This window comes from Bactrocera oleae, chromosome 2 (genome assembly GCF_042242935.1).
Source record: "Bactrocera oleae isolate idBacOlea1 chromosome 2, idBacOlea1, whole genome shotgun sequence".
In the NCBI taxonomy this organism is placed as follows: domain Eukaryota; kingdom Metazoa; phylum Arthropoda; class Insecta; order Diptera; family Tephritidae; genus Bactrocera; species Bactrocera oleae.
The window spans coordinates 84124478-84268656 of NC_091536.1; the positions used below are offsets into that span (position 1 = coordinate 84124478).

Genomic DNA, 144179 nt, shown 5'->3' on the forward strand with positions numbered 1-144179 from the left:
CTGAAATAAATATAACTTTTTCATCTAATTACCTAAATCTGGTATAAAAATAAATGCATAAGTGCAAATATACTGCTCACCACTGTGAGTATGTAGATACATATGTATATATGTAAATTACAATAATTATTTGTACTTACTTGTCAAACCAAACTGAATTAGTATAAAGAGGTAAGACATAATGGCCGATAATATGACTAAGATGAACTCATTGTTGAGGTGAAAGAATCCCAACACCTTAATTTCGAGATTTTCCACCTTGCGTTGGCATATGAACGTCTCAACCTACAATGTTACGGCAAAAAAAAAATGGAAATTTAGAATAATTTAGGAAAAATAATATACATACCTACATACATACACATTATATACTTATATTTGGTATCCCTAAAAAAGTGCGACAAATCCGGGATGAGTCAGCAATTATTCGCAAATGACTGTATTTTTGGCCTTTTTATGTGGAACAATTGTTTTTCTTTCTATAAAGAGACTAATTTCTCCTTTTTTTACTCCGAAGGTATTTGCTAGAGACTAATTAATATCTAATTGAATCCTAAATATATGTGTTGCCTACAAATTCATTTCCAATTGTACCCTATAGTGAGTAATCCGGGTGTATTTCCTTTTAAAGACTACTCGCACAATTCAGCCAGATTTCATAAGTATAGATCGTTACTATAAATTCCAGCTATAGGAAATATCGGAAATACTAGAATAGTAAATTGGCTAAGCAAGGTAGAAGAAACAGGGTGTTCAATTTGGGTCCTCGCTACTTTGAACGGTGTATTAATCAAATGCCGTTGTTCTTACTGTTTACACTTATTACAACATATCGTTATGTTACTTGGATGGCACGGATCGGTAAATCTATCTTGAACTTCTGTTGTACCCCTTATAACAAACTTTTTTCATTGCAAAAATCAACCTGGAGGTTGGATATTAGGATTAGCTGCTTTAAAAAGGAATATATTATACTTAGAACCTAACCTTTTTTGAGCACACGAATAGAAAATATGTGTTTTTTTTTAAATAGTACATTCACTATGTGTCTCAAACGCTTTGGATATCCCAGTATATATTATAAACACTGATTATCAGCTTCAATCACTCTCATATTGTTACCATGCCACACTTTGCCGACCATTGGTGAATGATTTTCAAATTTGTATACCCTGAACAGGGTATATTAAGTTTGCCACGAAGTTTGTAACACCCAGAAGGAAACGGCGGAGACCATATAAAGTATGTATATAAATGATCACCGTGACGAGCTGAGTTGAATTAGCCATGTCCGTATGTCCGTCCGTCCGTCTGTCTGTATATACGCGAACTAGTCCCTCAGTTTTTGAGATATCGATCTGAAATTTTGAACAAGTCTTTTTCTTACCAAGAAGCTGCTCATTTGTCGGAACGGCCGATATCGGACCACTATAGCATGTAGCTGCCATACAAAGTGAACGTTCGGAATCAAGTTCTTGTAAGGGGCCTTTGTATTTGTAAAGGATATTATGGCTTCGGCGCAACCGAAGTTAACGTTTTTTCTTGTTTATATTATATACACCTAAACTTACGCTTTCATCCCAACGCGCATCGATATCTGAACAGACCAGATCTAAATTGAGCAAATCGGGCAGCTGGGATTTCTGCACTACACCGTCAGTACTAAATATTAAGAAAGCCAAGTTGCAAATCTTAAAAACCGATGAGAAAAACGCCATAATATCCACCAAACCCCAATCGAAATATCGCCATATAAAGCGATGCATAAGCATCAGTATGATCACAAAGTTGTAGTAAATGTAGTAAAGCACTTGCCAGCGGAAAATGTGTTCAAACTGTTTGGTCAATTCATATAAAATCGTATAAATATTGTTGCTGTCGTCGATGCTTTCCGAATACATACACAATTCTTTCATACGTTGATGTTTACTTAGACGGTTATGTAGCTCTTCCGATTCAATTCTGCTCATCCTTTCAATCATCCGCTCTAAATGTATAGCCATTGCAATGTACATTTGTCTGATGACCAGAAAGCCAATGAAGCAACAATCCAATATATATAATGTACTTAACCAAAGGTAAATGCCTGATAAACAAATAAGCAGTCCTGTATCTTCCACAAGTAATGGAATTTCATAGATCAGTCCCAAAGTGCTGAGAAGAAATTTCAATATGACAGATATTACAAATGTTCGTCCCAGGATCTGTTGAATGCCCGACTTTGTTGAAATTCTCTCGTACATATTTACGAGTTTATTAATTATTTGAAATATTTTTCGTTCCGAACACTCATGTATAACGAATGAAATTATTGAGAAGAGTGTTACAGTTGTCACCTGTACATTTGCAAAAAACAGTAAGAAAGAGTTGTCTGATAATCGCAGAAGTGGTGCCATCATATTTGGTATTAACGACGTAAAAATTAGTGAAAGCGAAATGCGCCATAGAATTCTTATAATGCGAAACCACCGCTTTGCTTGCCGTAACTGCATCTTCTGTTTCTGCAGTTTCCAATCGATCACACTCAAGAGGTGTCCATACTTGTAGAGCACTCTAAGCATGCGGTAAGCGAAAAGTTCTGTGCGATTGTACTTCGACATAGTTAAACACAAACTGAGCAGTTCGATGGGTCAGCGTGTTGAATTTTAAGTAAAAGTAAAAATGTTAATGGTCCAAGGCGATTGATCGGCCAATTTCAGTAGTCAACGCTCTAAACATTATTTTACCAATTAAATATAAATATGGGATGCCTGCGATATGAACTGATGACCATAGCAATGGCCGTATTTAGTTAGACAGTCAATATTTGCTGCTCAGGGAAAATTAATATACAAATATCCCCATAAGTACATTTACTCTTATTCGAGCGATAGATTGCCGATTTTGGTTATCCTCGTTAATGCATCAGCTTATAAATGAGAAACAATTAATTTCTTTGCACATGAACTTGTATCTATTATATAACATGCAGTACAACATCAAACTAGCCTGGCAAAAGACTAGTTTACAACTAGAAGTTCTACGCTGAAAGTGAACTAATCCGAGAGAGACCTATTTTTGTCAATTCTAATCCGAATTTAATATTTTGTGTATATATTGTTAAATTAGACAGTCCACTGAAAAATCTGATATTCCAATATCTTCGATTATATTAATGGGCATTTATGATTTATGTATTTTATTTGCTCCTTTTTGAAATACAAACTAATGGTTTCTTTCTATAACTGTGCCAGCCATTTTTGTATATATTGATCTAGTATTTCTGAACGAATTTCCCAGTTGACATTTCGTAAGAAATGACCATGTAAATAATATGCCTAATTTCGTGAAGAGACTTCGTCAAATAAAAATTTTTACTGCAAGCACTATACTCCGAACGTTCAGTTAATATAGCAGCTATATGCTATAGTCATTCGATCTTTCTTCGGAAATTTGATTATTGCATTAAATAATAATCCATGCCGATTCATGCCGTCAAATAAAAAAGTTTCCCATACAAGTACTCGATTCCGATTGTTCAGTTTGTATGCCAGCTATATGCTATAGTGGTCCGATATCGGCCATTCCGACAAATGAGCAGCTTCTTGGTGAGGAAAGGACAGGTGCAAAATTTCAGATCGATAACTTAAAAACTAGAGACTAGTTTGTATATATACGGACAGGCGGACGGACAGACGAACAGACAGACGGACATGGTTAAATCAACTCAGCTCATCGTGCTGATCATTTATGTATATATTTTAAAGAGTTTCTGACGTTTCTTTCAGGGTGTTACAAACATCGTAACAAACTTAATATACCCTGTTCAGGGTATAATGAAAATGGAGGTACTTTTGGTAAAGGTTTAATATCCAAATTTTTATTTCAACCATGGGCATATGGGCAACCATTATCTAAGTTTAGAGCTTTAAAACTTTACCTATCATCTGATTAATACCACACGCAATAATAGACAAACAATTAACTAAATATTTGAAGCGTAATTTGCTAAATTGGGTAGTCATATTCATAAACCGACGTCTCGGTACCAGTAATGATACATATGATGCGTAGGGTCAAGCGTTCTTGTCAAGCAGCTCTTTTGACCTCTACTCCACACACGAATTGACATATCGAGATCATATTGTACTTCACACGAACATAAAAAACGGGTTGTACTAATCTTGGAAAAGTTTTTTATGGATTTGATTTGCGCGTGCAGTTTAAATGGACCAACTCGGCTCAAGTTTGATCAGATATGTATATATGTAAAATTAAACAAACATTCAGATGCAGTTTAACTTGTAAGATCCTTCAATTGTCGAACCAAATACCAAAAAGAACTTTGTCAAAAACTTATGAATAATCTGCACAACTATATTCTTGGACGTTCTCGAAAAAGTGGGTTTATTAGAATTTATAATGATAGTCGGGTTATGGGCGGTTCAAATGCCTGCCCAACTCGCTTTTAGATTGGTGTTGTTGCTCATTAAAAAACTATTTCTATTAGCTTCGATATTTTATTTTTGATCAGATACGATGTTCACATGTTAGGAATTCCTACGATAATTGGCTCCTAAGTTTGGAGTCTGGATTCTATTATACTTCTAAAATTGGTAACTTGTTTTCTGCAGCGTCAGCCATTGAAAATAACGGTCTATAGAGGTCTATTACATAAGTAGTTAACCTGAATAAAATACCAAGAACAACATGTTTGCATATGCATATAATGTTTGTTTGTATCCAAAAATGTTTAGTGCTATTATAGTGTATAGGAATATGCACATTCATACATGCCACAAATCTAATGCCTACAATGGTAGAGTTTATTTTTCAGGCCATCAAGCTGCGGCTTTCACCAGTACAAGTTTCACAGAGATATTACTGGTTTTAAATCGTTAAAAAAATCGCTTAGAACAAAGAATAGTATGCATTTAAAACCAGGAAGTGTGAGGCTATTAAGCGAAGCAACGTCTCGTGGAAAACTTGTTCATACAACTTTCTTTGACAATTGTGTTCGCCAGTTCGAGTGTGTCTGTATGTGTGTTGGAAACCGCTTCAACTGAGGTTTTCCATAGACTTTATCGAAGTTTTTGCGCAAACTTTGCCAAAAAGAGACTTTCAAATGCAATACGTTTCTGTGTAAATATGTGACTATGCATTTATGTTAGTAAATACATATGTACAAGTATATGAATGTACATTTGTGTTTGAAGTAGGTTTGAATCCTGTTCGAACAGTAGCAGCGAATAAACCGAGTTGCAGTTGTACAATGACTAGTGTTTGCCTGTGGGTATGTGTGGATACTGTGTTTTCAAACACGGACACTACCGCTTTTCCAAGCTATACATTATTTTATCGCTTCTTGGCGTATACCGTGTGTCTGTTGTCTGTATGTTCGAGCATCAGAAGCACTATTGCTAACAGGTTTGCTGCAATGCCAGAGACCATAGACTAGCTGACTTTTTATGATTTATATACATACGTACATTCTATATATTTACCAACATACCTACCTATTAATATGTTTGCCACAAGCGTTTGTTGTGCCACTCTACTATGCGCTTGTATATATGTGTGTAAGTGAATGCAGTTTGCACAGATTATCTGGTGAATTGCAACGGCAGTGGCAACCTCAGTTGACGGCACTGCATCTTTGGCGAATTGCCGCCACTAGGAGTTGCAGTTTATATGGCGCAACCAGTTCTTTGGCTGCACCGCAACACAGCGCCATGCGGCGCACTCGTTGTGGTTGCTCTATGACTTAGCGGTTACGAGAGTGCCTAGATTTCCACACACATTTCAATATACATATGTACATAAATACATATACATACATATATAAGAGCGGGTCGATTTTTTTAAAGAAATCGCGTATGCGGGAAATGCTCTACGGATCATTCTGAACAACTGTATCGGACAACTATATCACATATCTCCCATACTATAACCGATTATTTAGTTATTTTACTTTCGGACTGCCTACTTTTAATTAAAAAAGCTAAGAGCTCCTACTTTTGCTGAACTGTTCTCTAACAAATAATTAACAATGATAGTGAAAATGGAGATATACGGACTACTATTACATATGTACAAGTAGTATATGACAATGAAAATAAAGAAAATTGGACAAACGATCTGGCCGATTCCGACAAATGATTAATAGATTCACAAAATGCACCTATGTATGTAATAAATTTCATTCGGATATCTCAAAAACTGACGAAGAAATTTTTATAATCCCGAAAAAAAACTTCACTTAAGGAATCACTGGCTCGAAAACGGTTTTAGACCCATATTCTCTTAGGCAGAGTTGTTGAGAATGATCCGTAGAACATTTCCCGCATACGCGATTTTTCCATATTTTTGACTCTCTGTGAATCAACCCGCTCTAACATATATACATTCATATGTATATATTCAAATCTATAAACACAATTGTGGTTTGGCTTTCAGTTCGAACAGCGATGAAAAAAAAATAACTTGGAGCATCTATTTTTCAAAGGATCTCCTTATTTCGTAATAATTGTTATAATAACTACGACTTGATTTTGTCAAAATTTGCCGTATTACTTGTCCCGAGAGAAAAGAAACTATTCATAAAATTTGTTATATATAAAAGTAAAAATGTGTGAAGTTATATAAGAACTTGGTACAATGACAGCCATAGAGTTGGTTGGTTAAAAAGGGAGGACGACTGACCACAAGATGCAACATTGAAGCTTACACTAGGCACGTTGTACTAGCTATTACTTGAATAGCCAAACAAGCACCATTTAACAGCTCGTTGAATTCTATGATATTTGTATGTTTTTTCATTACTAGCTACCCAATTTCTTTTTTATTGAAACATTAAGGGTCGGATAAGAAATTCCGTCTGAAGCTGCTGAAGGCTGGAATGTACTAGCGTCTTAGCCACCCTGTATGATCGGTATTATGACTAGTCCACTTTACCAAATTTTGGAAGGTGAGATTTCTCAGGTAAGTACCATCTCACTGAGTTCCCTCTTTTCTCAAAGTTGAAGACTTTTGGTTTGTTCACTATCCAAAAAACTCAAAAATAATCTTGTCTTTTTCCATAGTATTTTTATACCATTTTATATAAGAGTCTGTCAGACAAAACTCAGGGAATATTTCAGATCGTACTCCCTAATATAGAGTTAACTCATATCAGCCTATCCTCCTGACTTATTTTCATATGTCCATATGTGTCCATAGCTACTGTGTAGAGCTCTACTGAGAGCATGTTCTCACAAATAAAATGTTAACTATAACGCAAGCTTCAAATGGCAATATTTATTTACAAAGTGTAGAACTGATGAGGTGACAAATCTTGTCATGTTTCCTGCTCATTCTAGTCAGGTTGGTATGTTAGAGAAAAATCAAAGTTTTCGTTGTGCCAGGTCAGTAAGGAATATTAAAAGTATTGTATCTTTCCTCCAAAAAGAAACTGATCTTTAAATTAAATGTTAAATTTTGTTAAATATATTAAAGAGCACTTAGTTGGTTAGTCTTTCAAAAATAAATCGTAAATTTTAGCTAAGTAGAAACATGAATCAGCACTACTGCACGGCTTATACGATCGCAAAAGTTTAAAAGTTAGGCTCTACGTATACCTACAAATACATATATATACTTATTTATAATAGATGTATAGCCTTAAATTTATCTGGTAAATGAGGGCATCTATTAGCCTTAAGACGTTTTTTAACTGCGACAGATTTTATATTTTCATAAAAGTTTTTTGATAGTTGAGTTGAACTGTGCATGGATATTTGCCATTGGTGAATTTGGGTTCTATATCGGTTGTACATCACTCGCAACACAGTTATTCGTGCCTTACCTGACCATTTTTAAATGCGAACGCTGGTTCCTGCAGCTGCCAAACGCACGTGCTCATCCTTCTAAGCATACATGTTCATATGTATGTATGTACATAAAAACCTGATTTTTTATGCAAAATAGTAAACCGCAATGATAATACACAAACAACGTTGCTAACTTCAGCAAGTGCAAGCACCTCTAAGAGTAAAGATGTAAGTTAAGTACATGAAATAATTGCAGCAAGTACTTATTTCAACATACATACATATGTACTTAACACAACGCGCCCGCTCAAATCAAGCTATTTAATGATAACATTACACACATACATATATACATACATACTTACCATGGTACATGCAATATTTTTTGTGATCGGAGCTGCGTCGATCAGTGTGCTACGTTGACCTCATATCCAATGCGTCTGCAAAATTGTGTTGTGTTGTGAAAGCAGTCGCTTTACGCAGAGTCATTTCAAAACAACTCCACTACTCTTCACTTCGCTCCACTCTGCCAAGATCAGCGATCTACTCATACTCCACTCTTTTCTCTAGTTTACCCGCGCACTCACCGCGTCCTGCTCCCATTTGCCGTAAATCGAATCAGGGAAGACCTAGTGAGGCCAAGCCAGGCCAATGAACTGTGAATGCAGTTTTTATAGTGAGTTCGGCCAGTTGGCCCATGGACTACGTGTTGCAGCGTTCATATTTTTTAATTTTTATTTATTTTTGCTGCAGTATTGTAAGCGAATAATTGCATAGGATAGGAGAAGTGCACGTGCACGATTCGACTACTACCACTTTTAGCAACTGGCAATACAAAAACAACAATTGCTTTGGACACTAGTTGCTGGATGCTGTTCATAGTGTAAGCTGTCAACATTTTGTGCAATGGAAGAAAGCAGAATATATGTAAGTGGAAAATCAGGACAAACGGAGTTTTTTATGAGTGAATTTTTTCATGTGTTTCGGTTTTTAGTGAATTTTATGAGCAATAAGAAATTATTAAGGCTCAGGTCCGAAACTTTAGGATGACGTTAGGTATGGCAAACATTTTATTTCATTTTAAGCGCAAAAAATATTTTGAAAATTGTTGAAAACAGTTACATTTTTGCAGTTAAAATTCGAGATATATCGCTCAAATGAGTAGCTTCTTCAGGGGGAAAGGAAGTGTGTAAAATTGCAGATCGATATCTCAAAAACTGAGGGACTGGTCGCATATACATATATGTATACAGACCGTCAGACAAACAGACAGCTCGTCACGCTGATCATTTATATGCCTATAAGTACATACATATATGTATGAATATTTTATAGAGTAACCCATGTTTCCTTCTGGGTGTTACAAACTTTGCGGCAAATTTAATATACCCTCTTCAGGCTACAATGATCTTTAACGAGAAAAAACAAACCTAATGGAAATGTCACCTCTAAGAAAGTCGTACCATATAGCACCTGTAGAACCTGGGTTCGAGCACAATTATTCGAGCAAATTTTCGCTAAGAAAAATATTATTTTAATATTCGTCAGTCGTTTGTTCACGACAATATCGAGACGCACACCAGAAATGAACGAGCTTGATCAAGCATTTAGTAGAGATGTAAGTGTTAATACTGCATAGCTATATATGTACATTTCATACATGTCGTATATATGTATATATATATACATATGTATGTACATATATGTAAGTATGTCTATGTATATATAGAGCCCGTTCACTTTGTAATTCGATATACAGTAACTGTTTGCAAGTATTTTGTTATTGTTAACTACAATACTACCAACCGTGACAGCTGTCAAATGTTGCTGACGTAACAATAAAGTCAGAGGATTAGTTTATTTCTAAGTATGTATTTTCGCTCCTAATAATAAATTAAAAAACGTTACCAAATAAAACTGAGTTAACTTTATGTACTCTATCGAAGTTTCATTTATAATAAAAACTTCTTGATAAAATCAGATAAATACATGTAATCGCTATCAAAAAAGTGAGGTTAAGCGACTGACACTAGATTTATACTATTATTTTTTTGATCTTTTACATTAGAGACGTCAGTCAAAATTTTCAAACTGACAAAACATATTAAAGCGATTGTGGAGATCGCAGTTAAAACACTAACAAACTAACAAGTAGCATACATACTTACATACATGTAAGTAACAATTACGCATTGTTTAACAATTTTTGTTGTTTTTGGCGTAGTCAGAAAAATCCTATCTCCACTAAATTACAATGGATCTCCTCTAATCTGCTCGTACTCACTTCCCGATTGACATGGCTGTACCCATTGTTGTTATTTTCATTTGTTTCGATATTGAGCTTGTTGTTGCTGCCGATATTTTATATTGATGTAGAGAGTGTGCATGCATATATTATACATATATTTGTGCATATATATGTATGTATGTACAAGTAGGCACTCAAGTGCATAGGAAAAATTTGTAACGATCGCTATTGTGACGTCGTTGCTTGCTACGTTGGTGATGATGCTGATGTGCTGGTTGATTGTGGTGGTGGTATGCTGCCATGGTGATAGTAAGCGTTTATAGTTGAGCTGTTTTTTATGCTTGATCAACAATGCCGCATTGCTTCCCTGCTCCTGCTTGCAGTGCCTTCGCTCAACGCTGACTCTGTGATGCACCCTTCTCGCTTCTATATTCTGCCTTTGTTATTCCTGGTTGAGGTTTATTCCCCTACTCCTGAGCTATTAAGTATGCTCGTATGTAAGTCTGTGTGTATATCTTTAATCTATGTATGTATGTAAGTGTGTTCTACGCGAGCGTTGCGCCTGAAATTGTAGTACTTTGATAGTAGTTGCGTTGTTGGTTTTGTTGCAATTGCTATCCCTATATTGCTCAGACACTGCATTGTATAGTATACACACACATATGCATGTACATGTGTTGTTGCAGTTGTTGTGGCAAAACGTGATTAGAAGGAAATGTCGTTGAACCGACAAAAATAAACATAGCGCCCGCGAGTAGACGATTACGGGGTAGCGAGTAGTCGTAGTATTAGGAGATTGTACGTAAATTTTTCATGCATACATACATATGTACACATGTTAGTATAAGTATAAATTAGTATGTGTGCATGTATTTGGTAAATTTATAATCCAGTTGTACGTTCATGCGGCGATTTGTGCAAAAGCAAAAATTACCATAAACAGATTTGACTTGTCTGGGTGTGGATGTGTGTGCGTTGCGTTCGGTAGCACTACGATTTAGGTGCATTAACGGTTTTGATTGCTAGCGACGACGGGGGGTGGACAGTGATTAACAAACAGGCAGAACTCGATAGCGTTCAACCTGTATACATACATATGCACATACGAGGTGTGTTCAAAAAATAATGGGAGTTTTCGTTTTATGTAAAAAAGATTTATTCTTTCGTCTATATTAGTGTTGACGTCTTTAAAATATTCCCCATTCCCACATTATGCACATATGCTAGCGCTTCTTCCAATCGTCGAAAAACTTCTCAAAGTTGATTTTAAAGTTAGCCTTTAGCGCTTTCAGCGATTTTCATCCATCTCTAAATGACGGACCTTAAGGGTTCTCTTTATTTTTAAAAATCGGAAAAAGTCCTACGGAGCCATGTCTGGCGCATATGGAAGTTGAGGCATCAATACAGCATTGTTTTTGACCAAGAATTCGCGAACAAGCAACGAAGTGTGATTTTTTATCAAACGAAAATCGCCAAGTTCATAAAACACGGCCAAGTTTAGCGACTGCTACAAACAATATACATACCTACATATATGGTATACTTATGTTATCAATATAATAAATACGAGTATAACTAAAAAATTACCAATTGGACTCAATTAAATTCCACCTTATAATTATTTTTTATATTCCGAAACTACTCAAAAGATTAAACCAAAAAGTCAGAGACTATTTTCTGCATACATAGCTCGCTCTTTTATAGGCATAGTATATCGTTGAGAAAATCAAAAAACCTTCGATAAATTTATTTATTTTATTTATTTATTTATTTCATCTGGTACAGGTCTATAGAGATGTTTAACATCTGTGCATAGAACCAGGGCATTACAAAAACAATATATTTAACATCTTATTTTCTAATATTATAAATATTCTAGCATGGATAATAGTACATTACACTAAATATTGCGTGACAAAGTTATACATATAAATTATATATTATACCAAGTAAGAGCAAAAATTAATCACTTAATAGATAGCTAAAATTTACTATATTGATAAGTTATTTATCCAGGATTTTAGATTTTTGTTAAGAGATTTTTTATTACATGTTAGAATCTTCAAATTATTAGGAAGCATGTTAAAGTACTTAATTGCTATATAATATGCATTTTTAATGCTAATTGACTTTTTAATTTTTGGTAATGTTAGAGTATTAGCTCTAGTTTGTACTTGTTTGGTAAGATATTTTGATTTACACTTTTCATAGTATTGTATTATAGCCTTAACAATAAAAGTTTTCTTGATGTCAAGTGGCAAATTAGTTTCATAATTGTTTTCAAAGAACTTTAATAAACGGTTTTGCATATTTGTTATAGGCTGCAGAGCATTTTTGTAGGCTCCACCCCAGGCAATTATTCCGTAATTGATTACACTTTCGAAGAGTCCATAGTATATAGTTTTTAAGATTTTTATGTCAACCCATTTACTCAATTTGAAAAAGAGGAAAGCAAAGTATCTGACTTTTTTGGCCAGCTCGTTCACATGAAAATTCCATTTCATATGTGTATCAAAGTACAGACCCAGATATTTGCTGTGATCTACTCTTGTGAGTTCTCTGTTGTTTATATTTAGTATATAATTGACGGGTATACTAACACAATAACTGCCAAAAGTGATGTATGTTGACTGTTATACGTTGGAATTTCAAAGCACTTGGCAATATCCTTTCAACAGACATATAAAATAGACGGGAAATCTAAAATTGGTCTAGAAAAAGTTTTTTTATGAGTTACACCTACCTATAACAACACTTTTATAAAAGCTTCTGAAAGAATCCGTTGCACACTTTTACAACATTTTCAATTCTGACTCATAGTTACACAAAGCAATTCACCCAAATTCAAATTCCAACTTCTAATTCAAACATGTCTCCCCACTATTTACGAGCATTTCAATAACAACAGAAGAATAAATAGATCCAAGAAGATACATTGCCTTTGATTCTTTCGCCGTAGCCACACCATCATCCGCCCCCTCGGAAATTGTGAACAATGTCAACAAACGCACTCAGCATAAAAAAATATGTGTAAATAAATATGTGGGTTTGGACTTCATTGTGCGTTGTAAAGTGCGGTACATATTATGGACGTATGTATGTGCATTTACATACATGCATTTCAAGATTTGAAGAATAGGCCAGTTAAACCACATTCGGTCGTTGCAACGATAAAGCGACAAATTACATTGTTTATGGATGCTATTGTATCGAATAGGAAATAATCGCCTCAAAAGTCATGAAAATTGTGGAGAGGGAAATACTATTTACGTTGAGTGAAGCTAATTTGAAATTGTCTGGCTTGAGCACTACAGCGAAACTACTAATATTTCTATGTGGGATGAATTGTTTTATTATATGCGTTTAGAACACACATACGTAGTTACCAGCTGGAAAAATTCAAATTAAAATTGAAAGTTCTGCAAAGCTGATTTTGTCCTAACGAGAAAAACATATGTATATTAATTTCATGCCGGTTTTATTGTAATGTTCTTTCTTTTATAATTTTAAAGTTAAGTGATAAAACTGGATAGGTTTACTTTGAAATGATAAACTGCTTGCTGTGAATATTTATAGATGTTTTAAGTAATACTAGAAACAGAAAAAGCGAGCGATATCGGCGGTTTTGACAGTTGAGCCGCTTTCTGGGGAGAAAAGGACGTGCACAAAGTCTCAAATCGATATCTCCAAATATAAGGAACTAGTTCGCGTATCTACAGACGTATAGACCGACATGACTAAATCTACTCAACTCGTCACACTGATCATTTATTTATACACTTTATTTAGTCTCCGCACTCTTCTTTTATGTCTTATAAACTTCGTGGCTAACTTACAGGGTATATGTTGTTATAATTATATAAATTATATATTATATATTAAATAAAGTTATTATTTGCCGTTTTGACCACAATGGTCTTAATTTTAGCTTTAGAGCTAGAATCAGTTGTTATTTTCGGCATTAAACGTAGAATTTGATCATTCACTCCTTTGCAGGGTTTTATTGTTTGAAACCTCGCATTCATCATTTTCCTTTAGGGTTACCTTACTTATACATATGTACCATATATATGTGTATGTAAATATGTATATAGGCATGTAGTAGGTATGCGCATTTATTGCTCTATTCACGTTAATTATGCATTTTATTTTGATTTTACGGAATTAAAGTTTCGTAGATATAAATTATTTGATTTTTGTACACAGCATTGGTAGGTACATACATATGTACAAGTATGTATGTATATGTAAATAATGAGATTTATTTGCTTATTTGGTTAATGCAAGTGCGGTCACACTTGACCGTCTGTTTTCTTCAGTTTGGTACACAAGCAACTTACTTCGTTTTTGCTTTTACCTTATAATTCACTCCCCTTCTATTTCTTTCATATTTATGTTTTTGAAAAAAAAAATGTTTAATGTAATTTTTTGTATAGATATTTGCAAACGATAGATACATATATATGTACATACATTTACATATATACTAGCACATATATGTATATAGTATATGTATATATATTATTTTGTTCTGTTATTTTGTTAACGAAATAGATCCAATTAATTTAGATGAGAATACAAATACCTAAAAAGAGGCGATTTTTGAAAGTTTAAAAAAGCTGCTGTACCAAGTGTTTTAAAAGTATATTTGTACATATCTTAAGAACACATATTAAATTAAAAAAGAAAAAAAAATATTTTTGATGGATGAAACCAAAAAAAAATTCTCTACTCTAGTATTGCTAGATATTGTCACAATGACTTGGCGGCGTTTGTAAAAAAATTTTGAAAAATTTGATAAAGAATTTCAATATGATATTTTTTAGGTAAAACCTATTTACGTAAAAACCCTATGTATATGAAAATACTCTTTCAGCATGTTGTTACAGAGTATACTAGGTTATATGTTTTTTTTATTGTATACTAATTATGCCCTCTAAAAATATTTTGATTGATTTTTGATTTTAGCGCTTTCCATTACCTGACCGGCCACAATTTAGATGGCAGTATCTCAAAAAATATTTAAAATTGTGCAATATTTTAGAAGTGAATTTTTTAAAAATATATATCATGGAAATATGCAAACAAAAGGATTGTTATCTTGAGAAGTTTCCAATTACATATCGAGTTTCAGTAATTCCATGTGCCTTGCAAAATCTTGCAAAAGATTCAAGCTAGCATTTTGTTAAATTTTCGGAAAAAATACACGGTGCTCTGAAAGTTATCAAAAGCAATGATCTGTATGGTTTGTCATTCGGAGGAAACTGTCGTAATCGATATCTATATATTCTATCAATTTCTTAAAGTGTTTCGTAGAAATTTTATTATAATTCTAGTTATCATCGCCGAATTAACTCTATAACTCAATTATGAGTTGAGCTTTATATTATAGAATTTAGGAATTTACTTATTAAAAAAAACATAACTTTTTTTTATCACTTTTTTCCATATAATATAGTTCCGCGTCACTGATATTCAGAATGATATTTTGAAATGCTAAGATAACATTACATACGTATAAATGTATATATGTATACTGATAGACATTATATATATGAGTATGCACATTAGAATTTTATTTATTTTTCATGTGGCAATTAAATGTCGTTCCGCTGCAAGTCATTGATGATATGGCATTTTTCAAGTTGAGTGATTTCGCACAATTGCAGGGCAATAACTTAAGACAATAGTAGAAACACTAATAAAACCTACAATGAAATGCAAGCAACAAGTTAGCATTTTAGTTCAGCTTAATGCACATATATACAAACATATAAGAAGACTTACGTAAACGCCACCAAGAAGCAGCAAGGAACCGGTGAATGTCTCTAATAACTCGGCTGTCACTTGCAATAACTCGACGACAAGACGATAAGCGACGGTAGATTGAATATATAACACAAACACACATATAAATGTGATGAGCGTGGTGTGAAAAAGCGGATGTCCTGATCAAAAGCAAAACAGTTTCATCGACATTTTCTCACAGACTAACACGGTGCGGCTTGGTGGCTATCGAAGCGTGGTGTGGCGAACCGGCTTGACTTGACCATGTCCGGTGCTCAGGTGTGTGGTTCTGGCTGTTTGACTGCATGATCTGGTTATTCTGAATACCGACAGAGGAAACAACCGACGCGGATGCATTTCAAAGGTTTCCACGTTCTGCAAAGATTTCGCCGAAATGCTAATACGAAGTATATTCCATATGTACATAAATACATGCTCGTATGTACGTAGAAGAAAAAATAAATAAATATTCGTACAAGCTACTATAATACATATTTTATTCCTCAGAAAGAAAGGTAACACAAAAGGCAACGTATTATGTGACGGCATATTGGAGGCGCAGAGCACGTTCAAATCGTACGCATACGAAGGTGAGCCCAAGGGTGATGAGGGTGATGAGGGTGCGAGTGCGGGTTATAATGACTGCAGTGAGGCGACAAGACACTTCACGCTCTCGGACTATAAATACGTTTTAATAGTTCGATTGCGATGACGACAACAGATGTGATTATTCTAAACTCCCCCGGCATATTAGTGAAATTTAATCAAGCGTTTAATTTAAGGGGAATATGGTGAATACAAAAAAAAAAACTGAATTGAAATTATACCAGCAAGCATAAATATGTTTAAAGCATTGATATAATAGCGCCTTGTTGCTTATTTAATTTAACACAATATACATATACTACTTTTATTAATTTATTCGTTGTTGATTTTTCTCTCGTTTCACCATTTGTTCTAGCTTTCATTAATAACTTTGTATATGCATCATTTTTCTAAAACTTTTAACACTGTTTAGCAATGAAATTCTTTTAAGGCGTTATATTGAGAATATTATCCAAAATTTTAAGTTGATCCTTCAAATAGTTGCATAGATATGAGCGTAATATTAAGCATTTTTTGAACTTAGTGTAGTCGGCTCCCAAAACTTTAAACCCAATTTTCTGAGAACGCTGTTACAATCGGTGTGGACAATTTTTTCACAAAAAACATTTTTTTGGGAAAACGCCATTTTGTGAATTGAATGGAAAATTTTGACTAGTCCTTGTATGATTATCTGTTTTTTTCTATACTAATAATAAACTTATTGGGATTTTGGATTTGAGCACAAAATCTCTCACACCGCAATCGGCTACGGCATCAAGGAAATCCAAATTTTTTCAAAATGTATCACCCTTTATTGAAATAAAATAAATTCTGTAGAAACAAGCACAGAGCAAGATGCTATAGTAATCTCCATTTTTACCAACCTTGGTAGTACTACAGAAAACCAATTTATACAGATTTCTTTCGGACAAGTAGTTTAAAAAATCTAGTCTGAACAATAATCGATGAATTTTTGCTCACTGGGTTTTGGTTAAACACGTGATAAATTCATACAGATGCTTGCATATACGTATTGAGCTTGTTGGTCATATGGCACGGATCCGTCTGACACTCAAAATTCTGTCGATGCCATTGACGGTGATGACGTTGATCATGCTGATGATGAAATGCCAGTAATGACTTTCAGTTTTGACATCCGAGCATATGTGCCACCACATACATACATATGTACATACTTGTATGTGTCCATGAGCACAACCTAAGCATATTCATTTACATTGAATGTTGTTCTTTTTTGAATACCGTGTTTTGGCTTGAAATGCCACTTCACCCGGTTATTGCCGTTTAATCATGCATTCTCATATGCAATACGAACGACCACACCCACAAGTAAACACTAGTATAAACGCTATACATACTTACATACGGGGGTACGTACAGGAGCGAAACGTTTTAAATTTAGTACCATATGCTACGTAAATCCAATGAAATAATGATCCGTTAGGGTAATTTAACTACCCACCGAAGCATTGATAATACACACGAAGAGGATGCTGCGGCCGGCGATCCTTACCGCATCAGAATAAATAACCGTAGAATTAATATGCCGAAACAGCAGCCACCGCATAACGTTAGTAGCCCACAGATGTTAGGATATTACAGCATACTACAAGTATATAAGGCATATAGTTACGTGGGGGCGAAAGTGGAACGGACCTTCTGCAGGATTAATGATCGAATCGTTGCGCAGGCGTGTATTTTTGTATGCTTGTATGATTTATTATGTCGTAGCTGTACTTTTCCCTACATATGTATGTACTTACATTAACTTGTACATATTAACATGTATGTACATATGTATTTACAAAGGCTGCGTGGGGTGTCAAATTTTATAAATAGATATTAATTTCTTCTATTTTCAATTTTAATTGTGTCATGGAAGTTATAAGTGGATTTTATTGAGCGTCACAGTAAATATGAGGCAAATAAATACAAATAAGCAGCAACAATAAATAAAATCGATAATAAAATATATATGTACCTAATTACATACATATGTACAAGTGTATGTGTCCATAAGGCGATAACTCGATTTTAAGAAATTTTTAGTAAATATATTGCTGATTTTGCCGTAAATAATTGTTGATATTTTATGAAATCGAAAAATCGATACTGATATATTTAGTTATTAATATTTTTTGATCGCTGGTATCACCCTTTACATCATTTTCGGTTGTTATTGAGTGCTACATACATTTGCATGGGTGCTTAGCATATTATATTTTAAAAAGGAGAAAGAGAAGAAATTCTTACCAACAAATGTCATCTCTTTTGTAATTAATTCACCTGATTTGACTTCCTGTGATTTTTTCGTGTTTCTGGAACCCAAATATTTATTTTTGAAAATAAGCCATACATTAATTGGGGTCAGCAAACTAAATTTGGGCTATCGTATCGCCTTCAAATAATTTTCATGTTATCTCATTTGTTGTGGGTACGTTGAATGGTTCCTTTTTTCTAATATTTTTCAAGGGGCACTACTAACCAAAACTATCCTTTAATAATCGGTGATTCATTTTGAAAAATCCCGTAGCCGATCTCTAGGAGAACCGCGAAAAAAGGCGTCTATCGTCGAGCAAGATTTTTCAGCTTCAAATTTTCTAAAATATAAAAACCAAAAAATAAATAAATAATATGTATTATTATTAATGATCTAAGGACTAGACTAGGACCAGGACTAGATTAGGCCTCCAATTTTGATTTCTGAAAAAATGGCGGCTTCCCCAAAAAAAAAAAAAACTAGAAAAAAGTTTGTTAAAAAATTTACACTTTAGAGAGCCTTAAAAAATTTAAATTATTATAACAAATCTTATTACTTCGATCATTGTTTGACAAACTTTCAAACAAGGTCTTGGGAAAATTTCAGCCATTTCGATAAACATATTTCTTACAGACTCTGAAAACATCGTTTTGAGCAAAACACGTTTAAAGTTTTGGAAATCGATTACACTAAATCGATTATTCTCACAAATTCGCTCAAATCTCTGAAACTATTTGCCGAATCAACGTCAAATTTTCGAAAACTTGTTTCAACTATATTTACATTCGATATACATACTATATGCAAAAAAATCAATATTTTTGTAATTCACAAGTGCATATAACCCCTAAAATAAGAAGTGGTGGGCGGCGTTATTTCATAAGCCCGACCGAACAATATCTATTCTATTTGCCTTGAATATTTTTGAGCTGTCAATCCATTCTTTACATAACAGTGATCGAGTCAAAATGCAATAAGACACTTAATGCCTTTAAATCGCTTAAAGGGTATAATTCTAGTTGTGAAATCACTTAAACAAAACCAGGTAAATTTCATAGTTTCAGACTGACAAAAGGTGTTAGTTTCACTTACCACAAAAATAAAAAATTAACAAAAGGTAAAATGAATAAATCAAAAGGCGAAGAAGAAGCAGAAGACGCAAACCAGTGGAATGAGCATCAAAGATTAAATGATCAAACATTTGAACACATCGGACAGCTTCGTATCCAAACAAAAAATTAATAAAACAACACTTGCATCCATGCATATCTGGACGGTCCGAGGGAGAAAATCTACACGTAAACCCATTTTGATCAAAACACAAAACAGGTAGGATGTCGTCCTGTATACTCTTTGGTGTATAGGCCCATTTTAGGAAGACTGCTAGTGTACGACGATCACACGTCACCCATGCCAGCGTTCCGCGCTCTGATTGCTTGCCGTATGTTTACGTGTGTTGGCGTGAGCGTCGCAGTTTCTCGTACACATGTACATATGATATATACATACATATGTTTATTCAACTTATAAACTTACTACAATGTCACGCAAACGCAGTTAGTAACAGAATCATCTCTGCCTACTTTTTTTTTATAGACAAAATTGAAACTGAAGATATGCACCCAGCAGTGAGTTGAAGACTCACATGACCCAGTGAAGTGTTTTGTGAAAAGATCTTAACATTCAGATTTAACCTAAATAAATATTTATTAAGTTATTATCGAGTAGTATCAAAATCAGAAGTTCTCGTATCAATTGCAACTTTTCACATAGTCTTATATGAATTGTAACATTCATGTTTATAATAGACAATCCTTTATTTCTTTTCTAAGGGATTATATCCACTTGTAAATTTCCAAGAAACGCTGCTTTCAGTGCCGGTGAGTCAGCTTAAAATTTTTACACGACCATCTTAGTTATATTTGTCAGGTAATGATCGAAGAGATATAATTTTCATTATAATTATATTTTTAAGACACTCTGTGTGTAAATTTTTTTTACAAAAACCACTTTTTTTGGGAAGCCGCCATTTTGTGAAAAGTCAAAATTTTGACTAGTCTTTTCATTATTACCTGTATTCATCTATTTTGATACATAAAATTTTGGAATTTGGATTCGAGATAATATTGAGCAGGAAAATCTCTCTCACCGCCAGTTATCTGTGTCGAAGCTCCTCCTGGAGATTGGCTACGTGTTCTAAAGTATCCAAAATTTCTCAAATTACTCTAAATGTACTATATTTTTATGCATTTATTAAAAAATATGCCTCTCGAAAAAAATTTCACAAAAAAGCGTTTTCTCTGACATGCAACTGGATATAAGCCCTTAAATACAACTCTCAATCATCAACAGCAATTTTCCAAGTTTCTCGGTTCAACATGCTTAGATACCCAGTTCGTGGAAGTCCAAAATAATTTCATCAACATTACGTCAATAATTGTTTTGAAACAAGCAATACCGTTAAATTAAAATGTTTTTCGTAGTGATTTTTGAAACCAGTTCTTTTATACGACTATGGTAATGTCAATTGTAGGTTAGAAGACTTGTCATACAATAAAAAAAAAAAAAATAAAATAAAACAGGTAAGGCTAATCATATTTATGGTAGTGGTGTTTGCTGATGGACGCGGACTCAAATCAATACAAGTTATGATGTTGTGATTGGAACCCTTGCAGCGGTCGTCCTCGCCAACAGTGTAGTCGTCGTAAGCGTTGTCTACGTCTACGTCATTATTACTATGGTCGACGTGATCAATATGTAGAATTTGTCGTTATCGTCTACGTAATCAGCGTATGAATACAAAACGGGCACGCATTTACTGTGACGTATGCATGCATAAGTGTTTCTGTGTGTGTGTGTGGAGACATTAAGTGAAATGAACAGGTAAGCAAACAATTGCAATATCAACACATGCATTAACGTAGTTACGTAAGTATGTATGTATGTCCACCAGATTTGTGTGTTTGCAAACCAATTGAAGAACGCAGCGCATAGGGTAGGTTGTGAGAGAAGAAAACCGCAATACTCGTACATGTACACAAAGTTACAATTTACAGTCGTGTTTCGAATGCACTATGAAGATTGAGGGCACCCACCATCAAGACGTTTGAAAGTGATACTTAAAGTGGATACGTATGTGTGTATGTGTGCCTTTACATTGCAATTGCATTATTGACGCTCATTTCCATTTGGGTTCACTCTTAGCTGGTGTCGAATTGTGTGCATTGTATATGCGTGTGTGTGTGCGTGTTTATGAGTTTGCGTGGCATGCACTCTTTTTTATTTATTTTTTCCTTGTTTTGTTTTTGTATACAGGAGCGGCAGCCAGATTATTTGCCGGCGACAGCTACGGAAGTGCAAACCGTCAAAGTCGTCCTATAAGTCAACATGCGTAGGCACACCACAAGCAGGAAGTAAATGCTCTTAGTGGGCCATGGGTCTGTGGCTTACTTTAAGCGGTAATTATTCATGTTCAGAGAGTGTCCCAGTGTTTATTAGATATTGGCGCCAATGTGTTAAATTTAGTATCACCATTAAAGCGATAATGATTTGTGGCGTACATGGACCCACATACATACAAACGTATATTTGCTAACCGTTGGTACTGACGGTGAAAATATAAGTAGAAAATGAAGATGGCTTTTAGTGAACGGATATAATTCTTAAATTATAAGGATGACGACATGCAACTATTAACAAATATAGGGGTTAATATAATTTGATTGTAGATTTCGCTAGTCAGTCCAGAGTCATAGATTTTATTGACATTACTGTACCAAAAAGATTTAAAATTCTCGAATCGTTTACAAAATCAAGCGCCCTTACATGTGTTTTCGAACAGAAAATCATGGAGTATATGTGAATATACAAGTATGTCTTGGGCCAAGTAATGCTCTGACATGTCAATTGAAACAATTCACTTCATTTTGTTTAAATGGGTCTTCTAACTTACAGCCCCGAATTTTGATCATTTTCGACAATTCATAAACAAAATAAATTGATATTTTCACAATTCATTTTCGTCATTTGTTCTTTCATATTTTCAGAGTACACAAAATAAATTTCTAAACAAGAAAGAAGGTTAACCGCACACGTTTCCATACAAGAACTTGATTATAACGGTCAGTTTGTATGGCACCTACATTTATGCTACAGTGGTATCGATATCGGGGGTTACGACAAATGAGCAGCTTCTTGATGATCGATGTCTCAAAAACTGAGGGACTGTATAGACATATATATGCATACAGACGGACAGGCAGACGAACATATGTATATAGCTAAATCGACTCTCCTCAGGCTGATCATTTATATGTTTTAAATGCTTTAGAGGGTTTACTTCTGGGTGTTACAAACTTCGTGGTAAACTTAGTATACCCTGTTTAGGGTATAAAAATTCATAAAAAAGCGGCTACTCAAAAATAAAGATCGAAATTCTTAAAAATACAATATCACAAATTAGAAATTTTTTGTTGAGAAATTCGATAGACAGATATTTAAAAAATGTTCAATTAAATTCACTAATTAGAACTTGAGCTGTTGTCGTCACAATATCCATCCATCGAAAAAAGTAGTTTCAAGAAAAACGCTTTAAAAATTTTATGTTAACACATGAACCGGCCCAATTGTCCCAACACTAAAACGGCTATAACTCTGAATAAAATTTTAATTTATAAAAATCTTTTTAGGAATATATTTTTTAATATCTAAACTATAAAAATACTACTGGCTACGCAATCAAGAGAATTCAAAATGAGTCACCGATTATTAATGCACATTGAATTCTGTAAAAGTACATTATTTTTATTTATTTATTAAATACAAGTGAATATAAGCCCTTAATTAAAATACTTTTTTTTAAAAAACGAATATTGAATATTAAAAATAACACTGCGAATATTTTATTTATAGTTCATGTTGCAATTCGATAACCGCTATACAAAACTGCATGCAAGACATTTACCAAAGTTGCCTTGCTATTAACCGACAGATGACGCCGCATATAGTTGTTTAAAATGTTAAAGAGACGAAGAGAAACCGAACCCATTATTTTGATAGGCTTCCCACCTTCTGACCAAAGCCAATTCCACCATCAATAATAATACAGCAGCTGATTTCTGTTGGTATTTTGTAGATTATAAAATATTTTATAACATTGATTCTTTTCAGAAATATTAATGTTGCAAAATGATAGTAAATATAATAAAAATAAGAACAAAATGATAACAATCACATATGTGAAAATCAACTTTCTTTGAAAAAACCATCAACGAATGTTTTGAACAAAGTAAAATAGAAACAAAGCAATACTATTGGCAACGCGAAACATTTTACAACGCTTTTGGCAACGCAGTCACGAGTAATTCTCAGTACAGAAAGAAAATTTGCAAACGGCGGAGACAAAATTCGTAAACAAAAAGGGTTTTTAATTCTTAAAAAGTGTATTAAAACATTCAATTGAAATAAAATTATGTGAGCCACGCACACGTTAACGTTTGATGTAAGTGTAAAATAAGTTTAATGGTTACAATAAATTTGAAGTGGGAAAGTGCAACGATTGAGTGCGAGCAAGCAGATAAACGAATCGTTCCAATTGAATTGAGAATGTAAGATTTTTGTTTGTCACGGTGTGCGCGGTGGTTGGTGTGTGGCGGTAATGGCCCTCAAGACCAACCAACATGCCCGTTGCTATTACTGCTGCCACTATCGCTGCCGCTGCCCATCAACTTTGGTGCTAGTGCTAGTCCTATAGTGCAAATGGTCCTGCTGCCGCACTCAAAGCGGAAAAGGATGCGCCGTGTTTGTTTAATTTATGTGTGTGCGTATGTTCGTTTGCTTGTTTTGGGCGGGGTGGAAATGTCAAGGAAATTTGATGTAAAATGTTCATGTGAGCGTCGCTGCAAGGTAAAAAATGTACACGAATCATAAAAAAAAGTGAAAAGTGTGAAGAAGATGCAAAGAAATGGGAAAGCCGAGAGCGGGACTGCAAAGAAGTAAAAGCACAGAGAAGTGATCAACTGTTGTCACCGCCCTTTGCCTGGTGCGCAAAGTGACTGCCAAGTGAACCATATGAGTTTCATTTACCAGGCCTTAGATCCATTTCTGGGGATGGTTAATTAAGTGTTGTTTTGTTCAATAATAAAAAATACACATTCTTTAACAATTTAACGTTATCCAACGCCTTTATTAAAATGTCATATATATTCCTTATCAGCGCTTAAAACCTGGCTTAAATATTTGTGACATTATTGCTTAACTGGGTTACAAAAGAAGTGTTCGTTAAGTGCTAATTAGTTCTTGCTGCAGCATGAGTGCTACAAATGATTTATTAATTAGCTTTAAAGGGTTAATTGATGCAGTATGCATATGTAGTAAAAAGGACATTCTTTGTGTTAGTTCTACATATAGCGGCGGTGTAAAGTTATTCAAAAAAGAATTTCAAGGTGTTAATAGGCATTGCAAAGAAATTTCGTACCTCAACTCTTATTTTACATACAACTTTCTCTTTGTTTTATTATTCTCTCTTTCAATTTCTACGTTTACGCTCATTTTTAGGGCGAGTCTCCCATCGTGTTGCCATACTATTGTCAATATTTTTTATCACGTATATATTTGTGTTTATTTATAAGATATAGTACATATGTGTGTTTCTTCTTACGAATATTAACATTCAAAACTTATTTTGTGAAGTCGTAATATTATAATATATACGTAATTAAATATACGTTATTATATAATATTTTTAAGGCTTAATAAAGTCTTAAAATAAATACTGCTTCTATAACGTTAATTAACGTCAAATAAGGGTTAACAATAATAAACTAAAAGGGAACTAAAAATTACAATTATTTGAAAGACAATATTGAAATTAATTTAAATGTAAGTTGAGCCGATTAATGTGAATGATAATGACAATTGCTAACTAGTTTAATCGCGTCTCGGTATTGAAACTTATTTGATGTTACCTTATAACTGAAAGCGTTTAATTACTACAACAATAGCCTAGATAGTTGCCGTCATTTGAATGAAGCTACTAAATTTTTTTTGCAAATACATAGGTACATTTGGATCTCGCAAAGTATAACTACTATTCATGAAATCTATTGCAAAATCATTCCAAGTAAATTAATGTCTTCTCGTATTCATTTCATATAAATTAATATAACGCCGGTCACCAATTTATTTACAAAGCACGGTCTGCCCGCCATATCAATGAATATCATCGTTGTTCTTTTTTACCTATAGGGGTACATTGCTCTCCAGCTTCACTTTCATTCATGACATAAAACTGACGTAAAATTAGATAAGATCAGCGAAAAAAAGCGTATCAAACTGCAAACATTTTAACGTCAATAAGTTAGGAAGTGGCTGCGGATGCAGTGCTGAGCCATCTACTAAAGAGTTTTGGGGGAAAGTGTGAATGATGAATTATGTACATATCGTCAATGTTGACAGGCGTAAAATGGTACACATACGAACAGGTACGCAGGGTGCCGCGGTTGTGAATAACTATTGTTGTAAGAAGTTCGTAGTGGGAGATGCATATCATCAAGAATCCATTTCCGATTGAAAATTCATTTCTTTCACAACACAGTTCCTTCCGTGGTTATCATTCGGAGGCACCGCAGCTAGGTGATGTGCAAAGAGATAAACAAAAAACATTTCGTTTATTGTCTGTGATACGGCAAAGTTATTGGGCTTGTTGACTGTTCTTTGTTGTTACATTTAAGCAAACGTTTCTCATTGTTTGCTATTTGGTGCAAGCACGTTAAAAGTCGAGATGTGGTTGGAGGCCCAGCAAGTACTGAATCATAAGGATGAAACCATATCGCAAATATACATAGATTCGTATATACATATATACCCTTTGAGTTTTCAAAGTGTGAATGTCCATAAAAGTTATGATTGACATATTCATAACCAAGCGGATGCTGCAATGACTGCGTTGTACTGATTTTTCTTGTATTTCTTCCACATGAGTAGATGATGAACTATATGTTTTGCCACAAACTCGGCAGGCCTATTGTTGTCTTTACGCTCGTTGACTATTGGCTGTGAAGTGCATTGAACCACCTTAGAGTATCCACACTGCGTTGTCGCACAGTTTAAAACTTTACAATCCACCTTTATCTTAATTTAATTACAATATTTCTAAATTGTATGCAATGTTGTTTTTACATATTTTATATGGTGTAAATAAAATTAAACATAATTTTAAGTTTCTTCTAGATGTGCTAGAGTTTTCGTGTAAGAGTTTTTGACTGACATCAACAACAGCTAAAATCAAATATAACAACGCAAAGTTTTAGAGCAACACGGATGCGAACACAGTAGCCTAGAAAAGTGGTGGCGGAGCGACGAGCGAGCAAAGTGTGGCGGTGAACACTATTTGTACATGTAGTCGAAAAACTTGCCAATTGAGTATTTAGGCAAATTGGCACTAGTTATTTAGTTGACTGTACATTTGAACGAAAGTTCAATATTCTGGCAAAGCGTGGAAATTGACAAGGATACAGCTTTAAAAGGAATTGTACTGCTCGTTGTACTTTGGGCGGAGAATATAATTGAAAACAGGAATAACGACAACCATTCATCAAATTATCAATTATTAAAAATGGCAGAGGATGAAATTTTGTTCGACGATGTTTACGAATTGTGCGAAGTTATTGGAAAGTAAGTTACACACAATCAACTAAATATGCACGCTGTTCTCTTCAATAAATTATTTGGTTTCATATTTGTAGAGGCCCATTTTCCATAGTACGACGCTGCATACACAGAGAATCAAACCAACAGTTTGCTGTCAAAATTGTCGATGTGGCGAAGTTTACAGCGAGTCCTGGTCTGAGCACAGCTGGTAAGTGTAACAAAGTATTTGATATACAATATTAGTTGTGGCGTAAATAAATTATAATTAAGCGGTATAATTATTCTAAGTTATAGGATTCTAAAGGCTTATTTTAAACATTAATTACGTATGTTGTGCCTTTTTCCACGCTTCTATTTTATTAGTCGTTGAATGAACGAGGATTTTAAAGTAAATGTTATTGAAGTTATGATTGAATTCGACTATTAAGGGCAACTAAACTCATAGTACGCACGCATCTACAATCATTTATCTGCTTCAAACTATTTTTATGTGTGTAAAGGCCGTATTACCATTAATACAGTATATTTGTAGGTTTATTTAGGATTTAGACAGCAGGGCTGTTGGCATGATTGTTTTGATTCATTACTTCACATTATTTATGTATTGCTTGTCGCAATATGGTGTTGCTAACTGTTTCGCTCGCTAAGCTGGCTGACTAGCGGGCAGACAGGCAATGAAGTGCCATTAAAGCCTATTACGAGGCACATTAGTCGCATAGCACATTTAGCTTTCTGATTAATGGCCACCACGTTTATCGCCGCTTTTCAAATAGGTTGTTTAGTTTTGAAATATACTGTAAATTTTTTATCTTTAATAAACTTGAACGCTAAAAACTACTACAATAAAAGCGAAAAGTGGGTTATTTTAATTTAGTTATAACTTTAAATATGAGAACAACTGACTTTTTATAATTATCAGTAGTCTATTATATTATATATTAAACCATTAAAAATAATTGTTCTATACAATGCTGGTCAATGGTAGTACGTACACATGTATGTAGACCTGTGGTTATAATTGCCAAATTTTGTGCTCAGATACGTACATACATATGTATTTATCACCGCCTGAAAGTTTACTGTTAAACCTAATTGCTTTTTCTAAAATACCAAGATCAAATAAATTTATTCACTTATTTATGTCTATGTTTGTAGATGTTTATACACAATATGCTTATGAAGTTTTAATAACCAGAAATCTCTTAAAACTAGAATTTTCTTAGAAATTTAGTAGCATATATCTATTTATATTAAGGTGACCCTCATAGTTAAACTGAGTTTTTAAAAAAAATGTGAAAATATTTAAATTTGAAATTAAGTTTAATAAATTTTTACCGTTGCAGTTTATGTTTTCAATTTATAAAAATCCAGATTTTAGGGTTTCTGTAAATGAGTCATTTGCACACTAAGGGGTTATATCCGCTTGCAAGTCAGAAAAAAATGTGATTTTTTTGAAGAGGCATTTTATTTAATAATTAAATAAAAAAGTGCATTTACAGAATTCAAGTACAATAATAATCGGCGATTAATTTTTAATAACTTTGAACTGAGTTTTTGTGAGCATATTTAAATTTAAAATTAACTATAATATTTTTTTACCGTTACTGTTTAAATTTTTATTAACTACAAATAGATTTTGCCTCTCCTGTAAAATGGGTTTAATTGTGCCCGTATGTTTACGTACTCTGGCATAATAAAATACTCGTTACAGTAATTTTAAGAATAATTTTATTTGTTTTAGCAAGTATATTAATTACCGCAAGCGTAAAATATTTAATAAATAATGAAAATTTTTTAAAATAATGAAAATTTAAAACATTCAACGGCTTAACAGATACAAATAATCATCAGCACAAATATTTTTGAAAATTTGAAACTTTTAAAGTTTTCTACATTTTTTTTTTTACATTTCACTTGCTTTCTATGCAATTTACGAATTTCCATGTTTTGCAATTATTATCATTTTATTGCCTTAAAGTGTAACCTTATCAATTACATGTACATGTAACTTAATATACTCATATATGCATACGATTATCATACGCCTCTCCAAAAAGCATTTTTCTTTAATTAAGTCTTTAGATAAGTACCGTAAAAATGCAAACTTGTTATGCTTACATATTCTATTTATAATAAATTTTAAATACTTCTGCATTGTGTAAAGCAACAGCTTGTGGCAGCGATTATCTGGTTACCGCTGTATAGCCGCTTGCTTTATTCACATTGTACATTCACCTCTTCCTAATTTTCTCTCCCACTTTACTTTGTCTTTTCTGAAATTTTTTTATGTAAATGTGTACGCCCGTTTGTCCCTTTGGATGCGAACCTTTTTAATATAATTAGAACAAAATATGCTCATTGCAGACTTGAAGCGCGAAGCGACAATATGCCACATGCTGAAACATCCGCATATAGTCGAGTTGCTGGAGACGTACAGCTCAGAGGGCATGCTGTACATGGTGTTCGAATTGTATGTATGCGCTCCAACATAACATTGCTTACATATATGTACAAGCATACAAACACATACATACATACAAATGTGTGCGTGCATATTGTAACATTTCTACACTTGATTTTGAAAATGTTGTGCTAATTTTTATTGTTGTTCCTCTGCCCTTTTTTTTCTCATTTTGCTTCATATAATCGTGTATGTGTGTGCGATTGTGCACTGCACTCATATTCATCTACAGCATGGAAGGTTCTGATCTGTGCTTTGAAGTGGTGCGTCGTGCTGTGGCTGGTTTCGTATACAGCGAAGCTGTGGCATGGTTAGTATAATTATCTCATCCCATCATATTCTTCGTTTCATTATGTCCACATTATCAACACATCTACTTGAAATTCAATAACATATGCACAAAATATACATATATATGTAGTACATGTACATGGTACATGCAGTGACACGTGCTAATGAAACAAAAAAACCTTCCTAAAGTCATTACATGCGTCAAATATTGGAGGCGTTACGCTACTGCCATGAAAACGACATTTTGCATAGAGATGTGAGGCCGGCGTGTGCATTACTTGCCACAGTGGACAATTCAGCGCCGGTGAAATTGGGTGGTTTCGGATCGGCTATACAACTGCCTGGCGGTAGGGAGACAATCGAGACACATGGTTCGTAGTATGATTTTTTACACTTATCCTAGTTGTATCCAAACCTGAATCATATTGTAAATGTACGGTACTCTTGTTTTGAAGGTCGCGTCGGTTGTCCGCATTATATGGCGCCCGAGGTGGTGACGCGTCGCTTATATGGAAAAGGCTGTGATGTTTGGGGTGCAGGCGTTATGCTGCATGTGCTGTTGTCTGGTCGTCTACCGTTTCTGGGCTCGGGTATAAGACTGCAAAATTCCATAGCGCGTGGACGTGTTTCGGTAAGTATTGCTGCATATGCATAGCTGCAATAAATGAGAATGTGTACTGATGCCTTAAATCCACATTTCAGTTTGAAGCTCCCGAATGGAAATCAATCTCCACAACGGCTAAGGATTTGGTTATGAAAATGCTTTCGGCGAATCCACATCACAGACCGTCTATAACGGAGGTGTTGGAACATCCTTGGATGCGGGTAAATTTTCACTCGTTCACCAATATGTGTATATACATATGTCTACGTTCATACTAACGTTTTCCTGTTACCTCTTGTTTGTTTTCACTTAGGATCGCGATAAGCTGCAGCGTCAACATTTGGCGGACACAGTTGAGGAATTGAAGCGTTACAATGCGCGCCGCAAACTAAAAGGTGCCGTGCAGGCTATTGCTGGTGGCACAACGTTAGATCCACTATTCGGCACAGACACCGACTCAAGTATGACACACTGCACATAGCAGGAAAGTTTTTAACTAACTTTTGCATTTTGTATTGTTGCAGTGCCCGTGGCGTCTGCTTCGGATATGCTGAACGAATGGGCTGACGAAGAGGCGGGCATTGAAGCTGTGCAACGCATACTAGACTGCCTCGATGACATCTACGCGCTTCAGGATTCCAATGTCGATCCTGAAGTTTTGCGTGAGATGTTGCGTGATGGACGATTGCATCAATTTTTGCAGGTTGGTTGACGCTCATTTAAGACATAATTTAATTTTTATTTTACTGTAATTGCTAATAATATTCGTTTATGTTTTCAAGCAGTTGTTTGATCGCATTACGTCGACAGTGGTGTCGCCGTCACGTGCACCACCCGGTGATGCTGTAGCACGATGTAGAGACGTCATTGAATCAGTTTCATCAGTTGGCGGCAATAAGTACTTAAAGGATGAATTAATGCAGGTTTTAGCATCGCCACATGTTCAGGTATGTTGCAAGTTATAGTTTTTCTAAGAATTAAGGCAATGTAAGTAACACAATGTACTTAAACAAATATACATGAAAAAAAGGTGAATATGGCAAGAATCTGACTAGTGAAAAAGTTATAAAATAGTTTGAATAGTGTGAAACTGTACGGTTTTCTATACCTTTTCCATAATCAATTAACTAAAAAATACCCCCAATTTAACCCATCAATATAAAAATAAGTTTTAGTTTTTAAAAATTATAAATATATAGCACTCATAGAAAAATATCCTTTTTGTGGGTTAGTAATGTGGTACATAAATATTATATATGATATTTTCTAAATAGCTGATTATTTTTCAACCGAATGTAATTGCATTGTCTTAGAGTGGTGATAATTAAAGATACTATATTAAGAATAACAATTATATATTTTTTTATTAAGTAAAAACAAATTTTGTCAGTATATGACTTGCAAAAAACGGTTAAATTGTTATTGTTAAAGGAAAAATATTAACAGATTTCAGCGATACTTCGTAATATACATAGTGTTCAAAATTATAAAAAGATGGCAGTCGTTTGAAGTTATAAGGGCGACGAACATGAGTTGTGGGGAAAATGCTTTAAAGTTTTGAACTCTGATGTAGAACGTTAAAGTTGGCAGGTATAAAAATACTCCCAACCTCAATTTTGCTCAAATCGATACAAGAGTTTTGAGATATTATGCTTTCATCTAAGACAATCGAAAATTTAAAAACCTTACTCTCCCCTTAAGCTTATAATAAACCAGGAGGTTTTGTTGTTTACAATTAAATTTAATAGCTTGTGTAATATTTATGAAGAAAAATGTAAAATACTAAGCAGTTACAACTTGTTACTGGTACACTCTATTGTAAATATAACTTTTTTTTACTAGGCGCTCTAAACCGTCGATCCATAGAAGCTGGTATTTTTTCGATTTCGATAACAAGTATGCTGTTGGTTTGCCGCAACAGCAATAAATAAGTGATTTGCATGTTCTTTTTTTTATATAAGTAATTGAGATAATGTTTTGGCTGCAATAAAAAATTAAGTATATATTTTAAAATGAAAACCGTGGAAAACTTACTAATTGTCTGTATATAATATGTCCTTAATATCTTATCTATTTCGTATGTCATGTAAAAGGAACACAATTTTTTTATACAAATTCTACTTAGCATCAGTTTTGTGAATATCGGCTTAGAACTGTCAACTTCACATTCCTCAAAATCAAAGTTACAGCCACAATAACCACAAAATAGGTAGTTATTTTATGCAAACGAGCAAGCCGTAGTGAATAACAATAAACAGAGGAGCTTATGGGCGATTTAAACACAGATCTTAGTAATAACATCTGATCAAATATGACCCGGACTGGCGAAAAGAAGCTAAATTTTCATGTAGTTTAATACAAATCGTTTTGATAGCCTTTAAAATAGGCTTCTGACCATATACACATACTTGTTATAAGCCGTAGTGCCGGCTGGGAAGACTTTCAGTGCCTTTAGCGTACTTTGGATTTTACGATTTTTCTCATTTTGGAGTGCATTCGCTATATTGTTGAACAGTTTCGACGTCATATTCATAGACCCACGCCTGGTCACCAGTAACTCTACTCGACGTCGAATCTGTAAAAGTTTCAGGTCTTTCGGTACGAGTCTAGTATTGACAGGCTTCATTGCCAAAACATTAACATTGTGTTGAGTCGATCCATTCGAGATACTGAGATCTTCTGCTCTCTCTCTGATATGAACCCGACGATTTGCAAGCACTGTTAACTTTGATGTTATGGTCATTAAGAGATGCAAGTTCACGACCTTCACTGAATGCTTTGTGCCACTCAAATACTTGTGTTCGTGGTAAAGTAGACGCCGGTGTATTGAATCGGTTTACATGCGCAGTTCAAATAGACCAGTGCGGATCAAATTTGATCGCATAGTAAAAAGGCAATATTAATTTTTTGCGGAAACAAATTCTACCTATACTATACCTAACATGGAGTACTTTTCTTAATGGGAAACTTTTTTTATGTCGAAATTAAGTGGTTTACAAAAGCCATGAATTGTCATGAATTTATGTTATATACATATATTTTAAAAATTCTTAACTGTTTTTATTTCATTACTAAAAATATTTTGCATTTTTTTTAAATTTAGGTTTGATTACTGTTTTTATGTGCTAAAGATGCAAAAAATAATTATTTTAGTGACAATTTAAATGTTCCATCAGTGCTGAAGAATTTACGTGCTAATTAGACACAGCTCGTAGTATACTTGTACATGGCAGAGAGCAGTCCAATCAGAGAAATTTGAGTGTTCACTTCATTAATTTTTCGCATGTCATAAGGAGACTCGTTATAACTTGTTTAAATTGAGCAAATTTTAGTTGTAATTACTTCTTACACAAAAACACAGCGCATACTTTTGTATGAACACATAAACGAATATAATTACAGTTCTCGTTTTTCTCAAATTTGTATCTACGAGTTATTACGTTTCAGCTTTTAGTTTTACTCTTGAATTTTTAATGCAATTTTTATTTTCATATAGAATAATAAAAACCTATTGTAAAGTTGTGCACGCATGCATGCCCATATATATAACAAATGCTTATATGCATGTATATTTGCCCCATAGCTTTCTGCAGTCATCTAATCTAAATTAACTAGTTATAACTAGTTTGAAACACGAGCCGCACAGTCAGCTGATTGACTATTTTCAAAACAAGCTACTAGTATGTTTTGGGTGAGAAATATACCAGTCTCAACTAATTAAAAACAGTTTTAACTCAATTTATATTCTCGAGAAATTTTTAATTTGCATTTTATTTAGATTCTCCGTGTTTTACCTATCCTCTATTTCTGAACTTTGCAAAACATCCCCGATGCTTTTCCAACTAGTTCGATTTCAATCAAATTGATATAGTGAATAGGTATTTTCGCTGACTTGCTTGATGTTTCACTGCATGCTCCTTGTAACACACAAACTCACACCAACAGCATTTACTCGAAGTCTTTTAATTTGGCAGCGACATACAAAAACCATTAATTTGCCCCCAACTGACTGCCAGTTCAGTGTCGCAGTAAGCCGCAGTTGTTGGGCTACGCCACACTTCACTGTGCAACGCCACAAATGAAACGACCAAAATTTAGCAGTAAACACGGAGGCAACACTAATGCTGCACGTTCGGGTAATTGCTGCACAAATACTCCATACACCAATTGCATGTGGCGCTCGTGCTCGTATGCAACGCTGGCACGTCGCTTATACATACATACATACTTACATATTTCTGTATGCCGAAAATCCTTCTGCAAAGAGTTACGAATCGCTGCTGCTGATGCGATGGACTGCAGGTTCGGAAGCTGCAGGTACATTAGGGTGGTTGTAAAAAAGCTGGTTGTTTGATTCAAAATTCTTATGCAGCGTTATGAAATATGGAGCGACAGTTCCAATTGCATTATTTTGTGGACCGACCATCAGATTTCTAAAATTAATAATTTATCGTTTCAAAGAAGATGTGCACTAGGCTTTATATCGATACCGTAATCGCCACTGGAGTCATCTGTGCTACGAATATGTATGTATATTTATTAATCTTTCTCAATACTTCCAACTTTTGCCTTACAAAATGTTAAGTTATAAGTTATTTCTTAATATTTCAGAGTGAATCATAATATGTGATGTCAAGCCTGAAATCTTTCAATACCATTATTTGAAGTTTATGAATAATTAAGCTGCACTTCTTTATGAGGGCCACCTTATTGTTAAAAGTACAGTTACCCTCGTAAACGTTCAAAAGTTTCCCATAAAATTGGTTAGCAGTGGGCTTGTAGGTCTCTCCATTTGGCTGACAAAATCACGACAAACGCCAAAAATAGCAGAAAACTGTTTTGAACACTTTTAAAAGTTCTATTTTCGTATAACTTAGTGGTCGGAATTTTTTGTCATTGAAGCATTGTGAAGCAATTAAAATTTTAGATTTGCACGTTATGCTTATATAATATATTGATAATCGTTATTTATATATTAATCGATAAATACATCGATAGTTATTTAAAAATCGATAAGCACAGATCACTATTTACATTTGAATCGATAAATTTATCGATACCTACTGAAAATCGTGTGCATTTTGAAACCTTTGTTCTGAATAGCGTGGCTAAAGAGTCATTCGGAAAGTGAAGAACCTTAACACACACCCTTATATTAGGAACACCCGAATATGCTGGTTTTTAGCATATTTTTCTAACCTGAACAGGTTATACTAAGTTTATCATGAAGTTTTTAATACTCAAATGAAACGTCGGCGGCCCTATCAAATATATACATACATATACATATATAGTAAATGTTCAGCGTGACGAGCTGGGTTGACTTAACCATATCCGTCTGTTTGCCTGTATATGAGCGAACTCAGTTTTTCGGCTGTCGGTCTGAAATTTTGCACACGTCCTTTTCTCCCCGCGGAGCTGCTCGTATGTCAGGTCCACCGACATCGGACTACTATAGCATATAGCTGTCATACAAATTGAACGATTATAATCAAGTCCTGGTATGAAAAGCTGAATTGTTTGAAATTTTTCAATTTTGGCATGGTTTATTATCCAAGCAACATTACAATCACCAAACAAATTGTTCAGATCGGACCACTATAGCATATAGCTGTCATACAAATTGATCGATCAAAGTCAAGTTCTTGTAAGAAAATCTCTTTTACTCGAAGTTAACGTTTTTTTTCTTGTTTATGCAATGGAGCTTACCATAATTCTTTTCAGTGTCTGCCCACTGAATAACTTTTCAAAGAAGATTCTTCAATTTTTAATTTTAAGTGCCTGAGAAGACGGTTCGGCCTAATGTGTGTCAACATACACACAAGCATATTTGCTTTTGTTGTTTCTCGCCAGGCCGTCTACTACATATGCTGAACAGCAAGCTACTACGAATATACATAAATATTCATATATGTGTGTATAAGTGCTATACTGCGAGTACGGGCCTCCTATGTAGCCTTGCCAAACAAGCTGGCCTCCAAAGCAAATTTGAAGTTGCAGTCGCAAATACCGTCGAGTGGCTGCCACTGCTGCTAACTACACCCAACTAGTCGCAGTACCTTCAGCACAGTTTCATTTGCGGCTGACTGAGGCGCATCCTTTGTGCCAGATTTTCTGTAAGTTTTCCACGATTTTTCCGCTAAAGCAATCTCATTTTCATAAATTTACATCGTGGCAGGCAGCGATTTGCTGTAAGAAAGCAAAAAAAAAATTCAAAAAAAAAAAAGCCAAAACCCAAAAAAGGAGTTAAAAAAGTGAACAAAGGCTACTATATTAGAAATAGAGACACATATTGCATGGGCGTGCAGTGAAACCTGAATAGAATGAGTGCGGGACAAGTGTGAAGAGAAGCGAGAGGGAAAAGTTATATTTTTTTCCAAGAAACTTTGGCGCTTGTGTCGTGAGTTATTTGTTTGTGTGCCAGTGTGTGCGTTTGAGAGCATGCTGCTGCAGCAAAACTTAAAACAACAACAACGTTGATGGGTAGTGTAGAAGGTAAAGAGCGGCTTGATGGTACGCATCGCATGCTCGACTGTTGGAAGGATGTTGCATGTGCGCATGCTAAGCTTTTTGCACTCTTGTTGCAATTTACATTGCTGTTGTTGTTGTTGCTATAATCTTTATGCTGTTGTTGCCGCTGCTGGTGGTGCTGGTGCTGCTACTACTGCAACTTTCTCGCATGCATTGCTGGCGAACAATGATGCTTTATGACAGTATACCGCACAAATAAGGCGCTCATGCTTATGTGTGTGTGTGTGTGTTGCAGCAACTCTTACGCTGCTTTTTACTCACATACTCACCAATACATACAACGGTTTGTTGTTAGCTTTATTTTTGTTGATGTTGATTAGTTTGTTGTTGTTGTTTATGTTGCAGAAACACAGGGCGTAAATGTGTATGCGTGTGTGTGAGAGAGCAAAGCTGCAGGTGGTGCAGCCGTTAGGCTTTGATGCGCCTATAAAGCAGCTATATGCGTTTGTTGTCATTCGTCGTTCTCGTCGTTGTCATCGTCAGCACACACACACATATATGTACATATGTATGTACAATTTTCGCATATGAAACGTGCACATATTTATACATATGAATGTATGTATGTGTGTGTGTGCTTGGTTGGTTATTGTTGCGGCGGCGTCTTGGGTAGCTGTCGTATGGTGCCCCGCCATTGGTGATGTTGTTGTTTTTCACATTTTCACCTTCACTCTCTCTTTATCGTTCCCTGGCCATGCAGCGGCCTCTGTTGTTGCGATTGCGGTTGCTGTGGCTCCGGCTGCCGCCACTTTCATGTTGTATGCATCTCGAGATTAACAGTAACAAATCCGAGGCATTTAGTTTGCGCTCAATCCGCTAGGGGGGCGCACTAGCACTAGCGCGTTTTAGCATATTTTTTCGCGCTGCCTACTCCAAAGCGCCCAGCACGGCGCTTGCCGTGTACATACACATTCGCGTGCAATTTGTTTTTCCAAGCAGTTGTGATGGAGGCGCCGAGCCGAGCCGGAGCGCAATGGTGTCAGTACCAGCACCAGAGGCAGTAGTATATCTGGTATGCGAGCGCGCGCGCGGTTTCAACTTCTTTGGCTGCTGCATTAGCCACCAAATCTTCGGTCTGAGTTAGAACTTCCGCCACACTTGCGTGTAGAACAATATTCCGTTTTTGTTTTATTTTTTTTTTGGGCTTTTTTGCTGTGTGCGCGTCTGTGTGTGACTACGCTGAACGGTTACGAATCCGGATCTAGGCATTTTGGTTTGATTTATTTGACATTCGTTAAGTCACGTGGAAAAATAAAAAGCCCGTTAATGATATTTATGCAGCAGTAGCGGAGGCAGCACGCGAAAGTGGCACAGGATACGTTAGCATACGCTTGCAACACGCGAGGTGTGCGTCCGCCGTCCGCCGCCGACCAACCAACTAACAAGCAATTTGCCAGGCCGACATATTGACAAGAGATGGAACAGCTGCTCGTTTCCCTGATCCATGTCCGTAGGCGTCCGTGTAAACAGGGTGGACATACAGCCTAACCGCAGAGCTTACAATGTGGACAAGTGTGATTTGTGGCTGTGGCGTTAACGTTTGTGTCGGTCATTGTGTGCGTTTGGGACACTCTAGCATATGCTTCGTTAGCTCAGACTTTATGCAAAATTAAACCCTCATCAAATTGAATTCAAACAAAGAAAATAATCGGGTAAGAAAAAAAAAAAACAGAAACAAAAGTTCATGAAGAAACATTCGAACAAAGCGAAGAACGATAAAACAATAAACTTCACTGTGTTCTTTGTGTCAATAGGGAATATGCAATGGGCCTAATGCCCGCGCGCCGCCATTAACGCCACCACCAGCGCTAGTGTACTAATGAAAAGTGCCGAAAAAACGCAAACACTTGTGCGTTGACGCGGTGAGCGGCGAGCGTCGCACCGAATTTCGCTGATAACTGATGACCTAATTTGTATATAATCAGCGCCAAAGCACACACACACAGCAGCGACTGCACTAGTGTAAGCGCCAGCATCATTGCATGCTATAGCGAAGAGCTTGGTTAGGACTTGCCTGTTCAGCTACGTGCCAATTACATATGAAACTAAAATAAAAATCGAAAATTTCGTGCATGTCACCGAGCGCACGAGGACGCGCACCATAAAAATACAACGCCACGTTCACCGCCGTCCCGCAACATAGTGCGCCATGCCGTATGCGTGACTAGCGACACTGATGGAGCTCCGTAATTTTGGCGGCAAAAATTACAAGTAACCAATCATTTAGTGACTAATTTTCCTTTCACCAAACTTGGTCATTGCAAGTGCCATTATTACCATTGTGATTGCTGCTGTTGGCTCTGCGCTATTGTTATTGTTGCGCTTCGTAACGAAGCATACATATAAGAATTAATAGTTAATAGATACATATGCACATATACATATACATATATATATATATATTATATATACATACAGACCATGTTTTAATTGAGTGTTCAGCGCACGTTTCGTCCCAAAACTGGTAGTTGATTTGCCAACAACAACAACAATTCTGAAGCTCGGCTATTGGAAATGCTGTGATGCTTTCAAGGAAGCGAACCCGTTATTACTGCTGCTAGGCGCTGCCACCGCCATGACATTTGTGACAAGCCCCGGGCGAAAGTAATGTTAGCAATTATCGACGAATCGTGTTCTGTGAATTGATAACCCAAGTGTGAAAAAATAAAACAATAAAATACAATCACAATAATGACGAAAGCACAACGATTGATTTAAAATTAAAATCCAAATAGCAAAACGCTGTCATGTCGCGCGCGCGTGTTTGTGTGTGTGTGTACTTTTGTATCTTAACACCAACATTTTATGGTGGTGCCAACGGATAAGCGTCGCATGAAGAGCACTTACCGACACCACAGACACTCTGCGACGACCTCTTCCACAACGAGCACGACTACCACCATCACTACCTTCAAACGTACCTACAAACTTGCTTACATACATATGTACCTAGAAGTATACGTACCAGCCGCAGTACCATTCGCAATTGCACAGTGTATATGTACGTGTATATGTGGGCGGCGAACAATTTTTGAATGGATGAGGAGGAAAATTTGTATGATTCATCATCGTCAGGATCGATTGTTTTCCAGTGGATTGGTTTAGAGACGGCCGACCAGCTGCCACCATACATAATGCGCTACTACAATAATTTGCATCACCAGGTATGTACGTGCAATACACACCCACACCCACGTGAATATAAATATACAGCCTAAAATTTTGTATACTACAAATGTGCTTAGCTCCTGCAGAGATTTTGTGTTTCTTTTTCTTGGTATATGGATTGTTGGAAATTTGAATGTAATGGTCAAAAATTTGTATTTTTTTGTATTTTTGTATTTGCTGTCTAAGCTGTTATGTCCGTCTGTGCTACCACGTCCTATTTCAATTTTAGTATAGCTTGCTGTTTTAGCTAGTTGGAAATGGTCGGCTACAAAGGCGATTAAGGGCTTAGCAATAAGCTGAGCTAGTAGATCATAAAACAAAAGAAAACAAAGGGAAAAATATGATGTTAAAAAGCTTTTTCATTTCACATTTGTATCATTAGCGTGTGCCCAATAACTGTTGGCTGTTTGTTGTTTTTAGGAAGCTTGTGTTTGTTGAGTGCTGCCAAATTTGTGTTACCATTGTACTTGCTGAGTTAGGAAATGGACAGTGGAAATTTAAGTGTTTTTTTCCAGCAAATGCGAGTGTGGAACGAAAGCAAAATGAAATCCGCTAAAGGTAGCAAAAACTTGGCCTTTAAGTGGTTGTAACTTTTTGCTGTGTGTATTAGAGTAAATCAGCATGTCGACGCTTTAATTAAGCAGCCAAGAAGTTGAAACTGAGTTCATACCTGTAATTTTGAAATACATTCTTTGTAGGATAAAAGTTTTCTCCAGACTGAAAAACAAAATTTTGCAAGTCAATGCTTTCAAACACCGTTATAATTAATTTTGACTTTGTTGAGTTACCTTAGAAATCTTTAAACCAGTTTATCTTTAAATGAGTTTAAAGTAGAAATTGGCTAGAGTACTACAGTCAGTACACGTTTTGATAGTGATTCGTGGCTTAGCTCGAGTTTCAGATTTTGACTGCCGAGATTCTAGTCTTCCTGTTACGCTGATAAGCTGAATATCAACCTAAATAGTATTTGATATCCCACTGATATTTTTAAATTGTGGAAAAAATGTCTTCAACTAAAAATAACAAAAGTTTCCTTTAAGTGGTGAGATTAACAAAAAAAGACAACACAAGAAAAAAACTTAAATTCGGTTGCACCGAAGCTATAATACCCTTCACAAATGTAAAATATTCCTTACAAGAACTTCATTCCGATTGTTCAGTTTGTATGGCAGCTACATGCTATAGTTATCCGTTTAAAAGAAAAGGTGTGAAAAATTTCAGATCGATATCTCAAAAACTGAAGGACTAGTTCGCGTTCGCAGACAGACGGACATCGCTAAATCGACCAAGCTTCTCACGCTGATCATTTATGTATATATTTTATAGAGTCTACGACGTTTCTTTCTGTGTGTTACAAACATCTTGGCAAACTTAATACATGCTGTTCAGAATATAAAAACGACTACTAAAATAGAAACATACTAGAGTTTTGTCTCGAAACAGCATTTTTGATTTTGCTAGAGTGATTACTCGGAGACAAATGATCCAATCACACTAGAACTGCACCTTAAAGCTGAAATTAAGTCAGGTAGACAAGTAAAAAGTCAAGCTCAGTCAAAATTTGATTTTATTATTCAGAATTCCTTGAGTCCAATTATAGTAATTTTTAACTTTCAGACACATTTTTCTAACACAATTTAAAGTTTTACGCTGTAAACTTGGCCTCATTCTCAGCGAATGCTTCTACGTTATTGCTAAATGTTTTCCAGTGGGTATTCCCTATAGGTTCCTTGAGCATGAAAAAGCCGTTGAAGATCCGCAGAATGCGGCGGATTCGGAAGTAATTCGAGTCCTATGCGATTTTATCATTATCTTTATAAGATGTTACAGACTTCTTCCAATGTATATATCATAGTCGCTGTTAAGGGTTTTGTCGTTCTCAAGATAGTCGTCTCAATAAATCATTGCTTATCTCAAAGTATGAACGCCATAACTTTTACCGATGACTATTATGTCTTTTCACGCTCAGAATTCGATTATTTTCATGTCAGATGAGTATAGATTGGACTACGTTGTGATATGATGTATGTAAAACTATTGGCTGATTTTACTCTCAAACACATCACTTTCGAAAGCCTCATACTTGATCCTCGTGAATAGTTGAAATAAAAAAAAGTTCATCTAGAGATCCTAGATTTAGAGTATCAAAAATTTATTCTGCCGGTAGCATCTCAACTCAGTCCGGACCAACGTAGCATATAGCTGTCCTACAAACTGACCGATCAACATTTAGTCCTTGTATAGAAAAATTTTTTATTTGAAAAGTTAGCTTCACAAAATTTAACATGGATTATTGTCCAAGGCAACGCTATAACCAAAGAACATATTATTCATATCGGACAACTACAGCATATAGCTGTACTACAAACTGACCGATCAAAAAGAATAGTACACCTGTGAATTGTATTAAGTTGAAGCTAGCGTTTTTTTCTATATTTTCTTTTCAAAAGAAAATTTTTGTCATATGAAGTTGATTTCACGCTGTCACTAGCACATTTTTTGAACAGTATATGTAACCGCTACAGAATCGGTTTTCAATTGTACATACATACATTTCAACTAAATTTGATTTCTAGTCCTTCATCGCACACCCATCAAATTCAATTCTTCACTGAACTCAAATCCTAATTCTTCCAATACAGTTACAGGCACAGATGCATGCAATTTCACGACGATGACCGCTCACCGCATTTTGTATTAAGGCTAAAAGCGTTCGCCTAATGATTTTCTAATTTCACCATTCATCAGTGATTGTTGGCAGTTGGCAACACTGTGTGTTACATGCTATTGTGTCGCTTACATATGTATGCATGTTGCAACAAGCGTTGTGCTGATAAATATTTCATTTTGGCGGAAAGTGATTGCAAATGAAATGCAAAAGAGACGATATGAAAAGAATGATTCGCGAATTGGCAACGGTACTTGGCATCGAATCCATCATCTTAACGATTCACGACAAATTTGGGTGATTACTATACCGTTACGAGAACATAGATGTATGCAGGGCTTAGTGAGTGTGTTTGATTGTGCGATTAAAGTGGTTGAAAGTGAGTGGTTGCTTCGTTGAGCGCGAGCTGCTCGATGTGCTAACTGTGGTAGATGTGCCCCACGCATATGTAAGTAGGTGTGTGCATGTGTGGTTTAGGCTACAGTGTCTTGGACATAAGGATTATATGTATGTATTTGTTGTTGTTGTTGTTGTTGCTATGCTTGTGTTTTATTATTCAAATTGCAGCATTGTGAATCCTTGACCTACCCACATATGCTCAGCACATACATACCGACATACATATATGTATATTGACTTGTGTTTTTGTGTGTGTGCGCATTGCTTTTGCTTCGCTAGTTATCCCTGGCATCCCAGCCGCTGCTGTCATATTTACCGTCCCAAGTCTCAACATATCGCAAATACATACATGCATATATTTTAAATACAGACAAACGCAGCTACATAGTTGTATATACATATATACAATATATATGCGTGTACGATATATATATGTATTAGATATAATCCATGGAATTAACAGTGTACACTCGTAATCACTGCAAATCGTTCGTGCCGCATTAATTAAATTTTCACAAAAGCTTCAATATTCAAATTGTAATATCATAGCAGTCAGTACCACACGGCACTCTTCGTACCTCGATCGTCGCTCGGCACTCGACCGTTAAATATGTTGCTATGAATTGTAGACACATTCACTTTGTGCACTTTTCATATGTAAATAAATGACAATACAATTTTTTGTTTTCTAAAGCATCTATTGTTGTTGTACGATTTTTGGCCTTGTCAGTAGGGATAAACGAATGCTATGCGTAGAATGGTTTGTATGTCTCTCCATTCTCCATACATACACACCAACATAAATGCCTACATAAGTGGCACGAATGGTTGCAACAGTTGTTGCTGTGAAATAATAGTTGTGAGTAGAGTGCTGAGTGCGGGGTAGAAAATTGGGGATTGTCATTGAATCTGAAAAGTTGCCGGATTAAAGTGTTGTGCAAACCGAGATTTCATTTATAAAATTGGCTTTGAGCAGCAAAGTGGAAGATAATTGGTTCACTTGAGGTTGTTGTTAATTAATTGTATAATCCGTTGACAGCAAATTGCGGTTATATTGGTACACATATTCATATAAACACATAAATACTTGTATATACTCGTATATAGCGAGCATATTGTATATGTATTGTATGTAAGCACATAATTGGTGGTAATAAGGTTTCTTAAATTTTGGTCGTTTACCGTAATTCTCTGGGCTTCCCAGCCAAGGTGTATGCTCAGTGGGCACACAAATGCGTGCAAGTACTGCTCTAACTTACCCTATACGTGTATATTTACATTTGTTTGTATGTGTGTGTAAGCTTGCCAAAAAGGTCGTTTTAAAGTGTATAATTTAGAGTTTTATTGCCTTGGCGTTGCCCTTTTAAGAAGAATTCATGTTTAATGTATGGTTGAATGCTGCTAACAAGTAGTTCATTATTAACTCAAGAGCCTCAGTTCTTTTTTTTATTTTCTTAAAGGTAAATTAACCTTTTTTCAGACAATTAGAATTTTCGCAAATGAGAGATATGTAATTCGCTCAGCCTTATTCTTTTGAAGAGCTGTACAAATGAGTAATTCGAAGGCGGCTCCTGATACATATTATTAAATTTATTTTAATACATAATTAGGCCATAGCTTACAAATGATCATTCAAATTCATTTCAATTTATCATAACCTAACTTCAAAAAGCATGACATTCCCTTTGCGTTCATTACCGTAGCTCAACTTAGTTTATATACTTTGGAGACCATTTAAAAAAAAAAATATATGGTACATATGTATAAATGATATGTGTGACGTGCTGAGTCTATTAAACCATGTACGTCTATCTGTCTGTCTGTTTGTACGCAAACTAGTCCCACAGTTTCTGAGCTATAGATCTGAAATTTTGCACACGTCTTTTTCTTCACAAGAAACTGGTCATTTGTCGAAATTTGACATAAGTTATATATTGTTCGAATATACGAGTATTGTTCACATTTTGTATGCTTTATTGTGAAAAAATTTCATCGCGACTAAAATTAGTGTTCGCTAATTTCCTAAAAAAAACCCAAAGAAACCTTTGCAGTAGAAGCTAGAAGTTCGTAGATGTTATGAACTAATGAAATTTAGTAAATTTTGTATATCCTCGATTTCAATTTTGCGCGGTAAATGAATGTATGAATACATCTTTACTAAGCCGTGCAGTCAATGTATGGATTTTTACATATGGATTTATCTGTTCGAATAATTTAACTTTTAATAATAAACATATTTAAAAATTTATAAAAAAAAAGTATTTAATTATTATTCAATATTACATGGGAAAATAGCACAAAATAGAAGACATCGTATTTTGTAAGAATTTATTAATCTCATATATGTATATCAGTCCTAACAAAATGTAAAACAGAAAATATTAGAATTTCGTATAGTCGTATGAACAACACTACAGCAGCAATTTCATACTTAACCCTAAAAGCATGCTTCAAATAATAAATATTAAACAATTTGCTGGCGTAGTTTAGCCTATTTCACCGAAACCGAAGTTTTATGTTTATGCCTAAATTTTGTTCAATTTTTAAGAGATCAAATGACAAAATTCTATGAAAACGAGAGAGGGAGGATATAGAAAAATAGTAAACAATCGTTTTTATTGCAGTAACATTTTTCTTTTTTTAAAAAAAACTTCTAAACCTCAATCATATTTAATTTAATGCACTTTAGTTAAAACTTTTGGCTAAACTTCTTTATTAAAATCTTGTTTTTTTAACGTAGTACAGAATCAGAATTGATTATAATTTTTTTTTTGCGCTAAAATAGCACTACGTCCACTTAATTTTGTGTAAAGAGGTGACGTAATAAAAATTTAAAAAAACTCAACTACTCTTAACACGCTTTATTTATTTTAAACCATTTTTAAAACAAATTGTTTAAGTATTTAGCTATATGTAGTTTTTTCTATCTTTCTATCTTTCATAAATTACTATTTGAAGCTTTAGAAATATCAGCTGCCCTCGCTTCCAGACCAATAAAATATGTGTAACGTTTATAAAATAAGCTTAAATTGTTGTTGTAATTGTGTAAAGGTAAAACTAATCTAAGAGTTAATATTAGGTGACTTGTTCTTGTGAAGATATATGGGAATAAACCTATCAAATTATTGAATGAAATTGGTGAAAATAGAGAAACAAAAAAAAGGTTGATCCTGATTGTCCTGAAGGTCCTAGAAGAGTTTTGAATTCTCTATGTAAGGTTAGTAGAATTGAATATCAAAAGGTATGTCATCGCGAGGGTATTAATCAGAAGGCAGATGTTAAAAAAACGTAATTGAGATTTGAAATTTTTTATTGTAAAAAAATTTTATATTAAAAAATTTTATATATTATCAGTGACTGTCAATTTTTAAAACGTCTGGTTGGAAACTGCTGTATGCAAGTTCAAAAAAATCGTTTTGAGAAAAATGCGTTTTAATGACGTAATGACAACCGAACGAGTCGAAAAGTTTAAAGTTTGGGGAACATTTTCTTCAATAGTTTTACTAACAATTATAAAATAAAAAGCTCGATTTTTCAACCATCTAACCCTATTTCCCCCCTTAAGCAAAGTACCTTAATATGAGTTCCATCCTGAGATTTCATGCTACAATTGTTAATATAAATTAATTAGTTATTGAATATTTTTACTCTACAACGGTTTACTTTTAATTTTAACGAATAACTGTATGAACTTTTAAAAATCAAGTCTGTCGATAAAAACACTTAAAAAATTTCAAGACTTTAAATTTAAAATTCATTTTTATAGCTGAACACATTCGCGCACCTTATTGCCGAGTATAAATGCTCGTATATTTCATATGCATGGCATGGATGACGTCTTATTGAGCGTTTTTCTGCTGTGTGTTTTTGGCGAATAATGCGAGCATTTGCAGTTGAACTGCAAAAAAATGACTTTTTGCAATATTAATATATATTTTATCGCAGTTTTTCCCCCTACATACATATTTTCAAAGTTTTTCCGGCTCAGCACCGTAGCTGGCTGGCTGGCACATTGCTGCAGTGAGAATCACACGCGAATAATAAAAAAATTGCACAATCTGAGCGCACTTTTCGCTTACAGCGCGCATAGTGTAGCGCTTTTCATTGCTACACTGCATCATTCATTGCTACTATATGCATGAATTCCCGCACACATACACCCATACAAATATTACATACATGTGTATGAGCGCATATGCATATTTGCTGTAAATACTCGCTGAAAAACAATAAAATATGAATATATAAAATATTAATTCAACTGTTTTGCGAAAATAAACTTTTTATGCACTAGTAAGTAAGTTTGGTTGCTCACAACGGCAAAAGTCCGTTCGGCCCAATAATTTTATCATCAGCATCGGTACGCGCCAACAATGGGGGGCGCGCCGCATGTCCCACTAACGCTGCTTGCATACAACTTGGCTTTTTTTTGTCGCATCCACCGTGCCACCATATAAGTTTGCTTAGCCAGCGAGCGAGTAGGTAACTAGCGAACTGGCAAAATGACGCAGCAGCAGCCCACCAAACAGTCGAAGAGTGAACGAAGCGACCCAATAAAGTTTCATGTGATTTTTCATGCTCGTTTTGGTTTTTGTTAGCCACGTCCTTTAATCACGTGCCCGTTTCTGTGTTAACATTTCAACTGGAGCGTTTTTCATATTTACAGTCTGTTAGTAAGCAATGTCTGTGGCTGTGTGTATGTATGTTTTGTCCGTGGTAGTAGTTGTGTTGGCCAACTCGGGCCGCGCTGCAACGACGACGACAACAGCGCCTGGGAGTTGCCTGATGAAAGTGTATGCATCGTCCTTTCACTGACGTAGGCCTACTTTACCAACAGAACCTACATACCATCGACGGCAGCATCAATTGATGGCATTTACTTATGTTGGTAGGTTGTGTTTGCTTAATGTTTTCGATACGCTCGGGTCCACTTTTTTGTTTATCTATTTATTTATTTTTTCTTCTTTTCTTCACTGATTCGACTCGATTCTAGCGCATGGCTATACATTTGAGCAAACAAATGTGTTTTTTTCTCGTATAAACTCTGTGCTACTCCATATGCAATATGTTCACACACATGCCTACATAGGTGTAGCATATCCAAATGACGTGGCATGAGGCATGCCTTGCTCTACGTGCATATTTTTTCCAATGTTTAGCTTTTATGGACAGTGTCTGTCGGCCCAAACCATTTGTCTGTTCGGTCAGTGCGCGCTTGCTGCGCTTTCTTTGCTTTTGCGGTAAGTCAGCAGCTACTTATGTACATATGTATGTGTGTAGGTGCCTACAGTTGCTTTGTATGCAGTGGGCACAAACGTGTTTACTACCCGTAATTAGGTTGCGGTTGCGGTGGCTCGTTTTCATTTCATTTTATTTCGATTTGCGACTTCATTCTACTTAGTCCTTTTTTCCAAACACGCTCGTCCCTACTTACACACACTGTATACATATATATGTATGTCTTTTGGCAATGAATGTGAATCATACGCCATGTATGCTTAAGCTGGCGCTAGCAGGAGGGGCACATCCTTTTGCCGACCGCAAAGGAAACCCCGTATTTGGTTTAAGCGTTTGTGCGCTACTTACCAAAATGCGCCGCAGACGCAGGAGCAGGGTTGGCTGACATGATTTAGAAACTCATTTTTGCGCTCCAAGAAATGCCAATGGCATTCACAAACATGTCTGTCCATCTGTGTATGCGCTCGTATATTCGCATATTAGCTCCTCTACATCCTTTAAGCCTTTATTTCGTGTGTCCTCTTCACACATACTCACCATTGTATGCACTTAACCACCAACATGCCTGTGTCTGTGTGTTGGTGTGTGCGCGTTCACATAAAGGCTCATATCTTGGTTTGTCAACCAGTCCGTCAGCCTGTCGACTAAGAGTTTATCTATCACTCATACGCTACAGCGCAAGCCATAACAGCAACAACAACGCTCACCACTGCAACATCTAGTGCATACCTATATCCATGTATTATGTGCATGTGGCACGAACGCATACGCGCTTCACACTCTATACTATGTGGTTGCCAGCGATTGTGCAGTTGCTGAACGCCTTTGTATTCAGCATTTGCATTTGTAAACAAAGCCTAAGTGTGAGCTACGAATTAAAGGGATGTGTGCTATCAGTAAGTTTAAATGGTGATGAGTAAAGTGAGCATGGACTTGAAATCATAGAAATTTGTGTGAGATGAGTCAACGGAAATTAAACGCTGTTGCATATTCTATATGTGAAATGATGGAACTGTTCTTCGTGCTCCCAATTTTGCGTTTAAAGGAAAGGGATACCATTTCGGAATAATAATAATAATTTATACGGCTTACGGCAAATTTTTTAATGTGATCTGTTTCTTTATAGGTAGAGCTAAAAAAATTACTTACATACGTCTTACATATTTGACGGCATTAATTAATTTACCATATATATAGAGAAGTATCAGAGGGACTAAATTAACAGACTTTATCAATAAAATATTTACAAGTCCGATAAACGCGAGTCTATAATGTGAGCTATTTAAATCTAGCCTAAATTGGGCACTACACCAGTAGTTTGACTGGAAAATGTCATGTTCAGCATCTGACAACTTGAAAAAAATACCATTATCAACTTAAACTCAAATTTGATACTCAAAATGCTTATCAAATGTACGTTTGCTATGCTATAATAAATATTAATGCATAACCAAAACATGTTTTAGGTTTAATTGAAAAAGCTTTGGATTAATTTTTATATTTTAATTTTTACCGATTAATGCAAGAATTATCGATTTTCACAACTGATCAAATATGACCCGGACTGGACTGATCCAATTTTTCCTGAAAAACAAAACAACAAGTTTGCTTGAAATTTTGTGTTTCTAATGGAATCACGGCTACGGAGTTGTTGAAAAAGTGTTTTGGGGGTCTACTTTATCACGAGCACAAGTAAGTATAAGTGGCAAAGAGCATTCTGCAAAGGTGGTGAAGTTATCGAAAATTATCGAAAGCTATATCGAAAAAGTCAAAAAACAAAAAAAGCAGTGCTAGAAAATTGTTGTTTTGGCATCAAAGAGATAGCAGAGGATCTGAATATCGTTTATGGTTCGACTCAACACATTTTGATTAATGTCTTTGCTTTAAAGCATGTCAATGCTAGACTTGTAACAAAATGAATCTTTTCGAAAAACGACGTCGAGGAGAAGTCTCAAGAAAACTGTCCAACAATATAGCAAATGGCGCTCCACAAATGAGCCGACTCCATAAAACTCCGTCAAAGTCGGTCAAAAATAAAGGTGATGCTCATCGTTTCATGGCTCCATAGCGCCTCCAAGCCGAGGCTTATAACAAGGGTATAGAAAATTGGATTAAACGTTGTTGTATGTATATGGGATGAATTTACAATTTACATAAGCTCAGATATCTTGAGGTCTAAAATGTACTGTGATATGTATATCTCACGAAATTTAAGATGTTTGTTAATTTTTGTAACCCAATTAACTATTGCAAATCTGCGACAGATGTTATGTTATACATTTCAAATTATTCAATAAATTTTTTTTATCATATTATATTGTTGTTCGACGTTCTAATACTTATTTCGATTAAAGTAGCTCATTTAAAAAAATTCAATAAAATATCTTTGTAATAAACTGTTTTGCGCTCCTAAATGTAGGCAACGTTATTTTGAGGTGCTCAAAACAGCAACTGTTTAGCTATTAAAGCGAAATAAGTAACTAACATGCGACTTATTACTTGCATTTGAATATTGAAATTATAACATCTTAAAAATAAAAAAAGTATAATCTCCAAACATAAAGTCAAAATTTCATGCATATTCTCTACAAAGGTTGCAACATTTCTAAATTGTGGTTAAATGTGGTTTTTGTTTAAGGTTTATCTGTCAAACTATCAATTGCAACTTTCTTCCAGAAGTCGTCAATGTAGTCGTCGATAAACCACAGACTCAACACTGTGCGCCACGACAAGCGTACAATGTTGCACAGTTATAGGCCCGAACTGGCTCACTGGCGCACTGGCTGGCTGGTTGACAGCTCACCTGCCCGAGAGGCTGGCAGACATATCAGCATGCAATCCCTGCAATTTGTCACAGTCTCTGTTGTATTTCATGGGGTAGGCATTGCGCAATATGAATTCGCTGCTGAATATCTGAATGTGAATACATGCCCATACACATAGGTGAACATGAACATACACACATATATGTAGTTGTAAATATTCAAATTTAAGCTTTCTGATGTTCGCTGATGCTCCATCATGCACATTTATTTTTACATATGTATATATGTTGGGCACATAGATATCTAGATATGAATGTATGCTACTTTTGCCGATTGTGTTAAGTTGCCACTGTGTCGGCTATTTAGTTGGCGGGTCCTTCGTTCGGTCGTGAGCTGGAAGTTTCTGAGCCGTTAAGTCGTTTACCGATTCTCTGTGTAATTGTGCTTACTTAATGCTTCTCTGTAGCCTCTGACTTATGCTGCAACGAAGCTGTCATTGCCATAGTCAAATACTTTGCAGGCATCGTGCTCGTTCGTCGGCGGGCGAACGCAATCGTCGTCTTTGGCTACAATGCTGCCGTTACTTTTCTTTTGTTGTCATATGGCGACATATAAACGCATATATATATGTATGTCTGTATAAACAGTTGTTGTATTGGCAATAATGACTGTGTCCAGTTGAAAGCTGTGTGCCTAATCTGACACCATCAATTACATACACGCACAGTGAACAAGAGCGAGTGTTGGCAAATGCCGAGAGTAGAACTGCACGTGAGAGGGGACTTTGTACTTTAAGCTTCGATTTGCGCATGCGCTGTATGTAAGAAGCTTGTGAGCAGCTTAAAATGCTTGAATATTTTTATCGCTTTAAATATCAGCATGTTGTTGTTGTAGCAGTTGATGCTGCCTTCATGCAGATTCAGCACGCATGTAGTGAGCGGCCTGAGCACACATATGCTTGGAACAGCAGCCACCAGCCAAAGGCGCAATGAAGTGTGCTGCTGCCTACTGTCTGTCAGCTGGGGTGGGGAAGCTAACGGCAGTATTACGTTGCTTTTCACTATGCATATTGCCGTCTTGCTTGTGCACACGATGTTGTTGGTAGCTTCAAAAGCTGTACCGGAAATTGATTGCTGCCAAAGTCGACGTTGGCAGCGCAATTGCTGGCCAAAGGTAAAACCCATGCCACCCGGCAAGCATGCATACTCGCTCAGTAGCTACAGTGAGGCAGAGAACGCCTTGGGAAGGGAAGGGTTGAACGTATGTACCTACCATAAGCCAAAGGCTGAAGACTACCGCGTGTTGGAATGGTTGAAGATATGTGAAATATTTGAAACATATTTGCTGCTAAAGTATGGTATGACTTGCTGAAGCCAAAGCTGCATTCAGCGCTGCAACTTGCGTAGAGTCAAATGTATTTCGTTTAGTTCGTGAGCGCACCTCCACTACGTACGTTGTTGAGTCAAATTTGATTTGTGTTGAGTGAAATTCAAGTCAGCCAATAGTTGACGCTCTCTTTGGCGGCATGTTGTTGTGATGCTGCGCTGTTCCTTGTATCCGTTCGAAGGATCTGCGCGACTTTCGCGTCTATAACAGTGTACCTTGCTGGCGCTATTTGTGGCAGTCGAACGCGAGCCCTTGGCTGGAAAGGGTACACAGCTCAGCAGCACTTACTTCACTGCATACGGGCACCAAGCGAATAGTAAAAAAAAAAAAATAAACAGAAACATTCACATACAGTTTGGTGGTGCTAAAAATTGTGTAAATTAATGGCGACTTGAGAATTTAGACAATAAAAACATCTGTGAATAATTAATTAATTACAAATGCAACTTATGCAATATTGTTGTTTTCGAGTAATTTGTGAACGCTTATTTTAACGGTATCGAAATGTAATGAAAAGCTGAAGTTGAAATTGTGTGTGAAAGAAAAACTGGCATCCTTTTTGCACAACCCACAAGCAGCGTTCTTTCTCCGACTCCTTGCTGTGTGTCAGTTGGCATGGTCATGTGCAAATGTGTGTGTATGTGTCGGTGTGCGTTTGGCGGCGGTGTGGAGGAAATCGAGTTCACCTTGTTGCCCCGCCGCGCCGCACACACCCACTTTGCGTTGATTTGCACATATTGCGAGTTGCCATTGCCATTCTATACATATGCGTGTGCTGACAAACGCACAGACACGCACACATGCACACATTAAGTGGTTTTTTACTATTTGCAATTTTAAAAAGCAACAATCATCTATTTTCTTTTCTGTGTTGACGCGAGTGGGCAGTGCACCGTTGCGGTGTTGAAGGCGGACAGCTAGCTACAATGGCAGCGCACTAACAAACAAAAAAAAACGGTGAATAAATAAAAATAAATAATGCGGAGAGGCGAATCTGCTGATGGAATAAGAATAGGAAAATCGCGATATGAACAGAGTTCGTTGCGTGGGCGGTTGTTGTGAGCTGCACAGTTTTGTTTGCCAGCGCTTCAAGTGGGTTGATTGTGGTCACAAAGTCTACAGGCCGTGGTCGTCGTTAACGGTGAAGAGCCTGCACTTGCTCGTTGTTACAAAGTTGCAAAAATAAGCATAAACGCAGCATGAATTGCCAAACCCCCCCACTACACTTTACCATCACCGTATCTGAGCTCTTTGTAGCTGCGTCTATACTTCATATATAGTGGTTATTGACGCCGTTGTCTATTCAAAGAATGGCAATAGAAGATAGATACCACCAACTATGTTATTTACTGCTTTAATAATATGTCTGCTAGATTAAATTAAATATGTCGTCTTAAAATTAAATCTGGTCCATGTTTTTTATACATAAGGACGCGCGCCTATATGTATGCTACAAATTCGGTTTTTGATTTCTGCAAATTTTGACTTAGTCGTAAACTTCTAATTCATCTATTGGAGCCTTTCTGACGCCCCGCAGTCTTCAATTTTCCAGTTTTTAATTAAGTTCTTTGCTTTCCTTTCAATTTCCGCGTTCATACAATTTTTTGTTTTTGTTTCTGCTGTCACGTAAATAGTCGTAACCGCCGTCGACGCCACCAACATTAAAGCTGCCTACTCAACTTAATTACAAAATTTGAAAACAACTCGCTAAAAAGATTAAAACGGAAAATAGAAAAGAAAACGAAAATGAAAAATGTTATAATGTAAGGGTCGTAGAAAAGGCGCTTAATGGTTGTTGTAACGCTCTTAAACTTTTTCACTCGACGCGCTTAGAAAAAGAAAATTGAACAGTGTTCGATACGGCAGAGAAAGCAGCAAGAACTTGTACAAAAAAAATAAAAAATAAAAAAAACAACAATAAACACACTGAACTTTTGATATAAACGCATAAAAAAAGGCAAAACTTTGTCTACGTCTGCGTTTGGACTTGGACTTGGTCTCGATGTTACAGCGTAAGGAGCGTAGAGGAGCGTAGTAACGCACACACATGCGCACGCACACGCACGCATACAAACTCGCAAAAGTACACACTCCATTTTCTACATCACTTCGTGCCTGTGCATCTGCCTAGTGGCTCAGCACCTGCCCCAGCCTCTGCCTCTGCCTCAGCGCCAGCGTCGGATTGAGATTCAGTAACAGTAAAATAGTATCAGCATTAGCGGCGTCAGCTCCTCAACCTTTGCGCGCTGCTAACATCAAACGGTCGCGCGCTCAGTGTTCATTATACAAAAGAGAGTTGCTGCTACTGCGTGTGTGTGTGTGTATTGCTAGCTGAGTGCTGTTGGAGTTCTGTTTGTATAGACTGCTGCCTTCACCCCAAAATCTCGTATTGATTTTGGATTCAAACACACACGCTGCCCTCGTCATCGTCGTTGTTGCTGTCGTGTGTTGCTGTAGCTGACTGCTAACGAGAGAGGCAGCCGCCATAAAATTCAACATACAACAGAAAGCAAACGCATACAGTGTTTGTTGCAACGAGCATAGCGCACGACCGCGGCATAGAAAGTTGGGGACGACGAAAAGCGACGCAAAGCAAAGAAGTATAGTAAGCTCGACTGAGCGGTGGCCCGCCCACCCACTAACCGCTCATACAGCAGCCAGCCAGTCAGTCAGCCAACCAGCCGTGAAGATGCTAGCAATATTGTAGTAAGTATGACTTTGCCACTTTTTACACAATTTTTTTTTTTTTTTGTTCAAGTTTGCTTTAGACCTTTTTGTTCAATTTCGTATTTCATCTTTTTTTCAGTTGTTTCTTTCAAAGTATTATTTGCCAGCTTTTGTATTATTGTTGTTGCTTATGTTACAGTTACAGTTAAAGTTACTCTTGGCTTAGATTTCGCTTTCCGTTTTCACTACATTTGCTTGTTGTATGTATGTATGTACCGCCTAGCTGGCGGTGCGTGTCCTGCTGCGTTTAAGGATGCGCTCGTACCCCGCTTAAATTCATTTGCACCGCACCTCCTACGCTTTTATTGAAAATTCGGTGGTGAATTGGCCACAGCATTTTAAAATGTTTCATAAATTTTTCAATTTGATTATTTTATTTCGTACGTTTTTTTTTCGTCCCCTTTGCATTTCCTTTGCCACAAGAATTTCATAAATTTAAACAATTTTCGCCGCAGATACTTTTCGCACGACACAATTCGGTCGATACACGCTGACACACTCTACGCACGGTCGGTCCACCATCAAGCTGCTCGACTTGTTTGGTGTTTGGCTTTTTGCTCCTCAGTTCGTTCGTTCGTTCGTTTAATTTAATTAAATTTTCCTTTGCGGTTTTTATTTGCAACATCTGACATGGCAGCCATTTGCAGTCGAGCAACTAGCAAGATACCATAAATGTTATTTCAGCATATTCTTTAGCCCGATATAATTCGTTCTTTGCATTTTATTCGGTATTTTTTCTACTTGCCTTCTCATTGCTTGTTTTTATTCGTGTTATGACTGCTGTTAGTGGTAGTGGTAGTAGCAATCGTGCTGTCTCTTCTACCATTGCTGTTGTCATTGGCGTAACTGTAGCTAGACGCCTAACTGCCGTTATATGTTTCACGTAGTTGGGGAAACTTTCTACACAGCAGTTGATTAATCGGAAATACCAATTTAATTAAGAAGAAATTTTCAACTTCCTGCAAATGTTTGTGCTTAGCTTAGACATAGACGCAGGAGCGTGCGAAAGATGCTGAATTAATTGAGAATTATAAAGTTTTTTGTTTTCATTTTAATACGTTGTTATTTGAGTTATCACGTTCGCTATTTATGTTGGTAGCTCTAAATCGGAAATTTAAAAAATCAGTTTGAATTGATAAAAGGTTCAAACGCATAAAAAGCATTATTCAAGTGTAGAAATTATGCAATTTTTATGAAAGAAATTAGTTTGCTCTCAAAGCAAAAATTCAAAAACACTAAATTTTAAAAACCGATAAATTCACTTTCAATTTTTAATTGAAACTATAGAAATGATTAATTTTTCACAGCAAATGTTAGGTGGTCTGGCTTCGAAAAGTGTTATAATCGAGCGTGCAACCGTTTTCAGCGTCCTCATGTGTGCCTGGCAATTGATATTCAAGCATTCATCGGTACATTTAGCTTTTAGAAATTGAAATTTAGTGTAATTGCCTCTCCATTAGATGAACTGAGCTTTAAAATGAGCAGCTTCGTATGAAAGTCACGTCAATACCGTTAAAGCTTGCTGTTTATTTGATGTAGCTTTTAATACTTAATTGCGATTTAGTAGTTACACCATTATATTATGTGCATAGCTTGAAAAACAGGTAGGGTTCGTTAAACGTAAGCTATATTTAGATCACATAGCACATATACATAGCACATATTAATATATATATATGCATACATACGCATTGAGCTTTCATGCTGATTTCTTGTAATCTTCTGCATTTTTATTTTATGCAAAATGTATTTCTCAGAAAGTCTCTGCTGAAATTTCTCAACAAATCTTAAATAAAAGAGAATTAAACTCCCGGGCGACCTTTGAAGTTTTTTAATATTAAGGCTCCATTATCAGTCAATATGTGGTTTGAGAGGCATTATTTAGCTCAGCTATTTGTTGTAAAAAGTTTTCTTTTATACTTCAACAAATTGAACTGAAAGCTAAGAAACAACATTTGTTGCTTGATTAATACTACCATTGGTTACCATACTTTTTAAATGAGTTGCCATATTATTAAAAAAAATGTTTTTGAAATTTTGTCCCCGATTATTGACACTTCAATTCCTTATATCATTTCAAGTAGAATATAAAACTTTGATTATTCTAAAAGTTACAACACATAGGATTAAATGCTGCCAGACATGTCAAGTAGCAGAGTGCTATCGACTTGTCTGTCAAACGAAAAATATCAAAAAGAAAGGCTGCCTTAAAAGAGAATTTTTCTTTTGAAAAGTGTCAGTGATATCCAGCCGCTTTCCTTTAACATTTTTCGAAATTGAGTGCGACCGTGTCTTTCTACATAAAAGAAAAAATAAATAAACTTGGAAATATTATTGCCACAATATCAGAAACGATTGGGCCTGCAGAAGACAGTTGGCAACTTGATTGACATTTCATAATTACCACTTTTATATTTCTTTATGCCCTTGTACAAATGTTGTACTTGAAAGTATTAATTTTTCCATATGGATTGTATTCAATATCGACTGCTGTAAATATCTATTTCAATAACCATTTTGGTATTTTTCACATCAAATTAGACGGCATTTCTGTATTTTGTATAAACGAAGCTTTTCTGGGTGTTTCCGTTTTTCTAAGCCTCCGCCTCAGGTTTTTAAAACATGAACATTCTATATGAATACACTTGAGAAGCGCTTTCAAGAAAAAGAAGTAATATGTCGGTGTGATTTGTATTTATATAATTGCAGTCCCACTGTACTAGCCTAATGTTCGCAATAAATAAAAAATAATTTTACGAACTAATTTTCGCATGTTCACGCGGGAAAACGAATTTTTGACTGTAAACGAATCTGAAAAGACATATTTCCATTCCATATGTGAAATCACATTCCAGCTCAGTAAAAATTACAGATATGATACTTACAGACGTGCCTGACTACTACACTAATTCGCCGTTTTATTGTTAAATTTATTCCTTTAAGTTTACTGGTCCTTTTTCTGCCTTCGATGCGTCATTTCTCTGCTCGCTATCTTTGAACGCTTTTCTCTTGTCAAAAAAATTACAAATACAAAGTTATCGAATTGAATCGATATATCAGAATATTCCTATACCTTATTAAAGTGGTATAATTGCTATCTTCAATACTACCAACCTTCCTTTCGGATATTTTAGACCAGTTTTACTATTCTGGATGGCTCAAATAACAAATGAAAATAAAAATTCCTTTATTTTTGTATTTTTAAATTATTTTTATATTTGTAGAAAACCAAAATAAAGAGTTATAGCAACGTTTTTTAACGCGAAAAAAAAAATCATATCACTATTTGGCATGCGTCATTAAACATGCTAGCGCTGGTTTGCAACGCAAGTGCTACCTATTTATTTGAGCGTCTGGTATAGTTTGTTCGATTCGCTGGAGAGTAACGCTTGGCGAATCGAAGACAGCTAATATTATCTTTTACAATATAAGCTAAATAACTTCGTTCACAGTAGTTTCGTAATAGGGTGTTATAGCGTTTTCAAAATCATGTTCATTTTATTCTCTCAGAACTTCTTCTCAATCTGAAATTTTTTAAATAAATTTCAAAGCTTAAAACTGTCAACATAAAATCCGTTTGATTGAAAAGCTAAACTTGTTCCTTAAAACTAATTAAAGTGTAAATTAAGTCATCCAGTCTTACAGCTGTTACAGTTACAATATTAACTAGTTACTTTTGCTTGAAATATAAATCATAAGCTTTCAAAACTGTCTAAAGGCTTTAGTGCGAAGATGTGAAAACAGTTCTACTTCCAAAAGAATATGGCAACTTCCCTGTTGCGCTTGAATTCCGTAGTAGTATAAAATGTAAATTTTATATATATGTATGTCTGTGTTGATACCTAAATATTTGCATATAAGTACGATTTTATTAATGCACAGAAAGCATTTTTATGCAGAATACGCTATAGGCAGCGAGCGCTAAGTACCTTAATAGGAAGCTGAAGAAGATATTAGGAGCAGAGGTTACATAAAAATTGCTTTAAAAGTTTAAAAATAAATGTGTGTATATATTACATACATATTTTTTTATATATCTAACTACATATGTACCTACAAAGGTACATACATATATGGCGCAAACTTTCCCCTGAAATATTTAAGTTTATGCAAAATGGAAGAAAATTTTCGAAAAAGGAAACGGAAAACGTACAACCAACGAAATCCGTACAGGAAACGGCAGCTAGTTTCGTAAAGAGCTACAAATGCGCCAGATAGTAAAGACATGATATTTCAGCTAGAAAATTTCAACAAATAATGCCAATGAAATACAAAAGGATATGAAAGTGGATAGCAGAAAGCAAAATATGTACAAAACGATAAGATAAGCGGATTTCTATTGAAATATGTCGGAAGGAAGGAAAGGGCTAAAGTTGAAGTAAAGTAGCGGGGGAAAAAAAAAGAAAAACAGTTAATCGTAAATGGGAATTTAATAGCATCAGCGCTATTGAATACTCATACAACAGCTGTGCCGTCACACATGTTTGTTCTGTATAAAAGAAAAAACAAAATAGAAATAAGCATACTTTCACCATTTATAAATAAATAATGAATAATTTATTGCACTTAAGCAGCAAAGGTGTAATTCACTTACACCCACGATTATAAATACAAATGCACATCTATATGTTTGTACAAATTGTTGAAGCTGTCTGCAAACTTTCCGTCACTGATAACATTTCCATTTCACTCTTATGAGATTATTAGGTTTTCGGATTATTTATTATTATTATTTTGCGATTTGTTGCCTTTTTCTGCTCTCTGATATGATGGATGTGTTTCAAATGTTAGACTTTCGCTGCTACCTTAGGCCAATAGTAATAAATATTACGTTTTAGAAATGATATATGAACTCCTAGATTTATGCGCACATAGACACTTACTAATGGAAGAATTGTTAGGTCTCTTCGACTCACATGTTGTTGGTGAATTAATGTGAATGACATACGATCATCGTCAAGAAATAATAAAACAATTGCAGCAACACCACACACGCGCTCAAAATCCGGTGGCGCCTTGCCATTTGATTAATGTCTGTGACGCGCAATTTTAATAAATATGAATTATTTTGTGATAAATATAATTGCTTTGCTGTCAGCGGAACGGATTGGAAGCTTTTATTAGTTTTTTCTTTTTTGGTTTTTTTTTTTCTTCATGACTCATACTAATTACGCTTGTAATATGTACTTATGACGAAAGGAAAGTGAGCGAATGAATATTCTTTATTCGTCACAGTGAAAATTTCTTAATAAACTAATTAGAAACAAGAAAAACAGTAACTACGACTGCACCGAAGCTATAATATATTATAAAACGGTATAAAAAGATCCTTATCTTGATTTTGATTAGGCAGTTAATATGGCAGCTATATATTTTGTAGTAGTCCGATCTAAACAATATGTGTGTAGATTGTAGCATTGTTTTTCACAATAATTTTTTTTCGATTTCCTGAAGATTTTGTGTCAAATAAAAATGTTTTCCATACAAGAATTTTGTTCGATAATTGTAGTGCATTTTCTTAGACAAACCGACTCAGCTCGCACCGTTGATCATTTATATACATATGTTTATACTTTATAGGGCCTGCAACATTTCTTTCTGGCTGTTACAAACTACGTGACTGACTTAATATACCCTGTGAACGATACAAAAATTTATATATATTTTAAAAATACTTATTCGAATTTGCATAGAATTTCTCTTTTGATGCAACTTTTTTTTTAGTAAGCGAACTTTTGCAGCTTAAATTATTATATTTTTCGAAGATTCGACAAAAACTATCATCTTCTATACAAAATTGTCAAGCATTATACTCAGTATCACTTCCAATTCAGAAGAGAACAAGTTCAGGTTGAAGCAAGATCCTTTCTATGTGATTCTCTCACGTTGTCTAATTTCGCTTTAATATTACTAAAGCAATTACGTTGCTTTTTCGTAATTATTTTCTTTATGATATAACTCTTTTAATAAATTATGGATTATTATGATTCTTTCAAATAACACTTGTTTGTAGTCATTTTGCGACTGTGATGTTAGACGCTGTTTCTCACTTATCTTGGATTGCTAAAATCGTATAGGATAGTAAAAAAACGTCCTAACACGTAGAATTTTTTGTGCTGTAGTCAAGGAGTGTAGGGCTCAAACTACCACCGTTTACTAAAATGACAAAAATGTAATGTACGTGATTGAAATTTTTTTAACTCAAATGCGTAATCAGGACACCTCAAATACACCCACTGAACTCTTAGCACATCAGTCGAGCTTTCCTTCAGATTTGTTGAGTAGTATTATTAGATGAAAGTTAGTCATATTTCGAAATCTCGATTGGAATGCCTGTCACCGCTTTGCTTACAGTTGCTAAGCACAAATTTGACACTTCAGTTGAATTCTTTAGACAGTTTTTTTTCGAGGTAGTAAAGAATTGATCTCAAATATGTATCCAAAAGTTGAGTGCTGTTTTTTAAATTCTTCAATTTTATTGAAAACTCTGGTTTTGTTTTAAAAATTTCAACAGTGTAAACAATTTCTCTGTTCATAAAATATTTAATCATTTAATTTTTCGATTCTTTTGCATAGCTGTGTAATTGTTTTTGTTTCTTGTTTTCAAATTTTGATTATCAAATCGTATTATACGAAATTCGGCGACCATATCTGTCACTTCTTTCTAAAAGTCCTCAATTGACCATTCTTTGCTAGTTCTTTCATGTCTTGATCTTTTGAACTGTCAGCTCGTGTTTCGAAATCGTGACATATTTCTCCTCTCCAACAACTGCTAGCCAATGCAGTTTAAGCAAATTTTTACATTCTGCTACCAAAAATGTTACGTATTTCATTTAAATTTAACGCCATTTTCTAACCAATACAAAAGCAAAATCGGAATTACAAACAAGTCGAAATATAAGCAGTTTTTTTCTGTTTTTTTATTTTCATAGAATTTTCAATTTAATTTTTATTTTACTTTATTTTTGCTTTTTGTACATAGTGTAGTGTAAGTAGTTTTCTTCCTATATACTTGTATACATACATATGTATATTCAATAGCGACAACCGCTTTGCTCTTGCTACCTCTCAATTCGCAAATATTTCAGTTTGTATTTGATTTCTCTTCAGTTGCTTAATAAATTCTCTAATTAAATTTTTGCTTTGGCTTTGATTTCGAAATCGCAAAATTCTGTAAAAACCCCCTATGGGGACTAATTTAATTTTCGTTTCTGCATTTCTTACAGAACACGCATGCTTACAAAATTTATTTATACGAAATAAAAATTAAAAACAAAAAATCCAAATAAACATAAATATAAATCAATAAACTGTTGAAACTAAAAGACATTTCTAATGGGGAACATGTGATGCAAATCAAATAAAATGCAAAACTCTAAATAAACCAAACTAAAAAAATGTTTTAAACAACAAAAAGTCTTAACAAAGTAGCGCACAAATCCAATATCAATTACTAAACTAAATCCAAAAAACAACAAACACATACAATAAGTATAATAAGTTGTAGAAAACATGTACATTTGTACGGTGATAAAAATGTTTATACTCGTTAAATTAACCAAATAACACACATTCCCAAAGATTTGAAAACGTAAGACGAGAACAAATCCTCTGAAGGACAATTGTAACAGTAAAGTGTGCCAAAATCGATTTATACCCAGTACTCGCTTCTCGGTTTGTGTAGATATTCATTCGTATTCATGAATGCCGTACATTTGGAACCAATAGTGCTCCTTTCAATTGTTGTATTATTAGGCGTAGTTATTGTTGTTATTGATTAATATACATAAGTATATACACTTATTTAAGATAACCCAAAAAAGAAACAAGAAAACCAAACCGAAAAGCAAATTTATACATTCACATACAAAACACACATTCGTACACGTTAAGATTAGCGCCCAATAATAAGAAATCGCAAACGCCTAACTGAGCGAGAGAGATTGCGACGACGTCATCGAGGACAAACACAAAGCCGGGCTGACAGCACGGGCAAGCGGAAGCTGACTTCAACCGTAAAAAGTGGGTTGATTGGTGTGCGAAATTGAGTGTTGAATGTGAAAGCTCCTTTCTTGCTGGCTGTCGTCCTGTGATACGCGACCAACCGCGTACATATATATATCATATAAGGCGAAAGAAAAACAGCTGAACTAAAAGAAAAGCAAGTCATACTAAAGGAGGATTACGCTAATCCATTGGTGATGATGTTGACGTGTACAACGCCTATACGGAGCAACAGTGTAACCGCCCTCGAGCAGCAACCATCCTTTCTGGGGCAAAAACAATACAAACAGGAACAGCAACAGAAACAGAAACAGCATCAGCGCCGTCAGCTGCAGCAACAGTTTACGTCGCCGCAATAGCAACAGGAGTTCGATCAGCTAAGAGTTTTTCAGTGCCAAGTGGGAAGGTGGCCGCAATCGTTTAGCAGTTTGTAGAATTGACAGCTGATAGGTCGTTGACAAGGCCAACTTACGAGGGTCAGCGGTGCTTACGAACAACGAACCAAGTGCAGCTGGTTCTCGCTGGCCTCGGTCGCAAAGCACACACCACAGAGTAAACACAGTGGAATTGGCTGTGACAGCTGAAAGTGTGCAACAACGACGTGACGTGACGTCGTTATAAGGACGTGTATGCTGCGCGCGTACGAACAAATTTCGCCGTTAGGAACTAAATAAACATTTACTCAAGGCAATCATCTCCACCGCCACCGCACAGACTACAATGCTCTGGTAGCCAAGATAGTTTTGCCGTGGATCACTATTGCGGCAGCAGCGGTGATACGCCACACGCAGTGAATAGTGTACTTGGAGTTGGGGCGGCTGGAATTAGTGGCTCAAGCAGCGGTGTTAGCGGCGGAGTCGGCGGTGTTTGCAGTCAATGCTCATCAACGGCGGCAGCGGCGTCGGCAGCAGCTGCGGCTGTAGCTGCAGCGGGGACAACATCGTGCGGTGGCGGTGGCAGCGGCGTTGGCGGCAACAACCACAACAACAGCGGAGTTGGTATCAGCGGCGCGAGCACAATTGGCGTGTGTTATTGCAACAGCACGATGTGTCATCATGGATCCGGTGGCATGCCGATGGGCATACCACCACCACCACAACCGCCACAAGCGATGATGTCCGGTGGCGGCGGCGTCGGTGGCATCGGCGATATGCGCAATCCACTGCACAGCAGCAGCAGCTTACTGGGCTCACACATGTCGCTTGGCGGAATGAGCATAGGCGGCGGTGGCGGCGGCGGCGGCGGTGTTGGTCTCTACGGTTGTGATACGATCATCTCAGGTCCCAGTCATTGTCGCAGTCTAAGCGGTTTGAGTAGTCTGAGTATCGGACCGCCAGCACCACCAGTGCCGCCTCCACCCCTCTTCAATCCTTGTAGTTCAAATAGTTTTAATTCGATACAATCGATGCAGGGGCCAAGCTCCTCACGCTGGGGACCTCGTACATCATGCCCGATACACAGTCCATTTCGAGTGCGGGCGCCCAACGGTTCAATATGCTCTGGACATCAGGTAATTTCAAACTAAATGGTTGTTGTACTCCTAGTTAAGCAATACATATACTCGTTTTTATATACTACGAGGTATACTCAAAACTTTATGCTCCTATACAATTCACACAACCAACCTCACGCGGACGTGTCTGTGTGTGTATGTGCGTGCTTTTGATTACTGTAAGTGAAATTGTTTGATATTTGAGTAAAATGGCGGTTACAACTGCGAAACCGAACTTGGCCTGGCCTGGCGTCTATGCTACGTGAGTGTTTGGGTGTTTTTGTGTGTGATTTATGTGAAAGGCTGCCTGTCTCGGTATGAATTTACCGCAAAAACACACATCTACACATACAAACATACTATGTATTAATATATAATATTTGCTATACACGTGCACGCATGTACTTAGTTACATACAAACGTTTGTGATGTTTCTGACATTTCTCAAATGTGTAAATATGTTAAATTAAACACTTGTGTTGCATTCGGTTGAGTTTGTTTAGTAGTCAAATATAGGAAAGCAAATACTGAAACAAAGAAACCAATATGTAGCCAAATATGTCTGCTTCTACTACTTTTTTGTTCATATGTGAGAAAAGCTGATTCTTGCCATCACCTTTTAATCACTTAGCATAAACCAAATGTGTTGTATCAAATGCCATAGTGTACCACGTACCAAATATAATCTAACGCCGCCCACATGTCACATGCGACGTGTATGCGGGCTGTGGTCGGAAGTACATTGAAGTAAATATATATGCCAATATGTTTATATGTATGTATATATAAGCGATTATTAGGGATGTGTCGAGAAATGTTTATACATTATTAAGGTGAGTTATATTTTTCTAAGATTCAACTTAAGAAATCAAAAATTTTACGTTAATACCTTCCAAAGTTTAAGCACACTTTTGATTATGAAATTTTACCATTTGAAATGTGCTGTGAATGAGTTTCACGGATTGTGTCTTTTAATTTTAAAATCGTTTAATTTTTGCTTAAATTTTGATATTTATACTCTGAACAGAGTATTTATTAAGTATTCCACAGAATTTGCAACACCTGAAGGAGACGTCGGGGACCATATAAAGTAAATATAAATAAAGTCTATCAATATATTCGTGAACTTTTAAGATACCGATCTGAAATTTTGGCCACGTCCTTTTCCTCCAAGGAGCTGCTTATTTGTCGAAATCATCGGTATATGTCCACAAATGCACCTGGAGTGATTCGGTACAGCCGAATTTAGCGTTTTTTGTCGTTGTTTGTTTTCGAAATCTCATCACGTTTTCATTTCAATTCATTGGATGACGCTAAATAAAATCGATTTCCTCCAAGTTTCCTTTAAGCTTCAACAGTAGACACTTTCCTAAATCGTATAACATTACCTATTGGATAATGATAATAATTGATTTTATGAAATTCGCAACCTCTCTTGGAGCGACTCCTGCTTATTGGAAGAGTCATCTGACTACAGAAAATCCATTAAGTAATATTCTAACTGTGAATTGGTACTTACTTTAACGTTAAAAATCGAAGAAAATATCTGATTTTTTAATTTTTCAAGTCGAAATTGATCGAATCGGATTACCTGTGTATATCTATCTCTTCCGCCAAAACTATTTACCGTTGACAACCATATTTCAAAATTTAAGTCAAATTAACCTGTTCTAGGTCTTGATCGTGATACGAGTCAGCCCAACTTCGTTTGTAAAATAAAATTAGTGCTCTTTTGCTAATACCAAGTGTTAAGAATGGGTTTTTCTACTACGCTACGTATTTGCGACCAGCAATGAAATTATTTGACCGATGTAAACTAAATTTGACGTTATTATTTTCGACGAAGTTTTCAATGTTTTTCCTTACCAATTAGAAACGAAAACTCCGAAAGAAAAACAAATAATAATTCAATATCTAAATATCTACCCGCTTGACTTGAAAAACCTTTAATATAGGCTACAAAAAAAATACACACACCTTCGATACATCCCTAAATAATTCACTGTCAGTATACAGAGCTTATTAAATTCTGCGCAGTGGAAGCTTTTTTATGCAAATACACATACACAGCATACATTTAGGCGCATAAATCCTTTTGTGTTGACATGTAGTTATGCATATGTGTATGAATTGCAAATTGGTACGTGGTATTCGTGCCCTTCTTGTGCGAAAATAGTTTATATGATGTTTACACACTTTATTCTGATGCCTTTATATCCGACTATTTTAACATGTGCTTTTCTTTGTCTCCTTTCTTTCATTTCTTTCAGGTAAGCAAATAAAACGTAAATCCACGCTCATCACCGCATTGCTTGCTATAGTATCAACCGAATTCTAAAGTAACCTAGCAGCGCCGGGAAAGCTTAAAATGTGTCAACGACATGTAAGATTATTTTCGCTCTAGAATGAACTGCTCATCCAAACTAACCGCAAAAAATGTCCCATAGCTTCATATACTATATAGTGTAATTGGTTGGTGTCAAAAGACCTCTCACATTCGTGTATGTGTACATATGTACGTATATATTGTATAAAGGCATTTACATACACATAGTCGGTATTTATATCTGCATTTAAGCATGTATGGAAATATGCGTCATACGTGGTTACAATTGCTCATTGCGGGTCATTTTCATATCCAACAACAACAATAACAGCACTAGAACCACGTAATGCCCGACGTTAAGTAATCGCATCGACAAAGGACATCGACAGAGCAACCGAACGGTCACATTTGTAGCCATCAATGCCACATAGCCGTATTGTGCATGTAAATGTGTGTGTGTGTGTGTGTGTGTGTAGCGGGTAGCGGTAAGTGCGCGTGTATTGTGCCACTGAATTATAAAGACTTGAATTCACATGATTGCCTGTCATCATTGCAGATAATTGAATGGAACTATTTGTTTGTACACATACATGTATATAAACAAGTGTGTGTATTAAAGCATATGCTTTCAATCCTACATATTGAAATATGGGCATACCGGCGCAAATAGTTTGAAAAGCATGTGCACGAATTTTCAAAGTTTATATCGGAGAGGTCGTGGCAGCAGCCGGTTTCATCGACAGGACCGCAGGTTTGACCGTCATTACAGCAATGCCTTTCCTAATAGTAATCGTATATATATTGTATATGTAGTCAGAGATTTATATAAACGCTTCCATACATGCACTTACGTGAGCGAGTTTGGGTCTTCACATAGTTGACCAACTAAATACAATATATGATTTACTACTGTCAACTCCTAAGTCATTCTCAAGTCAAAAGGACACACTATTAACGGCTAAAAATATACGTATGTATGGGCTTTGTGTCTAAATGACCTTAACGCTGGCATTATCGTTCATCATTGTGACATTCGACCGCAAATTGAATGTAACTAATGCAATTAGTTACAATTTTTCCGCTTGATTGTTTTACTCGAGAACTTTTGGTATGACTTGTAATGGATTTCCACGAATGTGTTATGCGGTGGCTCATTGAGAACTGTAGGTGAAGTTTCTTGCTCATTAACAAACCTTATTAAATTTATCATAGATAATTGTTGACAAGTTTTGCAGCTAAATTTGCAGCTAACATTTTTGTTATACGAGAACTAACCAAGCACTTTTCGAGTTTATGGAGTCATAAATTAATTTTAATAGCAAAACTTTTGAAATTGTAAATGCTGATGCATTGCTGTAAGATAAAATATATCCATAATAATATTCACTCCAACTACAACAAAGATCGTGCATTTAACTAACCTTCTTGTTTCGCCATGTCGTACTTTTTTGCCAGCTTAAAATGGTTTAATAGTGCAGTAGCCATGAGCTATTGGCGAACAAATATATATTATTATGAAATAACGACTATAGGATGGACTTTCTTGCATTCAATATACTGTCCAAGGTTTCAATTACCTACTGAGAGAAATCCTTTATTTCCACATCAATGGGTTTTACATAAAAGGTACTGATTCCGATTTGTGTACGGTGAAGAACTGTTAAGCTATCATTGTCCACTGAATAAGGTAAATTAACTTGCCCAAAAAAGTTGTTACACCCAGAACGAAATGTCGGAGACCCTATAAAGTCTTTATACACAATACATTAGGGCTCTTCAAATTATTCGAATAACCCGATTTTTCGAATACCCGGTTATTATCCGAATTGTAGTCGCAATATTACGATTATTCGGATAATTGCCCTGCTGCTAGTATTTGAATAAATGAAAATTGTATGGAATCCGAGCATCCCTCAGTTTATGAGATATCGATATAAAATTTTACTCACGCCCTTTTCACCCCAAAAAGCTGCTTATTTATCAGAAAACTGACCGATCAAAATCAAGTTCTTGTATGGAAACATTTTTTATTCGACAAAATATCTTCATGCAATGTGGCATGTATTATTGTAACGGGTGTTTTTTTAGAGGTATAGAACTTTAAATTGCAATAAAACAGCGATGGATTATTCGATTGACATGCATGTTATTTATCCGAAAGATAATCTTGTGGCATTACATTTTAAATATGATTTCTGGCATATGACCGCCACGGCTGGCTCGGATGTAGTCCAATCTGGACGTCTAATTTTCGATGACTTTTTCCAACATTTGTGGCCGTATATCGACAATAACACGGCGAATTTTGTCTTCCAAATGGTTAAGCGTTTGTGTCAGTTTTGTTTGTTGACGTGGCCGTTCAACAAGAAGTGCGCTTCATCATAAAATGAACGTAGTGCGCGATACGTATTTCGCACAGAACCATTATTTTCAAAATAAAATTGCATTATTTGCAAGCGTTGTTCAGGCGTGAGTCTATTCAGGATGAATTGCCAAACCAAACTGAGAGAAAATCACTTGACAGCTGGTAAATCGGTCGCCATCTTGAACAGTAATGCCAACTTAAAGTTCTACACCTCGAAAAAAAAAAAACTTCCGATACAAGGCATCTGCATACATGTTCATTTTGAGCCATTATCATATATTTGTATCCAATTTATGCTGTAAAAAATGCATCTTTGAAGGGTATTATAGTTCAGTGCAACCGCAGTTAACGTTTTCTCTTGATTTTTTGGTATGACTACTGAAAATTTATATTTTGTTTTGTACTTTACTGAAGCTACTACTTATCATTTTGTTTTGAGGTGAATTTTTTTAACCTACCTTCATTAATATAACCATTTCTTAATTGCTATTGTTTTTCCGAAGAATGCCCATGCGTTATATAAAAACACTGTCCGAAAGCCTTAAAAACCAAAATCATAGGTGTTACATCAAGCTACCAGATTACCTCGCTTATGTAAGTGGTCAACTCGTCACTGGTAATTAAAGTTTAGACATTACATATAGTGGAAAATAGAATCTATTCTGTGGCAACCTCGATCAAAGCTTTGATGACAACTCTTGAATGATAAATTTATATATAATATTTTTAAATTTTCCTTCGTTTGAAGGTCATTCTTACTAATCTCTTTCCATTGCTTCGGTGCTCACTCATTATTTGGCGAAATCTTAGGGAGCTGTCACATTTATTATATTTTATCTTCGCTAATTATGCTGGTATATATGGCAAATGCTTACTTTCCATTCAAGTACAGCACTGCCCACTGCCATATTTCCACATTCCTAACATTGCAGAGTCTATTCTTCTGCAATTAACACACTATCGTAATTATCTGCACGTTCATTTATTCTGTTTTTATGCACATTGTCACAATTACACATATATCTATGTGAGTGCACAGCTAGAAAGTGGCATTCTAATGTGCGCTAAATAATACATATAAGTTTTATTGAAGCTGAGTGGCAAGTCAACCAAGTGGCACATGAAAAACGGCATATTTACATACTTAAATACATCAACATGCTTACACTAGACTCGTTGTTGTTTGTTGGCTAATCGTTCGCTGTGAAAATTGTTTAATTAGGCTGTGTCATTTTAAGGACATTCTCGCTGTGTAACATATTTGTAAGCCTAACGGCCGTCTGTCTGACTATGTCATCTTCTTTGTCGCCGACGCTTACATCTATGGGCCAAGGACATCCCTATGTACACTTCTCTATGTATTATGTATGTATGTGTGCGCACTAATGTGCAAATGTGTAGTTTATTAAGTAGTTGAAAGTAGCTCATTTCAAAACATGTTCGCTCCAACACAGCTTCAAGCTTACTCATCCATATACCATATGCATGCAAGTAGAAGAGTTAAAGTGGCAAAAATCACACATGTGTCAAACAAACAGACACTCTTGTGCTGGCATATCAGTGCACTTTCATTGGCATGAGCTCCAGAAGTTGAGCACAAACAAAAGCAAGATAGCTAACATCGCCACTGTCAGTTGGAACACCAGCTCTGGCACAGCGTTAAGAAGAAGCAATGATTGACGGAGTCAGCGTCAATGCCGACATCTACAAGTATGTGGCAACAGTGATGGGCATGGTAATAACATGGGTGGCTCTTTTTCATTTCGAATTTTTTGTAGTGTAATAAAAATTTTTACACAAAGAAGCAGAAATACCATATATAAATATATATTATAAATATTCAATTAAAAAATTGATTTATTTTTCTTGATTTTGAACCTAATTCTTAAGTATTATTTGAATTTGATTACCGAAATCACACTTTGTCCCTATAACATTTTTTAAAAACTAGATAATTTTCTTTTTGAGAAAAGTAAAAATGTAGATTGTTGTAACATATATATAGCTGCCATACAAACTGTGATTGTTCGGAAAATTTTTTTATTTGGTAAGCGATCTTTGCGAAATTCGGCATGTATTTTTGTGTGTAACCCTACAATCTCCGAACAAATTAATCAGCAGATCGGGTCACTATAGCATATAGCTGCCATTCAAATTAACCACAACATCAAAATAACGGCCTTTATGAAACATAATTTTTTTCCTTATTAAGTAGCCTTAATTCGACTGGAAAGTTGTTTATATCAATCACATATAGTTAGTGGTGCATATAGTTGCCATAAGAAATGTATCTGTAAAAGGCATTATAGCGTCTGTGAATGAATTTTATTTTTCCCAAACAATTTTCATTTAAAAGAAAATAGATAAATTTTTAAAATCCAAATTCTTTAATTTAAAAATTTTTTTTTTAATAAAATAACGATTTGGGTGCAACCCTAATGAACCAACCCATCGTCAACTCATAAGCAATGCCAAGCTGGTTGACACTTTTCACTTGTTAAAACTTGCTAATTGCTTAATACTTAAAAGGATTAGAAGAATGAAAAGTTGTCGAAAGAGCGCTGAGAAGGGCGGCAGGTGGCAGACATACATTTGCGCCCACAAACACACACACACACTGAACTATGAGCATGCAAATAACAATTGAGCGAAACTGCAAGTTGCATATACAACATCTGACAGGCAATATGCAAAAAGTCTCAAAATAATTAGTTTACTTGCTTGCAGCTTGAGTTGGTGTCGCGAAAACTTGTCAACATGCAACTGCCACCGCTGCTGTCAGCCTGCCTGGCAACAACAGAATCTTGTTGCTGTTGTTGTTGCTGCTATTTTTTAACACTTTAATATATCAAGCAGCTGTCATACTTAGAGATATTTCTTGTCTTAGTGGAAAGTATAAAAAAAGTGCGGTAAAACAAATAATAATAAATAAATAAAACTTAAAGTGAAAATTTTTAAAAGGGTATGCGCAAACACAAAAACAAAGATGCCACACAGTGGCAAAAAAAAAAAATACTAAGAGGGTAGTCGGGTATGAGAAGGCTTTTGTTTATTCGCGAAAGTAGCGAAAATGTACTTAAGCTTGAATTGTTGCAATTACAATCTTTAGCATAAACACACACAAACATATGTAAATACATATAAGACAAACAAACACACGCATTTATTATTAAGTATCATGCGCACAGGACGGTAAGAACCATTTTTTATGCAACTACAGTTTAGGGCATGGGATATGCACACTTTAAGCGGGTATCGCTGTTGTCACTCTGACACAAACCTGTCAATTCGAATTGAGTGAGTGAGGTGTGACATGGCCGTCAACATCCTTTATTCCCTGTTTCGGATTGGCTATCAATTGACGGTAACTGTCTATCGCTCATCATTGCATCCGATACGGTATAGTATAGTATAGGTGGTATAGTCTTCCGCTCAGTCAGTGAATGAGTGAGTAAATAAGGGAATTGACCGAGCGCAAAGCAAACATGTGCATATACACAGTTATATATATTGTATAGTTGATGACAAGTCGATTGGCGGTGTTTTCATCGGATGTTATATTAGCTGTTTTTAGCACTAAAAGAAAGGATAGAGTCGATCGAAGATGATTCGAAAGATTTGTCTTGTTCTACGATTTCCGCTATATTGAAGACGCTAAAATTCATTTTTCCAATCAAGGCATTATTTATGTGTTATTTTTTTGTTAAAAAAAACATTCGATACCATGTTGCATTATCTTTCGAAAAATAATTTCCGCTATGTTCTCTATACTGCGTAGTTATCGCTACTTCAGGCCTTATTCATTAGAGTTTTACCTTTGTCATGCCCATTTATAGCACATTTATTGTTTTGATTTTGAAGAAAAAGGAAAATAGTTGCATTTTGAATGAATAATGCTAGATTTTTCTGAAAATGTTATTGGTAAAATGAAAATTGGAAAAAATTCAAAATCAGAATTTCTGACACCGAAGACCTAAATTGTGTGATATTTCATTCTAGAAAGCAGTCGTATTTCCCATAGCTTCGTTAAATTTCGAAATATACCTATATTAATATAATGCAATCGATTACGCACACCTAGTGTGATAACCTAAAAAATGTGCTTTTAAGGATTGTAATTAAAAAGATCTTTATCAAGTGTTTTAAGAGCATATTTAGACATATTTTAAAAATACGCAGTAAAATTTTTAAAGAAAAAAATATAACTAATTTTAGTATGTTATTTTTAAAGGTGTAACCGAATCGAAATGTGAAAAAATCGTTTTTCTTATTGTTGTAATTTTACACTTAGTGAACCCCTTAAAATACATACATATATTTATATATGTAAATATTTAATAAAACATATATTATGGTAAAATATATATTGTGCTAAAATTTTATTTAAAACAAGAAAAATCTTTAACATCGGCTGTTTGAAAGCTATAATACAGTCTTTTTATAGCAACTAACAAAATTCTATTGTATATGTTACTATTAATATTAAAAAAATCATATAAGACGATTTTTATTACGATTTTGATCGGTCAGTATGTATGGCAGCTATATGCTATAGTAGTTCAATCTGAACAAATTGTTGTAGCCTTGCTTCCGGCTATAATCTATGCCAAAGTTTCTGAATATATCTAGTTTTCCATACAAAGACTTGATTCTGATTGGTTTCTACGGCATCTATATCGTACAGCCGTCTGCTAAATTTCATGTCGATATCTCAAAAGCTAAGCAACTAGTGCACGCAGTTGCATAACTCGACAAATCTACTAAAATTTCACAGATTATTAGTGCATATTTGCGATCTTCATTAAAATATATACACCTACATACATACAAACATACATGTAAGCAATACTCTGACGCTCAACTATGTTAGCCACAAATTAAGCTAAAAATCGAATATCTCATTTCCACGTTTCTCTATACTTTCAAATCGGATAAAATGCAGAATGCCACACTCACTGGGTGCATATACTTTTCGAAATATGTGCTGTTGGTCCATTGTTAGATTTTGCAAAATTCGTTCCATGCTGCATGAATGCGTATCACTTACTTATTTCACTGATGTGGCAGCCATTGTTGTGGCGCAACGTACGGAAGGCGAGCCTTTTGAATAAATAAGGGTAGAGTGAAATAGAGAGAAAAGGGAAATTGATGTAAACATGTATTGGTCGGCAAAATGCCACTGACAACGTATGTATGTATGTAATACAATAAATACGAGTTGCTAGTGGATGAATGCGACTGAACCTTGCGGTATTTGCGCCAACAACAGCTGAAAATACTCGTCTTTACTGAAGGACCTCAATGTTCCTAGGATTTAAAATTACTACCGAGCACAGCCACGCCACAGAATGCATCCATATACATGCATACCTACTAACTGCAACTAACCCAGTAGCATTCTCCTTCATTCAAGAATACCGCCTACAAGGAGTTGTGGTGGGTCATCATGATGCCACATACAAACATATATATGGTACATACGTGCAATACGAAGCAAGCCCGTCGTAATGAGAAAGTGTTTGAAATTGTGCTCAATTACTGGGACATAGTCATACAGCAAATGTTGTGTTTTGAGCCAATGTTAACTGTAAGACTGTGTCTTAGTGTTGCGCCAGCATTCAGCGTGGGATCCCATCTCCAACAGTTTCAGAATAAATAATAACAAAAGAAAATTATGTGTGCTATGTAGGTGATATTGGTTTCTAGTTTGTAATTAAATGTGCAATAACAAAAGGAGAATAAAGTCCCGTTGACTTTTACAAGTGGAATAAACTTCATGATAAAAACGTAAGACAAAGCAAAGAAACACCAAGAATAAAGAAAACAAACAAGTGTCTGTTAAAAATTAATTAAGTGAATGTTTCATTGTATGCATGCGCCAGAGACACTTAATTTGCTGTATGTGCTGGAACAACTGGGTGGAAGACAGTACAGTACAGACAGTGGTACAATGAACGCGTGTATAAAGAGTGTTTATTTTGCATCTAATTTGCCGAAAAGTAATCTTAACATACATATATTAGTTCACTTGTAGGGTAAGGTGTGATTTTATCGTATAAAAAAATTAAATTAAAATTAAGTTTTTGATAAAATACATTATTTTAACTTAGACTTAGAACCTTTAGAGCAATTATTTGTTGGATTCAAAATCATTTTCCATTTGATTTATTAACATATCGACATATCTTACTATTTTTTAAGCTAAGCTTTGCTGTAGCAGAAGGTGTATTTCTTATTTTTTGTCTAGTATCTTTTGGGACGACTATGATTTCTACCTCGTATGATGTCTTCCAAAACTCGTAATATACTCGGCTAAAGCTATTGTATCGGAGACTATGTTCTTATGGAGATTTTTACGAATCTGAAAACACTTTCAAGAATATGTAATTATATATTTTGGACTGTTCTCAACATAATAACTTTGCAAAAAATAGGTTTAGTTGAAAACGAGGGTTGAAGTATAATAAATATGAAATGTGCGTGGTGACTAAAACGAGTTAACCAAAATTTTTTGCGCCTGATTTAAAGGGTAATAACTACTCGCAAGACAGTAAAAACGCGTTTTGTTGTAATTTTTAATTTTTGTAATAAATATATCAACGATACATTTTGAAAAATGTTGGATTCCCTTCAACCCGTAGCCAATCTTCCGAAAAAAGTTCTCTGGCGGTGGTGAAGATTTTTCTGTAAAAATTGTCTAAAATCTGAAAACAAACTTTTACAATAGATGAATTCAAGTAATGATCGGACTAGTCAAAATTTTGATATCTTAAAATCAATCGTGTTTTTTTTTTTTGAAAAAATTTCAGCGTGGCACAAAAAATCGAAATTTTTATTAAAAATCTTATTCTTTTCATCATTACCTGACACATATATCTAAGAAAGGCGAATGAAAATTTAATCCGATCGATCCAGCAAAGAAATTTTCGTCACCGACTACGAAAACAGCGTTTAAACACAGTAACAGTTTGAAGTTTTGCGAGCCCATTACACTAGCTAAACAATTTTTAGAAATACGCTCATATCCGGAAGACAATTTTCCGGATTAACTTCAAATTTTCGGTGAATATTCTGTATGCATTCCAAATAAAAACTCGATTCTTTGAAATTCACATGTGGATATAACCCCTTAACTTGTTGCAAAATTGTGTTTATGGATCAGCGTGACCATAATACAAAATTGCCTAGCAATATATACCTAGTACATAATATTTATTTGTCAGTAAAGTACATCTATTTTCTGTTTCGAAAAATAGTAGTTGATTCAAAAGGCATAAATCAACCGCAATTTCGATTATTAAATTTAAAAAAGCTATTTCTAATGTATTTTCGGATTTTTTAATATAAGACAGGTATAGTAATATCGAATTTCGGCACACTAATTCACAGCATTTTACTTTCGGAATTCCGTTCTTCGAAATTAATCCAACTCTTGTAGACCCTAAATAATCAATTTGAGTTCTAATATATAATATTATTGTACTTTCGTGTTTTCAAGCAAATACATTACTTGCGTAAAATATGTCGAATAGAGTCAAGTCTGCTAAACCGAAAAGAACCCTGACTTATACTCAACAAAGCATTGTCATCATAATTGCATTCACAAAATTTACTAGAGAACTATTTTTATAAGGTTATAGTCAACATTTTGTTAGGCAATAGACAGTTGTTTTCACTTTTGGTATTTATAATAACAATTTGTCAAAAGACTATTAACATCGCCCTATCTAAATCGAACAAAATTTACCTCTTCAAGTTCAACCTCCAACATTTCATTTATAATCTTTAAACTCAATTTTGGCAAAAAGTTGATAATTCTCTACACAAATGACTATATGATAGCTTACCATATCTAGTGTTAATTTATGGAAAAGCAAGGATATCTAACCCCATTGAGCTGCATGCATCGTTGGCAAATCAACAGCCAACCGTAATCTGCTAGTGTAGTTGTGCTTTAAATCCAGCTCATCTCCTAGCTAAGCATAAAATTGGAAATGTACGAGACACATACAATAACATATATATATATATATGCATATATATATCGTATGAGTGTATGCCATTGCCACTGTTAAAGCACATACTCGTACTTATGTACTTTTTCACGCTATCAGTGTCGAAGTGTCGGCCGATAGGCAACGGAAATTTGAAGCCAACAACGCCAGAACTGCAACAGCAGTAGCAGCAGCGGAAGGCTGAGGGTGTAAATTGAAATTATGTCGGCTGGGCGACGTTGATAACAAAAGTGTCAAAACTGCGATGATGCTGCAAGCGCAATGAAATACTTGGCCAATTTGCAGATAACTACCACAGTTTTCTAATTAAAATTCAGCATTAATCCAGATGATTCAGCAGCTAGTTAGTTTGTTGGTTAGTTGGTTGACTAGCCGGTTGGCTAAGCTGGTTGTTGCTATCATTTTCAGCGACTGCATCGATGGTCGCGCCTGATGGAAAAGCAGATTTGGATTTTGAGTGCGTGCAAAGTGCTGCCGGTACTGTTTACAGGTCGCATTAATGCTCGAATTAATGCCAAAGCTGTAAGCAAAATGTTACTTCAAGCTAATGTTACGAATTTCGGAGCACGGCACGAATAGTTGCCTGAGGTATCATTGTTAAACTTTGACTGTGTCCTGACTTTTGCCTTTTTGTTGTAGTGTCTTATTACATACTTTGTTTTATCCACTCATTTCCTACCATTCACTTTATGGCCATACTTTTACTTTATGCTGCATTCGGTGTGTTGTTATTGTTAAGCCCAAAATATTATTGTCATAATTATAAAGACCAACAAATGACGGTCGTCTAAGATATTGTGTCTAAAATGCTATCTCAGCACATGACTAACTCGCATCCCAGCACCTCGCCATTTTGCCATCCATCCGCAAATACTTGAGATTACTTGAATAATCTACGGGTGGCTAAGCAAACGTTCGAAGAGCCGAGTTAGAGTTGGGTGACATCAGAAATAAGCCCGAAAATAAACAAGAAGCGACGAACAGCCATTATTTGCATGTAAAGGAAGCTGTGCTAGTTTCTCTGCGTGCGCCACATTTGCCTCAGACGATTCATTTGGAGTTGCTGCTCCCTTTTATTAATCATCAAAATAACAACTGAATGAAATGAAAATAAAGTGTCAAGTTTGTTGTGCGTTCACGGAAACGATTTAAGTGGCTTGAGAAGGAGTGGAATGCCAATGATATTTGGTCAGCTTTGACAACAAACACTCACATCTCCCATAAGTATGCAGCATCCCAAGTCTGCTGTGGCGTTAGGGCGTCGGTTTATGGTCAAACAGTGAAACATAATCGAATTTCAATTTGTATACTTGAAGTTTAGATGAAGCATTTTGTAACACCGAGGAGGAAAAGTCGGGTACGCTATAAAGTATATATACACATATAAATGATCAGTGTGTCGAGCTGAATCGATTTAGCCATATCCGACTGTCTGTATATACGCAAATAAGGCACTCATGTATTGTGATACCAAGCAAAAATTTTGCACACGACCTTTTCTCCCCAAAATGCTGCTCAATCTCACGTCGAATAAAATAATAAAGCCTAAGTTTCCTCCAAAAAAAATCTTACATTGTCAAATTTGACTCAGTGATTTATATAAATTTGCACACTGTGCACGCAATTTCGTTGTCGTCGGTGCTAAAGTAAAGCAAAGCAGAAAGAGGGTCGCTGCGCTTTCTCGGCAGCCAATCCACGTTGCCTAGCACCGAACATTTCATTAGCGCGTATCAATGTCGAAGAGACGAGTTGTGAACAGATAATACGGACTACTTAAGCAAAGTCGTCAAATAAAGATGAACAGCACCGTCAGCGAGACAGCCAGCTGAGCTAATGGTACCCAAGTGTGGCAACAAATAGCATTTTGCAACGGCATGAAGGGGATGAATAAATGGGAGTACTATCATCACTGTGCTGCTTATTAATTTACTTACTATTTTGTGCTGCTTATTCTTTTTTTTTGTTTTTTATTTTTTGTTTTTGCATTACAGTTAATAGGCCTCCACTTTGGCGCAAAGTACTCAAGGAATAAATGTAATAGCTTAGAGTGGTGAGTGAGGGAGAGCGAATAAAATGCAATCGCTTTAGGTTTCAAGCACTCCGGACACTTTAAGTGAGTCTTTCCAATTTAAAATCTCCAATTCGGTCTCTTGACAATAAGTGCTCATAAGAAAGGAGCTCAAGTGAAATTTTGGTACAAACGATAGCTAGCTTTTGAGGAGTAACTATGCTGAAAAAGATGCAACACTAAACTTACATAAGGCAGGTTGAACACGTTTTTATAGTCGTTTAGTTTCACTGAAGATCCGCGGCAATGGCAATCCCCTTTCGTGCATCTACCACATTAAATGTACCACAATATTTATTATATTTTTTACCACTTTTACTCCGTCCTGTCAAGTAACGGTAACGGCTATGAATAGTTTATAACTTTGCTATCAGCGAATTTAATTCAATGGATCGTTACAGTTTTTATTACTTTATCAAATTGCGTCAAAACGTCAATATTTCAATATTGCAAAACGCACGTTCATAAAGTTTTTCTACTTGCCGCTGACGTGCCGGCATGCCTTACTGTCAATTATGATGACAGTGCATTTGCGGTACAATAAAAATTCGTTGCTATGACACATCTCTGTAACTGCACATCGCCATAGAGGTGTTTATATACATGCATTGCTACCGTTGTCACCCTGCTCGTTGCCACTGAATAGGAAGAGCTGATAATTGGCTGGCTGGCTGGCTCGCTGGCTGTCTGTGGTACGGAGTGCGTATTATCGTTCATTAAACTATTGTCCTTTTCATGATTCACTTTTTGGTTTTTGGTGGGGTCGGATGAGGTGGTGTTATATTGCGATTGGTAGTAAAATACTCCATAAGTGTGTACGTGGAATGGGTTTTGATTTAATGAATCGATATGAAATTGAGATGGTTGCTTTTGGCAGTTCATTATTCATTCATGCTAGCGCCATTTATAGTTGTGTCTGTGTATTAGTTTCGACATCGAAATTACTTTCCTAAAATCATCAACTATATAACGCGCAGTAGATTTCAATGTAATTTTATATGATGAAAATGCTTATTTTATTGTCCTAATTTCAATTTGATTTCGTTATAGTCAGCGAGTGCGCTTATTTAATATTCTAATAAAAAGCTTTTATTTCTTTAGATATTACGTGCAATTTGGGGCAGTAGAAATCGTCTAGTTTCCCTTATATTTGCTTATTTTGGTACGGTCCTAGCTAATTTAGCCTTCCTTTTTTTGTTTTAGTACATCGCAGGTAACAGTTATTTGTACATTGTCTTCATAAACCTATTTAGATGACATACTATCCACAATTTTAACGATGCTCATAAAAGCTATTCCGTTTTCAGTGTACAACAAAAACATAATTATATTTTGGTAATTTATTCATTGCCTTAGGTTTCTGATATACATCATAACAGTAATTATAGCACACTTAATGCTTAAAATAATTTGTAATTTAAAAATGATTAAAATATTTTATTTCTAATACCATTAAATTTTACTTTTTGTTAGAAATATACAAGCCTGACATTTCTCACGTTTCTATAAACACAGCATATTCTATCAATCCTTTCCATTGTGGTCGCCTCAAAAGAATATTACAGAGGGTTCATAAACATTAGTTTTATTTCCCAAACAACTATAAGTCATATATATTTTTTTAATTATGTATTTTTTATTAAATTAACTGCTAATTTGTGTGTGTAGTTTATATTATTAGCTTATGATCATGTACTATTTTGATATACCTTCAATAAGAAGAGGAATTCATTGAATTGGAGAATATGGTTTTTTTTACACTGAACAGGGGTTTCACGAGTTTGGTAATACCCAAAAACAAATATCGGAGACTCTCTAATCAATTAATCTGCGTGAAGAGCTGAGTCTATCTAGCCATGTCTGTCTGTTTGTTCGTCTATCTGTCGGTATATACATGAACTAGTCCTTTTTTAGTTTTTGAAGTATCGATCTGAAATTCTGCACACGTTATGTTCTTCCCAAAAAGCTGTTCATTTGTCGAAACCGCTGTAATCGGACCACTATAGCATATAGCTGTCATATAAACTGATCGACCAAAATCAAACCTTGTATAGAAAACATTTCTTTTTGTTTTGACAAGATATCTTTACAAAATTCAACAAAAATTATTGTCAAAAGCAACGCTACAATCTTCGCATATTTCGTTTACTGTTCGTTTTAACTGAACGATTAAAAGATGTTCATAAAATATCTTGTTTCCTTATTAAGTAATCTTAATTCGACTTGAATGTTGTTTATATCAAACTGCGTGGCTACAAAGAGCAAGCAAAACGTTTTCTGTAAGAAATGCACATGTGAAGGGTATTCGTGTTTCGGTGTGGCCGAAGCTAACGCTTATAGGTTAGTTTACATAATAGAAAAAGGAGCTCGGACAAGAGCCTAGAAGAAGTATATATGTACATAACATATATAGCTTGATTCTTCTACTAGAACGCTCATCAAATTCAAATTGAAACGGACTTAGAATTTTTGGCAATAATTTTTTGTGTCGGTTCCAATTAGATTAGGTTGATCGAAAATACAATAATATAGGTATACTACAGTGTCTCAACGGCTATGGTGCGCAAGCTTTTCAAGATATTGTATCTATCCTTTTTTCATTCGAAAAATTTTAAAACTGCATATTAATGATTAAAATTTACTAGACATTCTTTCTTCTTTTTAATAAAAAACAAAATTTTCGAAACTAATTTATTTTGTGTTTTATAATATACATAAATATGTATATATGTACATACACAGTCAAGCAGAAGTTTATGGCCGTGTTGTTCATATGTATGTATGTCTATAGAATGTGTACGCCTACAAAATGTCAAATTCCTAATACAAGTTTTACATGATTCTTAAACAATAATAAATAAACTTGCTCAAATCACAGCTGCAATGTTGCACCATCATTCTGTTAAACTTCCGCAATGCCCCCATTTTCGCTTTCATAGAGAATCATTAAAATTCATCATGTCACACCCAAGTGTTTGCCATGAAATAATTTGTTTCGCCAGCAATAAAACTGCTTGACCATGGCAACCTAAACAAAGTTCGAGATTGAATGAGATTTCGCAGCCTGCGAGCCAGTGGTATATCAGTATTCAAATTTTCGTATCACAGTCAAAGGTTTTAATAAACGAATTTTATGGCAAATGCCGGTCACATGCCAGATTTCAAACGTAGGCAAATAAAATATCGGCTCCTTGGCGATGGCATTAGACTGCCTGCCGTTAAGAGCTGAAACCTTTGAGAACGCTGCGCGTGCCAGTGGCGTGAGCTGGCGGTGACTTTATGACAGTGGGGGTCGACTGAGTGCTTGTACCTTTTGTTGTTAGCCATCTGGAGGAATGTTGTTGTTGATGTCGGCTTGCATATACACACATAACTCCTCAACCGCATATGTATGCGTATGCCTCGGTATAAATCTTGCGCGTGGCCGAGCAGCGGCATACTCGGATGGCTGTTGATGGTCGCAGCTGGTCGAGTCCTTTTTAAAAGGCACAAAATAAAATCCTTTTTCCCTTTTATTCACAATATAAACAACACTTGAAATTTCTTGTAGTATAATCACAAAACAACTGTGCGTACGCAGCAGATTGGAACGGAAGAATGACGGTGCATATAGGCGTACGCACGTACGTAGATAGGTATAAAAAGATAGATAACGGCGCTCTAGCAACGATAGCAATAATGGTAAACGTACGACAAACGACAGGGATAAGAGCAATAATAATAATAATAATAATAATGAAATATGCTTGCGGCAAGAAAAGCGCATATTGCGAATGGTATCTGTGTGCCGACATCAACTGCTTGAACTGACTTGGCTTCTTGTCTGCGATAGACATTTGTACAAAGTGAGTGTATGTATATCGGTACTCTCACATACCTACATACATGCTGCCTGCGTGTATTGCATATGCAGGCCAAAGTATGTAGTGTGGAGGCATATATTGTTCGGGTATGATATGCGATATGCGGCTGCATACATCCGCATACACATAACACACACACACATTTTGGCCTCTGAGTGACACAGCAAAACCGCAAATTAATTACAAAGCGTATTCAAACAGTTATTGACCATAATTCATTAACCATACCAAGCACCGAACACGAATACCATCTGCCAGAAATATTCCACCGAGCAGCCTTCCAACGCCCACGAAATGCCATAGCGGCATAATTTCACTCTGATTGCTGTGTAATAAAAACCGTTACAGGCATTTGAAAGGTCTGAAGAAATTAATAATTTAATATTTAACCAAAGAGCGAAAGAAAAGAAGAAACCGTTTGTTATGGTTGCGAAACCGCGGCACCGCTCCACATATTTTGTTCGCAATTTTTGTATGCGATGTTGTAAATTACATGTAATTTGTGTAACCAAAATGTGGTAGCATTGATTGTCGCTCGCTTGTGTATATAACCTATAAATTTTTGACAACAAAGTTTCCAAGTTATACGCTTTTTGTGTCGTCAAGTTAATTTTAATATGATTCTTAAATATTTTATTGCTTCACTGTGCGTCGACCGTTATGCGCAAAATGTTGCACCAATTAACCCTTGTGCGCATTAAAGTATTTATTATGTAACAAATGAAATTATACTACATCTTCGCGAAATGAAGAAAATTTCGTAGAACTTTCTTCGCTTGTTTTACACTGTGAGCAAGCTTTATTACTTTCTTTAATACAGTAAAATGCCAAAATATAGAAAATTAAAATTTGTGATGTTTTTCAAACGAATTATTTCATTAACTTTTTATATAAGAACATTAAAGAAACTTGGTGAATTTAATTAAAGAAATGCTTTCTGCTTTCCATATCATGGTATGCGAGTGTTTATCTAAATTTCTATTGACATGGGGTTACTATGTGCCGAATCACGACTGCTTGAAATTTGGTTTTGATTTTAACTTTCCACATGTATGTACTTATATGTACGTATATGCTAGGCTCTTTGTTTCGGTTTTTTAGAGTTCGGATTTAGCGTATTTTTCATTTGAACAATTTATATTTTAATAAAAACAATAAAAAATGTTAACTTTATCTTGATTTTGATCGATTACTTTGTATGGATAAAGAATTTCTGCGGCATTGCCTTAGAAAATAATGATATATAGACGGACAGAAAAACAGACGGACATGTCTAAACCTACTTTTCTCGTCACGCTGATCATTGATACCAAACATATTAAAACCAAAAATAAATCGACTCCTGTAAGAGTTCATAAAATGCAATTTCTTAAAAGATAAAGGAGTTTGGTAACTTTTAAATGAATATAGAAAAGAGTTATCAAAAGATATTCCGTATTCTAAAAACTACTGTCTCAATAGGAGGATCTCTCTGTTTTGAGGAATGAAGTGGCTGTTGAGGTAACTGCGTCTTTCGGATTGATTAACAGCTATTGTGCCATAGCAATGTCACATTTATTCCGAAAGAAATTATTCGCATTTTCCAAAAGCACTTAAGACATGCCGTTTTTCTGAAATAAATTAAACGCTGCGGCAACAAACCTCACCGTGGTACGTCTCCTCAAACATACAAAAAAAAAATGTTTTTTGAAATGCAACAAATTAGTAGTCTAAATCACTGCAAACTTTATTAATGATAATTTGACGATTTCTCAACGCAACTGATATAACTTTTTTGAACGTTTTCATTTGTTGAGGTGTTTGCGCGTTCGGTATTGCCGTTTTTAGAAATACTTGCACCGCTTTTCAACTTTCGTCAACTCCTGCCTTCGCAGAATTATAAAAGTTTGGTGACTCCGTTCTACCTACGTAAGGATGTCAAAATGCTCTTTGGTAGATTCCGCAAGGCTCGAGATGGTGCGGGAGACTGCAAACCATTTGGCGGCGCTTGGTTGATGCAGATCTAAGGAACGCAATTACCAACTGGAATAACTTAACAACTTTCTCAAGTAACCAAAATGACTTTAATACTTTTTTTTTGGATCTACGTTCCAACAGGAGTTAACGGAAATGTATATATTATATCACTTATAAAGAGTTTTTATTATTTAGTGTATACTTGTCTATCACCATTTCAGTAATATTTACATACGTATATCGCCAAATTGTTTGATACATTTTTTTCAACAGCGAAAACAAAGAGAAACAATAAATACGTTTTAGCTTCTCATATAAAAGCGCAGAGTGCCAAAATGCTTTAAAATACTTATATTTTAATACAGGTAGTAAGCACCTCAAAATTGAAAACATGTCTAACCCATCTCGTATATCATAGCTATATATCTTAGGCAGAGAATTTTCATCAACAATATCTTCGAAAGAAAAACATATTGACACTAGTTGTAGAAAACTTTGATTTTACTCTATTAATTTTTTTACAAAATTTAGCAAAATAATAATTTTGTTAACAAAAGAAGGTAAAAATTAAAATGTTGGTAGTTATAAATTAGTATGACAATATGAAATATTCTTTTTCTGCATATTGAAAGATTTCAGCGGTCATTCTTTAGAAATATGCTAAATAATACCGACTACATGAAAACAGAAAAAAATATCAAACGGCTACACAGTTTTGCTAAAGTGCTTATTTGGCGGCTTAACATAGTTGTGAGCACAAGGTGGCCTACTCATGCGTTACGTATACGCAGTGGTGATCATTTAAGGCGAGCACTTGCATACCTACCCACATATATTTTACTTGCCGCGCATAAATGACAGTTTTATTGATAAAGTTGGGTGTAGTACATATATACATAAACCACATAATATTTATTGCACCCGCTGACCACATTTTCGAAGCTACTTTCGACACTGGAATCTACAACATAACATAACATACATACAAAATAAATATATACGAATCTTCTAACGTAGTGATAGTACATACTCGTACATATGTATGTGTTCGAATATACTTTTCAAGAGTTTGCTACACCGCGAAGAAGTTGCTGAGTGTGTGTACGTGTGTGGTTTGTCGTTATGTTATTAATAAAGTTTTTCTCTACATTTTTCATTTCAGGCTCTGCTACACACTCACGATGTTGTTGCTCGAGACGTTTACGGTGAGGAGGCACTACGCGTCACACCGCCACCAATGGTACCCTACATTAATGGCGACGAAATCGATAATGTCGACAATGGCGAGTTGCAGCATGTAACCAGAGTGCGTTTGGTGCAATTCCAGAAGAACACCGACGAGCCAATGGTGAGTACAATCAAACATTCACAGGCAACACACGCAGCTAAAAGCGTCTGTGCTCAGTGACAATTCTGCTATTTAAAATATAAAGTTATGAATGTGGCTCTTAATAAGATTTATGTGCATAACATGTGTGTGTGTGTGTGTGCGTAAAAGAACACACATATATGGTATATGTCTATAGCATTGAGCAATTGTGACTACTCAGCACTAACTTTATAATTGTATATTTTTCTTAAGGGCATAACGTTAAAAATGACCGAAGATGGACGTTGTATTGTAGCTAGAATAATGCATGGTGGCATGATACACCGTCAGGCAACGCTGCATGTTGGCGACGAGATACGGGAAATTAATGGCCAGCCTGTTCAACATCAATCTGTTGGCCAATTACAACGCATGCTGGTGAGTGCAGTGCAAATACACATACATATATGCCATTTTTTAATTATTTATGCTGTGATAATAGTTGAATAAATCGAAGTAATGAGTAATTATATGCTTACTTCATTTCCTTACTTTCTCTCTTTTTTTATTGTTGCAGCGTGAAGCGCGTGGTTCGGTTACCTTTAAAATAGTTCCTTCTTATAGAAGTGCTCCACCACCCTGTGAGGTATGAATAAACTTAATTATGTATTTAAAAAATCTATAGCTACCATTTCTTTTAGTTTAGCGCATGTAAAATTAAAAAAATCAAAAAAAAAAAAAAATATCAATTATGTACTAAACGAGCACATACCACAAAGTAACGACACTTACGAATTGAAATGCAATTAAATGCACTTAAGTATTTAAGAATTAGTTTGCGCACGATTTCATATTTACACTTTTTTTTTATAAAAATTGGCGAATATCCTTTTAATTGAATAATTATTTAACTAGTTAACTTTTATTTTCGGTATCGAATTTCTTATTAATTGTAGTTGATTTCTCATAATGTGTTTCTCATATTTTCCATTAACATTACTTTTACATTTCTACACTCATATACAAATGCAGCTTTTCAGGATAAGACCAACTCCAGTACTTGTAAGTAAAATCAACATCATTGTAGATATTTCTATTATAATTGCTTATGTAAACGGGTATTATGTACCGAGAGACTGCTATATGTACTCGTATTTTGAAGAACAGGCACTAAATACACTTTTCGAAAACGCAATGGATTTGTAATTTATAAATTGCAAACATTTATTGGTTAGCTTTCTTTAATATCTCTAAAAGGACTGGGTAGTTAAAAAATATAAATGTTATGTTTTAGATCATCTGCTAATGTTTTAAAAATTCTTTAACATTGCAAACAAGTAATGCAAAATATTTTCGTTTTACCATGCCAACATTCTGTTTGAAAATTTTGAACAGTGAGTGGGTCTGTTTAGTTAAATCTCAAGTCCCTACGAACATTTCGTCAAAATTTATTACATAAAATTTTAATGACGTCATTTTAGCGGCAATTTAGAAATAAGCAAAGTCAGCCGCTAGATGTCGGTATCTCGGTTTTTTTCCTTTAATTTGCATTTTTGCAGCAATAAGTGAGACATCTCCGTAAAACTAAAGGTCATATAAAAAGGAAAAGAAACATACTAATTTAATTGCCTGGTTATACACAATCATTTTTGAAATTACTAAAATATATTTATCTTTTAAATGAATTCATTCAACTCAAAATATATAATATCGATATATATAAAATCGATCTTAACAAGTAATGAGCGATGAAAATTTAAGTTACAGCCTAAACAAAGCGATCTTCGGGAATTAATAAAAAATACTATTTCGACGGTTTTAAAACTGTTAAGATATATTCATATATATTTTAAGAATACATGTTAGAATTTTTGAAAATATAATATTTTTAAACTTTCACGTGATATCCGACGGCACTAAAAAATGTCCTCCACTTTTGTAGTGATTCCGGTCTTCTCCTTGGATAAAAACTTAAAAAAAGTTAAACTAGAAGATTTTATTGTTACAATGCGTCGGAAAATTAAATTAATCAAAAATTGACAAAATAGCGGCATTTACAAAAAAAGTTGTAAACCAAAATGTTGAATAACTACAGGTTGGTTGTTAAGTTTCTGCGCTCGAATTGAAAAAATACTGTTTTTGGTACGAAATATATTTTTTTTTTTTCAATATAAACTCCCTTAACTTCAATACACTCATTACAAGGATCCACCAATAAGTTAATGCTTTCCCTATTATTACTTTCCAGAAACTCTGAAAAATTCCTGTCCAGGCTGTAATAGTTTCTTCATTCGACGAGAAACGCTTTCCACGAAGGAATTGTTTCAGGTTTCTGCAGAGCTAATAGTCGCGGGGAATATGTGGATTGCTTCGTACTTTAATTCGTTGAATTTTCTCATTGTTAAAACACGAATTTTTTCTCACGAATTTTTTCATCCAACTGATCCAAAAAGCAGCAATAATATTCAGAGTTGATTGTTTTACCTTTCTGCAGATAATCAATCAACAAAACTCCTTTTGCACCACAAAAAACTGATGCCATCTTCATCCTGCTTTGGAGCTGAACAACAAACTTCAGTCCACTGTAAGCGTTTTTGTTTTAATTTAGGATCATGGTGGTACATCCAAGTTTCATCCATAGTTATAACACGACACAATAATTCGGGTTTATTCTGCTTAAAACGCTAAATTATGCTGAGAAATTCGTTTTAGATCCAGTTTTTGTTGAATTGTTAACGTGTGCGGCACTAACTTTTCAAACAGCTTTTTCATATTTGATACCTTGATCTTCACTACAAATTTTATAAACTTGTTCAATGATTTCTGGTCTGGTTGCGGTTTTTGGTAGATCGTCTTCAAGCCTAGTACGACCACATTTAAATTCACCAGCCCAAAATTCAATGGTGCGTTTTGAATGTGAGGACTCCTTGTACACTTCTAAAAATTGTTGATAAATTTCCTTTGTTTTTAAACCTTTCAAAATAAAGAATATAATCACTGCGCAATATTCAATTTTTTCCATATTAAAAAAATACTCAACTTCCAACGGCTTGTAAACAAAGAATTAATTGACAGAATGACTTGTAAATCTGCATGTGTTCTCACGACAGATATACCAACTTGAGAAAAAAATTTGGAGCTAGTAGTGCTATTTCTTGGTGAGAGAGCAGAAACTTTTTAACCAACCTGTATATACAAAACATGCAGAAACAATTTTACAGAGCTCGGATTATTTGTCTGTGACTAAACACTCAAGCAAATTTGAAAAATGTAGTTTAAAGATAAACTGATAGAGCTTATTGAACTGAGCTTTAGAAGGCTGTAACTCAAAATATATTTGAAATATTCATTTAAATTTTAGTATAATATTTTTAAAGGTATAAACTGTCGAAATATGCAAAAATGATGATATGAAGATTTTCAGAATTTCTGACTAGGTGTGCCCCTGTTAGAAGAATTAATACCACCATTTATTCCTTGCTTACTAAAGTTAGTAGGTTTATGATCGCCTAATGATTACAAAAATGACTGAGCACTTTTGCTTAGTAAGCCAACAATATTATAAATAGTCTATATAAAAAACCAATTTTACTAATTTAATTATTTAATTAGTGATTGCAACATCGGCAATGACACCAAATTTAATTGCTATTCAGTTAGAGAGAGATTTAATTTAAAATAGTTTTGCAAAAGTTTGTCTGAAAAGTGATGCTGATTACTTTGAAAAATCAATTATATATACATAGTAATTTTTGAAATCTTAAAGATCAAAGGCGTATTACGCTTTTTGTTGCCTTCAATTATGAACACACTATCACAGCTGGTCGTCAAATCAGAAGTTGTCAAAGTTTCAATTTAACGCGTTTTCATACTTTAACACCAAATTTTCACACACACACACACACACAAACATTTACTTAGTTACAAAGTAGCGCTGCTGCTTTCTTCGAACATAGTCAGTGCAGCGGCATTAGCAGTTAGTGGGCGTAAAAAGATGTAGCACAAAGGCCAAATGAAACCGACATTTAATTTTTATCCTCTTATTTGCAGATATTTGTGCGTGCACAATTCGATTATAATCCTTTAGATGATGAGCTTATACCATGTGCTCAGGCAGGCATCGCATTCCAAGTCGGTGATATTTTACAGGTGAGTGCATTCACACGCCAAACTACTAGCTAACACACATAATAACTAAGGAGTATGCCATTGCATAGCACACGGTTGATTTACTAACGGTAGTGGTTAAGGAAGAGTCAAATTTTCGGTTGTATCCTTTGTGCCGAGCACTTAATGTGTGGCATCAACCGCAAAATTCAATGATGGAAATAGAATATTATCGTGCTTTTATTAATACCGCAAACACATACATACATACACATAGACATATTTATATGTACATGCTAAATTGATTTGTCTAACTTAGATTAATCTATTCATTTATATTTGATTTATCTCATTAATAAGATTATAAGCAAAGACGACCATCACTGGTGGCAGGCCCGATTAGACACAGTTGGTGGTTCGGCCGGTTTGATACCATCGCCGGAGCTGCAAGAGTGGCGTATCGCTTGTAATGTTGCGGATAAGACCAAACAGGAACAAGGTGAGTGGCAATCAATAACACAATTAACACACAGCACGCTTACCAAACTCTCTAATTGTGTCCTCCTCCGGAATGAGGAACTTAAATGTAATTGGTTGTTGATTGTAAAATTTAACCTATAACATGTATACTCGAATATATTATATGTGTATGGTATATGTATAAAGTATTGTACGTCTATAAAATGTATGGTATATGCTGTAGTTGAAAAATGTATTTGAACTCGTTTTCATTACCTTAACCCGTGTGTGCGTCAAAGTAAATATATTCAATTTATTTTCCTTAGTATAATTTAAGCATTGTTTTTCGTTACCAAAAACAAAAATTTTAATTATGCGGCATTGAGTAATTCAACTTGAGCTATTATTTACAAACCGAATCGATAACAAAAGTGCCAAATGTCAGCGGCGTGTGCAACCCACGGCCAAGCCATATATGTGAAAGGCAAATTAATGCAAAATCAACAAGACTATTCAAATTGTTAACTGCAATGTGATGTGGAAGTATTCAATGCCTTTAATTATTTTCTACGGAAATTTTTGGTTTTTCAGTTTTTCGGTTCTTTTTATTTTCCCTATTTAATTTGTATTGTAATATATGTAAATGTATGTATGTATTGTATAGTCAATCATGCCTACTAGTTAAACTTGCAAATTGTGTTATGTTGTGATTGTCTCCCTTCTCTTATCCACATACATACCTACAATTTTGATCTCATTGTAATGATGATGTCATGTTGGTGATAAACATGTCTTTGATAATACAAAATAAAAACAAAAAACAAAAAAAAAATTGTTATTGATGATGAATAATGTACAATACAATAAAACGCATATTAACCATAATGATAAACAGGAGAAGGTGCCGCTGGCTGTTCCGCCCACGCCGATGGGTGTGATGGATCGACAGGTAGTTACCGTAAACAATCATCCATGCAACCGCTAACTTATCCCCAGTTGAATAATTCTCACACACCAATTACTCACGTGCCGCCCAAATCAACCTAACACACACAAACGCACACACACACACACACACTCTTTCTTATATTAGCACAATACTTAAAGTAAATTTTTCCAATAGTTGATTGATTAAACAAATTTCACCTCTCAGAAAAGCGTTACTTGCAAGCATATGCTACTCTTGTTCACGATTCGTGTGGTTTTAAGCCGATTACACCTTGTGTTTAATTATAGTAGCTAAATACCTAGAGTAAACTAGCATAACTTAGTTGCGATTTGGTTGCTTCGCTCGAAAGCCATCCCCAATGATTTTCGATCCTAATGGCTGCTACTAAATAGTTATAACCTAGATTGTTGAGGAATATCTTTTCTTTTACTAGCCCTTATATATGGCTATATGCTATAAATTTTCATTCTACTCCTTTGTTTATAATGATAAAAAAGTATATGAGTAGTTTGTTGAATTTTAAAATATTTTTTTCAATTTTAAAATAGTAAATTTTTAAATATTGGTAATTCAATATCAACACAGACTTATATTTGAATATATTATCTACTTGAATATGTACATATATAAGTATATACCAAAGTTCGTTTAAATTTACTATTATGTCAGGGTCCTCATTAAAGTAGATGCTGCAAATGGACTAAAATTCATGTAAATATTTAAAGCGAGTTGTAAAAATCAAAAACTCTTAATATAATGGAATAACCAAATATGAAGTAGGCTTTTATTTTAAATTCACATATATTTTGCTTTAGAATAAACTATTTCGAAACTTAAATATATAATATAACTATCAGTAATTAACACAAATCAATACCTAAATGTTTAAACATTATTTGATACTAAAATTGTGGAAAACATAGTTCTTTTTCATTAAAGTTACTCAAAACATAATCAGAAACATAAAAAAAAAACAACAAGAAAAAAATTAACTGCTGTTCCAAAGTAGTTATAACACCCTTCACAAATACAAGGATTCCTTACGAGATCTGTGATCGGTCAGTTTGTATGGCAGCTATATGCTATGTCGACTCGATCTAAACAATTTCTTCCGAGATTGCACCATTGCCAAGCTAGACTTAAGACTTGGCAAGAGTTAAGCCAAATTTCGTGAAGAAATCGAATCGAACGAAAAAGTTGTCCATACTTGTTTTCGATCGTTCAGTTTGTATGACGAACGGACATGGCTAAATCGATTCAGTTTGTAACGCTGATCGCTTATATACATAGTATACGGATATATACTTTATAGGGTCTCTGACGTTTCCTTTTTGGTGTTACAAACATCTTGGCAGACTTTATACTTGTATACCCTGTTCAGGGTATAATTATAGTCACTATAACATTTATTCAGAAACTAGTTTACCTAATCGAACCGGCAACTGGCATATTTCAAAACAGGAAAGAGAGAAATTATTCTATATATGAATTGTAGACTAGAGACGGGCTAAGAATTTGCATTTCTTCCTTTGAAAACTTTAAAAGTAATCTTCTCGAATAATTTCCATCATATATATAAAATACTGGTCCATTACATAATTTATTTCTATTTAAGATGAAAAATTAAAAATTTCGAAAAAAAACGAAAAAAGTAAGCGAATATATATTGCCAGAAAAATATTTTCCTAGATTTTACCTTAGAGGAGGTAAAATTCAGGGTCGCTACTGGCGCTGAAGTAGGGTGTAAGTGTTTGTGCTGAAAATTAGACAACTCGGCTAATAATTTATTACAGAATATAATTTTTGAAAAGAGGTATTACAGATTAAAGCGTGTGAGAGTGTAGAACATATTCCATTCAAACACAGAAATAAACTTTTTTCTTGGACCTAAAATAAAAATAACGAAGATCGTAACGGAAACTTGGTTTTGAAATGCGGCCTAGAAAGATCTTTAAGTACAAGAATGAGCTTGTTTGTATTTAAAAAATATGTAAATTTTGATGTTTGCTTCAAAACAGAATTATGGACATTGCATTGCCTGCTGACAAAAACTAACGCATGATTATGCATGGCTAAAATCTTTTCAGCATGGAAACTTATTTGGGAAATACACACACTCCCTGAATTTGACTTTTATATTTTCCTACAAACTTTACTGAACTATTGCTTTAATTCTCTTCTCTTTATTCACAGTAAATTGTTCGATCTTCGGGCGTAAGAAGAAACAATGTCGCGACAAATACTTAGCTAAACACAATGCCATATTTGACAACTTGGATGTGGTGACATATGAAGAGGTTGTAAAAGTGCCAGGTATGCATTGCTTTTAACGGTTTATATACAAACTTTATTCAATTACATATAAACATTGTTTTACTGCTAGTCGGTGATCCAAACTTTCAACGGAAAACGTTGGTTTTGCTTGGTGCGCATGGTGTGGGTCGCCGTCACATTAAGAATACACTAATTTCCAAGTATCCCGATAAATATGCATACCCCATACCACGTGAGTACAACTTGTATAAAAATAAAAACGTAAATTGTATATTAAATTTTGATATGCTTGTAGATACAACGAGACCTGCAAAACCGGAGGAGGAGAATGGACGCAGCTATTACTTTGTATCGCACGACGAGATGATGGCCGACATTGCTGCGAATGAGTATTTGGAGTATGGTACGTATTAAGTTTGTTTACATATTTTGATGTTTAGGTATTATTGAAAGTGGATTTGAGGTTCACCCGAATCGTTTTAGATCAAATTTTTTCATGACTGAAATTTACATTTTTGTTTAATATAAGAGTAAATATTAACATTAGATTTTAAAGTTCCTAACAACTTCAAGAGCATATACCACAATTCCGGTATATAAAATCGTTAAATATGAAATTTATATTGTAGGTACTCACGAGGATGCCATGTACGGCACCAAACTGGACACCATACGTCGCATACACACCGAAGGTAAAATGGCCATATTGGACGTTGAGCCACAGGCGTTGAAAATTCTGCGTACGGCAGAATTTACACCCTATGTAGTGTTTATTGCGGCGCCATCATTACAAAATATTGCAGATGTGAGTTGCAATGAATTTTATTTGATGTAGAATTCATATTCTATTTTACTATTTGCTATTGCAGTACGATGGCAGTTTGGAGCGATTGGCAAAAGAGTCCGATATGTTACGTCAATTGTATGGACACTTTTTCGATTTGACAATCGTAAACAACGATATAAGCGAAACAATTGCCACGCTAGAAGCGGCCATCGAGCGTGTACACACTACACCACAATGGGTGCCAGTTTCATGGTTGTACTGACAAGACAGTGAGCTTGAGTGTCCCGACTGCTTAGAGGGCTGTGACTGTGAATGGGAAGCATACGCAGCCGGTGCCCAACAACCAAATACGGGCCTCTTTTGAACTATTACAACAAACAACAGCAAATCTATAAAAGCACCGTTAAAGAACATCACTTGGGGAAATCAACTTACATATATACACACGCGTATACCGAGGAATGATTATTAAATAAGAATTAAGGAGAGACGCATAAGTAAAATAGCAAATGGAAATGTGGAAAAAATAAAACATAAAGACATATTACTTGCAGCAGTGCACAAAGTGACACAAGCAAATACACACGAAACACAAACATACACTAGTTCGTAGTAAAATTTATAAATGAAAATTCGGGTGCAGCATTATAAAACAATATAGTATAGTATAGGCAATAAATAAATAAATAAAGAAAAATTATGCATTAACACTTACACAGACATACATACATTCCAAGTAAATGAAAATACAACGTTACAAAATTTCGTATGTCTGTTTTGAGTGCAGGAAAATCTTTGCAATCTAAAAACATTTCGCTACTAAGGCATTATTTAGCGCACGAGCAATATTGCTTATGAGTAGATAGCATCACTTATTAATTACATCGGTATTAGTCAAGCGAATGGTGTAAACTGAGATTTCAAATACATTTTTTCATTTGCCTACATACGCGGGGTTGTGAATTTTTTAATTGAAAAAATTTGGATTAAAATATATATTTTCAGCTTTTAATTCCGATTTTAGGACTAAAAATTGTATGTTAAATTTTTGAAAATTTAATGTTCAATTTTTGAAAATTTAATTTTCTGTAATTTTAATTAAATAAGAAAAATTGGAAATTGATGTCCCAGCTATTTGAGATTGAAAATTAAGAACGTATTTTTTAATTTCAAAATTGGAGTAAGAAATAATAGAATTTTTTTTCAAATTAAAATTTGAAATGAAAAGAGATAAAAAAGGGAAGATTTACATATATCTAACTTTAACACCCTAAATTAAAGCAATTAAATATAAATAAGATAAAAAGAGCTGAACTATGTTGATATAACGAAAATTAAATAAAGTTTTACTTCCAAGGGATTGTGATTCACAGTAAGAATAAAAATATTAAATTTTTTTAACTGGTTTTATAATGGCTTGCAGCCAATTATCCTATCTTGTGGACAGTTGTTCATACAAATTTCATTTCTCAGTAAATCGAAAGGCTATCGCTGCGATGTTGTGTTCGGCTTAGCAATGCTGCTCGTGCGTTAAATAATGGAAAGTTGTGAAACTTTCTAAACATCGTAGACTTTATTTGGGACTTTGTTAAGTTTACTCAGAGCAATTGTTAAATTTTTTATTTATTTTAAAACGCTTATGTAAAGTAAAAACATATATATACATATGTACACACACACAAGTACTTGTTAAATTAATTTAATGTAACTTTTAATTATAGAACTCCTTAAAATGAACTATTTGAAATTAAGTGAGAGAACTTGCAAATATACTGCATATAATTAATAATTACAATTTTACGAGCGGGTACACAATAAACTAAAAGTATTATTGAAAAGTATTCAACCGATGCAATTAAGAGTGTTTCAAGAGTAAGAGCCACAAGCAAATTAAGTAAATTTTAAATGAAAAGTATGCAATTGTAAACCATGAAAGTAAAACACAAAGTAAAAAAATATATAAAAACAACAACAACCAAATAATATTTGCACTTTTTAAAAAAATAATACAAATGCATAATAAACGAAGTAAACGTTGCAGAGTAAAAGATTACCAAAACAAGCAATCATGTTTGCTGAGTGTTAAATCTTCAGCACAAGTCAGTTTAATTCAACGTGAAGCAGTGAAGTAAGCACAAAAACAAAAACAAAAACGATACAAATAAAGCATTCATACACATCTACACATATAAGAATTAAATGAAATAAAAAAAGCACATGAAAAAACTTTAATAAAATAAAAGAAGGTAAAGAAGAGAATCATAGTAATAATTTTAGTAAAGTTACTGTCAACCAAATACTAAAAAAGAAAAAATATAAATGATAAACAGTAAATTGTAAACCAATTAAAAAATATTCGAAAAGCGGGCACACAGGTATGCAATGAAAAGATAATCGTACAATTATATTACGTACACATGCATTAAATATTTGAGAACCGTTACATGGAATCGTTAAGAACGTTAAGAAATGGTAATAATTTGATTACAAATAACTCAGGTTGAATTATTTCAAAATGTGAAAGCAAACAACTGTAAATGTATTGAATTTTTTCCAATAAACTAACTAAGAGAACCTAACACAAATCCCCACCAGCAGCACGTACACCCTTCTATTAAGGCATCACAAATGAAGATCATCACAGCATCAGTGAATATAAGTGTTATACTTCACATGCTACTTCGAAATATAGGCACACATTTAACGCTGCAGGCTGCCATAGCGCAAACACTCACATACAATTATTTCATTGGATTGCAAAAATATGCATACTCATACATACATTCACATTTTGGTACGTATAAGCTTAGTTTTTGTATGCAGGCCTTTCTTCAAGTCACTAATGAGTATAATACTAAGAGCTTTTCCCATTTGCAAAATTATATGCAGGCAATGATGCAATGACTCAAATAACAGGAATACTTTTTTTTTATATATATTTACACTCGGTTAATATTATATTTATTTGCAAGCAGAAAATAAGCGAGCTGTTTGCGGTTTTGTTTTATAACATTATGTGAATATGCGCAACTTGCGAAAAACTAATCAAATATTTTGTATAAAGTTAACATATTTACATACATATGTAACACATATGTATGAAGTATATACACGGTTGCGAATTTTGTGATTTAAAAATTAGATTTTCAAATTTTATTGAGATTTTTAATTTTTGTTCCAATACGTTGAGATTTAACATTTTTGACTTTTACGATTGACTAAAAACTTTAGATTGAAAATTTTTAAATTTCAATCTTTACTTAACATACATATATATATTCCAAACATTTTGGATGAAATTAAATTGAGGCCAAAATCAGCATTAAAAATTGATAAGATATAAATATAAAATGCTTGGGGCTCAATTTTATCCGGTATTCGGTATTAAAAATTTAAAAATTATTTTTATTAATGATTTTCGGGATTACAAAATAAAAAAGGAAATTTTTATTCAAATCTTAATTCAATTATTTTTTAATGCTTTATTTGCAATCATGTAATTATAAAAGCTAACATTTAGGTCATGTAAAGTTTGAGGTTATGTGTAAACTTATTTTTAAAGAATTACCGATTTCCTCGTAAGCGTCTGCTATAGTTTAATGATAATGAGTATCATTACTGATTTGTGTTGTTTTTATTATTGTATTTAAAACCTTTATCCATATATTTCAAACTGCCGATAGGGTATATAAATCTTTCATTTCATTTTTAGTTTTGATATTTAACCACATTTGAGACGTATAGTATGGAGAGAAAATTAACAACAAAATTTGCCGCATTAAGAACATACTTATACATATATAGTTATATATACATGCAAACCTACATGCAAATATTTCACCAGTGACTTTTCATTTCACCTACAAAAATATTCATCAACCATCACAAACGTGAGTAAACACACAGCATACCTACATACATACACACATACATGCATACTGAGCCAACAGACAAATATATTTACCGTATTTCTGAGCTTATTTTGTAGTTTTTGAAAGAACAAAAAACTTTTGTATGTATCTTTAAGATTCTATGGTTTCAAAGGGTTGATGATTGTAATCGAATATTTCAGCAAATTTAATGAGAGATAATTAAACAAAGACGCGATCGGAGTTATACTAGTCATGCTATGAAGATGGGGGGAAATGTGAAAAATGTGAAAAAGTTCCCCCCATCATAATTAATATAGTAACTGTACTTCACACTACTATGCATTAAAACTTGTTAATTTCAAAAGTTATATACACTTTCTAACTAAGAAACATAAAAACAAACATGTGCATGCATGTTGGTTAAACACTAAAACCAAAACAACAAAAAGCAAATGAAAAACAATTAAGTCATATAAAATAGGCGGTATAAAATTGACTAAGAAGTGGTTGAAACCATTTAAAACTGTTGCCAAACTAAACTTAAATCGCTAAAATTACGTTTTACTAAAATGTAACTAGATTACAATTAGATTTAAATAGACTACTATAGACTAGGAAGAAGATGCCTGATAAAGGAGCTAGTTGGAAGTCCAAGTCCCACATCCTGCCACAACATATGTACATTCCCTCATTGAACATACATACATGCCTAGAGCAACTTGTTAAATCATTATGTTTACTCATTACACCTTAACCTATTGTTTTCAACCCTGTATAGGCGAAAAATCGCTGTGACACTCCTGCCTTAGTTCTTCACTCCCTCGCCCATTTTACTGCAATGTTTTTTATAGTAAAAATATACAGCTTCTTAAATGCTTACTTAAACAGGGCGTGGTAATAATTATGATTAGATATGAATTACATAATGCGAGTAAATAGAATTTTGCTCAATAACGGTACTTAAATTAGAAATGCAAAGTAGGTTTTCATTACAAAAAATGCTAACATTAATACATACATATAAATTATCACTAACGTACACACTACTAGCGACATTGACATAATTAATACATTTAATACATTTAAAGAAAATCACTGCTTTGAGAATCAAAATTACGCGTAAAATAAATGGAAACAAGAAGGCGACAAGCGATCACACTTTGCGCTAAAGAGCCAAACACACTTTTGTCCCTTTGAGTGAAAGTAATTTTTAATAATCGGGATGCATAAATGAATATATATTTACATGTACAATAAACGAGTAACGGCGGCAAGACTTTAAGACTTAAAGAAGCGCTTGCATGTCATTATTAGAATTTATTTTCGAACACTTTAGAATAAATAAATTTAGACTTGTTTCAATTAAATAAATTGTAAATTTAAAATCATAAGTTAATTGGGTACCTTAGCTGTACGGTGGAGTAATTTAATTCTGGCTATTAATAGAAATGGCTTGATTATTAATTTAATTGTTGAACGTTTTTTATTAGAATTACCTATGAATATTTTCTTTAAACGCAACTCATCAAGAAACAAAGAAAAGCGTCAATCATTGCAAAAAACACTAAAAGTCGAGTTTGAGATATAATATGTACATACATACATACATATGTATGTAGCTCACATACATATGAGTAATATAATGCCGTTAAAAGTAATACTAAAATAATGAAAAACAGTTGTTATTTAAGCAGAATTAAAGTTAAAGAAAATAAAAATAAAATTAAAAAACAATACAAAGAATATTAAAAATAAATCAATTGAAACGAAAAAATATATATATGAAACCTCTAAGAGACGTACATTTATAGATTCATATATACATGCGCACGAGAATACGAGAAGTATTACGCGCATGGATGTACGCAGACGCGTGGTTCGTTGGATGCAGATGTGTCGAAACTTTGATGGTAGTGATAATGGTATTAAGTGTCACGGGCGCAATAAAGCCTAAAAGCTGAAGCTGAACATTGAAACAGCAAAAATATATAAACTTATATATTATATATATTTAGATTAATACAATGAATCGCATAAACTCAGTAAAACCAAAACAAACAACAACAAAGTGAAACAATACAGATAAAAAAAACCGAAACAAAACACTAAATAAGAATTAACGAAAAGCAAAGAAAAGAATGAAATCCACAAAATTAATTAAAAAAAACAAAAACATGAAATACACCAAAAATAAATTTAAATAAAACGTGTTTTCTTTGCCGTACAGGTTTGCGCAGCAAAAAGTAAGCATTGAAGTAAGTATGTTTTGATAAAAATGCTATATTTACTTATAACTCTTATTGGCCGAACTCGACAATGTACAATTTACCAAGTTTAAGGGTACACCTTGTCAAAGGCTGCAGCATTCCATGGTTTTTAGTCAGATTCCCGGGCTAGTTCGAAAGTTATATTGGTGTGCTCTGTTGAACTCAGCCCAAACTTCTTAGCTGGCGCTTGCACATTTCACTTTTTTTCGTCGAATTTTTTTTTTTATTTTAATATTTTTTATTTCTGTGACAATTTACGAATCTGTTAATTAATGATTGGGCCGTTAATATAAATGGAATTTTACCTATAGCTCCAAATTTTTTTTAACAAAATTTCACATAGTCGTAATAAAATGAATATGACAGAGTCGGAATTTGACAAGTTTATTAATTTAAAGAAATTTATAAAAGCTTATTATTAATAATGCCATAATTATACAATAGGCATAAATAAATTTTGTATGTATTAAGTTAGTAAATATTTGGAGTCTAATTTATTTGTATAATTATAAAAAAATGCTTGGCAGTTAATAAATTTAAATATAAATTTAAAAAAAAATTTTTTTGAAAGGTTTTATAAGTTCTTCTAAACTTTTTAATTGTAAATTTGTAACTTTGGTTATAAACGCCATACAAAAATTTAAAATCTCTCTGTCCGCAATGTTAGGCTACGAGGCTATTTGTGGCATAAAGGTATTCTAAAACAAACTATTGTTAGTACAGTACGGCTTAAAAATTGCTAAATTCGCCTTAGTAAGTAACTACTATCAAATTGTTTTCATTCATTGTGAGAGGAAACTTTCTTTAAATCACCGCAGAATAGTAGAAGTAAGCTAGGCAGTCTTAAAAAGCGCTCTTTCTATTTGTACTCAGTTTAGTTGTGTGGAAAAACAACACCTTAGTTTTTATCATATATGATTATATCTACCAATTTTACTTTCCGAATTTCGTAATATTTTGTTCAAAATCTGATTTTGGCCGAGCTAAAGTGCTACAACATGTGCATTGCTAACTAGTGGCTATAGCTCCCATAAATTCGAAACTGCCAAAACAAAAACTCTTTTATACCCTGAGCAGGGTATATTAGTTTGTCACGAAGTTTGTAACATCCCGAAGGAAACCACGTAAACCCTATGATCAGCGTGTCGAACTGAGTCGATTTCGTCATGTCCGTATGTCTGTTCCTCGGTTCATCTGTCTGTCTGTATATACGGGAACGTCCTTTAGTTTTTGAGATATCGATCTAAAATTTTCCATACATCCCTTTCTTCCCAAGATCCTGCTCATTTGTTAAAACTGCCAACATCGGAACACCATAGCATATATGTAGCTCAAAACCAAGATCAAGATCTTTTTATATTATTCTATGTCATAAAAAATGCACCTGTGAAGGGTGTAATTTTAATATAGCTTCAGTGCCGCCGGAGTAAACGTTTTTTCTTGTTTATTTTAATTTCAGAGCTTAATTTCTCAGTTAAAAAAGTTGGTAAAATGCATGGAACTACTCCATTTCTGTGAGAATACAAAAATTTATACGAGCGTTTATATATGTGAATATTTCTAATACAAGTAATACGAAAAACCATAAATATGCATGACTGTTAAGCGCTTTAACTCCGCGCGTATTAACTCACATATATACAGAATATATGTATATACATAAATACTTACATAGTTAGGTCTATACATTATACTTTAATGCATAATTCAGCGTGTCTTTGAAGTGAATTCTCATTCTGAGTGACTCTGCGCACAGCTTAAATATTCAAGACCACTAAAGTTCCAAAGTCAAGCTGGTCAAGCAACCACCGCTATTAAGTACCGATGTGTATTCCAAGTACATTTCTCATACGTATGTACATATGTACGTGCATATGAAGGCATGTGTGTGCGTATGTTTGTAGGTTCTTTTAGACGATAATTTGCATGTTGCATACTAAATATTTATTTCAACTAATTTTTTATGCTGATGATGTTTCCGTAGTTTGATATACAAAATTAAAAAACCCTATGCCTGCACGTATGCACATATGTTTGTATGCATATACTTGTATACATATGTATATATGCATGTGTGAGTACATGGTTTTTTGGAACTTTTGTTACTGTTATTTATTACTCATATAATTTATACTGTTTTTTATATTGTACCGTAGTGTTACGAATGTTTCATTAAATTCTCAATATAATTTTTTTTCCTGGATAGTATACAGCATTTTTTGTTGGATAATATACAGTACATATGTACATATTATGTAGGTATTTTTTAATATGATTGCGGATAATTTCCTTAAAATATATTGATTTCTGAGATTTGTTTTATTTATTTATTTATTAAAGGAAATCCAATTATAAATAATTATACTACCTATAAAATATAACAGCACCATCGACAAGGCCTTATCTGTATTTCTAAGATTATTATAACGGTGACCCTCATCGTAAAAAGAAACAAAATAATGTTAACTACTGACGGTTTGTTCAACAAATATTAAGTTTTTAGGCGATCGGTATACGAATATTCTTTGGTCAATTCATTAAAGCTTTAATTTTCTCGATTAATTTATTATTTGTAATATCATTGTGTCAGAATGCAAAAATAATGATTGGGTCACTCTAATGTTTTCAATATATTGATTTTTTTATGGCTTAATGCTTTATATCAGCTTGTAAATAAAATTTTATAAATTTTTTTAAAGAGACATTTTGTTTAATAACAAAATGAAACAAATTGCATTTACAAAATTTAATGTACTTTAATAATCAACGATTCATTTTGAAAAATTTTGGAGCACTTTGATCCTGTAGCCGATCTCCAGGAGGACCTCCGAAAATAGGTGTCTGCCGGTGAGGGAAATTCCTCTGCTTAAAATTATCTTCAATACAAAAACCAACAGTATTTATTATAACACTAGATAAATACAGATAATGATCGACGGACTAGTCAAAAGCTTGACGTTTTACAAAATCTCGGCATCTCAAAAAAATTAGTTTTTTGTAAAATAATTTACACTTCAGACTGGCTTAAAAAATCCAAATCATATTATAAATACCTGATAAATATAACTAAGAAGATCTGTGAAAATTTCATGTTGAACAGTCCAGCCGTTTCGGAGAAATTTTCTTCACTGACTCTAAAAACATCATTTCAAGAAAAATCCGTTTAAACCTTCGGGGGTCACTTACACTAAGTTAAAAAATGCTTACAAATACGCTGATATCTCCAAAACTATTTTCCGGATCAAATTAAAAATTTTCGGAGAATATTCTCAAATATAATGTTCATACATATATAGTATACCTATATACGGTATATATTCCAAACAAAAACGATTTTTTGAAATTCACAAGTGGATATAACCTCATAAAGCGCATTTACCAGCACAAAATTCTTAAAAAATCGTTGTATTTAAAAAACAAAACAATTTGATATAGAAATGCATAAGTTAAAACGTTTGTATTAGTGAAAAATCATTTCAAATGTTTTATTTACATAAAATGAATATGACAGGCTGTAATTTTCGTGTAAGGTTATATTGGTGTTACAGTAGTCAAGTATCACTTTTTTTTTAAATAAAATACCCATTATGTAAATTCATTAAATTAATCAAATTTATATTAGTGTTTTTGTTATTACATGATAAGTAAAAATACTTTAGTTCCAAAAAAAAAAAACAATTGAATCATCAAAACAAAAACATGTACATATGTTTTGATGATGCAATTTTTCTCTCTTAGTTGTTAGATCAGATCATACCAGCTGGAAGATTTTTATCTCTAACAAACTATCTTTATATAAAATTAAGCAATAAACCGTAGTACTAATATGTCGTAATATTTGTGCAAACATTTTTAAAATTCCATCTTATTTTACAAATCAGAGCTAATATTATCATATAGATAAACAATTATATTATGAAGCTTTATTTGTCTATGCATACATGCATAGATAAGCGGGCCTACAAGTAAATTAAGTTCACTTAATTCTTTTATCACATACAAATAAACATACATTTGTACATATGTGGATGCTCATTACATGAGTAATGAGTAATTGCAGCATTGTGGGCGCCAAAGCGTGTTGACGAAACCCCATTTTGCTGTGCTGACCCTTTTGGAGTGCAATGCCTTCAATATTTATATTGTGCGTTAATACAAAAAGCAACACCACTCTTTAATATTTAATACTGTGTTGAAGTCTACCTATTGTTTTAATTATAAACGCAACACCACGTTTGCGACCACATGTGCGACGAATTAAAAATACCCCACTATTCGCACTATTCGTGCAAACAATGCATTAAATAACAACAAGTGAGCTGTGCGTATGCGAGTCTACGATGAGAAGACGAAACCAAACAGACACGCGTATTTGATGAAAAAAAAACAACAGAAAAACCTTATTATTTAAACAGCGACTAATATTGTTACTTACCTTTTGCTGCACTTTGATTGCAGTGGGCCCTTTCATTGCATTAGTTCGAGCTGAGTGCCGAAGCAACACGATCAACATTGTAGTGAGACTATCAGCCAGCCACCACACACCAACTAGTCAACGAACCGGCCAAATATCAGGCAGACATTCCTTCAACGACTGCCACTTCATACCTTTCGACAATTATAAATTCAAATGCCGGCGCATACCCGCAATAGCACCGTTCGCCGCCCCCGCAGTTTTCCTCACACTGTGTCGATGATCGGCAGTCGGAGCATAAATGCAACACTTTTTGCTCAAACAGTTCGTTCGACACTGTTGCAGTTGCATTGTTGTGCATACATATACGCTTAAATGAGAGATGTTTCTGCAACATATTCAGTGGCGTAGTTGAAGAGGAGATCAAAGATGTTGTTGTAGACATTTAACAGGTGATAGTCATACTACTGATGTCTTGAATAGTTTAATATTATGGGATTGTAAGGATTATTTAGAAAAAATATGAATCCATAGCAAAAAGATCAGTTAGATAATATTGAAACTTTTTGTTTTCATTTAAGTAGGCGTAGACTTTGGAATATTTTCGTTAATAAATTATAAATTTTTGCGAAACCTCAAAAGAAACAAGAAACAAGGTTAAATTTAGCGGCACGTAGCTATAATACCCTTTACACTTGTATTTCTTCGAGCAACTCTATATGAATATAACAAAAGCTGAAATCGTGGCTTGTATCCAACGGAAAACGTGTTGCTATTTACTTCTTCCCACGTCGTTTGATGTAAACATCCTACAAGTCGAATGAGAGTACCTAATAAGAAAACAAACATTTTATGGAGATTTTTATCTTGATTTTGATCGGTCAGTTTATTTGGCAGCTTAATGCTATACTAGTCCGATTTGAAGATATTTTGTTTATTTAAAATTAATAAAAAAAGTGATTAGTTTGTATCGCACCTATATGTTATAGTGGGCCGATATCGACGGTTCCGACAAATGAGCAGCTTCTTGAGGGATAAGGCCGTGTGTCATATTTCAGATTGATATTTCAAAAACTGAGGGACTAGTTCGGGTATATACAAACGTACATGATTAGCAGCTTCATGGGCAGAAAATATCGTGTGTAAAATTTCAGACCGACATCTCAAAAACTGATATGGCTAAATGACAGATATACCTATACATATGAATTTTATAAGGCCTCAGACGTTTCTTTCTGGATAATATAAACATTGTGGCAAACTTCCATTAAGGTACCTCACCTATTTGAAAATCCTGATATTAGTTATAACAAATATACACTATTATTAGAAAAACACGCTCCCTCAATTTTATTATGCAATATTAAGTCAGCTGGAAGTTCGAAAATATTTCTATTAGGTATGTATATTGGAGCTTGGGAAAGTATTACCCCGATTCAACCCAATTTTGACATACATACATAATATTATCAAGAAAGACCACACAGACATACTATTATCAGAATAGGGTTGTCTCCGAATTGCAATAATATACCTCACAGATTAACCGTTATAAACCGTAAAAAGTTATCACCAGCCACTGGTGTCCCCATATTCGCTAACTGGCGACTTAGACTTGAAATGGCATACCTTAAAGGCACTATTTGTGCAAAGTTTGATCCAGATATACATATTCATTGGTGCTTGATTTGTATACTGGAAGATCAAATTTAAAGTTGTATGGTATATGAAATAGGCGTCGTTTCTGTCCGATTTCGGCCATTTTTACACTGTATCATAGGAATATCAGGAAAATGTTACCAACGAATTTGGATGAAATTGGTTGAGTAGGTCCGGAGATATGTTTTTTCACATAAAAGTGAACGGTGGCATGCCACTTGTCAGATTTTGATACCGGCTTCGATTAAGCCCTTTAGTACCATTGTGAGTGTAACAAAACCGTTATATGGGGAATGAGTGCAGTTATTAGCCGGTTTCACCTATTTCCATTCTGTCGTAATAGGTGCCAAAGTATTTTTGTTGTGCAAATGTGGGTGAAATAGCTTGAATGGTTTGGGAGACATATTCATGAACTTATTAGGGGGTAAGGGCACGCCAAATTTTTGAAGAGTTTTAGCCCAGAGGTGCCTCTCATTAGATTGATTCGTGGCATCAAATTAGAGTTTTATATCTTAATATATTTATATATTTTCGATTATTAGCGTTTTGTGGGCGAGGCGGTGGTCCGATTACTCCAATTTGCAATGCCGAACTTCTTATGGTGCCAAACAACATGTGTACCAAGCTTCATCAAGAAGTTACAGCATGCACGGACAGACGTGCGGACGGGCAGACAGTCAGTGGGATTTAGGCTCGTCTCGTCATCCTGATCTTGAACATATATACATATATATATATATATATATATATATATAATCCAATAACTATCCCGCTTACTTTTAGGTGTTACAAACAACAATTAAATGAACAAAACTATTATAATCTGTAGCAACATGTTGCAAGAGTATAAAAATGCAATGATAGTGCTTTAGTTACTAACTTGCTCGAATCATTAGAGATTGCTGACCACTCACATGTTTACGAGAACCTGTTGGCAACATGTTTCCAGACTCACTATTGCTTTGGCTCAGTAGAAGCACATGGTTGTGCCCGAGGCCATTGGGTTTTTGTGTTGCTTTGGTGCGCTCAGTAATGCAGTGAAGCTCGTGTCGATCGGTTGTTATTTGGCTTAGTCGCGCGTCTGCTAATAGCAAATACAGATTCATAACAAAGTGCAGAGTAAAGTGAGTGGCTCAGTAGTGAAGAGGTGTGAATGTGATTATAAGGAGTGATTGTTTTTTCTCCCTTTTTGAATAACTTATAGCAAATTACCGGTGGAAATGTGTGTTCTAATAGTAATTAACAACTTGTGAAGTGTGAAATACTCGTTAGTACTCACTGAACGCAATCATTCTGAAATTTTGGAATAGTTATCAGCAACAGTGTCGAAACTTAATAATTTAGGTGCTAATAAATTGTTGTTTACTTTTATTTTTGCACATAGTAAAAATGTACATACATATATATATGAAAATGTTTGTGAAAACGTGACTAAAACAGAAGTCTAACTTGAAAGATGGGTTACTAGTTGGCAGTGGCGGTTTTCGGTTATGCCGGTGGCTTTATCGTGTCATACTAGCAAGCGTTCAGTGAAGCGTTATTACAACTATCTGCGAGCTGGTGTGACAACTTGTAAACCCCAAACAATTTGGTTTCGGTGAAGTTATCGGCGTTAGATGCCGAATCAACTATTGGCGCCGCCAGCGAGAATTATGACCTTTTCTAGTACATAATTGTTCTAAATATAAAATTTTCGAGCACGTATGCCGAGTTAGCTATGCCTATGAGCAATTATGTATATTATGTTTAATATATACTACCATGTACTCCTGTAAACACATACATATGTGTCTGCAAACGGAAGTGGGGTACATGAGAAATGCTACAGTTGATACACATCACTTTTTTAAATGTGCGGCCGAGCGTATAATTACAATGACCATAAACACGAAATTAAAATATTGAAATTCGAACACCAGCAGCAATGTTCATAACAACAACTTAGATCTGCAACGGTCAGCGTTGTAGCATTTTTAAACCCTGAACAGGGTATACAAAGTTAACTACGAAGTTTTTCACCCAGAACGAAACGGCGGATACCCTGTAAAGTCTATGTACATACATACTTATGTGAGTGATCAGTTACTCTCTGTCTGTATATACGTGAACTAGGCCTTCAGTTTCTGAGATATCCATCTGAAAGTTTGCACACGTGATTTTCCCCCCAAGAAGCTGTTCATATGTCGGAACCGTAGATATGGGACCACTATAGAATATAGCTGTCGTACAAAATGAACGGTCAAAATCAAGCCCTTGTATGGAAAAGTTTTTTATTTGATAAGATATCTTCACGAAATTTAGCATAGATTATTTTCCAAAACAATGCTACAGTCTTCGCACATATTATTCAGATCGGACCACTATAGCATATAGCTGCCATACAAACTGACCGATCAACATGGAGAAAAAGATCTGTTTATACTTTTTTATGCTATAAGAAATGCACCTGTGAAGGGTACCATAACTTCAGTGCAGCCGAAGTCAACGTTTTTTCTTATTTAAGGAAACACTTGTGAATGTCAATGAGTATGCTTGGATGTAAATGTACATATGTATGCACAAACTAAAAATATGGTAACATATTTAATATATATTTTTTTATTTTGTTGAAAGCACTTGAGGATCGGCGCCCATATATATGAGCTGACATGACCTTTTGACTTTTATGTTATTGTGCATGTTTTGCTGCTAAAAAAAATTGTTCCCTTTGTTCTTGCCATTGCTATTGGTTAGCACAGATGTATCAAAGTATAAACTACGCGCCTTTTGGTTTAATTGTGCTTGCTTCACTGCCTTCATCCACAACATTCACACAATCGCTCATACAAAATAAATACATACAAGTATGCACATATGTATATGAACAGCATGCAGTGGCTATGTACAAGTATGTTGATTGGTAGTGTTGCCGATATTGATGTTGTTGTTCGAAAAAAAAAAATCGTGATAAGGCAAACCAGTTGGTGTATTGAGATCTCTATGGCACGGTGTAAATGTACCCTATAGGAATTTCATTCACCAATAGTTAGTTATTCTCAAATACATACAATAGATTTTCTCAGCGGCTAATTTTGTATAGCCCTAATAATTGTTTGTATATTTGCAGTTTTCCATCTTCTCTTTGATCGTACAAAAAGTGCAAAAAATATATTTAAAGTGGTTCATTAAAAATATGAAAATAGCGTGGTAAAACTACACTTCAAAATATAAGCCGATAATCGCATTTCATAGATAATAAATAATTGTTTTGTTAGTGTTTTGAAAATTGTATTAATAAAGTAAATGTGTTTAAAACGCTTTCTAAACATTTAAGTGAGTTTACTATTACCAATTGGAATCCGTGTAAATGGACAATCATCTTTTTTGGAATTGGAGAATTACCGAGAAGATGCATTCATGTGCATAACTTATCGCGCTTCAAGTTACGTAATTATGTCTACAACATTTTCGTCATGTCATTGAAAGACCGGTGTTTACCCCTCCTGTCTATTATCAGACTTGTTTGACACCAATCATTAATGGTTAATGCAATTATGATGAATCATTCTTAAGAAATCTAAAAATAAATGATCTTAGTATTACTAGACCACAATTATGGTCATATTAAATTATACATACATATGTACAATCATACATACATACATACATCCATACATACAAATAGACAAAGGTAGGCATAATCTAAGAGCTTTTTTTCAATTGTGCAACATATGAATGACATATGTATATGGTATATATATAATAAAACTAGAAAAAACGTTAACTACGGCCGCACCGAAGCTATAATACCCTTCACAGGCGCATTTCTTATAGCAACTACATATATTTATATAAGAATTATATTTTGAGCAATAGCTTATATGACAGGTATTTGCTATTGTGGTCCGATCTAAATAATTTGTTTGGAGATGGTAGCATTGTATGGTATATAGCCTTAGGACAATAATATACGCTAAAATTCGAGAAGATATATGTCTCGTAAACATTTTTTTTTTCATACAAGAACTCTAATTTTTCATAGAAGGAAGACTAGCTCGCAAAATTACAGATAGACGAACGTAGAGACAGACAAATGTACATGGCCAAATCGATTAAGCTCGTCACGCTGATATTTTATAAACGTACATATATATGTATGTACATGTACACTTTATAAAGTCTCCGACGTTTCCTTCTGGGTGTTACAAATTTTGTGGCAAAATTTGTAGGGTATGTGTTGTTTATTGTGAGTGACTAGCCGAATGCCATTCTTTATTCTCATATGTCATATGAACTTAAATAATTGTGTATATATAGAAATATATATGTATATATAAAACAATACGTAATGTGGCATATGATTTCCAACAGTGCATCAGTTGACGCGTTTAATAGTACATTCTTAGAAATGTAGTAACTGAAATAGCGAACTTTGCTCATTGATAATGTTTTTAACATGAGCTCTGTAATACAAAAGAATATAAATAAATGTACATACATTTTTTTTTAAAATTTAGTAGTGCTTTATGAAAATAGCATTTAAAACATTTTAGATAATACATGTTATGACAGCATTCTCAATTGTTTTTTGTTTTTCATGATTTCATGACTTGGTGCGTTATCCAGAACCAAGATTTCTTGTATGATTTTTGTCTAAGAAATTTGTTATTAGTGTAACCGAATGGCAAAAGTCAAATTATTATTGTTGTTTTTAGTATAATATAACTACAATTTCTGTTGTTTACTTTGTAAGTACATAAATCATTCATTTGTATAAAAATAGAATTAAAGAAATAAGGAAGTTCTAAGTTCGGGTGTAACCGAACATTATATGAATTTCAATATATATCTTACACATTGACCGATATTTTCGGTAAAAAGTCAACTATGAGCATTGTGGTCCACATATTCAGTACCAAGGGACTTGTACAGTTTTGGTTCGATTTAGACAATTTTTGGTCACAAGGTGGCATACTTTCAACGCATTATTCACGCAAAATCATTGTTGCTTGATTTGCATAGTGGAAAGTGAAAGAATCAGATGGAATTTAAAATGGTGTTATATGAGAAATAGGCGTGGTTGTATCCGATTTCGCCCATTTTTGCACTATAACATAGAATATGAGAAGAATGTAATGTACCGAATTTGGTTCCACCGATTTCACTTATTTTCACACTGTCACTAAAAACATTTGTTCTCAGTGAATTTTGTTAGTATAACTTTAGCGGTTTAGGAGATATGCGCATTAAACCTATTAGATGGAGGCAGCACGCGCGATTAAAAAAAAAATTTAACTGCATATGCCCCTGTGTACCAAATAACAGTATTGTATGTTGTTGTGGAGCTTAGTTATGGCAATTTATTTGTTTTTGATTAATGGTGTTTTGTGGGCGTGGCAGTGGTGCGATTGCGCCCATCTGCAATACCAACCGTCTTACGGTACCAAGAAACATGTGTACCAAGTTTCATAAAGATATTTCAATTTTTACTCTAATTACAGCTTGCACAGACGGACAGACAGTCACCCGGATTTCAATTCGTCTCTTCATCCTGATCATATATATATTTTTAACCCTATATCTAACTCGATTGGTTTTAGGTGATACAAACAACCGTTAGGTGAACAAAACTATTATACTCTGTAGCAACAGGTTGCGAGAGTATAAAAAAACAATACATAACGACACTGAAAATTTAGTTTTGCACTTTTGGATTTAGTTGACCAGAACCACTAGAATAACTCGTTACCACACAGTGACACATTCCAACACTGCTGGATATTTATATGCTTGTATGGTGGCAATTGGATTACAGTCTCGTTCTCTCCACTAGTGGCCGAAAATTATAGAAGTAATCTAATTTTTGTGAATTTTTGAAAATGTCGTTTTAGGGCATTGAGAATGTAGCAAATGTATGGAGATTCTAAAACCTTACAGCAATAATCGACAATCCCTTATTTGAATGGTGAACATTACTAAAAATACGTCTTTCTAATATCCACTAAAATTTTTCTTCTGCTATATCTCAGTCAGACATTAGTTGAAAAATAATTAACAAGAAAATGATGAACAACCATTTCCCATAAGCAAAAATACCAAGCTTTTTTATTTTGAGAACACACGCTTGTACGAAGTTGTCAACACAGCTGGTATGTTAAAGCTTCCCATGAACCACGTGCCATTGCTGCAATTAACGTACTTTCTGCATTAAATATTATGAAAAAATATGTAAAAGCATGTGTATTAACATAATTGGCCTGTCTTTACTACACGTTAGGCCGATGTCCAGATGCCATTAACCGGTTGATAGATTTTACAGGGCTCTTTATCAGCAATACATCTAGAGATTGATAATAAGTTAGTGGTCGGCATAATGAATTTTGAAAAATTTCATGCTTTATATTTTTACACAAAAATACCTAAGGAGATATAAAATGATCTTAAAGAGGTTACCTCATATGAAATAATCGATATGGTTTTTTCATGTTTCGATTTGCTATAGCATACTAAAATTTAAATGCATAGCTGAAATAGTTTTTGAGTTACAACCTTCTCAAATGTAACCGCTTGGTTAAATCAACTTAATCAGTTTAGCTTTTAACGATTTTTTCTCGAAACAGCATTTTGCAGTTCTTACTGCATGGTCTGTATACTAGAATAGTTTAGCATACCTCCATCCTAACCATAAAACGACCAAAATGTTTAGTAAAATTCAACTTATTAATTTGTCACTTTTTGATATTTTTACAACCGTAGGCCACTGTACGAATAATATTTTCAAGTTGGAAAATTTTTTGTTTTTAAGTTTCATATACTGATACGTTCGGAATCACTGCAGCAGTGGAGAAATTTAAATCGAAAAATATTAAATTTGTTTCTTCAAAAATTTTACTGTGTATTTTTAAAATATTTATAAATATACCCATAAAATTTTAAAGTAATTAACATAGAGCTTTTTATTTATTAATTTTTTTTTTATATTTCCAAAACACACTTATTTTTTAGCCTCTCCTATTATGTTAGGTGTGCCCCTTAATAAGCTGATTGTGATATAATTTTTTCGAACATTTGCTGAGAATGCCAATATTCACATTGGAATGGAAATTTTTGCAAAAATCCAATAGTCTAACATAGCATTCAGATCACCAAAATGCACTTTTGGTTTCAATTGGTCTCGCATACGAATGAATGTTCTTTCGACTGGCTCATTATATCAACTTCGCATGCGCATATTCCGGTTAGTCTTCTTGGATGTTAGAAATACAGTCCGTTTACAATTCAATGCTTGCGCAACATTGCTTTACATCTACATATATATACAATATACGTGTGTTATTGATGCATGTAGATATGTATGTATGTTTGTATATACAAGTCGCATTGTTGCTGCTTCGACGGCAAATATTGGGCGATCTTTTCAATCGTGGCGTAAAATTTTTATTTGGATTCACATTTGCACAAGGTTACTCATTCGTGCGCGTCTTCTCCTCGCCGAATGCTTGTGTATGTGGTAGCGTCTTGTTTGTTGTTTGCGAGCTGTTATTATGCATGAGAGCTCGTAGGGCTCAAGTCCAAACGCGATGACGACGCTGGTGCATGCGCAAAGAAGATTGTCGCAATGACGGCAAATTGCTAATCAACGCCCAGTGCGAAACGTCGCTTGTATTGTATTAGTCAAAGCGTCAGTCACATATGTAGCTACTGGTTTATGTTAATGCTTGAGTCTCTGAAAAACGACGTCAACGATGTTGTCCACGTGAGTTGCGTTTGGTATGGTCACAGTGTTTGCTCAAGGCTTTGAATTGCAAGCCAAAAGCTCAAATGCAAATGCGCATACTCATTGTGCCCCAACAACAATGCTAACTTTTTGTTTTTGGAAATGATGACAATAACGCTGTCCATCCATTCAGAAGCATTAGTGCGGTTATAACAAGCAATCGTTTTCCGTAATCACAAATGTTGTCTAGTACATTATATAAATGAATTTATATATATTTGCTCGTAAAAAGCATCTACTTGGCAAGTGAGCAGAAAAATAGTTGTTGATTATTCTGTATTAGTTCATGGTCAATGTGGGCACGGCACGGTGATAAAAGTTATAATAAATGTACTTATTTTCAATAATATTAGTCTTAGAAAAAAAGATAAGTTAAGAAAAACCAGAAAAAATGTTAAATTCAGCTGCACCTAAGCTATAATAGGCCTCACAAATACAAAATATTCCTTACAAGAACTTTAATCGGTCAGTTTGTATGCCCGCTATATGCTATAGTAACTCAATCTGAACAATTTTATCGAACATTGTACCGTTGCCTTGAGCATTAATCCATGCCAAATTTTGTGAAGAGATCTCATCAAATAAAAAAGCTTATTCCAAACGTTCAGTTTTTATGGCAGCTATGTATTATAGTTGACCGATATCGGTCGTTCCTACAAATAAGCAACAAATATTGGAGAGAAAAGCACGTCTGCAATGTTTCAGAGCGATATCTCAAAAACTGATCACGCTGATCAATATCTAAATATATAATCTACAGGATCTCTGACGTTTCTTTTGGGTGTTTTTACAACATCGTCACAAATTCAATCAATAATGATGGAATCTTATCTCTCTATTATATATAAAAGTTTTCTGCTGCTGTCGAGAATCAACTAACATAAGAGCGAGCTAGCTCGCGCTCGGCGGGGGGCGGACGTAGGCGAGCGAGCGAAGCGAGCGTTCCGGAGCGCAGCGGAGGGCGCCTAGTATATAAATATATATATATTAATATTGGATTTGAATTGAACATCAGCACTTTATTAATTCGTTTAAAAAAATTTTATATATATGTAGATAGATTGGTTAGCAGAAGTAAACATAAAATAAATTTCCACAAACTGTTGATGGTGCCTCAAAGTAAGAAAAATCGAAATCTTAAGACGTTATACTCACTTGTGAATTTCAAAAAATTAATTTTTTCTACTTAGAAATCGAATGTATTATATTTTCCGACAATTTGAAGTTGTTCCCCCAAATAGATCCGGAGATATGAGCGTATTTGTAAGAATTTTTTAACTTAGTGTAATCGGCTGCCAAATCTTTAAAAGCGTTTTTTTCAAAACGCTGTTTTTAGATTCAGTAAAGAAAATTTCTCCGAAACCACTTGAACGATCAACTTAAAATTTACACATGACTTTCTTCGTAATTAGTTTTTTAACCCAATCTTTTCCCAATTATTTCACAAAAAACACTTTTTTTTGCAAAACCGCCATTTTGTCAAAATTCAAAACTTTACAGCCCCTCTATCATTACCTGTATTAATTTATTACAATATACATTTTTTTGGTTTTTTTTTTTGATTTTAGATAATTTTAAACAGAAAACTCTTTCTCACCGCCAGACACCTTTTTTTTGGATGTCCTCCTGGAGATCGACTACGTAATCAAGAAAATCCAAAATTTTTTAAAATGAATCAACGATTATTAAAGTACATTAAATTCTGTAAATATTTGATTTAATTGTAGATAAAACACATCTTTGAAAAAATTTAATAAAATCACCTTAACTCACAACAGAACTCACCAAAAGTCTGAAATCTCTTAATGTACGTCCGAGCTTACTTACAACTGCTTATTTGTGCTAGCGACTCCTCCATGAGTTTTTTAACGTTAAGATATGTAACTTAGAAAGAAATATGCATCGCTACAAGGATCTTTTGATTAATTAATTTCGAATGTTAAGGAAAGTATTTTAATTGTTCCCATTAATCTTTTATATATATTTATTGAGTGTTGACTAAAAATCAATATTCAAATAAAAGTGAATCAAAACCTTAACAGTTTTTGGGTCATGAAGTACGCATAAAAATACAAAATCTTCATTATTTTGTTAATTGTTCAATGATCGGCAAAAACTGAGCAATCAATTCAAGTAAGCAGCAGTCATATTAAATTGATGCTCTTCAATATCCTATATGCAATTACTTGCAACAATTTAATTTAAAACTATTAAAAATGCGACAACTGTTTTTTGTAGATATAAATCCCGTTTATAAGCAAATAATATGAAAAATATCAATTGTTGTATGTATTTTGGCTTTTATGTGGAATAAGCACGCGACCTCAATTCGAAAACGACTTGCAAAATAAGCTTTTAAATATCATCACATGTACTAATATTTGCTACAAATAATTCTTGTAATAATGCGAATTCCCCACCGACATAGCGATCTGGCAACGTGTTATTGTAAATTTTCAGTTGTACTTTCATAGGTGTTCATTGCTTTAAAATAAAAAATAATAACGTAAACAGCGGCATAACTGTAACTAGTAATTATGATGTCAGATTGTGTGTGGCTCCACGATCTAAGCTGCCGCGCAAGCTTTCCGTCCTCCTTGGGTGATTGTACGAATTACATGCTACTGCTAATATTACTTACTGCGTATTTGTTATCGCAGTTGTGTTCAAGCCACTACAAACATATTTCTAATTGTTTGCATTTCAGTGAAGAAATCCATTTTCAACCTAAAAATGTTTGTGTGTATATGAATTCCTGTTTTGTTACGTGTACAATGTGATAACGATTATACATGCGTACATTCACACATACATACATATGTACATACAAAGTATATGTGTATTGAAATCTTGGGTGATGAAATTTAATACACGCTTTATTCTGAAATTCCTCAGAATTATGCATTCTTCGCCATGCATTCCCCATCGCACGTTTATAGTAAATCATTATAACAAAGCTCTCCTCTGTGGTTGTTGTGCATTGCATTCTAAGGAATGTCTTTAGTAATTTTCGTTACATGATCAACTGAATTATTGTAGTTGATTTAATTACTGTAAATATTTACAAAAACTCTAATTCACTCTACTGAATGTTTGCCTTGCGGCAAATGGTAGTAATGAATATTTAATAAAAATTTTTTCCGGAATGAATATGGCTAAATGTTGAGTTTAATATTTTATATTTAGAAATTCTTATTCACAGCATATTTTGCAAGTGCAATATCTAAATTAAATTTTTCTTTTTTTCGGTATATTATTGATTTACCACATTATTTATGAAATACGATTTCAGTCATGAAATGAAACGTGTCCAAGAATTTGCTTACAATTTATGGCTCCATCTCTCAAGTGAGTTGCTCAAGAATCGTTTCAGGGAAGAGAGGCGGTTTATTACACCATTTCCGAACTTGGTATACAAAATATAGTGTTTATTCAATGCAAGCGATATTGTTTCAGCCAAAGATCGTTAAAGTCAATTTTCGATCACCGTAAAATCACTAATCATTGTGGCCGCCTTTAAGTGAAATGTCGTTTCGTTTTCATATAAATCTGATATAATTGATTAATTGATTAACATGATAGCTATCAGATGATGGTTTTTGTATCCTAAGGTGCGACATTTTTTCGTTACGGGACCTATGTAGTTTCACCGCCTAAATGAAGTTAGTTTAAATGTTTTAAAATTATGAGAGTGTATTTATACAAAACTAATGAATATACACAAAATATTAATATTGTTTAATTAATAGCGAATTATCGCTTTTCTTAAATTTCTAAATTAAAACCGTGCTACTACCTTCAACGTTCTTTAAAAAAAATATTATTATATGATGGTTTAAGCAAAATTAAAATTTGACGCAATGGTAAAAAATTTTGAATTTTGCTTAAAAATACATTTTGTAATACAATTGAAAAACTGGAGCGTAGTTGTACAGAGAAACATATACTAAGTATGCAGAAAAAAATCAAAGCGAACGAATGATTTGCCTTGAGATACAACTGCAGCCAATTTGAAAATGTAGTTTTGAGAAAAACGCGATAAAGATAAGCTGATGGAGCTGATTGAACTGAGCGGCTACACTTTCGAAAGCAGTGACCAGGTTTGCAAATAATGCCTTCAAAAATAATTGAATTAACATTTGAATTAAATTTTTTTATTAATTTTGCTATCCCAAAATATATGATTAACCCCGCATACCGGATTAAAAAAAATTTTAATTAAACATACCGGATTGAACAATTAAAAAGAAAAATTGTAATATTAAACTTATAATAAGGATTAAAAAAAGCATTTGCTTTAAAATTAACATTTTTTCGTGTTCATTCAAATCAAAAAGTAATATTTCAGGTTTTAATCCCCACATCGAGATTAAAAATCTATTTCCCCACATCGAGATTGAAATATTAAAATTTAATTTATAATCCCAATTTTTTGAATTAAAAAATTCGCAACCCTTGCAGTGACTCAAAAAATATTTTTATTTTATTTTTATAATAGTTTGTAGATTTTTCAAAATATAGACTATTGAGATATGCAAAAAATTTTTTTTTTCGAAACTACAATTACATTGTGCTCCTTAGTATAGGACTTTATCGAGTAGTCCTAGTATAGGACCTTCGACAAAAATAATTATTTCCCGATTCATTCTATAAACGTTATTTTTGGACCATTTCTAAATTAAATATGCAATATTTTCCATTAATTCCTTGTATAAAGGTGCGATACTATTTTTTTTTGTAAGTTTTTGGCTAGAAGATGAATGTAACAATAACATTTGTGTGCATATTTACAAACGATATTTAGACCAATTCACATTCTCTGCTTTTAGAACTGATATACAATTGAACTTCACAAACTATTTTAGCCAAAAATATCATTCAGTTGACATATGCACACTTACGTACATATACATTATATACATATATTCATATGTTTAAATTGAATCAAGATGCGCGCTGTTGCATGTGTCAATGCAATATCAGTATGCCACCGTTCGAATAAGTTGAGTTTTGAAGAATATTCATTTGAAAGCTACAACAACAACAGCGCCGGCTACAAGTACACACACTTTGCATTACTCTTTGTTTAAGCTCATATTGAATTACCAACAACTGCAGCAACAGCACATTGTTGTAATGCATATTCAAATTTGCACTCGAATGTACACACATACAATCTTACAGCTGTAATTATATGCACTTGCCTGTAAAATGTACTGCAATTGAAATCGAAAACCAGAAAACTTCTGAAAATTTTGCGACTCCTCACATACACCGTTGTCATATTGACATTTTTTCAGCACTTTATTTGCTTGTCGCAAGCTTCGTGTCTGCGTTTCCTGGCTTTGCTTTGTTATGCTGAGGAGTGATGTGCACACACACTTACATATGTTTATTTACAATAATAGATCTGCATGTTTGCATGCAGGTATCATGTATCGTAAGTGATATGAGCAGGAATTTGCCTGGCGTTGCAACCGGTTTGTGCAAGTAAGTGCAGTTTATTTGCGCTCGAATTTGCAGTTTTTCCCGAGCGCTTTGTTTTGCTTTGGTTGTTTAGTTTTAGTTTTGCTTTTACATTATAATTCATTTGGCCGTTTTTTATGATTATGACTTGGCAAGTGTTAAGCGTTGTGGTTGTTGTTTTACGTTAAACTCATTAGGAAGCGTACTCCTTTGTTATCGTCTACCCTGCATTCCGCGACTTTACAACAAAATTTATTGCTAAACTTTCTGTGCTTTTGCGTTCATTATTTGCTAAATGAATCGTGTAAAAACTTAAATACTATATAACTACTAAGCAAACGCCTATATCGTTTTCGCACAAACAAATACAATATTTCCAGAGGAATTAATTACACAATATCCATTTAACATTTAGTCAAAGGACACTCACTTAATTGTACAATCTAATCAAAAAGATGGTTGGCTACAATTTAAGCAAAATTTTAATTTATAGTCATACCTGGGTAAACTATGCTTACCTAGCTAGCAAAGATGGACACCAGTGGAGAGAAAATATGCCATATTTTTCAGCTCCTCTTCGATAAAGAAGAAAAGCCATAATGTTTATCGTCCTGACAATATATGATATAACAATTTTGGTTTCGTCGATTCCATTCCGGTAAATTTGATGCAGTAAAGTGAAAAAGCTCATGGCGAAGCTACTATTGACAGTCAGGAGGGTTCTGCTATGTGTTTTTTTATTATTGGCAGAGAATCATGAATATGAGCTACTCCACTAGGGCCAAAATCTTAATTACGACCTGTACTGTACCACATACATTAATAATGATTCGGCAGAAGCTCCTCGGGCTTGCTTACACATCCATCTTACAGGCCGGATCTGGCACCAAATGATTACTACCTGTACCAGGCCATAGCGTATAATTTTATTCAAGAAAAAAAAACCAGAGTTTCTACGAGAGTGATATAATAAAATTATCTTCAAAATGGCAACAATTTATCGAACAAAACGGTACAGAAGAGCTTAAAAAGCCTCAATATTAGCCAATACCCTTCTAACGTTCAGTAAGCCTACTTAATTGAATAATCTAATTAACCATGTGGTTAGTCTTCGTGTATATACATATGCATTTATCTTTACTTAATAAAATTTGTAAAACCCTCTATTTTCCTAACAATGTTAAAAAAAATAGAGTAACTCTTTCAAAAATCGACAAAAGAAGTGCAACAAAACATATAAACTTTAAATACTTTTCTATTCTTTTTCAATGATATTTAAATTATATTTTCAACTGGAAAGGGAAAATAAGAAAGCCACATATGCAAACGTATTTGTACGACTTGTATATTGGCACTCCTATATTTAGATAATAATATTTTTATATATATTATAAGCATATAATTAGTAACAGTTAACCACGCAACATGTCTTTTTATGCTAAATTATATTGTCAAAGCGGGTTATGCAAATGAGCAAGGAAATCAATTAAACTTAAGTCTATTAAACGGAGTTTCACTGCGGTTACCCATTCTTCCCTCTTTATAACAAAATTATGTTGAAATGATGACCTCTAGTTTTTTTTTAGAATAACTTGGTATTATCGAAGCCCAGCTTCAAGGCCTCATTAATCATAAAATTTTAGAGACTCCTAATTAGACTCAAACAAATTTTTAAACACATGCCATCAGAGCTTTTTTAAGTACTCCTCGCAGTAAAGAGTTTCGATGACCATCAGCACGCTTTTTCAGTTAATTGGCGAGATTCTTTAAAAAGCTTGAATGCAAATGCAAATCTCTTCCGCTTTGTGTCGCGGCGCGAATGTGCATATTTTATTTTCTTTTTCAGCTTATCCGTTGATTTTAAACATATATGATTTTTAATTACAGTTTTATGTATGTATTTCATTTGTGTGTATGTATCTGTTTGGCATTTGACTAATTTTGGTCGCGCGTTGTTTATATATAATATAATATAATATACATATGTATGTAATTTATATTGTTGTTTTTGTTGTTGTTAGCGTGTTGTCACCTGTCTAAGCCATTTGTAGCGTTTATTTTTTTTGCTTTTACTAGATTCAGCGTTTTAATTATGCTTTTTGAAAGTTTACGACGACGATCATTAATGTTGGTGGTGATGGTGAGCGCTGTTGTCGATGGTTCATCCGATGTCAAGTTTACCACTGTATGAATCACGGTCAATTTGGATCTCATATGTATACTCATATTCATTTCATATACATATGTATGTTTATACATATGTGCAAGTTCAAGTTTAAGCTACTATTGTTAGTAAGTGCGAGAAATATTAGCATCATTATCTCTACATTTTATGGTATCTGATTACAAGTGATTATATGCAAGAACAGAAATAACCGCCTCGAAAAACAAGATAATTCGCTGTTGCAAATCACTTCTTTAATTGTTGATGCCTTTGAGTGATTAGAAGCTTCATGTTTTTAAACACACAGTTTAATGCTAGATTTTGGTATTTCTGTCGGTTTGCATTATAATTGAGGTTAACTTGTGAACTTATTTAAAGAAATCGAAAATACATCAATACAATACATCATCGTAAAATACTTGTACAACATAAAGAAATGGAAAGCAAAAAACAGGGAAAATGGAAACGTTAACTTCGGTTGCACCTACGCTATAATACCCTTCACAAATACAAAAGATTACTTACAAGCACTTGATTCCGATCGTTCAGTTTTTGTGGCAGCTATATGCTATAGTGATTCGATTTGACCAATTTCTTCGGAGATCGTATTATTGCAAAATATACGAGTATATAGTGTTTAAAACAGCTCCACTTTACCGCAATGCATTAAACATTTTGCTTACTAATATTATATAATAGTAATGATGGCACAATAAAAAATATGTGGGAGTAGCAATTGAATATTGGCGACAGCTCAAGTAATTAAATTTTTTTTTTAATTTTTACCACTGCAAAATTATTCCATTATTTCCGTTGCCAAAGTATAAAAAATCGAGCTTTCATGAAATAAAATTACTAACACTATTTTGAAAGTTTGGTAAAACAAATTATTTATAACAACAAAATCACATACATATGTATAAGTATATAGTATACTTATATACAAACATTAAAATTTTTCGGATTTGGATCATTTGGCGGCGAACGTAGGTTTATACGAGTTTCTGCGCACAGATGACCTTGAGAATACCCCAACATTTGATCATATATACAAATTTTGTACAGCAAATTTTAATAGGTGTGCTGGTTTGCGTATTTACAATTTTTTGTTTTATCATGATTTTTCTGCATGAATTATTTTGTTTAATTTAAAAATATTTCAATATAATTGTAACGTTCACAGTTACTTCGGTTGTCCAGCACATACATTTGAAACGTTTCTATGTAAACGTTACGCCGCATGAGCGATGAACCTGGGTAATGGTCTGTTCTGGCTGGTGGCACTTTTTTTCGTAGCCTGTAATCTGTCGTTCGGCGGTACTCGTGAGTCACAACTGCGCATCGGTAAGGCCATCAACATATTCGTGCGCTATGGCTATCTGGGGATATCGATGCGTGTTATACCATACAATGACAGCTACGAGGCGGATAAATGGCTATTCAAGGAGCCGACAAAGTCAATTTATAAGGTACATAGACGTAGATGAGTTTAAGGTTTGATAAATCAGTTATATATGTACATATATATATATATATAGAAATATATAAATATAGAAATTGAAAAACAAATTATTATATATAGCAAGTTTTGAAAGTTGAAGTTTTTTTTTTAATTTTTTTAATATTTTTATTTGTTTGACAGAGTAATTACTAAATATTAATTTTTTCTTTACATATAATTCTGTCTTATAAGAAAATCATATATCGTCAAAAGCATTTATATTACGCACAGTTCAATTAGCACTTTCCAAAGAAATGTTTTTGTGGTTTACCATAGAATTATATTGTATTTATGTTAAATGTTTGTATCATCAATATATTTAATTACGTTTTTCCACCTCTGTTGATAAAATATTGGTTAAGCTAGTAATCTATATAAATACATTTGAATACTATAGTATATTTTTCTCTTAAGCCTTCAGGTTTATCACCTTTTTTTCATTTTCATTAAGTATAGGCATTGATAATTAAAACCATTAGTCCATAGTCGGAATCTTATTTTCGGAACAAAATCTTATCATCAATGTTGTAGTTGCCAACAACAGAGGCAGAAAGCTGACTTTATCGAAGAATATGTTAAATAAAAAGTACGACAGTTTCATCCCGCTACTGTTTTAGGGCGCTCTTGACAAGAAAAGATTGCCGTCCTAAACAGATTACCAAAAAAAGGATATGTTAGATCGAGGTTTCCTACTGCATCAGATGTATATATAAATTCTGGTAGTATTTCTTTCTACCTTGGTTAAAAGATGTCCCAGATCTCTGTTTATTTGGAAACAAGTAGGTTCAAAGTTCTAAGTGATATTCAAGCCATACCAATTTCAGCATTGAAAGGCACTAATTTAGATTGGTTTCGCTTTGGTTCAGAATATTTCTTTGATAGGTAAGTGCGATGAATACTTTTTTCAAAGAAAAGGACGGAAAGCAAAGCGTCCATTCCGACATACCCTCTGTTTGTTTCGCTCCGATGCTAAAGTATGAGCAGTCAAGCAAAGTGAGGAAAGTTTTATATAAATCAGCCAATACTCTTTCAAATTAAATGTGTGTGAAATACTTCAAGTTTCCACGAATATGTATCATTAGTAGTCGCGAAAATTAGTGATTCGTTGTTAGGCGATTTCAAATCCGATCATATCCAATTTTAGAACTGCAATACACTTAATTAGTTAAATTGGAATATCTCACTTATATCAATTTCTAATATATCGAAAGAATTACACGGTGGAATACTCGGCTGGGTATTGGACGAAACCAATTTCAAAGCCAGGCTACTCTTTTAGAAATATAAAATTTTGACCGAAATATGTTATACAAGTACACTATTGAAATAAAATGAAAACGGGAATGATATCCATTTTTTTACTTCTTTAGGAACTTGCATACTGTAATTTATGATGTTTTTAATGTTCTCAATTTCAAAATTCGTAAGCAAAAATTTCGACTTGTAAGGTTAAGTTCGAAAAACAGAAATACTGATTTTTACTTATGTCTAAACCTATATGGTCCTATAATATATTTATTACATCTGTAAAATAATCTTTTCTTTGTAGGATTTAAACGCATTGAGTGAAAGTCGCGAAGAGAATGCGCCGGGCATCTTTCATGGTGACTTCCATATGGAATTCTGCGATAATCGACGACAGCTGTACCAGGCTTACTTCCGAGACTTCACGGTTGAACGGTTGGATAAACCGTGGGAGGCTTTTACCGGTGGCTGGTTCGCCGAGAATGCCGCCAAGAAGCTGGGCATAAACACGTCCTATATAATGGGTGAATATTCGTATGTACTGGTGCGTGTAGTGCGTTTCCGAGAAGTGGGTAAATTCAAAGCCGACATACCGCTCAATCAGACACTGGAGAATGACGTGCATGAGCGTATTGGTGGAATAGCGGCCGGTAATGTGACCGGCGCCATCGAATTTATGGAGTCTTATGGCACACACTACATCAACTCTTACACGACGGGCAATTCATTGTACCAGGCAAGTGCGAAATCTAATGAAAATGTATTTTAATTTATTTGCTCTGTTGTTGTAGGTATTTGTCTACACGCGAAAAAACTACCAGCTGATCAGGGATCGCATTAAAACGAAAGGCTTGAACAGTCTTTCGAAGAAGGACCTCTACGATTTCTTTGCGCCATGGCATGCCGTTCACCTGGGGCAAATACGTTCGGCTAGCGCCAATGCGACGGTGGAGCGCTGGGCGCGGCGCAAACTGCAATACGAGTACTATGTGGTGAAGTATGTGACATTGCTCAAGTTGCACGGCAATGGCACGCTACTCAAGGCATTGGATAGCCTCTTAGGCAACGATGCAATTCTTCAATTAGATTTGAAATCATTGAATGTCATATTTAGGCATGAGCCTGAGAAGCAAAACTGGTTCAACGAAGTGCTCGACAATCAGATGAAATTGTGGGAGGTGAACATGCCCATGAACTGATCCAACAGTAGCAAGTAGTAGCTATATACGTAAGAATGAATAGTTGGGAGGTTTACGTGAGCCGTTAATGTTCCTAAGTCGCTAGCGACTATTCGCGTTGTTGCCATTTCTTTGCGCAGCCTTAAGTCGCACATGTACATATGTATGTGTATATATATGTGTGTGTGTATGAATTCAATGTAGCAGTGCCTGGTTCACGTTATAAATATTTAAAGAAAAATATGATATGTTGTTGTTGTTGTCCTCGGAGGCTGCAATAATGCTTTTTCGATGCCTGTGATAGTTTTAGTTGATTTTATTGTTGTAAATTAAGTTAGTTCTAATTTGAGTCATAACACACAGAAGTACATATTTTCATGTGTAGCATATGGATACTTATGTATGTATGTATGTAAATAAAGTTAGGGTTGGATACGATTTGGGAAATGTGTTTTATAATGGTAAAAGAGCAGTCGGACGTAAAATAGTTTAGGGAGAATATAATTTAAGAAATCGAATAACGAAATAAGTTAGCGTAAGAACTATTGTTAAGGCAAATATGTATGTAAATAAATAAAACGATGGTTAAATAGATGAGAAAAAACATGATGAAATATTGTGTGTATTTGTTAAATAATTGAACAGCTATGTGTTTTACGACATACTGTGCCATTCAAATTGCGCAAAAAAGCATCAAAATAAATAATTCAATTAAACATAATTTAAAGAAGAGAAAAGGTTAACTTCGGTTTTTCCGAAGCTATAATACCCTTCACAAACAAAAAAGTTTTCATACAGCAACTTGATTTTGATTAGCCAGTTTGCATGGCAGTTATATTCTTTACATATGTATGTATGTATATGATCCGATCTGAAAAATATGAAAATACTTTATTTATAACCTACCTGTCAAATCTGCTAATAATTTTTAACTCAACATTGGTATTAAAATTCTTCAATTAAAGATAATTAATATGATTAGTAGGAAATATAAAAAATTTGAATTAAGAAAATCTTTTGTTGCTGCGATATTTCTACATCAATCTTTTTAGCAATGAATATGTAAAAATATCTTACATGCTACAATAAGTCTTCGTGTGTCTTCTAAAAAAATTGCATGATTTTTTTTTTTTCGATTTTTCGTTTTCAATGCGCAAACTGAATTTGCACCAGGCGCTCAAAATGCAGCAGTAGGCGGTGTCAAAGAATGTCAATAAATATACAAATAAATAATAAATGAATTTATTAACATTCTCTGTTGGCGCTTCTCTGCTTATGCTCTTTTGAAATACTGCGATTACCGATTGGGCTGCATTTTCGTAGCTTCTTTTTTAGATAATATAGGATAAATCGAAAAACTATGAAATAATGATAATAAGTAAACATATAAAAATACTATATGCAGTGTGCTTAGAATATATAGAAGTAGTTAAAGATTTCATATAAATGGCAATTTTATATAAATTTTATAATATAATGTCATATATAATGCATAATATGAAATAAATTAAAATAATATTAAGTCGCTAATAGACCATGTTGTGAATTCTCCTTTCTAAAGAGAACATCAGACAAATTCTTCAATTTCAGATTTATATCACCGTCGTGAGGAAGCAGCTTGTGGGCAACATGCAAACGCGAGGGGGATGGTAGGATTTTCAGTGATACAAATTGTAAAATTGAAATTTTGCTCATTCTTCAATTTTACTGAAAACAAATTCAATTTCATTCATTTTTATTTTCGCGCATTTGCGGTAGGAATTCTATATGAAAACCAAATGTGGTTTACCAGGCGCACAGGAAAAAGAGCGCAGTTATAAACGATCACACTCCGTTTTGTGGCATACGCGGGTTCCTTATGAATGAATTTGTTGGCGTTGTAATCTGAAATATGTAGAAACTATAGCGCAAGCTTACTCGAATGTTATTGGTCGATGATGGTGCGTCTGTGTGTTTTTTGTCGCTTGCGCCAATGTTTGATTTTTTTTCAAAACGCATATTGAGGGATATACCTACATACATATGTACATACATCTGTGTACATATATGCAAATATATTTGGACATTCGAATGGAGGAAAGGCAATTTCAAGAATATTCACATATAAATTGATAATTTGAAACTAGTAAATGACAATAGCTGTTTGAGTTCACAGATTTGAAAATATTTATTTATAATCTCTGTGGTGCTGCTTGTTTAGCACAGCTCGTTTTTGCAAATTCACATCAAATATTTGCCTGAGTTCACTTCCTAGCACTGATGTAGTTTTATTCCTTTTTTTATTTTTATAAACCTTGTGTAATAAATTTATTTTAATTTAATTTGCAGTTTTTCATCACTGTATAAATGTTCTTCAAAATCTATTTTATCTTTTTGTTATTCTAATTTTCCTAAACACGCATCTTAAAGAACATCAGCTGTTCCTTTATGAGGTGGTGAAACTTTACTTGGTTCTTGCTTAGAGTGGTGTAGTTTGTTGAATTCGATTATCATGAGGGGAAGGTACCTTTTTGACGTGGTGTAATTGAACTTTCGAATTTGCGCATTTTCGATGTTCCCTTTTAGAAGTTTACATTTAGCACAGCTAACATTTGCGCCTTCTCTATTTATTAACATTCTCTGTTTGCGCCTTCTCTTTTTATTAACATTCTCTGCTCAATTAACATTCTCTGCTAAAATGTAAAATTACCTGAGACACTTATTTTCACAACAGATGTCGCCCTAGAAGAATGTTACTGTTTTCCGGTTCTTAATTTTGGCGGATAATGCAGTTTGTGAATATCACAGTTTTGCGACCACAGTTAATAATGAAGTTTGAAAGTCGTTGCCAATAGTGCGGTTACAAACCGTTTTTCTGCAAACAGTTTGAAGAACGGCAAATAAAAAATAAAACCTGAGTGGGGAATATGATAAATACATTTTTATTATCAATTATGTTGTTGTTGTTGGAGCGACAAAATTCTGCCTAGTTGGCAGTTCTTTGCCGGATAAAAATCCGTGTCCGTTCCGATTACGTAGAGACCCTGTAAAATATCTATAGACATGATTAGCGTCACGAGCTAAGTCGATTTAGCATTGTTCGTCTGTCTGTGTATACGTGAATTAGTCCCTCAGTGTTTGAGGCATCGATCTGAAATTTCGAGCATGTACTTTTCTTCCCAAGAAGCTGTTAATTTGTTGGAACCGCTGATATCGGACTACTATAGCATATAACTGCCATTCTAACTGACCCATCACAATCAAAGTGTATGGGAAACTTTTTTCTGAAGAGTATTATAGTGCCATAAGTATGATATGTTCGACCACAATTCACAAAATCCTATTTAATCCATTGCATATTTTAATGGCTTCTGATAATTTGATGCAAAAGGAAGATTTGAAGGGTGGATTCGTTCCCAACGGAGTAAAATCTAGGATCATCAAGTTAAATGCTTAAGAATTTCAGGAATTTAGTCCAGACGGTCAATTGCCCATCTGAAGTTAATAACACTTTCCTATCTTTCTGGCAATTTGTGGATTCCATCACAAAAGAACTCCGCCGGCTTGGCGACCAACAAAGAATCAATTTATGGTACCATCTGTTTATGATATGCACCGTTTTCCAATAAGGGCGTTCTGCATCGACGGAAACAAATGGTAGTCAAGATGAGCAAATTCTAGAAAAAAGTTGTTGGTTATAAATACATAGCCAAGCAAACCGGTCCAAGCTTTGCGCTCTCTTAAAAATGTGAAAATTGACCAGATTAGCTTAGTAAGTAGATAAAACCTTCATGACGATTTCGAAGAAAATACAAAGCTGATGGAATATGATTCAGTTGCTACGATATTAAGGGATTACAAGTATATCCACTTACAAGTTAGAAAAATCTTTTGTGATTTTTTTTTCATAGATCTATTTTATTTAATAAATATATAAATAAAAAATGTACATTTATAGAATTTCATATATTTTAGTAATCGGCGATATATTTCAAAAATTTTTGAAGTCTCTTGATCTCGCAGCCGATCTTCAGCAGGATCTGATAAAATGTGTCTGGCGGTGAGGACGATTTTTCTGCTTAAAATTGTTATTTATTATAACAATAGAGAAATATAGGTAATGATCGAAGGACTAGTCAAGATTTTGATGATTGATAAAATCTCGGCTTCCTAAAAAAAGTAGTATTTTGTGAAAAAACTTAAAGCTCATAGTAGCTTAAAAAAGCAAAACTGATTTTCAAATATCTTATTTCTTCAATCGTTATCGGACAAATATATCTAAGAAGGTTATGATAAATACATTTTTTTAACAATTATGTTGTTGTTGCTGTAGCGGCAGAATTCTGGCTTGTCCCACAGTGTTCGAGACAACGATCTGAAATTTTAAGCATGTACTTTTAGAACCCCCGCTGTGAAAAGTCGTTTTGGAGATATTTTTATTTACCAACAGCGTTTCGAGAAAAACGCATTCAAAGTTTTCCCTAATTTGAAGAGTTCTTACAAATAGATTCCTATCTCTTCAACTATTTGCCAGATCAGCTTCAAATATACGAAGAATGTTTTCAAATATATTTATATACGATACATATCCCAAAAAAACCGTTTTACTAAAATTCCCTAGTGGATATAACCCCTTAAAACAGAAATGACAGTTGCGAAAAGTGAGAGTTGGAAACTGTTTGGAATACGAGAGAAAGTATGCCTTTACTTTTTGTGATCTAAATGTACGCGATCTAACTTTTTTCCTTACGAAAAAGGTAATTTATAGAAAGCGAAGGTCAGTACAGACAACTGGAGTGAGGCAATTACTAAGTAAATTGAATTAATCGTTGGCATTAACTATGAAGAACAGCAAATTTTCGAAGTAATTTTAGTATTCATATTAAAAGACGTGGTAACACAGAAAAGTCGCGGCCATTTGTATATTTGACATAAACTTCAATGCAGCCCCCTTTCCATGCACAAAATTGAACATAACAATAATATATTATAATATCATTTTCGCACAGGTAAGAGATAAGCGAATATTTTATATGTGTGATCAATTTAAATACGAACACAAGTAAATTTTGTAATAATTTTAAGATATATTCAAATAAATCAGTTTGATTGATTCTCACTCAAAGCGCGCCTTAAAATTATCTAAAGTACATGAAGAAGGCAATACACACATACATATGTGAACTGCATAAACGAGTACATATGTATGTATGTATGTATGTTCTACTAAATTTCGCCTGAATCAAAGTGGGTGCGCAGTAACGGCAATTGCAGCTTAAATGTGCCAATAAATGCTGCTCGTGTGCACATACTTAACTAAATATGAATGCACATGCGCCTACAAACAGCCACACACACATAAACATAGTACAATGAATATATTATATAAATGTATGTATATTTATGTACATATATATATATAATATATATTTATGTATACATATGTAAGTGAGTATGTAAGTATGTTCGAAGGTACATTGTACTTACGCGAAGTATAAACAAAAGTTTGCGAGTCTGTGTGAAACTATGAGTAGGTACGTTTATGATAAACTCATCCATCTTCAATCCACTTACGAGTGCAAATATTTGCACAATTTATGGGAAACGGCGGTGTGAGCAAACTATAATATTTCCTTCCCTTTTCGACATGCTGCAGCGCAACGCCGCCACACAGCGCTGCTTTCATATACAATATGTACATATGTATGTATATACACTGCTCTATGTTTCCAGCATTCTTGCCAAAAATTAAACCTACACACACACACACATACACACTTGACACATAAATACATAATTGTTTCAATATACGGGATCGTCCGAAGAAAGCTAAAGCCCATGTACGCGCTTAAATTCGAGAAGACAGCGGTGAGAATTGCCAAAATCGAGTTCTTGTCCGGATTCCATATTGGCGGCAAATCCACTTTTTTCCGGCGAAACTTTACGAGCAAATCAATTGTGTACATAGAGTGAGATTAGCTGAAGTGCGCGATGGAAATTCGATTGCCTTAAAGGCGTGCCAACTACATACGCATATGTATGTGTGTGAGTGTGTTAAGCGGGAATGCAATCAGAAAGCCGCATTGTCGGCCGCACTCGACCCGAACATTCATCACTCATAGAAATATCAATAAAAATACGCATCAATACAAACACATACACAATTGCCTCACACACACACAAACATACACACACACAAGCAAACAAATATGACCGCCACTCAACGAAATTAGATACTTGCCATGGGTGCTGGACATGCCCGGTTTGGGCCAATTGTTGAAATCGGAAACCAACTAACCGCCAGCCAACTAATGTCTCTGCAGTCCGAAGGGGCAGGCAGGCGGGGTGCAGCAGCTGTGGGAGTGCTGCCGAACGACAAAATTAAACTAAGAAGATTGGCGGTTGCCGGTTGGACGAAGGGTATGTGGCGCACATCAATAATTTCATAAATGGACTTTGCCCGAAATGTAGACTGATTGAGCTCTTAATTGCACGACGAATGGGCCGGGCATGGTTGTAGCGTTGTAGCCAGGCGCAGAGCGTTGACGGCATAAGCGAATGTGCGTTATTAATCCGAAATATGTCCACAGGCAAGCGATTGAATTGTATATTGGCAATTCCAGCGGTTATCATGTGCTGTTGGCCCGACTGCCGAATTTCTAAAACTATTGACTGACACTGACCATTTCATATACAAACACTTACATACATATGTATGTATGTATATACGGACATAAGTATGTGTGCGTGTGTGCTGCATTGCTCAACATTACACTGATGTCGATTGTGTAGTAGTCCATTTAAGCTATTGGATCCAATTTTGTTTGCTCAAAAATCTGCAGACCAATTCATTAGTGTAGCTAATAATCGGAGTGCACATCTTCCTGCTCCCCATATGCTTGTTAAAATTTTGCTAAATGTGGTTCTCGAAATGCTGCAAAAAAAATTATGACGATAAATATTAATTTCAAGCATTGCCAAAATTAAGTATCAAAAACTGCTGCTCTAAATAACATATGAATGAAGAAAAATTTGATCTTACATTAGGGATGTACTTATTATTAGAATTTTTATTTGTAGAATTCTCATCTTTATTTTTGTAAATATGGTAGATTTTCTGTTGATGCGAAAGCATTATTTTAATTTATAGTACTAATATACCTAAACATGGATATTATCTAAGTTACAACAGTAAAGAGTTTTGAAACTTTTAACATTCTCCTGTGATTTTCGTGAACCACCATTACAAGACAATTTTTTGTAAAAAATTTAATCGTTCTTCACAAGTCCGCCAGTTTTTGAAATATTTAAGCGGTTTCACGGGTTTCACGTCTTAAAAAAGACTAATTTTTTAATGCCTTAGTTAATTCTGTAACATCTCTCGAATATTATCCTTAATGCTCAAGTTGAACCGAGTATTAGTTTTGGAGATACCGCCTTAAAAAGCTGCAGTCTCTAGGTTAGCTATATAGTCACCAGCCAAAAATACAAATTATGCTATTTCTTTCGTCAAATACCTAGTTACCATAGTCCTAATTAAAACACGTATTTTCTCTTTTTACTTCAGCTGATTGTGTAAGAAATTCAGCTGTCAACGCGGAGGCACCTGTCGAAAATGAAATTTTAAATATTTTTCTTTAAAAATTTTTCACAAATCTTTGCAAAATATGTATGTATGTATTCATATCTTTGTATATAATATATAAAAGTTTGAATAAAACATTTACACTTTTATATGAAAAAAAATATAATGAAAATAGGTCGTTTTTTGCTTGAGGAAGCCCATGTAACCCATTAATTAGTGTGTTATATCCACTTGCGAATTTCAAAACATCGATTTTTTCTGCTTTACCATACATTGAATGTATATGATCGAAGACATACATTTTTTTTTATAGTAATGTCGATTTTTCCACAAAATCTACATCTTTTAAAAAACCGCTTTTTTTTCGAAAATAAAAATTTTCACTAGCCATTCGATCATTACCTATATCGACTATAATAATACACTTTTTTGACTTTTGAATTTGAGATAATTTTAAGCAGAGAAGGCTACTGCACCGTTAGACACCCTTTTTAACTAGGTCCTCCTGGAAATCGGCGATGGGATTGGAGGAATCCAAGTTTTTCAAACGGAATCACGGTTTATTCAAGTACATTAAATTCTGTAAATGCAATTAATTTTTATTTATTTTTTAAATAAATGCCTTTAAAAAAATACAAAAACGTTTTTTTTCTGACTTGCAAGATAGAGATAACCCATTTATGCTAAAAACGTACTTAATTCACTTGCAAGTTTTATACAGATTAAGATCCACTTTTTTTATTTTGATTGAGATAGCATATGTTCTCAGAATAGCAGGTCCTCTTGAATTAAGATATTCCTAAATTTAGCCCAGTTACCACCAATTTGTGTCAACATACAATATAAACCTTTTCTTTACACCGAAAAACATGTTTCATAAAGCCTGAAAGACACACACAAGGTTCCTTGTACGCTACCCCCAGAATAGGATTATTTTTAAGCGCTCTAGGGCCTACTCCCTATACTATTTATATACTATGTCAAGCGTTATTCTCAACTTTGCAATATCTGGTGCTTCAATTAGATTGGAAAAATGTTTTCTAAACGTTATTAATAGTACTAACAGATCGACTTCGTATATGTATTCTTCACTGTTCCAGAGACAATATAAGTACAATACCTCAGCTTCTAAGTCAATGGTTAATTCTTGCGATCGAGTAATTTGTATTCTTTTAGAAAATAAATGTGGAGGATTTGGTCTCTGAAGGTCTTATCGCATCAACATTGCTCAATATCTTGCTCACGGTTATAATAAATTTATTTTTTTAAACAACTTATCCCTGCATTACTAATTTTAAAATTCCGGTACCTGTTGAAAGCAGACCCGTTAATAGTGCTTTAGAATCTCCAACAATTTTACAGCGCACTGGGAAATTCTCCGAGGGACCCTTGAAACGAAAACGTATTTAGTAGCGTGTGTCAGGATAAAAAACTTGAAAGCAGGCGATGGGTTCACTCGGTAAGTTGGCGGTTTTCGGCTAACACTTAATATGTTTTTGCTATTCACTTATGTATATTTTAATTAAGTTCGCTCCCACGTCGGCGGTCGTTGTCTGCTCTATTTTGCTTGCGAAGTGTGTCGTTACTTCCTCTCACTCGCTCTGGCCGTTTGTCAAATTTATTTTCTTTCCCTGATTGATGGCCACATTATACAATTTAGGCGCAAAAGAATTTCGCCCCGACATAAAAGGGTGGTTAGGTTAGTCGGTTAGTACATATTATGAATGTTTGTACAAATGTATGTATGTATATTTGTATGTAAAACACCCGAGCGTACGCATCTTGGCGTAGCGTCTGTGTTGGCCAAACAAGGTGTGTTGCTGCTCGCGTATATAAAATTGTATGATCGGTTGGTGGTATTAACGTCAGGACTCGGCGGTTTTCATTTGCTCGTTTTTTACATTTACGAAAGCTCACGCACACATATACGAGTTTATAGTATATACTTAGGCGCACTTAAATGTAGATTACACATTGCTGATGTTGCTTTATTTCACCGGGGTATTGATGGGGTGGTGTGAGTGGCGTGTGTGCTGCGGCCGATGCGCGTTATTAGAAAACAATTTAATTAAATATTCACTTGAGTAGAAACAAAAATAGACAACGGCACAAGGCCGATAAAAAATGTGCGACTGATTCGTGATACAACATGGGAATCTTAATGTAATTATACTCACCATGTGAGAAAATTGAATTTCCTATTATCAACTCGGCCTGTGACGGCAATGCTAACACGATTAGTAAATAAATGCAAAGTAAAATAGTTTAATAAAAACCAATTTCCTGCAATTTTCACTGAAATAGTGGCTTTCGTTTATAAGTACAGCTTGCTGGCACAAATTACATACATATAAATAAAAGAAGGCAAAGTATAGCATTTAGATAGCAAGTTATTGCTGACACAGGTAGTTTGATTTCAAAAATTGCGCATATCAGCCAGAAAGTAGTTGTTGGAACATTACTGCCATAACTGCAGCCGACATACCGAACAATATTCCCCCATAGGTGATTATGGAAATAATATCGCAAATGCTAAAATCACATATTTAACAAACTTTTTTTTACATACAAATATAGTGTATTCTCACAATAGAAATTATTATACCCCATTCCAATTAATAATTTTGGTCTTAAGAGGTTAGACTAATATAGGATTTTCAAAAATTAAGCTTTTTTGTCTGAAAGTACACTATAGGATTTTAAAAACTTCTGCTCAATTGTTAGAATAGTGAAGACAGATTTTTTTCCTTGTCCAATCCGCTGTAGTACTTGGGTTAGTAGTCATCCTTAGCACGTAAATTTTACCCTCTTTTTTTCGATCTGGTAACGATGATATCGTAAATGTCAATATTCAAATTTGGTTAGAAACTAAGAATAATGTTTAGTAAGGCCTGAAAGAAAGAAATTAAATTCTTTTTTCATACTCCCAGTATTATCATAATTGCCAAAATTAGAATTTTTTGAGGGGTCAAGTCAGTCCTAACTCTTCGATTTAGTACAGAAAATTATTCGATTAAAAAATTATGACTTCCGAACAATATATTGTAAGTCAATGCATAAAAGACAAAATAAAAAAGTCATTAAGGATAATGATAAATAAAAGAGCATAGATATTGCTTTACCTACTTTTCTCAGCGTTAAACGAGCACAAATATATAAAAAACGGCAGTAACCATAAAAGTAACAACAATAAGATAGTATATAAAAATGTTCCACCTAGCCAAACTTTGAGTGTTGACTAATTACAACAGCGGGTAACGGCAGTGACTGACAAGGATGCCCGCTTTGGTGGCTTTGATGAACGGATGGATGAGCGCACGCGCCCGGAAGCAATTCACCTGCAATTAAAGTGTCACATTATGCACGAAACTAGTACTTACAACAAATGCAACAAAAACAATTACCAAAACACGCACAACAATTTAGTGGCGCACAAAAGGTCACGTGGCAGATAGCACGATTTGTTGCTGGCTACAAGGGAGGCAGCGCGTACTGGCCAACCACCACCACCCAACGAGAAAGCGAAATGCAGCTGCCGGTGAATTGTGGCCGAGAAAGTTTTGTAGTCGAGAAATGCTTAGTGTTTCGCATTAGTAGCTACGAATAACTTGCTCCCGATACTCCGGCTTTTCGAGTTTGTTATTGTGCTGACGATGATGATGATGTTGATGACGATTACATGTGCGAATGTGTTGAGTGCGTAATATAGAATGAATTTTCAGCGTATTGCTTTTGTTGTGATTGGTTTGATGTTTACTTTTTGGTTTAAAGACATTCGAGCCACAAGTTGGCACAATCAACTGTGGCAAAGGCCATATACGCGTACATAGCCAACCTAGCCAACCCTTGTAAGTTGCCGAGGATTTTTAAGCTGCTACGGGCGTCACAGCCGCTGTTGGTTCGGCTACAAAGCAACTTCATTTGTTATTCTTTAGCTCCGGCAAACCTTCATTTTGCAGCATGACTGGCGCAGACGGGGATGGGTGGTGTTGGTGTTGCAGCGCAATAGCGCAGCGAGGCTGGCTAATGACGGCAAATCTCGGTATTAATTTCAAACGAATTTATTTTGATCCCCAGATAAGCCGGCCTTTCAACGGCTTTTCACAGCAAACACAACAATGGTGACGGTGACAGCTTTGGCGATAGTGGCGACTCAATGATTGAATTTGGTGCAGCAGCTCGAGAGCGTCTACAGGTCACGCTGCGTTCGTACCGGGGCACTACCACCAGCACACAAGCATGTGCACACGCTTTCGCAAAGTGGCGCGGCAGCGTGCCTCCACACTTCACTCCACTTCAGTGAGCTTTAGCTTCTTGGTGTGCGTTGTGAACTTTTATTGAATCCTAAGCCCTGAAGTCCAACGATTTACCAGTGAGAATGAGGCGATGCAGGAAGGCGGCTGCTTATTGGGGTGGAAAAGCGTTTTAGCATTTGCCATTTATTGTTTGTGATATTTTGATTTTAAGATTTGAAAGACTTTGAGAATCGGTTTTTCGTGGCAGCTTAAATGCCTGCAGGCGTCTGAGTGCGCTGATTTTTACAAATTGCCACCCAAATTTTGAAGTTCATGCCTGTCAATTGTAGTGGTGATAAAAGGTTACTGTTGTTGTGAAATACTATGCGAAGAAGTTGCAGTTAAATTATTGCGACAGTTGTGGTTGTTTACAACATGTTTCGCATTTAGCAATGGTTGTACCTTCGTGAGGTTTAGTGTCGGAAAATTTGTCAAATATTTTGCTGTCAGAATTTATTAGACGCGATTGAACCTACCTCACTTTTTAATCTGTTGTTGTTGGGTTGTATCCTTTGCAAAATTTTGACTGTAGTAAAGCATTCAAACTGTGCACGTACACAAAATCGATAAAGCTCTTTTACCTAGGTAATTAATTGAACTTCTCAATTAAGTGAAACTTGACAGAGTAATAAGTTAGAGTTATTTTATATAGGAAGATAGCAAGGAAGTTATAATACCATTCACAGGTGAATTTCTTATAGCAACTATTAGTACAACAGAAAATGTTTTGATAGTAATCTGTGCCGTTTTCCGTCGAGCAGCTTCTTGGGGAGAAAAAAACGTGTGCAAAATTTCAGATCCATAGCTCAAAAACTGAGGGAATAGTTCACGTTTATACAGATGAACAGACAGACGCATATTGATAAATCAACTCAGCTCGTCACGCTGATCATATATATTCTTTATAGGGTCTCCTACGTTTCCTACTGGGTATTACAAATTTCATGGCAAACTTATTATAGGCTGTTGAGCGTATGAATAGTCAAGAAACTTTTGTTTGGAAAACGTCAGACCAGATATAAAGAGATTAAAGTGGTACTCAGTTTTTTTATTTTTTTTTGCTTAGCCTGAGAGCAAAATTCGTGGATTATAAAAAAAGAAAATTTTTGGAAAACTTTTTTTTTTAACATCTAGACGCGGCCCACTCACTTCTAAAGTAAATTTCGAGTTAAACTTTTTTTTGACAAAAAAATTTTTTTTTTGGTTTCAACTCTTCACATTTAATAAAAATGTTAACTCAAAACTCTACTTTATAGGTGGGCCGCCTGTAAATGTTAAAAATTTTTTTTTCCAAAAATTTTCTTTTTTTACCTTAAGGTTAAGCAAAAAAAAATTTTTTTTTCGCTCTACCCTAACATATATATATTTATTTTGAAAGTGATGAAAAACAAATTAACTAAAAACATTAAATGATGTACATACTCCGAAGGAAGACGAAACTTGTGGAGCAATATCAATATAAAAAAGAAAAACGTGATTTCAAAATGAAATAAAACACTTAAATTTGGTCAAAATGAGTAACATTTGTTTTTTTTTGTTATGCAGATAATTGTATACCATCCATGATTTGAACAAAATGTCGGCTAAGGCTCCATATGCATATTTCCATCCGTTCACGCCAATTTTTGATGACTTGGTGCAGCATTTCTGCTGGAATTTCGGCTACAGTGCGCTGAATGTTGCCTTCGAGCTTCTCGAGCATTGCTGTAACATTTGATGCGTAAATCTTTGACTTAACATATCCCAAGAGAAAGTAATGTAAAGCGCCATTCCTAGAAATTAACGAGTCGCCCAAGTTTTCACGCAATGTATCCATGTTCTAATAGAGATCGGCCGCGTCGCTTTCATCAACTGTTGGGAAAAAGTTGGTCAACATCGTACTATAACGGTCGCTATTGATGGTAACGGCATTTTCTGCTTCATTTCGAAAGAAATAAGGCACGTTGATGCCACCATACCACAATCCGCTCCCAACTTTTCATTTTTGGAGATGCAATTGCGTTTTCTGGACCACACGAGGATTTGACTCACGCGCCACTTAGCGACAAAATTTGTTTGTTGACGAAGCCAAAAATGGGCCTTATCTGAGAAGATGATTTTTCTATGAAAGTGAATTTGCGTAGTAGTCTTGCACAACTTCCAAGCGTTGTACCAAAGAGTAACGTGACTTGATGAAATGGCAAACTTTACTGAACACATTGACGAAATTTGATACAAATCCATAAACAAACATAGCGAACTGTCAAAATCATGTCATGCCTATTGGTAGACGCTGTATGTAAAAAACGATCGGATTAAAACTCGACTAAAGTATTTTATTATTCTAAGTATTGAGCTTGAGGCGATCATTTTTTGATTCAATCACGTGCCTCTAACATAAAACCTACATTTGTTGTTGCAACGGAAATTATGGAATTGCGTGTTAACAATCACGTTCAAAGGATAATATAACCGCTTTAAATGAGATACGAAGTACTTATAGATAATTACAACTGACAAGTGCCACTTAATGATGATATGGGAAACTTATAAAAAATTTGAAGAACTAAAAGTATATAACTTGCGCTTCAAACGACGTTTTTTGGCAGGCGGAATGGGCGTGTGTCGGTTGTGGTTGGCTAAATGCACTTGTTACGCCGCGTGGCATACACGCGCCACCTGCGCACAAATCATCGCAATCATCAATGATCTGTATCGCATGCACTAAACACATACATAAATATGTATGCACGATTGTGTTTATGAATGAATGTGGTGTATAATGCATTTTTATTACTTTTTGGAGTACATCAATGGTTCATTCAAGTTTATTTGCGTAAAAGCCGCGTGGGATTTTGAATAAACACAGCGAGTAAACATCTTTAAGGATACAGAAGAGAGCTATTTATTTATTTCTTTATAAAAGAAGCAATTATTTCATAAACATTTCTTTATAAAATGTTGCTTTTGAATTAAGGTGAACTATTTAACTTAAGCAATGAAATTCTTAAGCTTTTTTATTGAGTTGCTGCCATAACTGTGTCATTGTGCATTCTCCCACGCATTTCGCAATGTCAAGTTCGCGCAACAGCTTTTTTCAATATAAAGCGTGGCGAACAATAAATGTAAAAAATATGTAATTTATTACTCATAGCTATATTTTAAGCTGTGAAGAGTGACATATATAAGCAATCTGGATAGTGGTAAAAAAAAATTAAGTGCTCCCACCAATAGCATCTAAATGCGATTCCAGGGCGATAGCCCAAGGATAACGGGTGTTAGGTGAAAAAGTTTGAGTGGGGTTATACATGTGGAAGTTCAACTCAATTTAATATCCGAAAAGCAATTTAAGAGGTTATTCGGGTTTCGCGAGACAACACGAGCTTTTCATCCTGTTAACTGCTGTTTTATAGTACATTAGCTATCTTAGTTTATGAGTTGAGTAAAATTATCTTTACGGGATATAGAAGTTGTAAATAATGGAGGACGGTACTTAACCTCACTAAAAACCTTGCTTAATTTTTCTAAGAATTTACCACGTGGGTGTGATTCCTTCAGAGAGTTCATATTATAATAGGGTTTATTACGTTTGCCACGAAGCTTGTAACACTTAGAAGGGAATATCGTACACCCTATAAAGTATATACAGACTTGTATATAGATGATCAGCATGAGGAGCTAAGGTCGATTTAGCAATGTCTGTCTATCCATCTGTCTGTATATACGTGAACTAGTCGCTCTGTTTTCGAGATATTAATCTGAAATTTTACACTTGTCCTTTCTTCACTAAGAAGCAGCTCATTCGTCAGAACGGCCGATATCGGGTTACTATAGCATATAGCTGCCATATTAATTGAACGAACGGAATAAAGTGCTTGCCTGGAAAGTCTTTTTATTTGACGAGACATTTTCACGAAATTTGGCATGGAATATTATTTATGGCTACAATGTATTCGCCGAAGAAATTGTTTGGATCAGATAACTAAAGCATATAGCTGCCACACAAACTGAACGATCGGAATCAAGTTCTTGTAAGGAACCTTTTGTATATGTGAAGAGTATTATAGTTAACGTTTTTTCTTGTTATATTAATAATATGCGTCATTGATTATTTCAGCAGCAATGAGAATTCATATAAATATTAGCATATGCGATTCACTTCATATAAATTTTCATTATATGTGAGCAACGTACGCATGCATTCAAAGTAAAATAAATTTTGCAGCTTCATAATACTAAAACGGGGGGACACTTCACAACAATGCATTATACACTTCAATCCTGTTTCAATGAAGATACAAGTATTTCGCGGCCCGGCCGGTGCATTGTTGGGTTCATATAACCCAACCCAGCGCGTTGCAAAACAATACCGTTCCACTCGAATGTCATCAATATTCAAAATATTCATATTCACAGCTTGTGAAGTGGACACTTATTTTTTATTCACTGCGCCTGAGCACTCAACTAAATGGAGGATCTGTATGCATATGCAGACATATACACATATACATATGTATGTGTGTATGTATGTTGTGTCTACGTTAAATGCGCTTGACACATTCGTCAAGCATGTCAACGTGTTGTCCACCTTTTGAAGTCAAGTGAATATTTTTGTATTAATTGCAATACTTTTAAAGTTTTTTTTGTTTTTTTTTTTTTAAAAAGATTGATTAGTTGGTGTATGTAAGTTTCTACATTAAGTTATATAATAAGTACTTGTTGCTTGCTTATAAATATTCAAAAGGACAATTCTATGATTCTTAACATTTGAGTCGCAATGGCTAAGGTGCGTTGTTGACATTCTTCAAGCATCGAAAATTAATTTCATGGCATTAACAATTCAGTGTCAGTTCAAGTGATAACTCTTGAAATTAGATGAAAGATCTAAAGTACAACACGAAAAAGTACAATTAATTTATCAAAAATCCGAAAGAACTATGAGAGGGTCAAGGTTCAATCGACAAATTGATGCCACTATCAAAAATAAACTGAAACACTCCAATCAAAACTATTGTTAGCAGTTCGTATAATACTTTGAATTATTAGCTGAAATTAATAATGACACAAAACAGTTGTCAAATTGACAATCGTACTGAAATATTCGTTATCAACGTGTACACTTTCAATTTTCGTTAGCTAACAAGTATTCGCAGGTGACCTTCTGTGTGGCAGTAACGTTGTCTGCAACGATCGGTGTCGGCATTCGTTTCGAAATTCAAACAAAACACACATTATTCTTTCATCACTTTGCTACCTGCATTCGCCAACAC

General features: G+C 34.5%; 3 protein-coding genes across 13 annotated transcripts in view; 2 read left to right on the top strand and 1 right to left on the bottom strand.

Annotated features, from left to right (window-relative positions):
* Nucleotides 1-2600, bottom strand: part of Gr93a (Gustatory receptor 93a) — a 5377-nt gene extending 2777 nt beyond the window's left edge. Inside the window, exons 1-2 of the mRNA XM_070109262.1 lie at nucleotides 1572-2600; nucleotides 141-285 (exon numbers count right to left, since the gene is read on the bottom strand). Coding sequence (XP_069965363.1) covers nucleotides 141-285; nucleotides 1572-2600 — 1174 coding nt within the window. The remainder of the gene's footprint in view (nucleotides 1-140; nucleotides 286-1571) is intronic.
* Nucleotides 2601-23993: 21393 nt separating this feature from the next.
* Nucleotides 23994-100498, top strand: CASK (peripheral plasma membrane protein CASK). Of its 9 annotated transcripts, none has more exons than XM_070105881.1 (23): nucleotides 23994-24188; nucleotides 26908-27361; nucleotides 27433-27545; nucleotides 29681-29807; nucleotides 30031-30108; nucleotides 30279-30460; nucleotides 30545-30720; nucleotides 30792-30914; nucleotides 31007-31154; nucleotides 31218-31396; nucleotides 31476-31640; nucleotides 86827-87012; nucleotides 87247-87411; nucleotides 87551-87619; nucleotides 88006-88035; nucleotides 91024-91122; nucleotides 91441-91579; nucleotides 92435-92488; nucleotides 94682-94801; nucleotides 94872-94994; nucleotides 95058-95165; nucleotides 95392-95567; nucleotides 95632-100498. In XM_070105881.1, exons 2-23 carry the CDS (start codon nucleotides 27303-27305, stop codon nucleotides 95809-95811), a joined length of 2799 nt encoding a protein of 932 aa, XP_069961982.1. In that variant the 5' UTR covers nucleotides 23994-24188; nucleotides 26908-27302; the 3' UTR covers nucleotides 95812-100498. The 9 variants fall into 9 exon arrangements, with proteins under 9 accessions (XP_069961982.1, XP_036217294.1, XP_036217298.1 ...); XM_036361401.2 differs by having other exon boundaries at nucleotides 24016-24188; nucleotides 31479-31640; XM_036361405.2 differs by lacking the exon at nucleotides 88006-88035 and having other exon boundaries at nucleotides 24023-24188; nucleotides 29702-29807; nucleotides 31479-31640.
* Nucleotides 100499-108770: 8272 nt separating this feature from the next.
* Nucleotides 108771-127685, top strand: tsl (membrane-attack complex domain containing protein torso-like). 3 transcript variants are annotated; one of them, XM_036361395.2, is made up of 4 exons: nucleotides 108771-108885; nucleotides 124331-124616; nucleotides 126198-126629; nucleotides 126685-127685. In XM_036361395.2, the coding sequence occupies exons 2-4, from the start codon at nucleotides 124395-124397 to the stop codon at nucleotides 127090-127092; spliced, it is 1062 nt and encodes a 353-aa protein (XP_036217288.1). In that variant the 5' UTR covers nucleotides 108771-108885; nucleotides 124331-124394; the 3' UTR covers nucleotides 127093-127685. The 3 variants fall into 3 exon arrangements, with proteins under 3 accessions (XP_036217288.1, XP_036217289.1, XP_036217290.1); XM_036361396.2 differs by lacking the exon at nucleotides 108771-108885 and adding an exon at nucleotides 108958-109105; XM_036361397.2 differs by lacking the exon at nucleotides 108771-108885 and adding an exon at nucleotides 124081-124225.
* Nucleotides 127686-144179: the final 16494 nt, after the last annotated feature.

What these genes read in the sequence shown, in the direction of transcription:
- tsl (XM_036361395.2), top strand. Translation starts at nt 124,395, where the DNA reads ATGAACCTGGGTAATGGTCTGTTCTGGCTGGTGGCACTTTTTTTCGTA. An exon ending in CGACAAAGTCAATTTATAAG is followed by an intron (nt 124,617 to 126,197) that starts GTACATAGACGT and finishes TTTTCTTTGTAG; the next exon opens with GATTTAAACGCATTGAGTGA. An exon ending in CGGGCAATTCATTGTACCAG is followed by an intron (nt 126,630 to 126,684) that starts GCAAGTGCGAAA and finishes CTGTTGTTGTAG; the next exon opens with GTATTTGTCTACACGCGAAA.
- CASK (XM_070105881.1), top strand. Translation starts at nt 27,303, where the DNA reads ATGGCAGAGGATGAAATTTTGTTCGACGATGTTTACGAATTGTGCGAA. An exon ending in TCCTGGTCTGAGCACAGCTG is followed by an intron (nt 27,546 to 29,680) that starts GTAAGTGTAACA and finishes TAATATAATTAG; the next exon opens with AACAAAATATGCTCATTGCA. An exon ending in AGAACACCGACGAGCCAATG is followed by an intron (nt 87,013 to 87,246) that starts GTGAGTACAATC and finishes ATTTTTCTTAAG; the next exon opens with GGCATAACGTTAAAAATGAC.